General features: G+C 33.7%; 4 protein-coding genes, 1 long non-coding RNA gene and 2 pseudogenes across 5 annotated transcripts; 3 read left to right on the top strand and 4 right to left on the bottom strand.

Moving 5' to 3' along the window:
- The first annotated feature begins 33,630 nt into the window (after positions 1 to 33,630).
- Positions 33,631 to 46,848, top strand: LOC136418315 (piggyBac transposable element-derived protein 4-like). The gene is made up of 6 exons (XM_066404344.1): positions 33,631 to 33,641; positions 33,976 to 34,100; positions 41,236 to 41,295; positions 42,222 to 42,355; positions 44,416 to 45,768; positions 46,753 to 46,848. The coding sequence occupies exons 1-6, from the start codon at positions 33,631 to 33,633 to the stop codon at positions 46,846 to 46,848; spliced, it is 1,779 nt and encodes a 592-aa protein (XP_066260441.1).
- A 2,213-nt stretch (positions 46,849 to 49,061) lies between these two features.
- Positions 49,062 to 65,102, top strand: LOC136418264 (histone-lysine N-methyltransferase SETMAR-like). Its single transcript, XM_066404284.1, has 2 exons — positions 49,062 to 49,452; positions 63,825 to 65,102. Exon 2 carries the CDS (start codon positions 64,006 to 64,008, stop codon positions 64,906 to 64,908), a length of 903 nt encoding a protein of 300 aa, XP_066260381.1. The 5' UTR covers positions 49,062 to 49,452; positions 63,825 to 64,005; the 3' UTR covers positions 64,909 to 65,102.
- A 4,997-nt stretch (positions 65,103 to 70,099) lies between these two features.
- Positions 70,100 to 112,343, bottom strand: LOC136418265 (uncharacterized). Its single transcript, XR_010752903.1, has 4 exons — positions 112,134 to 112,343; positions 111,266 to 111,401; positions 72,482 to 72,791; positions 70,100 to 70,168 (listed from the first exon to the last, which is right to left on the bottom strand). It is a non-coding gene; the product is annotated as an uncharacterized lncRNA (long non-coding RNA).
- Positions 74,251 to 75,207, bottom strand: LOC136418307 (tigger transposable element-derived protein 6-like; annotated as a pseudogene).
- On the bottom strand, positions 80,582 to 82,072 carry LOC136418306 (piggyBac transposable element-derived protein 4-like). The gene is made up of 3 exons (XM_066404337.1): positions 81,508 to 82,072; positions 81,190 to 81,450; positions 80,582 to 81,108 (listed from the first exon to the last, which is right to left on the bottom strand). Exons 1-3 carry the CDS (start codon positions 82,070 to 82,072, stop codon positions 80,582 to 80,584), a joined length of 1,353 nt encoding a protein of 450 aa, XP_066260434.1.
- LOC136418378 (histone-lysine N-methyltransferase SETMAR-like) lies at positions 93,573 to 94,797 on the bottom strand (annotated as a pseudogene).
- Positions 112,344 to 118,817: 6,474 nt separating the features above from the next.
- On the top strand, positions 118,818 to 119,881 carry LOC136418370 (histone-lysine N-methyltransferase SETMAR-like). The gene has a single exon (XM_066404414.1). It carries the CDS (start codon positions 118,862 to 118,864, stop codon positions 119,879 to 119,881), a length of 1,020 nt encoding a protein of 339 aa, XP_066260511.1. The 5' UTR covers positions 118,818 to 118,861.
- Positions 119,882 to 144,179: the final 24,298 nt, after the last annotated feature.

Genomic DNA, 144,179 nt, shown 5'->3' with positions numbered 1-144,179 from the left:
AATTTAAACTTTAATACCCTGTATCTCTGTTAATATTAACTTTCGGAATAAAACAATTGTGCTGGATCTTAATATTTTGATGTTAGGAATCTGCCGTTCCTCTTTGTCCTATTACTTATGGGACACCCTGTATATACAGGGTGTTTCAGTTTTAACCCGCATAACTTTAATAGTGTATTGAACGTCCAAAAATAATATCAGTTTGCTATATAAACCAACGTCCAAAAAGGTTTCCTTTAGTAGATACACGGGGTTCAAATTTAATTACAAAATTGAAAAAATTAAATTTCTTTAAAACGACTAGAGATTCTTTAACGAAATTTTGGAGGTATTAATGACTGTAAATGACGCATATGTTTTACTGAAAAAATATTTCTTAGCTTTTCCAATGGCGTGCCTACCTCCATGTTAGGAGATATTAAAAAAAAAAGTGGTACGCTACTGACTTTTCTGAAAATAAAAATTATTTTTGGATTCCTCGTTTAGTTCTGGAGAAATAGTTTCTCTTGAGATTTTTTCGTTCGACTCACCATTTCTAAGTAAAAAAATTAAAATAATATTAATTTACGTCCTAAATAAATAATTAGAACGTAGTGGTACCATCACTTTACTGGAAATTTTAAAAGAAAAGGAAAACAATTCACCGCATTTATTAAAGAGTAAAGATAAGTTTTGAATATTTTTACGTCAAAAATTATTATTATGTACATATGTATCAATTTATGTAAGTATTAAATTAATATTAATATGTAAACAAACTAAACCTTAAATTAAGTTTTCAAAATGTCTGCCATCTACTTTCAACTTATTTTTAACAATGAGTTAATGGCAGTGTGGTGCACGTAATTTAGTTCAGGTGCTAATTGTTAGTACCTGTTTTACGTTATTAATAATTAGTTTATTTATAGGTGTATTATAATCTGGTTGTTGTCATAGGTAGGTCTGGCAAACCACCAATTATTATTATTTTTTAGAGTATTTTGTGAATAGTTACTTTTTGTCAAATTAGTTTATTTAAGTAGTTGTCAAGATTAAAATAAAAGAATTCCTTACAACATTCGCGATCATCAACATCTTTTAACCACACAAGGACAATTGGTGACCCCGATTCCGAACTCAACGCATCAACCCTCTAGAACACAAGCTATCTCATCCAATCATGCCACGTTCTAGAACCATTCAGCCAGAAGCTAACATCATCGAACCCTCTGTAGACCAAGAAGCTCGAATCTTCATTAAAGCTCCACCATTTAGTAGAACAGATCCAGAATTGTGGTTTTCTCAATTGGAATCACAATTTTTTATCAATGGAGTGACTTCAGACGACTTGAAATTCCACACTACTATCGGAATTATGGACACAGAAAGTTTGATTTGTGTTAGAGATCTAATTATTAAACCTCCCATGAACAACAAGTTCCAAACCCTTCGTCAAAAGGTATTGGATGCCCTCGTAGAATCACAAGAAAAAAAGTATAAGAAACTTTTTTCGCAACTTCAACTTGGAGACAAAAAACCTTCCATACTTCTATCCGAAATGAACAGTTTGGGAGGCTCTTCACTTCAAGAAGAGATGTTGAAAACCCTTTGGATGCAGAGATTACCTCACAATATGCAGACCATTTTAACGGCATGTTCCTTGCCATTATCAGAAGTGGCGAATATAGCAGATAAAATTGCTGATATAGAGTTTTCCCAAGTTTCCCAAATCAAATCAGAGATATGCACAAGCAGTCCCACAGAAATCAACAAAAATACATCTTCAGAAGAATTCAAACACATCACTAAACGTTTGGATAAATTAGAGAGGCAAATCAGATCCCATTCAAAATTAAGATCTTCTAAATTTCGACGCAATTCACCCAGCAGAGATCGTCAAAATTCTTCATGGTGCTGGTACCATCAAAATTACCAAGAAAAAGCTCGCAAGTGTGTGTCTCCTTGTGATTACAAGAAGGAAAACTAACGATCGCGTCGTCGTGGGCAGCAGACGGCGCGGGTACAAAGGACTGCCAAGTGAAGATCTCCACGAACACCAACGAAGATAGACAAAAAAACATTAATATAATTAGTCACAGGTTAGTTATCAAAGACCCTTTAACTGGTATTCATTTCCTTATAGATACTGGTTCTGATGTTTCGTTGTTACCCAAATCTTTTCAAATACAACAAAATCAATCTCAATACACCTTATTTGCGGCCAACAACACATGTATTTCCACCTTCGGAACCAAGACTCTTACAGTTAGTTTAGGTCCGAAGAACGTTTACATGGAATTTTATTGTGGCACAAACAAATCATGCGATTATTGGAATTGATTTTCTTCACTATTTTAACATAATACTAGATTTGGGCAGTAAACGAATTATCGACAGCACAACTAATCTGACAAACAATGGTAAAATTTCTTGTCTTTCTACATCATCAGTTCATGCAATTCCTTCTTCATGCAAATATTTTGACATTTTGGTTCAATTTCCAGAAATTACAAAATTCTCATCTACTCCCTCATCACTAAAACATAGCATCTCTCACACTATTCTCACAGAAGGTTTTCCTATTTCTTCCAAACCTAGACGCCTTTCAGCAGAAAAGCTTAAATTGGCAAAACAAGAAATTCAACACCTCATTAACTTAGGTATTTGTCATCCTTCAAATAGTCCTTGGGCCAGCCCTCTACATATGGTTCCCAAGAAAAACTCTTCCGATTGGCGACCGGTTGGAGACTATCGCAGACTCAATTCAATTACTGTGGTAGACAAATACCCAGTCCCCAATTTACATGACTTTTCTTATTTTCTCGAAGGAAAAACAATTTTTTCCACGATTGACCTCATCAGAGCTTATCATCAAATCCCAGTTGAAGAGGAATCCATTCCAAAAACAGCCATAATCACACCTTTTAGATTGTTCGAATTTACAAGGATGCAATTTGGATTGAAAAACGCAGCACAATCATTCCAACGCTTCATCAATGAAGTACTTGGAGATTTGGATTTTTGTTTTTCTTATATAGATGATATCCTAATTGCATCAACAAACGAAGCTCAGCACAAAGAGCATCTCAAAACAATTTTCGAACGTCTCCACCAATATGGGTTGACAATAAACCTAAACAAATGTGTTTTTGGCGAACATCAAGTTCAATTTCTCGGATACCAAGTTTCTGAAAAAGGTTCTTCTCCTCTTCCCGAAAAGGTATCCACCATTTCAAACTATCCTCTTCCTAAATCAATTTCAGATCTCAGACGTTTTCTAGGAATGCTCAATTTTTATCGTAAATGTTTACCTCACGCTGCACATCACCAAAGTGTTCTTCATGACTTACACAAAAATTGTAAGAAAAATGACAAAACACCAATCAAGTGGACTGACGAAACTGTGAATGCTTTCAATGAATGTAAACACGACTTAGCAAACGCTGCTACATTAAATCACCCCAGTTCATCAGCCCCACTTTCTTTAACAGTGGATGCATCAGATTTTGCTATGGGAGCAGTTGTAGAACAAATGGTAAATTCCTCATGGAAACCCTTAAGCTTCTTCTCCAAGAAATTTTCAAAAACTCAATGTAATTACAGTACTTACGATCGCGAATTACTTGCACTGTATTCAGCAATCAAATATTTTCGTCATTTTCTTGAAGGAAGACCTTTCACAATTTACACAGACCACAAACCGCTCATTTATGCATTCATTCAAAAATCTGATAAAGCATCTCCTAGACAAATGAGACATTTAGATTTCATTTCACAATTCTCAACCAACATACTTCACATAAGTGGCAAAAACAACATTGTAGCAGATACTCTATCTAGAATTCAAACCATTTCTTTTCCGAATTCCATAGATTACGATGAAATAGCAAAAGCTCAAACAACAGACCCAGAATTTCAACACATTTTTAGAAATCCTCAACTTACATCACTTACCTTAAAACAATTTCAAGTTCCTAATACACAAAATTTGATTTACTGCGACGATAGTAACTCTAGAATTCGCCCATTCATACCGAAACATTTTCGACAAGCTATATTTAATAAATTTCATAATCTTTCTCATCCAGGTATTAAAGGTACAACAAAACTTATTTCATCCCGTTTTGTTTGGCCTTCAATGAATAAAAATATCCGAGAATGGACTCGTTGTTGTATTAACTGTCAAAAAGCCAAAATTCATAAACACACTGTTACCCCATTCAAACAAATTCAAATTCCGGATTCCAGATTCCATGATATTCACATTGATATAATAGGTCCTTTACCTCCCTCAAACGGTTTCACTTATTGTCTCACAATTATTGATAGATTTTCTTGTTGGGCAGAGGCTTATCCCATGACCAATATATCATCAGAAACCGTTGCCAATTGCTTTTATAGCAATTGGATTTGTCGTTTTGGCACCCCTATTAAAATTTTTACAGATCAAGGTCGTCAATTCGAAAGCTCTCTTTTCCAATCCTTAACCCAAATTTTAGGCTGTAAACGTGCCCGTTCTTCTCCTTACCATCCGAATACAAATGGCAAAGTAGAGAGATGGCATCGAACATTAAAAGCAGCTATCAAGGCTTATGCAACTGAACGCTGGACAGAAATCTTACCTACTATCTTACTCGGATTACGTTCTACCTTACGAGAAGAGATAGGAGTTTCTCCTGCTGAAATGTTGTACGGTACAACGTTAAGACTACCAGGTGAATTTTTTCAAGACAGCAATATCGTTGACCATCCTTCTTCTTTTATACAAACCCTCAAACAAAAAATGCAATCTCTTCAACCAGTTCCAACTACTCATCATTCTAACAGAAAAATTTTTATAACTCCTGAATTAAACACTTGTACACATGTTTTTCTTCGGAATGATACCATAAAGAGATCTCTTCAACCTCCGTATGAAGGTCCCTTTCTTGTTAAAAAACGTGAAGACAAATATTTTACAATTGTTGTCAGAGATAAGGAAGTGAATATTTCCATGGATAGGTTAAAACCTGCATTTTTAATCTCACAAGATCCAAAAATTAATAATCAATTCGATTCTCTTATCAACCAACCAATCATCCATCACCATACAAAGAAGAAAGATAAAACCGTACGTTTTGCTAATGTATAAATTATTAATCATAATTAAATTATATTTTTATATTGTAACGATTAATACCCTTAACATTATACCTCCGTTATTGGGGGGGGAGTATTGTGGTGCACGTAATTTAGTTCAGGTGCTAATTGTTAGTACCTGTTTTACGTTATTAATAATTAGTTTATTTATAGGTGTATTATAATCTGGTTGTTGTCATAGGTAGGTCTGGCAAACCACCAATTATTATTATTTTTTAGAGTATTTTGTGAATAGTTACTTTTTGTCAAATTAGTTTATTTAAGTAGTTGTCAAGATTAAAATAAAAGAGTTCCTTACAACATTCGCGATCATCAACATCTTTTAACCACACAAGGACAGCAGCTATTATTTGGAATGTGTCAAAAAAATTATGTCAAGCTGCTAATTATGTGTTAAGTGGATCTGATTAGTAATAATTTAATACTTACCCATAATCATGCCTAAACGTTTTTCAAACGCAGAATATGCAGATATCCATTTCATTTATGGATTTTGTAATGGAAATAGCAGTGCAGCGGTAAGAGAATATCGGAGGAGGTATCCACGACGAGTACTTCCCAATAGAGAGGTTTTTATTGAGACCCATCGAAAATTTCGAGAACTGGGATTTGGAAGGTCTGCAATTGAACGACAACCACGGATAAATCCTCAAATTTTAGAACTATTTGATGCTGACTCAACTTTGAGCACTAGAAGAGCATCAGCACAATTAAACCTTGGATCGCACGTAAAAGTTTGGAGATCACTTAGAAATGATCACAGAAAGCCATTTCACCTACAACCATTACAAGGCTTGCTGCCAGGTGACTACAACAAACGAGTACAATTCTGCAAATGGCTCCTGGACTCAACTGCTCTAAATTTTGAATTTCTCCAGAAAGTTTTGTGGACCGATGAAGCATGTTTCACTAGAAAAGGTGTAGTGAATTATCATAATTTACATATCTGGGCACATGAAAATCCCCATACGATCAGGCCATCCACATTTCAGAATGAGTTTAGTTGTAATGTATGGGGACTAATAGGCCGCAACATCTGCGGACCACATTTTTTACCACATCGATTAAATTCTATGTTATTTCGAAACTTTTTGAACGAAGATCTGCATGAACTATTGGAAGACATCCCTTTAATCAACAGAATCGAAAGTTGGATACAGATGGACGGTGCTCCTGCCCATTCTAGTCGAGCGATTTCAGAATGGTTAGATACCAATTATACCAATCGGTGGATTGGTAGATATCGAAGGGAGCAAGATCAAAACTTGGTACCTCTGTTAGGCCCGGTAGTTTGGCCAGCTCGTTCCCCCGACCTCAATCCATTGGACTATTGGTTTTGGGGGCACCTTAAAGGTAAAGTTTATGAAACTCCTGTTGACACATTGAATAAATTACAGCAACGAATTGTGCAATCTTGTGATGAACTGAAGAGACAACCAAACCTAATAGGGGCTGCCATTAACTCAATGGTAAAAAGAAGTCGAAAGTGTATTGAAGTAGATGGCAGACATTTTGAAAACTTAATTTAAGGTTTAGTTTGTTTACATATTAATGTTAATTTAATACTTACATAAATTGATACATATGTACATAATAATAATTTTTGACGTAAAAATATTCAAAACTTATCTTTACTCTTTAATAAATGCGGTGAATTGTTTTCCTTTTCTTTTAAAATTTCCAGTAAAGTGATGGTACCACTACGTTCTAATTATTTATTTAGGACGTAAATTAACATTATTTTAATTTTTTTACTTAGAAATGGTGAGTCGGACGAAAAAATCTCAAGAGAAACTATTTCTCCAGAACTAAACGAGGAATCCAAAAATAATTTTTATTTTCAGAAAAGTCAGTAGCGTACCACTTTTTTTTTAATATCTCCTAACATGGAGGTAGGCACGCCATTGGAAAAGCTAAGAAATATTTTTTCAGTAAAACATATGCGTCATTTACAGTCGTTAATACCTCCAAAATTTCGTTAAAGAATCTCTAGTCGTTTTAAAGAAATTTAATTTTTTCAATTTTGTAATTAAATTTGAACCCCGTGTATCTACTAAAGGAAACCTTTTTGGACGTTCGTTTATATAGCAAACTGATATTATTTTTGGACGTTCAATACACTATTAAAGTTATGCGGGTTAAAACTGAAACACCCTGTATATACAGTATCGGACAAAATTAGAGCAAATTTTAAAATTCTAATCTATTTTTAGATTATTTTCGCCAAAATAAATTCTTTTATTATTATTGTTAAATCTAAAGTGGTTTACCCTTTTTTACATGGAATGCAAATGTTTAAAAGAATTTTTAATACAAAAAAATAACAATAAATGGAATGCACTAAATTTGTTTGCGACAAAATAAGAGCAACTCGTTTTAGATTTAGTTCATTTTTCATTATTGTTCGATTTATCTTCGGAGTAATAGTTGCAAATATGCCTCGAGGTGTTCATTATTCCGTTGACCTTAAACAAAAAATTATTAGAGCCTATCAAAGTGGTAAATCACAAAAAGTAATATCTGAAGTGTTTGGCATCAGAAAAGATGTGGTTTCAAAAACCATCAAACGATATAACCAGCGAGGAACGATAACAAACTTGAAACGTAGTGGTTGGAAAAGAAAAACTTCAAAAAAATAATCCTAAAATGTCCGCTCGCCAGCTAATATCAGAAGTAAGGGGTGGAAAACCTGCCATTTCGGACAGTACAACGTCGGTTAGTGGAAGGGGGTTTAAAAGGAAGAAGACCAGCTAAAAAACCCAAACTTTCAAAAAAAAATGGAAATGATAGGATGTTATTTGCAACATATCATAAAGATTGGACACCGCAACAATGGAAAAGAGTTCTGTTTTCAGATGAATCAAAGTTTTGCTTATATGAAAGTGATGGAGCTCAATGGGTACGTCGTCCAGATGGACAGAGGCTCAACCCAAAATACGTAAACATTACAATTAAACATGGAGGGGGGAACGTTATGGTTTGGGGTTGCTTCTCCGCTATTGGGACTGGTCCAATTTATAAAATTACGGGCAAAATGGATAGATTCGTATACCAAAACATTTTGGAAAATATTATGTTGCCTTATGCCGAATGGGAACTACCATTAAAATTTATTTTCCAGCACGACAACGATCCGAAACACACGGCGAAAATCATTAAGGCTTGGTTAGCGCAAAATAAAATAGAAACAATGAAGTGGGCAGCCCAGTCACCAGACCTTAATCCTATTGAGAACCTGTGGGAGATTGTAGACAACAAAATTCGAGAAAAAAATATATCAAATCAAGATTTATTATTTCAAGAAATTGAAAAAGCTTGCAAGTCTATTGATCCACATATAATAACCAATCTTATTTCTTCTATGCTCAGAAGATGTGAAGAAGTCATTCAGAATAAAGGGTACTGGACTAAATATTAATTTAAAGCCGTTTTGTGTTAATTTAAAAGCGTCTTATTGCAAATAATTATTCAGTTGCTTTAATTTTGTCGTGGTTTAATTTAAAGAATGTATGTTTATTTTGATTTTTTCCTTAAGGATTGTTATTAACTTTTGATTTATATGTATCAGTTCTAAAATACCTTTCACATTACATTTATAATTAAAAATCTGATTTTCAGAAAACATATTAGGTGTACAACTTTGCTTCCGCCGTTTTTGAATAGATGTATGTAGCGGTAAGTAATGATCGAAATAAATAACCCCATGTGGGCATGCAGGAGCCTTGGGCACCTGTTAACATAACCTCATAAAAATATTAGTCTATTTGTGTCTTCATCATAAAGTTATTCGCAATTGAAAATGTCAGTGTACGAGCCAAATTCTCGTCATTTGCGGGAGGTTTTACTTTTCTGCTTCAATATGAAGAAATCTGCTGCTGAGGCTCATCGAATGCTCTCAGATACTTATGGGGAAGCCACTATTAGTGAAAGGACATGTCGTGAGTGGTTTCAGCGCTTCAAGAACGGTGATTTTCACGTCGAAGACCAACATAGCGGTGGAAGAAAGAAGGTTTTCCAAGATGCGAACTTGGAAGCATTACTTGACGAAGACTCGTGTCAAAGTCAACAAGAATTGGCACAATCATTGGGAGTGACTCAACAAACAATCTCAAAACGCCTCAAAGACATGGGAATGATTCAGAAGCAAGGATATTGGGTGCCGTACGAGTTGAAACCAAGAGATATTGACAGGCGTCTGTTCGCTTGTGAACAGTTGCTTGCAAGGCAAAGACGGAAGGGATTTCTGCATCGTATTGTGACTGGGGACGAGAAATGGGTTCATTACGATAATCCCAAACGCAAAAAGACTTGGGGATATCCCGGCCATGCTTCCACGTCGACGGCCAAACCGTCTATTCATGGTTCCAAAATCATGCTCTGTATTTGGTGGGATCAACTCGGCGTAATATATTATGAGCTGTTACAACCAACTGAAACAATCACAGGTGCTCTTTATCGAACCCAATTAATGCGTTTGAGCCGAGCATTGAAAAAGAAACGGCTGCAATACAACGAGAGACATGATAAAGTGATTTTGCAGCACGATAATGCTCGACCCCATGTTGCGCAAGTGGTCAAGAAATACTTGGAAACATTGAAATGGGAAGTCCTACCCCACCCGCCATATTCTCCTGACCTAGCTCCTTCTGATTATCACTTGTTTCGATCCATGGCACATGGGCTAGCTGACCAACACTTCCGGTCTTATGAAGAAGTAAGAAATTGGATAGAATCGTGGATCGCTTCAAAAGATGTCCAATTTTTTCAACACGGGATTCGTATGCTGCCCGAAAGATGGGAGAAAGTAGTGGCCAGCGATGGACAATACTTTGGATCCTAAAGGTATAATTAGTTTTTTACAATAAAATCGCGAAATTCGGAAAAAAAACGGCGGAAGCAAAGTTGTACACCTATTATTTTTAATTAAGACCAATTTTACAGAGTTGCTCTAATTTTGTCCGATACTGTATATACGGGTGATTCTTAAGTAATGGGACACAGAGCAACGATGGATTTATGACATAAAAATAATGCAATATTGCTAAATTTATGTTATTCCAAAAGTTGATAATAACTGAGATACGGGGTGCCAAAGTTGAAAAATGAAATCAAATTTTCTTTAATATCTCTGGAACAGTTCGGGCTAATTTCACGAAATTTCTTATATAGGGGTTTTTGGAGATGGTCAATTCAAATTTATCGACGATTTCGGTGTAACTTCTAGATTGTGCCACAATCGACAATTAGGAGTCATTTAAACCATTTAAACTTTTTTGTGCCACGGTGTATGTCATTTGGAGTCATTGAAATTTGTTTCCCTACCTTTTCTAGTTAAAAAAGTTATACCTTATTGGTGTCGCTAGGAGCAACGGTTTTCGAGAAATTCAATTAAATAACTTAAATTCCCATTTTTTCTACTTGTTGACATGTAACAACATAATTTTTTTGTATTGTTAAAAAAGCACAAAGATAATATGAAAACAATTTAATACCGTAGTTGGTCTTCTATTGACATATTTATTTAAGTTCCAAACGAATATTTTAACAATAAAAAAAAAATTACGACGTTACTTTATCTTAGTAGTCTATGATATAACAAATGAATGATATAACATATGAAAACAAAGATATGTCAAACAAAAATTCAGTTTCACTGCATTGTGTTTGTAAAGTATACAAATAAATTTACAATTTAATTAAAATGCCGAGACATAATAATTATTCTAATGTTGAAATGAGAGATATGGTGTGTGTATACGCCCAAGAAAATTATAACGGGCGTCAAGCTTGTCAACGTTATTTCGAAATGTACCCAAATCGACAACAACCAAATTTTAAAACGATTAAAAGAATTTACGATCGATTGGGTGAGACCGGCTAATTTCAACATAAAAAAAAAACTCTTGGACGCCCGAAAATTATTACATCAGAGCAAGAAGAAGAAATTCTAGAAGGCGTTGTTGATACCCCAGAAATAAGCACAAGGCGTATGGCAGCACGTGCAGGAGTAAGTCAAAAATCAGTAGTGCGAATTTTTCATGAAGAGAAACTGTACCCGTACCATTTTACGCCGGTATAAAACTTATGTGAAGTCGATCTTCAAATGAGATTGCAATTTTGTAACTTCTTTCGTATGTGCCAGAATGAAGATCCACTGTTTTTAAATAAGGTCCTCTTTACGGATGAGGCAACTTTTACCCGTCGAGGTATAATTAACCACCGTAACAAACATGCATGGGACACAGAAAACCCTCACCTAACTACTGAACGCCACTTTCAGCACGAATTTAAAATAAATGTTTGGTGCGGGATTATTGACAACTATTTCGTAGGACCCTATGTATTACTACCCAAATTGAATGGTCCTCTGTACTTAGAGTTCCTCCAAAATGAACTAGGGAACCTTCTTGATGATGTGCCTCTGAATTTAAGGCAAGTAATGTTTTTTATGCAAGATGGTGCACCCGCACATTTTTCCCGTCCAGTAAAGGATTTCTTAAGTACACGTTTTGCCAATCGTTGTATAGGACGTGGATTTGAAATACCCTGGCCCCCACGGAGCCCCGACTTCAATCCTATGGACTTTTGTGTATGGGGTTACATGAAACCTTCGGTTTACCAAAATACAATAAATACACCTGAAGAATTATTAAACAAAATTCAAAATGCAGCCACATTATTTCGGAATGAACAATTGCTATTTAAAATAAAGAGGTCGTTCTGTAAAAGAATTATAAAATGTATCCAAGTAAATGGTGGACACGTCGAACATTTATTGTCACAGGAAGATATGTTTAATTTTTAATTTTTTGTTATTGTTAAAATATTCGTTTGGAACTTAAATAAATATGTCAATAGAAGACCAACTACGGTATTAAATTGTTTTCATATTATCTTTGTGCTTTTTTAACAATACAAAAAAATTATGTTGTTACATGTCAACAAGTAGAAAAAATGGGAATTTAAGTTATTTAATTGAATTTCTCGAAAACCGTTGCTCCTAGCGACACCAATAAGGTATAACTTTTTTAACTAGAAAAGGTAGGGAAACAAATTTCAATGACTCCAAATGACATACACCGTGGCACAAAAAAGTTTAAATGGTTTAAATGACTCCTAATTGTCGATTGTGGCACAATCTAGAAGTTACACCGAAATCGTCGATAAATTTGAATTGACCATCTCCAAAAACCCCTATATAAGAAATTTCGTGAAATTAGCCCGAACTGTTCCAGAGATATTAAAGAAAATTTGATTTCATTTTTCAACTTTGGCACCCTGTATCTCAGTTATTATCAACTTTTGGAATAACATAAATTTAGCAATATTGCATTATTTTTATGTCATAAATCCATCGTTGCTCTGTGTCCCATTACTTAAGACTCACCCTGTATACACGGTGGCGCACTTCACCTCCCGTCTCCTATAGCTCGGTTATCATTGACAGTAGGATTTCGATATTTTGTATACTTTACCTGTGTCTTAGGACGTACTCCAGGAAAATATTTCTAATTATACAGGGTATCCCAAAAAAGTGTGACGATACCGAACTTTTTTTTTTTAATGGAACACCCTATTTTTTTTCACATTTAAATGTTTTCTATGATTGTCTACATATTCCTAAAATTTTGTTGAGATCGGTTAAATAATACCAGCGAAAAAAATTAAAAACTGAAAAAAATTACATTTGCGCCTCTAGCTTAAAAAAATAATAAAAAATAGAGATAATGTCTATGTAAAGAAACTACTCAAGATGCTTATTAAGCATGGTTTAATAGTTTTATTAAAAAAGTTTCGATGATCGATATTGTACAGGATCTCCAAAATTTAGCGTCACATTTTTTAAACTTCAAAGTGTTTTATTTTTCTTATTTTAAATTGGGACCCCCGTATATTTTAATTTAGTTCGATGCAGAATTCAAAAACAAACATTTTTCGAATTACATGTCTGTCGCAATTCCGAACAATTTAAGAGTTGTTCGCGGAAAACCATTCCAATAGTAATTAAATTGATTAAAAAACTACGGTTGCTATGACAAACGAATTATTTATAGGACTTATTTTATAATTACAATTATCTTACAACCATTACACATCTAAAGTATGTGTTCGAAATGTCCTCCGTTCTGTTGAAGACACAAATTAAGACGACTATGGAAGGTCTTGTAACCTTCTGCAATTCATAAAAAAATCGAAGGGGGCTTTGAACAAATTCGAAAAAAAATTTCGAACACATACTTTGGATGTGTAATGGTTGTAAGATATTTGTAATTATAAAATAAGTCCTATAAATAATTCGTTTGTCATAGCAACTGTAGTTTTTTAATCAATTTAATTACTATTGGAATGGTTTTCCGCGAACAACTCTCGAAGGGTTAAGAATTGCGACATACATGTAATTCGAAAAATGTTTGTTTTTGAATTCTGCATCGAACTAAATTAAAATATACGGGGGTCCCAATTTAAAATAAGAAAAATAAAACATTTTGAAGTTTGAAAAATGTGACGCTAAATTTTGAAGACCTTGTACAATATCGATCATCGAAACTTTTTTAATAAAAATATTAAACCATGCTTAATAAGCATCTTGAGTAGTTTCTTTACATAGACATTATCTCTATTTTTTATTATTTTTTCAAGCTAGAGGCGCAAATGTAATTTTTTTCAGTTTTTAATTTTTTTCGCTGGTATTATTTAACCGATCTTAACAAAATTTTAGGAATATGTAGACAATCATAGGAAGCATTTAAATGTGAAAAAAATAGGGTGTTCCATTAAAAAAAAAAAAGTTCGGAATCGTCACACTTTTTTGAGACACCCTGTATAATTAGAAATATTTTCCTGGAGTACGACCTAAGACACAGGTAAAGTATACAAAATATCGAAATCCTACTGTCAATGATAACCGAGCTATAGGGGAGGTGAAGTGCGCCACCCTGTATATACAGGGTGTCCCGAAATTAAAGCACCATATTTAAACAACGTAAATTAGGTCAAAAAATAACACCAAAACTTTAAATAAAACAATGTCGGAAAATGCTTCCTTAATGAGGTATGCCTCTTTAAAGACGTAACTCTGATGATGGTAATTTTGAAATATTTCCAAAACGGTGCAAGATAACTTTATGAAATTTGGTACGATTTTATACCTTATAAGCCTCAATTGACTGATGTGGCTGAATGGAAATTATTTCGTCAGAGGCGTGCTGCACGGGTAGTGTCGGGGTTAAAAAATGCTAGATTTTTTTTATGTGCCCCATTTTTTAGTTGCTGATGCAAAATTATGAAACCATATACGCTTCCAGAAAAAAAAGACACTCTTGGTTCACGATGCTAGGACGCTTCGTTTTCGAATAAAATGAATTTAAACATTACAATACATGACAAATACAAATGATTTACTTTCTGTGAAAACTTAATAGTAGGCTACGAAATATTAAACAATGTTGACTGTCAATTTGATGTTTATATTTATTCTGTTGGGGAGTTTCTTTGTGTCATTATTAAGCTGTTAGTGAAAAATGGAGAAATTTTCAAGTAGGGAGCTTGCCGATATTCATTTTATTTATGGGTTCTGTAATGGTAATTCGCGAGCCGCCGTAGAAGAGTACAGAAGGAGGTACCCGAGAAGAAGAATACCTTTTCGATCTGTTTTTAATCGAGTACATAGAAATTTAGTCGAATGTGGTTCTTTTCAACGTTCTCGAGGCCAAGGAAGACCTACAGTAGATTACGATTTCGAGGATGTGCTTAATCGAATAGAAGAAAATCCTCAAATTTCTCTAAGAACGCTTGAAAACATTACAAACATACCAAAATCGATCGTAAATACAGTCGTTAAAATAACAACAGATAAACAGTTATTTCGAATATTAATTTTTAGATAGGAAGAATGACTCGGATGCAGGGATTGCATCCCTTTCACTATAAAAGGGTTCAAGACTTACGAGAGGAAGATTTTACAGTTAGGATGAATTTTTGCCAGTGGGTTTTGAATCACCAAAATGTTTTACATAATATCTTGTGGTCTGATGAGGCTAGTTTTACGAGAGACAAAGCATTTAACATCCATAACACACATTATTGGGAGTATGAAAATCCAAAAGTCGTAAGGAGAACACATTTTCAGCATAGGTTTTCTGTCAACATTTGGGCAGGTATCATAGGAAATAGATTAATAGGACCAGTTGTATTTCCAAACCGGTTAACAGCACAACACTATTTACATTTTCTTCAAAATGAGCTGGCAGGCCTATTAGAAGATATACCATTGCATACCCGATTGCAAATGTATTATCAACAAGATGGGGCACCAGCTCACTTTGGAAATAACGTGAAAAATTGGCTTGATGAAAAGTTTCCAGGCAGGTGGATAGGAAGAGGTAGTCCAATAACCTGGCCCCCTCGATCACCTGACCTTAATCCCCTGGATTATTTTTTTTGGGGCTTTATGTGTAGCATAATCTATGCCACAGAAATAAACACGAGGGAAGAACTGTTGGATAGAATCAACTTAGCTGCTAATCAAATAAAAGAAAATACGTTTCAAATTTCCCGTGCCTCCCAGAGCATAAAAAAACGATCTAGACTGTGTATCCAACAAAACGGAAACTTATTTGAAAACTTACTTTGAAAGTGCGTCATTTAAATTTCTTGTTCGTTTTTTATTATTGTTTAATCGTTTTGATGTGTTTAATAAAATATCGCTTTAAGCATCATTTGTATTTGTCATGTATTGTAATGTTTAAATTCATTTTATTCGAAAACGAAGCGTCCTAGCATCGTGAACCAAGAGTGTCTTTTTTTTCTGGAAGCGTATATGGTTTCATAATTTTGCATCAGCAACTAAAAAATGGGGCACATAAAAAAAATCTAGCATTTTTTAACCCCGACACTACCCGTGCAGCACGCCTCTGACGAAATAATTTCCATTCAGCCACATCAGTCAATTGAGGCTTATAAGGTATAAAATCGTACCAAATTTCATAAAGTTATCTTGCACCGTTTTGGAAATATTTCAAAATTACCATCATCAGAGTTACGTCTTTAAAGAGGCATACCTCATTAAGGAAGCATTTTCCGACATTGTTTTATTTAAAGTTTTGGTGTTATTTTTTGACCTAATTTACGTTGTTTAAATATGGTGCTTTAATTTCGGGACACCCTGTATATACAGGGTGTTTCTAAATTATGGTGCCAAATTGATATGGAAGGTAGATTACATCATTTTATTCCAGATATTCTATATAAATATGTGTCCAAAAATGCTTAATAAAAAAGATACAGGGCGTTTTATGATAGTTTGGAAAAACATATTTCTATTATTTTTTTCCAAAGGGCTTTTGTGATTTTATTGAAAGTTGGTACACAAGATGTGACCGATGGGTGCAACAACTATTGATGAGTACATTATTTTTAGTTACTATGGTAACCATGGGTGGCCTTGAAATTTTTTCGATATTTTTTTTTGTGCGTGGACAAAATGCGTATTTGGTTAGTTTTTCTTAGAGTTTGTTTAAAAATACACAAAAAAGGTACTCTGATTTAAAACCGATAACGTACTCTGTTTTCGAGAAAAATGATTAAGTATAAGACACTGCAAACTGCTCATCTACCATTGCATTTAGGTTTCGGATATCTAGCTTGCCATGCTTTTTTATTATTTTCTGTTGTCAAAGTCAGTCTTTTAGATCCCTGTCATGTTGCTCGTTTCTAAAAATGTTGTAATTTTTTTTAATAGCAATGGCTGAACGATACACTTTCCAAGAACTTTCCGATATGCATTTAATTTTTGGTAAGTGTGATAGTAATTCAAGGGCAGCAAGAAGATGTTATCAAGAGATATATCCTAATAGGAGAATTCCTTCAAGAAAACTGTTTGTTTCAATTGACCTTCGCCTTAGAGAGACAGGAAGTTTGAGAAACATTAACAAAAATGCTGGCAGACCGCGTACAACAAGAACTGTTGAAAATGAAGAGCAGATATTAAGGCATTTTGAACAAGATAATACGTTAAGTACTAGAAGAATAGGTGCTATGCAAAATATACCGCATTCCGTAGTGTGGAGAGTAGCTAAAGAGCAACTCTTATATCCGTACCACCTATTACAAGTACAAGAACTGCTGCCAATGGATTTTGAAAAAAGGACAACCTTTTGTAATTGGGTTCTCCATAAAATAGATCGTGAATCAGATTTTGCGAAAAATATACTATTTACAGATGAGGCTTCATTTACAAAAGATGGAGTTTTCAATTCAAGAAATAACCATAAGTGGAATGAAGAAAATCCCAGAGAAACAGTAGTTACTCAGTCCCAAAATAAATTTAAAATAAATTTCTGGGTGGGCATTTTGGGAACTAAAATTTTGGGCCCTGTTGAATTACTTCAAAATTTAAATGGTGGTCATTATTTAAACTTCTTGACGTACCAACTTCCAGAAGTATTGGAACATATCGATTTGTAAACACGTCGAAAAATGTGGCTTATGCATGATGGTGCTCCTGCCCACTACTCCAGAAATGTCAGAAGACATTTAAATAATACTTTTCCTACTAAGTGGATTGATCGTGGACATGATGCTCCGCAAAAATGGCCACCAAGAAGCCCCGATCTAAATCCTTTAGATTTTTTTCTATGGGGTAATGTAAAGGAGAAAGTGTGTAGTGGGCCAATCCCGAATGAAAACTTTTTAAGGCAAAGAATTGAGGATGTATTTGCGGAGATAAAACAAAACGAAAGAAGTATAGAAAAAGTACAATTTAACTTCCTCAAAAGAGTCAGAGAGAGTAGTGGTGGAAGACATTTCGAACAATTTGTAAATTGACACTTGTTAAGTATGTTTTGTTGTTATTAGCTTCTTTATTTATAATTTTTTTAATTTAAACCACTGACTTTGTCAACAGAAAATAATAAATAAAATGAGCAGATTGCAGTGTCTCATACTTAATCATTTTTCTCGAAAACAAAGTACGTTATCGGTTTTAAACCAGAGTACCTTTTTTGTGTATTCTTAAACAAACTTTAAGAAAAACTGACCAAATATGCATTTTGTCCACGCACAAAAAAAAAATATCGAAAAAATTTCAAGGCCACCCATGGTTACCATAGCAACTAAAAATAATGTACTCATCAATAGTTGTTGCACCCATCGGTCACATCTTGTGTACCAACTTTCAATAAAATCACAAAAGCCCTTTGGAAAAAAATAATAGAAATATGTTTTTCCAAATTATCATAAAACGCCCTGTATCTTTTTTATTAAGCATTTTTGGACACATATTTATATAGAATATCTGGAATAAAATGATGTAATCTACTTTCCATATCAATGTGGCACCATAATTTAGAAACACCCTGTATATACAGGATGGTCCAATAAGAGCACCTCGGACAACTACGACTTTATTACTGGTTTTAATGAAAAATTGTTTTTACACTTATATGTGGGACCGTATAGGGTACATGTTAAAAATATTCTCATTTTATACAGAGTACGCAAAAAAAAGATACAATGAAAACTTACGTTTTTTTAAACCTAATACCCTATACCTTTTTACATATTTGAAATTAGAAGAAGAAAATAATATTAGTTTGTATAATAATCCATAGGTCTAAAACAAATACTTCTTGAGAAATGGAACAAAATGTAAAAATGCAAGGGTCATGAAATCATTTTTTTTCTAAGTTAAATGGATTACTTAATTACCGTTTTTGAGCGGCACGTTTTAACAACAAACTCTTCTTCAAATTAAAAATAATTCTTTTGTATTTTGATATACAGGATGAGCAAAAACATTGATTACATCTTGCCCACTTATGATTTTGTGTATCTTGCTTATTTTAAATGAAAGATATACATTTTTATGTATTCATTAGAATCACTATTTAATGCCCTTTCAAGTGATACTAAGATATCCTGTACCTATCTTTAACCCTTTCACGTGAAATGAGGTTTTATTTAATTTTAATTAACAACATGACATAAAAGAAAGTTCGGTCAGGGTATGCCTTGGATTGGTTTCCATGGCTACAAAAACATCAGATTAATAATTCTTGTTATAATAAGTATTTATTTGTTGTTAGTTCGTGACCTAAAAATTAAGTTAAGTCGCCTTTCATAATCAGTCTCATACAACTCCTGATGCAACTGCATATGGTAGGGATGAAATTTGAATCTTTTCAAAACTCTGCCTATACTACTTTTGCTTATGCGCAACTGCTTTTCAAGTTTACGCTGGCTTATGTGCGGGTTTTCGACCATAGACCACATGCAATTATGTTAAATTGATTTTCTTCTGATTGAATACGTTTGCTTCTTGCGAACTTCGTTTTCGCTACGTTTCCTGTTTCTCGAAAAGTTCTCAGTAATAGTTCGCATGATCTTTTATTTGGATGTCTTCTATTCGGAAACTTTTGAGAATAAATTCTTGACGCTAAGAAACAATTTTCTTCACATTCTCCAATTGTAAGAATCGGTAATTAAGTAATCCATTTAATTTAGAAAAATAAATGATTTCATGACCCTTGCATTTTTACATTTTGTTCAATTTCTCAAGAAGTATTTGTTTTAGACCTATGGATTATTATACAAACTAATATTATTTTCTTCTTCTAATTTCAAATATGTAAAAAGATATAGGGTATTAGGTTTAAAAAAACGTAAGTTTTCATTGTATCTTTTTTTCGCGTATTCTGTATAAATGAGAATATTTTTAAAATGTACCCTATACGGTCCCACATATAAGTGTAAAAACAATTTTTCATCAAAACCAGTAATAAAGTCGTAATTGTCCGAGGCGCTCTTATTGGACCACCCTGTATATACAGGGTGTCCCTAAAAGATGTGTACAACGCTCTACCACGTAGAGTACAGTTCAAAATAAGTCGATTTAACTACACTTGCCTTAGTGCCTTAGTTAATAATAACCGAGATACAGGGCGTCAAAGGTGGAAAATTAAATCACATTTTCTTTAATATATTTCTTCTTCATAGTCCCAAAAATGATTATTGTGAAAGTTTCTGATGGCATCTCGTGAAAAACTTGCCTCATCTGTGAATAGAATTTCACACGAAAAGTTGGGATTCTGCATAGTTTTTTGAAGAAACCATCGATAATAATCTAATCGTGCAGGAAAATCTCTTGGCAACAGTGGTTGTACCCTTTGAATGTGGTATGAATAAAGTAAATTTGCGTGCAAAACCCTCCAAACACTTTGGTGACTGATGTTAAACTGTAGAGATAATCTTCGCGTACTAATTGACGGATTGTTTTCCACTTCTTGCAGGATTGCTTGCTCTAGTTGTGGTGTCATTATTGTCCTCGGTCTACCAAGACGTTCAGCTTGAACATTTAAAGATCCGGTTTCGCACAATCTGGCATGGAGTCTTATGAAAGTTCTTTCTGATGGAATTGGTTTATTAGGAAATCGTTCCTGGTAAATTCGACGGGCTTCTGCAGCATTTCCATCTGCAAGCCCATAAATGAAATGTATTTCAGCTAATTCAACGTTATTCATAGTTATCTGCACATTAAACGATTTTCAACTGACCGTATCTTGTAAATTTTAATGGGAAAAATTATCGGAATTTCCTTATCACAGGATTTTTTTTTATTCCACAAAAAAAACTTGTTTTCATTTTAAATCTTAAAAATACCAATAAGAATTTCTTAGATGTCCTAAACCTTTTATTCATTTTCACAAAAATTAAGTGAGTTGCAAAAAGAAGTCAAAGGACAAGAAAGTTGTATTTTTAATAATTAAAAATTGCATTGTAACAATTATTGTTTAATTTGGTAAGGCAGAAAAGCTATTTTGACCCTCCGAAAATGTGCATGCATCATCAACTTTAAATGCATTTTTCTCATAAATCGTTGCTCGTAGCGACTTCAATAAAGTGTACCTTTTTTAAGCAGAAAAGATGAGAGAATCGATTTTTCTATTCCAAAATGGCACACAGGGTAGCACAAAAAAGTTGCAACGATTTCAGGGGGTCGAAATCGTTGCTGGTGGCGCCCTCTAGAAAATACAGCTAAATCGACTATAAATTTGAATTTTTTATCCCAATAAACCCCTGTATACGAAATTTCATGAAATTATTTCGAAGCAGTCGAAAACTATTAAAGAAAACGCAATTTATTTTTTCAACTTTAACACCCTGTATCTCGAAAGTGATGCACGTTAGGACATATGTTTATATCAACATTTTTGCTTAAAATATGACAAGGAATCACTCCTTAAAATTAAAGTCATCACTTATGTTACACCCTGTATATACAGGGTGGCCCATTGAAAACGAAACAGAGGCATTTGCGGGTACTTAGAAATGTATATTTGAAAAATGCTCGGACACGTAAACTTTATATTCGAGGGGGACACATTATAAACGTATACTCGCTCCTTTCACTTCAACACCCTAGCCGGGGTGAGTTAAACCCTTAAAATCTTAAATGGAAAGTATGGTCGAGTAGCACCTTGTTTGAAAGGTCTTTCGATTCTCGTTATAATGATACCCAAATTAACTAACTTTTATTCAGTAGTTTTCGAGAAATTTTGAAAAATGTGATTAAATTGCCAACAAGTGGATTGCTCTGTTAAAATCGTAAATTAGGAAAATAATCAGTAGTGACTATTAATTGTAAACTGACCAGATTAAGTTTAGTTGTACTATTTCACCAATTGTTATTGCTTTCGAATAAAAAATCTACTACATCTTATCAGGTAGGTAGAGGAGGCAGAGGAAGTAGAAAAAGGCGAATGGAATTTAAACTTTGAATACATTTAAAAAAAATAGAGATAAAATATCACCGCAGCTATTGCAGTGAAGTATTCAAATGTTAGATACCGAATAAACTTCAGCATCGAGTTTAAGTGAATTAAATTTGAAAATAGGAAAAATTTTACAATGGTGTATTCTGTAGAGGAAAGAGTTGAAATAATTTCTCTTTATTTCAAAAACGACGAGAGTGCCAATCGCACTGCGGGTTTGTTCAATGAACAATATCCAAACAGACATGTTGGTAGAAAGTACATTTTAGAGCTAGTTGCAAAATTTCGACTAACCGGATCAGTACTCAACAAAAAACGGGATTCTGAACGTGAATTTACAATTAGAAATGAAGCTGCCGAAATTGAAATCTTAGGACAAATAGCTGCAGACCCAACTTTGAGCACGAGGAAATTAGCTACAGTTAGTAACATCGCTAGAACAACTATTCAACGAATTTTGAAACATCATAAATATCATCCATACAAGATTCATCTAGTGCATCAATTGAATGAAGATGATTTTGATCGGCGGATGGAGTTTTGCGAACGTATGACTGCAAGGATAGCTGCTAACGGAAATTTTTTATTCAATATCTGTTTTTCGGATGAATGTACTTTTTTTCTAAACTCTACTGTCAATCGTCATAATTGTCGCTATTGGGCAGATAATAATTCCAGAATTTTTCACGCTGTCCACACTCAAACTCCCCAAAAATTAAATGTTTGGGCAGGTATTTTTGGGGACCGTTTAGTTGGACCAATCTTTCTTGATGGCAATCTGACAGGGGAGACGTATGTGGAATTATTGGGGAATACTGTTTATCCCTTACTCATTGACATTGTTGAACATGATGACCGCTATCAAGACAACCAATTAGTGTTCCAACAAGACGGAGCTCCTCCACATTATGCACGACGTGTTAGGGAGTTTTTGAACAGAGAGTTTCCAGAACAATGGATTGGGCGAAGAGGTCCTATAGAGTGGCCGGCTAGGTCTCCAGACTTGACTCCGTTAGACTTCTTCTTATGGGGCCATTTGAAAAGCAAGATCTACGCAACAGAACCGGAGTCTCTGGAAGAATTGCGACGACGAATTGTTAATGAATGCCGTCTGATAACTCCACAGATGCTTCAAAATGTTAGGACCCGTTTTGAACAGAACTTGTATTACTGTATGGAAGCTAATGGTGAACAGTTTGAGTATCTTATCAATTAAAAGAACTTTTGTTAATGTTTTACTATTAATTTTCCTAATTTACGATTTTAACAGAGCATTCCACTTGTTGGCAATTTAATCACATTTTTCCAAATTTCTCGAAAACTACTGAATAAAAGTTAGTTAATTTGGGTATCATTATAACGAAAATCGAAAGACCTTTCAAACAAGGTGCTACTCGACCATACTTTCCATTTAAGATTTTAAGGGTTTAACTCACCCCGACTAGGGTGTTGAAGTGAAAGGAGCGAGTATACGTTTATAATGTGTCCCCCTCGAATATAAAGTTTACGTGTCCGAGCATTTTTCAAATATACATTTCTAAGTACCCGCAAATGCCTCTGTTTCGTTTTCAATAGGCCACCCTGTATATTTGGAATCAGGGAGATGAACAGATTCCGAAAAGGTATAAATATACAGGGTGTTCCATTAAAAAAAACACAACTTGCCATTTTTTGCCAGCTTTAGGATGCTCGTTCGTTCCATCCGATGGCGGATTCTGATAATTCACGATAAAATAATTAAATTAAGAAATTTTGTTGCTTAACACAGAAAATAACCATTTTATTAGTAATGCATTATTAAAATGGAAAAATAACATAACCAAATGTTCGGAAGTGCAAGAAGGATATATGTATAGAAATATAAAAAATAACTTAAGAACTGTTAAAATATAAAATGTTCCCAGTAACTTGTTTTTATTTTTTAAATAATATTTTTCCATGGCAACTTTGATTTGAGAATGAAAGTTTTAAACGTGTCCCTAGGGCACATAGCTGGAACAAATATATGACATTAATAAATATATACACTGCGTGACATAGAAAAGAGAACACCCCGTAAAAATGATTTGATTTAAATAATTTTTGGTATGCATGTTGTTTACGCCAAAACAAATACTTCATTAAAAAGTTGAACAAATTTAATTGTTAAAAACTAAAAAAAATTTAATAATTTGTCGGTCCTCCGCGGTGTCTTATACATTCCTGTACACGTCTAGGCATGGATCTAATGAGGTGATTGATGTCCTCTTGGGGGATCTCATTCCAGGCTGACTGGACAGCATGACACAGCATCGCTAGGGTTTGCGGGGGATGGGGTAAATTATGCAACCTTCTACCTATAATATCCCATACATGTTCGATCGGTGAGAGGTCTGGAGAGCGAGGTGGCCAAGGTAGCAAATTGACTGTATTTTGTTGGAAGAAGTCCATAGTCACTCTAGCCACATGTGGTCGTACATTGTCTTATTGGAAAACTGGATCAACAAGAGTTTCCAGATAAGGCACAAGATGAGGTTCCAGGACTTCTTGGATGTATCGCTGGGCTGTCATACTGCCTCTGACGAAAACTAAAGGTGACCTGCTACCATATGCAATGGCACCCCAAACCATTACCCCAACAGTCTGATGGACATGCCTCTGTATTGCAAACTGAGGATCCCATCTTTCACCCCGTCTCCTTCGTATTCTTGCCCGACCATCATGCATACCGAAACAGAATCTGGATTCGTCACTAAACACGATATTATCCCATTCCAGAGTCCAATGTATCCGTTCTTGGCACCACTGTAGTCGATTTTGACGATGATTTAAGGTGAGGGGTAACACGAGATAGGGACGGTAGGAAATCAATCCAAAACTTCTTATGCGGCGATAAATGGTTCGTATCCCAATGGGCCTTCCATACTCAGCGAACCACTGATCCGCCATCGTCCTCGACAAGACGAACCTATCTCTTAGGGCCATAATTCGGAGTCGGCGATCTTGGCGTTCTGTAGTTCTTCGAGGTCGTCCAGTACCTGTTCTTCTGCCTGTTTGCCCTTCTTCGAACCATCCCTGACAGCATCTCACTATAGTGTTTACACTACGGTTCAATCTAGTGGCGATTTCCCTAAATGACAGACCAGCCTCTCGTAGACCCACTATTCGACCCCTCTCAAACTCGCTCAATTGATGAAAATTTCGCTCTATTTTGGTTCTAGGCATATCTCTACGCAGTTTCTAAGCACACTACACTCCAATAAATGTTATTTTCCAGTTGTATTGTTGATATTTTATTGCAATTTTTATATTTAAAAAAAACCTAAAATTCCGAATAACTCGTAAATACGTAGATAAATATGAGTGAAATTTTGATCGTTTCTGCTATACATATAAACAAACATGCATACCAAAAATTATTTAAATTAAACCATTTTTACGGGGTGTTCTCTATTCTATGTCACGCAGTATATACAGGGTGTCCCAGATAAGGATGAACAGCATGGGGATCTCGGAAACGGTAATAGATACAAAATGGTTTAAATTGGGAAAAAGTTAGGCAATTTAAAGCAAATTAATAATCTGTTTTTATATCGACGAAATTCCGAATGGTTACGAAGATATCCGGAAAAAAACGAATTTGGCGGTTTTCGTTTTTTGCAAATAACTCTTATACGGTTATAGTTAGAGGAATAAAAGTTTTACATTATTAAAGCACTTTTTTGAGAACTGTTTAGCAGTGTTGCCAGTTTTCTTGTTACATCCTTACTTTCAGAGAAAAATGAGTAAACTTTTGATTTTCATATGGGCGTGATATCAATTATTTATATTTTCAAAATCATCATAAAATTCCGTTTTCAGCCATGCATTACATTTAATATTTTTCTCAGAAACTCTATGAGTTATAGCCATTAAAGCATTTTTTGATAAGTAGGCCATGATTTTGACTTATAGTAATGGTGCACATTAAATAAATGAATGCTGTGGAAACGTCAACATTATTTAAAAGTTGTAAAACCTTAAATTTGTTTGACGTGTGCATAATAATGTCTCAAAATTGCTTTTCTAATGAAGAGAAATTTGACATGTTGTCGTGTTACATATTTTGTCACAGAAATTGTGTAGATGCTGAAGATATGTATTTTAATCAGTTCCCGGAAAGAAAGCAACCCGGAAAATCCATATTTAGAAGACTGATGTCTAATTTGAAAGAATATGGTTCGTTTAAACAACCTGTAAATGCTCGCAAAAAGAAGTTGACCGAAAATATACAAAATGCTGTTTTACAATCTGTTATAGAAACTCCCGAAACATCATGTAGGTATATTGAAATGCGTACTGGTGTTGCTAAGTCAACGGCCCATCGTGTTTTAAGAAAGAACAATTTTCGTCCTTATAAATTTAAAGTTTGCCATGCTCTTGTACAAGGTGATGAAGTGAGGCGTAGAAGTTTTTGCGAGTGGTATACAAGAAAATGTGAAGATGATATAAATTTTCCTTCTAAAATAATTTGGACAGATGAAAGCATGATAACCAACAATGGAATTTTTAACCGACACAATACTTATTATTGGTCACAACAGAATCCACGATTAAAAAAATCATCAAGACACCAACATCGCTTTGGGTTTAATATGTGGTGTGGAATATTTGGAAATAGAATTATCGGACCAGTTTTCTATTACAACTCTCTCACTTCAGACCGGTATCTCAACATATTGCAACATGATTTTGAAAATGCATTTGATAATTTACGATTAGGGGAAATTCGTGACTGTTGGTTCCAGCAAGATGGGGCTCCAGCACATAATGCGAGGGTCGTAAGGGAATATCTCACTAAGCAGTTTCCAAGAAGATCTATTGGAACTCACAATGACATTTTGTGGCCAGCGCGATCTCCGGACATAACACCATTGGATTTTTTCCTCTGGGGTTACATAAAAAACAAAATATACACTCAAAATTTTGAAAACGAAGAAGAATTACAAATATGTGTAAGAGAAGCATTCAATACAATTACCCCAGAAATGTTAAACAGAGTTTTAGATTCGACTGTGAAAAGAGCATACCTATGCCTGGAAAATAATGGTGGTTTATTTGAACATTTGTTATAATTTGAGATTTTGATTCGATCCAAGTTTAGCCGCATTGTTGTTATTAAATACATAATTTGAAACAATTATTTTTTTAATTTTAGGGTGATACCAGTAATATATTTATACTTTTAAATAATGTTGACGTTTCCACAGCATTCATTTATTTAATGTGCACCATTACTATAAGTCAAAATCATGGCCTACTTATCAAAAAATGCTTTAATGGCTATAACTCATAGAGTTTCTGAGAAAAATATTAAATGTAATGCATGGCTGAAAAGGGAATTTTATGACGATTTTGAAAATATAAATAATTGATATCACGCCCATATGAAAATCAAAAGTTTACTCATTTTTCTCCGAAAGTAAGGATGTAACAAGAAAACTGGCAACACTGCTAAACAGTTCTCAAAAAAGTGCTTTAATAATGTAAAACTTTTATTCCTCTAACTATAACCGTATAAGAGTTATTTGCAAAAAACGAAAACCGCCAAATTCGTTTTTTTTCGGATATCTTCGTAACCATTCGGAATTTCGTCGATATAAAAACAGATTATTAATTTGCTTTAAATTGCCCAACTTTTTCCCAATTTAAACCATTTTGTATCTATTACCGTTTCCAAGATCCCCATGCTGTTCATCCTTATCTGGGACACCCTGTATATACAGGGTGTTCCGTGAAGAATGCGCCAAAAAGGAATCTTATAATCTAGACATTAAAATAATAAGATTTAACCCAACTTGCCTCATGAAAATGTTATTCGTTTAGGATATACAGGGCGTTAAAGTTAATTTTTGTATTTGAATTTATTTAAGTAAATCGAATAGTTTTGAAGATATCTTGTTCAAATTTTGAATCTATGTTTTTTTAAAGACCGGTAAAATGAATATTTCATGAAATTTGGGTTTCGAAAAAGAGGGCGCTAGTTGCAGCCTATAGGGCGCACATTTATGTCCATATTTTTTTACAAATGCAATAATTGTGATTTTAAGAGGTATTTTTGATAGATCTATCATTTCTAAAGATAAAAGGTATACCTCATTTATTTCGCTAATCCAAGCCATTTTCGAAATATGGCGAATTTAAATTTCCATAACGTGTCTAAGTAAGAGCATAACATTTTATTAATACACTCGTAAGTAGGGTTTGCAGGATTGTTGAAAACAATTGAAAAAATGTCATGTTGTCAATCGACTGAAAATCAACTGCAAATAGTAAGTGGTTTATTTTGATTTGTATTAATATTCAAGTACTATTTATTTAAAAATGCCTAGGCATAATGATTTTTCTAATTATGAAATGAGAGACATGATTTGTGTTTACGCTGAAGAAAATTATAATAGCCGTGCCGCCGCAAGACGCTATCGAGAAAAATACCCAAATAGGAAACAACCGGATCGTAATATTTTTCAACGACTATTTACCAGGTTAGGAGAAACTGGATCATTTCGCCCTAAATGTGAACATGGACCCGTTAAGACAATTTCTGTTGACCTAGAAGAGGAAGTGTTAGTTCGCGTTGCAGAAAACCCCCAAAAAAGCGTTAGGCAGTTGGTAAGAGCTACTGGAGTAAAACAAACAACAGTTTTTCGAATTTTAAAACAAGAAAAGTTACATCCGTATCACTTTACTCCAGTACAAAATTTACTGGAACACGATCTATTACCAAGACTTCAATTTTGTCAAACAATTATTGATCGCCAAAATCAAGATCCAACTTTTATTAATTCAGTTTTATTCACCGATGAAGCAACTTTTACAAGGCGTGGTGTTTTCAACTGGAGAAACAGCCATTATTGGGACTTTGAGAATCCAAAAGTAGTAAAAGAGCATCACTTTCAATATGAATTTTCTATTAATATGTGGTGTGGAATTTTGGACGATTTCATAATTGGACCTGTTCAATTACCTGCAAGGCTTAATGCAGAACAATATTTAGAGTTTTTAAGAACTGAATTAGGAAATTTACTTGAAGACGTACCGCTGAAGTTAAGACAAAATATCATCTTTATGCATGATGGCGCTCCTCCACATTACCCCATTGTAGTTCGTAATTTTTTGAATAGACAATTTCCTAATGGATGGTTTGGACGAGGAAGTGATGTACCTTGGCCAGCTCGTAGTCCCGACCTCAACCCAATGGATTTCTCGTTATGGGGATACATGAAATCCTTAGTTTATGATACAGAGATAAATACGCGTGACCAATTATTTCAACGCATCCAGGATGCCGCCACAGCGATTAAAAATAGTGACGGTTATTTATTTAGAATAAGACAACACTTAATAAAAGGAGTACGAAAATGCATTCAAGTAAATGGTGGACATTTTTCACACTTGCTAAAATAAAATATACTGTTTCAATAAATTAATAATTGTTATTAATAAATTGTTTTTACTTAATATCGAGCACTTACTTAGACACGTTATGGAAATTTAAATTCGCCATATTTCGAAAATGGCTTGGATTAGCGAAATAAATGAGGTATACCTTTTATCTTTAGAAATGATAGATCTATCAAAAATACCTCTTAAAATCACAATTATTGCATTTGTAAAAAAATATGGACATAAATGTGCGCCCTATAGGCTGCAACTAGCGCCCTCTTTTTCGAAACCCAAATTTCATGAAATATTCATTTTACCGGTCTTAAAAAAAACATAGATTCAAAATTTGAACAAGATATCTTCAAAACTATTCGATTTACTTAAAGAAATTCAAATACAAAAATTAACTTTAACGCCCTGTATATCCTAAACGAATAACATTTTCATGAGGCAAGTTGGGTTAAATCTTATTATTTTAATGTCTAGATTATAAGATTCCTTTTTGGCGCATTCTTCACGGAACACCCTATATATTTGGAATCAAGGAGGCGAACAGATTCCAAAAAGGTATAAATATACAGGGCGTTCCATTTAAAAAAACACAACTTGCCATTTTTTTACAGCTTTAGGATGCTCTTTCGTTTCATCCGATGGCGGATTCTGATAATTCACAATAAAAATTAAAACATTTGTGTTAACTACTTTTTTCTATTTCCAAAAATAACGATTTTAGTGTCGAGGAAAAATAAGAGGAATAACCCTGTACTGGGTGGTCCAAATTGGAGGCGTATCATTGGGATCTCAGAAACTATAAGAGATACGACGTCGCTTAAATTAGGGCAAAGTTGCGCAATTTAGCGCCCAACAAAATGCTACTTCATATGTGGAAAAATTCCGAATACCTTCGGAGATATCCAGAAAAAATCGAAATTTTGCTATATCAATTTTATTTTTTCCTGACTTTATTTGAAAAAATATTCCAAAACAGATGTTACTTCATTATTGTCACTTTTACTTTCCTACAAGATGGTGTTGTGAAATTTGAAATCCGACGTTTCATCTTTGAGCAACCATTATCAACTTAATTTTTTTAAATACGGACCTGGATTTTTTATCTTGCCTCTTATTCCCTTTTGCCCTTCTTAGAACAATGACATATAACAATCACCAAGAAAATTAGTAGATATGATAAAAATACCCTCTTAAAAGGTGCATATATCTAGCACTCTTCCACATATTCATTTTAAATAATTCAATTAGATTCAACTCGATCATTTTTAATATCAGTTTTAAAGTTTTAAACAATTTCCTAAATTTTTGTAGCAAAACTTTTTTACAAAATTCATTATTTACTAACTAAATCCTATTTTACTCGCCTAAATAATACTTATATATAATAATAATGATACATACTAAATAAGATTAAATAAAATGTTCAAAAATTTGACCGTCGTATTCAATGCACTTGCGAATTCGCATTTGCATCTGTTTAATAGCTCCATCTATAGTTCTTCCTCGAATAGCTCTCACTTCTCTGATTAAATTCTGCTCTAAAATTTCCACATTGCGCGGAATATTTTTATATAATTTATTTTTTAAAAAGCCCCAAAGGAAAAAATCTAGAGGATTAAGATCAGGACTTCTAGCTGGCCATCGAATATATCCTTTATTGCCAATCCGTTTATTTGGAAACAACATATTCAGCAAAACTGTTACTTGTCTCCCATTGTGTAGTGGTGCCCCATCTTATTGCCACCATAGATCACGCAACACGGCCAAAGGTTCGTTTTCTAGCGAATCCATAATTTGATTTCTTATTAAGTTAAAGTACCGTTCCGAATTTAAATTTTCTCGATATATTAAGGGTCCAATAATATTATTATTATATAATCCTACCCAAAAATTAAAAGAGTTGCGACCTTGTGCTCTTACTTCCTGATTTATTCTAGGATTGTCCATTGACCAATAATGTTCATTACTTCTATTAAAAATTCCATTGGTCGAAAAGTTGCATTCGTCGGAGAAAATAATTTTTTCAAAAAATTATCGTCATCTTGTATTTTTTGTTCAAGACAATGACAAAATTCTAATCTTTTTTCGAAATAGTCCGGTCTCAATGCATTACTAACGTGAATTTTATAGGGTTTAAATTTGTGTGATTTCAACGTTCCCAGTATCGATGTTTTTGGCATATTTAATTCTTGTGCATACTGTCTCAATGATCCCCGAGGATTGTTAATAGCCTATAAAAAAATAATAATGTAAATTGTTTGTTTTCAAATTGAAGGGACAATATAATAAATAAATTTTTACTTGGTTTAAAATGGCTTCTTTAGCATCATGTCGATTTCCATATTTTTCCCGGGATTTAATAAAAGAACCAAATTCTGCTAAATTGCTATCAAGACGACTGAAAAAACTCATATGTGGCTGATGTCTTTCAGGATATTCTTGTAAATAGCACTCTGAAGATACTTGAGCATTTCTATTACAAGCGTAATAGATTTTTATCATATCGCGCTTTTCAAGTGATGAAAACATTTTATTTTACTTTAATAATAATTAATATCAACTTTAACTAAACCTATAAACTATAATTTACTGAATACATTTAATAGAACGAAAATTTGACAGTAATTGTTAAATTTTCAACAATTATTGTTCACTTGTTTAAAACAAAAGTAGAACGAACTCGATCATAGCCACCTACTTGTCCATATGTGTTGTTTTATTACTCATAAGTCCTATCTATTGTGATACTTTATATAAAATTATTTATGTTATTTATTTCATATATTAAAATTGATTGAAAACATCTATTACGTGAGAAGAACCTTATAGTTTATATATAATTTCTCAATAAGACAATGAGCATAAGGAAGACAAACCTATGTTAAAAAAGATGTGGGAGAATGCTAGATATATGCACCTTTTAAGAGAGTATTTTTATCATATCTATTAACTTTCTTGATGATTGTTATATGTCATTGTTCTAAGAAGGGCAAAAGGTAATAAAAGATAAGATAAAAAAATCCAGGTCCCTATTTATAAAAATTAAGTTGATGATGGTTGCTCAAAGATGAAACGTCGGATTTCAAATTTCACAACACCATCTTTTAGGGAAGAAAAAGTGACAATAATGAAGTAACATCTGTTTTGGAATATTTTTTCAAATAAAGTCAGGAAAAAATAAAATTGATATAGCAAAATTTCGTTTTTTTCTGGATATCTCCGTAAGTATTCGGAATTTTTCCACATATGAAGTAGCATTTTGTTAGGCACTAAATTGCGCAACTTTGCCCTAATTTAAGCGTCGTCGTATCTCTTATAGTTTCTGAGATCCCAATGATACGCCTCCAATTTGGACCACCCTGTACAGCGTGATCCAACCTTGGCGCCCTGAACCTATTATGATCAAACGGAAGCCGAAATCAAAAATCTCAGTGAGGATTCTTAAATGAGGTCCCCTAAGGTCTGTTTTTAGTTGAAAACTAGATTTTTCCAAATGTGGGAAAATGGCATCTGTGACATGATCAGCGTTTTTCTTATCAGAAACATACTTTTTTTTCTATTTTCAAGAAGTTTTATATTATTTTAAATAATTTTTATAAAAACAGTTTTTTTATATCACTTTCTGTTTCAAATCTACAGTGTACCATTTTATAAAGTTAATTTGTGAATAAATACAATACAGGGTGTCCCAGGGAAAAGTGTCCACCCTGAATATCTTCCTTGTTGTTTATTAAAAAAAAAAAGCTAAAACACGTCAATTTTGATAGGGAGGAGGATATTTGGTTAAAAAGTCGTTTTCGAAATGTCATCCCTTGACCCCTGGAAACTACCTCTTTGAAATTTTCAAGTTGGAAGAGGGGTTGTGTTATAACTCATTTGAAAGATAATTTTATTCTCTACATGGTCAAGATATTCAGGGTGGACACTTTTCCCTGGGACACCTTGTATAAATTGCGCATGTACCTGCTGTTTTATTGCTGCAGTGTGTTCCATTTGTTGAAATTTCATGGACCAATAGGGATTTTGGTTTAGGATTCGTCGCGGCCTGTGGAACCTGTAAACACATGCCCATAGCCCTGAAAACCTTAAAATTCGCAAAACATATTGTTTGCTTATCAAACACGTTTTGAGGAAATGATAAGTTTTGAGGCTTGTTTAAGCTTGTATATTGTTTTAAAGAGTTTTAAAGAAATCTTTGTACTACTATGGCCTTTGTAGTGTAAAGTGTAATTATTAACCCTTAAGCGCCTATTGTTGTCATTCGGCAACACTTGAAAGGTAGTTGTTTATTTCCTATTATTACTCTGTTTTAGCCTCTGATTACAAGATGGAACCACGGCATGTGTAGTTACCCTTTACCACATTGGGGAATCACCGCTGTTCAGTTTATTTTTGTGTTCTTTGTGAATTTGAGTGTTTTGAATCGGATTATTTTGAACGGTAAAAATATAGTCGAAACTATATTTGAGGGAGTACGAAATCTTTTTAATATATTGAATTTATGTTTTACCTGTAGTAGCTTGCTAAATAAGTTTAAATTTTTGTTTTTGTATGTTCAACGTAAAATTACAATCGACAACCCCTATTTTACTCGTACTTTTTCCCAGACGTTGTCATATGGCAACGCTGGGCGCTTTGGTGTCGTCTTTTTAATTTAATAAAATTATTTAAGGAAAGAGTTAACTGTTCAAGAAGCTATCGAAATTGCTTTAAATGACGACGTAGATGAAATATTTATTGAGCCACCTGATTCGGCTATTCTAGCCGATGAGGATTCGGGAGAGGAAGATAGCGAAGGTACTTTGGATAATTCACCAGGATTTCAACTACGTACACCTGCTGAGATAAGGCTCTTTGAAAATTTACGTATTGAACGAGTGATGATTACGAAGATTGTGTAAAGACAATAATCGAGAATGTGCTTCATGCTTCTACCTCAAGAAGTATCAATCTTTCTGAAAATCCGATTGAATGGATTTTGGGCGACATCGAAGATGCCCAGAGATCATTTTCTAAATCAGATTATTGAAGTTAGAAACAACTATCATCAGTAGCTTTATTTGAAAAAAAAAATTGGCGATGAAATAATTTCACATTTAGCAAAAGAATGCACAAAATATGCCTTATTCAAAAACCTTCCAGATCCCAAAATTTCTGATGATGAGTTGAAAAGTTTTGTTGGAATTTCCCAACATAAAACGGTTGAAAACCGTGGGGCCTTCAATCGTTGTTGCGCTCCAATAAAATAGACATCCTCGAGCCACCGTTACGTGCCGAATTAAGATGGGAGCTATATGTTCCGTCCATCTGGTTCTTTGCGGCTCGGGGTTGTAGCCCAGAATTGGAACCACAACGACCTCCAATAAACCTATCCAGAATTCCCCGTAATAACCATCAGGAATTGCCCGGCATAAATATTGTACAAAGCGGCACCCAAATTAGAGGGTGGTGGCGTTGGTATAATTCAGAATAGGTTTAAAGTAGCATTTTCTACCACCGGTTCTTGCAGCCCTAAGAAGTGGGGAAGTCGTGCAGACTCCTCCGGAGCGAGAATTGGTGGTCAGTACGATCAAAGACCTCTAATAGTGCAATTGGACTCCCAATTGAGAAAAGTATCTCAATCTCTCTTTCTCTCTCTCCCTACTTAGTAGTTACTCTCATAACTCAGGGTTTATTGGTCACTGCTCAATCACTCCAAACTCTATACGCGTACACTAAAGCAAAACAGCTCTAGCAATATTTCGCGTATCCTCAACCTAGTCCTCAGATCTCGCGTATACGGTGCCTTCGACTGTATCCGCGATTGTGAATTTATACAAAGTAGTAGTGTATTAAATGATTAATTGTGCGACAGTGTTTTTGTGAACTGGAAAACCCATACAACCTACTTCCTTTAATTGACGGTAGACCGTCTGGTCCTTCGAAAAAACCCAACCAGCATAATTGGATTACTCCGTGGGTATCTATTGAGGTAGTCACTACTGTTAGGCAGACTCTAAGAAGCCCTGGCATAAACAAGTTTTATTGGAATTTTAATAATTAGTAGATACAACAAATTGCCAGACAAAAGATTTTATTGGAATGCTGAAGACGATATGAGAAATAATTTAGTGGCAGGTACATTGCGTAGGAATAGGTTTCTACAAATAACCAGATTCTTCCACTGTGCTGATAATAGTAGTCCAAATCTCACAGACAAAATTTGGAAACTACGACCATTATTTGACAGAATCAAAAAGAATTTCTTCAAATATTATATTCCCGAAGAGTTTTTATATTATGACGAAAGTATGATCAAATATGGCAAACACAGCTGTAAACAGTTCATAAGGGGTAAACCTATAAAATTTGGCTACAAAATGTGCTGCCTCAATACAGTTAGGGAATACCTTATCAATTTTGAACTTTACTAAGGTAATTATTTAGTATGAAACATAAATGAAAACAATGTCAATACTTTTTAAATATTTTCACGAGTAAAAATCCTTGTCGATCAGTGGAATATGAAAAATTATTTGGAAAGACATCTGTTCCTCTTGTGGCGGAGCCAGCAGCGCGTGCAGTGTCACTCGTCTATAATGACAGTGACAGTGCACTGCAAGCCAGAACAACATCTCGGTTCTGTAGAGAACTAAAACAACGGCGGGAAACATTTTCCATAACGGTTTCTGGGAATACATTCTGGATAGTTCGATCAAAACCATATAAAACCGTTGGCCACACCACCAACGGTCTCTTTTCTCTTTCGGGCCTCACACCCTCCACATGTACTCCAACTGGTAACAATCATACTCTGTACACAGTAGAAATAAGTTTATTCTAAGTTTAGTAATAAAACACATCACGTTCCTGTTTTACGAGTTCTGTGTAGCAATCCTATTTCTGACACCCAATGGAAAACGCCTAGTGATTCCATACCTCGACAACGGGACACTCTAATAAATTTGCTGAACGAGATCCAAGATATAAAAGGATACCATCTGTGGTGCACGTAATTTAGGTCAGGTGCTAATTGTTAGTACCTGTTTTACTTTCTTAATAATTAGTTTATTTATAGGTGTATTATAATCTGGTTGTTGTCATAGGTAGGTCTGGCAAACCACCAATTATTATTATTTTTTAGAGTATTTGTGAATAGTTACTTTTTGTCAAATTAGTTTATTTAAGTAGTTTTCAAGATAAAAATAAAAACAGTTCTTTACTACATTCGCGATCGTCAACATCCTACAACTATAAGGACACATCCATTCAAATTATACTTTGACAATTTATTTACCAGTGTTAACCTAAAGGCTCTGAAACAAAAAGAATATAACGGTATTGGCACTATACGAGAAAATAGCATTCCTAGAGGTTGCTCTTTAACTCCAAAAAAAAAAGTGGAAAAAAACCTAGAGGTTCTTATACGTCCATAATTGACCGTACAGATGGTATACAGTTCGTTTGTTGGGTGGATAATGGCGAGGTTACTGTTGCATCAACAAGCAATGGTGTTCAGCCCATACACAATATTCGAAGATGTTTACAGGCGTAAAAAAAAACCATAACTGTAACAAGACCCAATGTAATTGAAAAATATAATTCAAACATGGGTGGAGTTGATCTTATAAATGAAACCCTAGGTCGTCATAGAATTAGCACTCTGAGTAAAAAATGGTGGTGGTATTTGTTTACTTAGAGCATTAATACCTGCCTACATAATGCATGGCAGCTGCATTTACAGAGTGATGGTTCAAAAACAGTTGGAATTTCACCGAAAAATAATTCAAGTTTATTTAAAGCATTATGGGGTAGCTTCAAAACATCAAGGGAGGCTTTTTATATCGAGAGGAATTACAAGTCATGTTTCAGCTGTACTGAGATATAATCGTCTTGATCATCTTATTAGATTCAATATGGATAAGAAAAAAAGACGTTGTGCTGCTGATGGGTGCAACTCAATAGTAAGGACTATATGTCCTAAATGTAACGTGGGGTTATGCATTAATTGTTTTGTACCTTTTTATACAAATTAAAATTAATTCGTTTCAAAAGTGTAGTTTTCTTTAAATAGGTAATGGTAGTAGAAAAACCCCTAATTACCTTATGGCAACAACATTTTATGGAAAATCTGATTTAAAAAATTAATATTTCTTCTCAAAATAATGAAAAGCAGAGGGTACGTAATGCACATTCGAAACATACTTCAAATCTAATAAGATTTTTTTTCCGGGGGTTGTTTAAGGTTTAATAATGGACGGAAAATATCGAAGATCTGATCAGATTGCAACACTGCTGGAAAATGGAGTAAGTCAACGGGATGTGGCAATACAATAAATGTTAGTCGTTCTACTATAAAAAGAATGCATCAATGGTTTCTGGCGATCAATTCTCATCACCAGCGATCTGGTATGGGTGCTAAAAGAAAAACAACGGCCAAGGAGGATTGCTTTATCAGGATTAATTCATTGGGAAACCGAACGCAAACCACTAGAATACTCCAAAGTGGTCTTCAGCAATCTCATGGAACAGCAATTAGAGTTTTTACTGTTTAACGAAGGTTGATGGAAAGTGGTTTGATATCTTGCAGTACAGCTACAGGGCTCCAACTGCAGTTAATTAAAGGTGCAGAGTTGCTTTTGTTCGAGAACACATAAATTGGACTATGGACGATTGGAAAAATGTATTGTTTACGGATGAGTGTAGAATGTGTCTTTACGGCAAACATAGTCGAAATAAGGTCTATAGAAGAGCGGGAAAACGTTATGCTACCTGCACTCGATCACCTCGGGTTGCTTATCGAGGTGGCTCAATAATATTTTGGGCAGGAATTTCTTTTGAAGTACGCACAGATTTGTCCTGATTAACAGAAGCTCATTAACATTACAAAGATACAGAGCAGAGATTCTAGAAGAGCCTATATATTCTATAATACCATATACTGAATTTGTTGGTAATGATTTTCTACTAATGCGAGATAACGCGCGACCACACATAGCAAGAATGGTAACTCAATACTTGAAAGAGGTTGGTATTCCAAAAACGGAATGACTTGGTCAAAGCCCGGATCTGAATCTCATTGGTCATATTTGGGACCAACTTAAAAAATGTGTAAGACGTCGCATACCTGTCCGAACAATACTTCAAGTGCTTCGATTGGCTTTTATTAAACAATAGATCAATTTTCCCCAAGAAGATATTCAGAATGTGCTGCGTTCTATACCAAATCGAAAGAAGAGCGTCATCCAGAATAGAGGTGACAATAAGCCGTGTTAAAAAATTATCCTTGTCATTTTTTGCTATTCACTTCAATTGTTACAATGTAAACTATAGTGTGTAATAATTGTTCAATAAATTTATGAATTATCAGATTTTACTTACTTTTCGTTTGTAACTCACAATAATGCAACATGGGATACTATAAGAAATGTTGAATCAATATAAAATAGATTTATTACGACTGTATAAGATATATTTAAAAGTACAAAAAATAACACTCGTCGAAACAGTGCAGCGTGTATGTGGGATAGACGATTTGGGCGACCGTTACTGTCCCTGTGTGAACACGCTGCGGGATCGGCATTCCAACCCGGCAAATAATTTGATCCTTGAGAATGATGTGCGTCTCTTGTTACAAGACCACTTTATTTATGTTTAGGTTTAAATTGTGCACTATTACAGCTTGGTATGTTTAATGTTAAGGATGTTAAGGGTGTATTTTACCTCTAGAGAACTTAAGACCAAAGAGGCATTTCAGGGGATTGTTCTCCTTTTATAGGACTAGCCACCCCTATGGGTCTTCCAGCTCCTGTCACCAGTCAAATGAGACGAATGTGACAGTGTCACTTGTCGGTGCAAGTTCTCAGAGTGAACGATTCTCGAGTGAGTAATCTACCACACACTGAGCTCTCCTAACCTAATAAACTAGTCAAAACAAATTAAGGACCACTTCTAAAAATGTTCATAAAATTAATTGTACTATTTTTTTAATGTAACAAATGTCAGGTTTCTTTGGAAAACATCAAGCTTTATCATAACGTTTAGTTCTTAAAAATTGAATAGATAGATAATGATTTGTTAATGAATAACTAAGAGTATTACATTTTTAAGAAAGTGTATTCTTGGCAGAAATTTAACAAAATCAAAAACAAGCAGTAAACAAACAAAAAATTAATAATGGGTGTGTCCGCCTCGGGCTAATCGAACTTCTTGACATCGTCTGAGCATAGAGTTCACTAAGTTTTCAATAATTTCTCTCGGAATGTTATTCCATTCTGCTTAGAGCATGTTTGCCAGGTCATCTAAATTTTCAGCAGCCGGACAATCTCTTAACCTTCTCTGAAGAACATTCCAAAAATGTTTTATGGGATTTAGGTCTGGGGAATTGGCTGGCCACTCTAAAACCTCAATATTCTGTTCGTGAAAGTATTGTGTCACTAGTTGGGCAGTGTGGGGTCTTGCATTATCTTGTTGAAGGACAAAGTCTGAACCTTCTTCTGCCGCAAATGGGACGTACGGTTGTATGTACAATGTCCTCTAAGTACCGACGAGCATTCACTATTCCATCCCGAAAGATATGCAAGGCGGTGCGTCCTGTTAAGGAAATGCTTCCCCAGACCATAATGGAGCCCCCTCCGAAATGGACAGTTTCTCTCACATTTGATGGTAAATATCGCTCACCTCTACGTCTCCATACTCGTACACATGCATCGTTATGGCTAAGTCAATATCTTGACTCATTTGTAAAGAGAACAAGTCCCCATTGTTCCATGTCCCAAGCAATATGGTTTCTGGCAAAATTTAATCGCGCTCTGCGATGCTCACGGGTTACCTGGGGCCTTACAGCTCTTATTCTGGATCGTAAATTGACATCGTGAAGCCTGTTTCTTACAGTTTGAGTAGATATTCGCCTTCCCGTAGTGCCAAAATGTATATCAGCAATATTTCTTGCTGTTCGCGCTGTATTTTGAAATGCTGATCTTATTAAATTGGGATCTTCACGAGGTGTTGTTATCTTTTGTCTAGCAGGGTAAGATCTTCCGGCTAAGAAGTTTAGAAATTACCGAATGGCTTCTTTGAAGTCTTTGGCCAATGCTCGAAACAGAGTAATCTTCTTGAAACAAAGTAACTGCTCTGACCACTTCATCTCGATTCAAAAATCTTCTTTGGGCAATAGGCCTTCTTAAAGCGTCAAAATTCATCGAAATATCTGTTAATACGCTCTACTGCAATGAACAGTACGAAACAACGACTAAGTGTTATTTTTCAAATTTTATAAAATAGGAATTTATCTCCTTTTTAGTAAAAAATGCAAATAAAAAATTGTTTTTTATCATTCTCTAACTTTGATATTGATAAGACACAAGCACCTAAATAGAATTTAAGGGAAATTCTTATAAAGGTAAAAAATTGCAAACATATTAAAGAGTGGTCCTTAATTCGGTTTGACTAGTTTATGAATGTTTATTTCGCACACGACCACAGGCAAAAGAAAAAAATCACAATAGATTGTATGTATATGTTTAACTTCTTTTAATGCTTCTAAAGCTTAATTTTTTTTTTATTTTCAGTTAAGAATGTTCTACAAAAGTGGAAAGAATATCAAAAATACAAATTAAATATGGTTAATAGTTACTCGTGCACGGTCACATTTTCTTTCAGTGGATCTCGTTTCCAAGGCAATTTGTCCTTTATTGAGTCAAGGGGGGAACGATGCATAAAAATTTATGATCCTGCTACATCAGTAACATGTCATTTCTTGTTACGTGAAATATTAGAGATTACCCCGCAGAACACAACGATAAGATTTACCTTATCAGAAGAAAGGTTTATAGCAGTCCATTTTCCTAATGAAGCAATTCAAACCGCAGCACATGAAGCATACCTAGTATTCGAAAGGTAATCAGTGAGAGTTTGTAGTTTATTATGTATTAATTATTTAAGTTTGTTTCAGAGAAGAATTTGGCCGAACGCCGCCTATTAGTAATGATAGTAACTACTATACACTTTCAGGGTAAGTAAGTAGGTGGAAATTTTATTATTGCATATTTGAGCCAAAAAAGCTTATTGAGAGTAATATATCAGAAAGGGGGATGAACCATTTTTCTAGTTTTGCTGTAAAAAAGATTTGGTTAGATTTTCAGTTTTTGCTAGAAATTTTAAGATTTTGATCGACAGTCTTGATAATTATTTGCTGAGTAAAGGGAAAAATATCTGTGTATATCTTATGACATTTTTATTATTATTATCAACTTAGTACTTAAAATTATAATTAGTATCAACCGCACTTTCTAAATATGTCAACTTAAAATAATAGCATAAAAAGTGAAATTAAATCCGTTTCCTTTTTCTCATTTTCTCTTTCATGACATAGAGCAGTATTCCATCAGTTAGTAGAAGCAGATTCTTCATTACCCCTATGTGCTTTTGCTTCAAGTAAATCAGTTTATACACATTATCGATTATGTCAATTTGGCATAACTTATTTAAATCTTTAAACTTCTTTTCACTTATAGGTAGAATCTTTCGATACGCAAGATAATCATGAAAATTTATGAAATATTCATACATGTTGTTGCTTCAATTTCCCTTTTAAAGTTCTGACTTGGGTTAGTAGGGGTAATCCGGAACCTTTCTCTCGCTGCCAGTGTACTATTTGGTGTGGAAGTTGTCACTTCATTTTTGGTGCCATCTTGACCTCGCGCGCCTAGTCATGTAAGATTTAAAAAATAAATTTTTGTTACATTTTCTTCATATCTTTTTTACTTCTACTTTGTTTTGTGTTTATATATATTTTTTTATGGCCAGGTAGAAATACCAGGGAGATAATGTAAAGAAAAGAAATAGAAAGGAGACGATAAAAAAACATCGAGGATGTTCCTAAAATTTTGGCCGAAATATCAAAAGAATCTGATAATGAATTCGACGACGAATTTCCAGAATACGATCATGACCTCAGTGAAGAAAAGATTATTTCAAGTGACCACGGTTCACAATCAGAGCAAGAAATCGGTGATGGTGATGATGAATCCAGTGACAACAGAGACAGTAATTTCTATATCGGAAAAGATAACGTGAGTCGTTGGAAAAAATCATCCCCCAAGGAGTCCAAAACAAAAAAGAAGAATATCGTCAAAATTTTACCCGGACCTAAATCTCATGCTCGTAATATTTCATCAGAATTGAACGCGTTTTTCAAATTTTTCGACATGAACATGATTGACAATATTATAAAATACACCAATATGTATATTTCGGGCTCTTCCATAAACTATGTGAGGGCAAGAGACTGCAAATCGACAACTAGGGAGGAACTAACGGCATTTCTCGGGACTTTGTTTCTGATTGGAACTTATAAGGGTGGTCGTGTGAATATTATAGAGCTGTGGAACTCTAATAGAACTGGGATGGATATGTTGAGGGCCTTGATGAGTTACAAACTATTCCTATTTTTTTTGAGATATGTACGCTTCGAGGACCTTTAAACGAGACAGGAACGTAGAGATATGGACAAGTTAACTCCCATTTGTCAAAATTTTTATTCCTTTGTTACAAATTGCATAAATTGCTACAGCATGAGTGAATATGTGACAATAGACGAAATGCTCCATCCTTTTCACGGTAGATGTTCTTGGATCCAGTACATTCCTAGTAAACCGGCGAAATATGGGATCAAGGTGTTCGCAATGTGTGATGCAAAAACTTACTATACTAGTAAATTGGAAGTGTATGTTGGAAATCAGCCTCCTGGTCCGTATCATGTATCGAACAGACCCCTCGATATTGTGAAACACTTAGTGACTCCATTTCAGCAAGGTGTTCACTTGGTGACATCCAATTCAAACCACAATATTACCATAGACAACTGGTACACATCTTAAGAATTGGCAGAGTATTTGCTTCACAAAAAAATTACATTGCTGGGGATTATGAGAAAATGCAAAAAACAAATTCCTCCTGAATTTTTACCACACAAGAACAGAGAAGTAAAATAATCCATATTTGGTTTTCAAAAAAACTGTATATTAGTTTCATACGTTCCTAGAAAAAATAAATCAGTTATCCTTTTGTCAACGATGCACGGTGACTCCGAAATAGAAATTGCATCGGGGAAGCCATCTATTGTGTTAGATTATAACGCAACCAAAGGAGAAGTAGATACCGTAGACAAAATGTGCGCCGCTTATTCCATGCATGGGACTATAAAACGTTGACCTTTTATCCTATTTTTTATGATGATGAATATTTCAGGGATGAATAGAGGAGTATTATTTAGTTATGTAAACAGTGGGAATGTACCAAAAAGACGAATTAAAAAAAAATTGTTATTTGGGCTCATGAAAGCACACTTATGGCACGATCACTAATGCCATCGCTACCGACAATAACAAAGGAATTTTTTTTTTAATATGGAAATCATCCGACGACATCATATGAGCCTCCTTCAAAACAGCTAGCAACATCCAAAAGATGTCTTTACTGTGATAGAAAAAAGGATAAGACTGCAAGAAAATCATGTGATATCTGCAATACTAATGTTTGCAAAGAACATTCCAAAGAAATGAAGAAACTAGTCTGCCTTCAGTGCTCAATAACTGTTACCTAAAAATGTTTGTTTCATTTTTATAATATACCAAATGTTTCAGTTTTGTTTCTGTGTTTTTATGTTATATTTATGTAACATTGTTTTTGTGTGTCGTTAACATATTATAGAGACAATGTAAAATAGTTTAATTTTATTTATATTTATTCATATTTGCTCACCCATATACAATTAAAGTTTATATTTGTTTTTTTTTTACTATTAACCTTTCGGGGGTCGCGCGCGGAGTCTCACTCCGCAAGATTAATATATTTAAAATAATTCCGTGATGCGTCACCTACCGATGTGGCGCTGCACAGTCGTCTCATAAAATGCGTTAATAGTGGCACATGCGCTTTTGTACGTCATTTAGTGCGTTTCGTCTCGGTACTTTCTTCATTGCGGAAGGTAATTCCCCATACGACCTTCCTTGCCTTAGTTTTGTGTTTAATAAAAGTATACAACTAAGTTAAAATTGTGTTACTAAACAAGGTAAGTTGGTTTTTTTCTTCAAAAATGACATCTAAATGTTACGGACTATTCATTTTTTAGATGTGTTCTTGGGAAGACGAACAGAACCATTTGAAAAAACTTATGGAAGAGTGTTTGTGGGAAGATATACTACAAGATACTTTTGACGATGACGATAAAGATTTGGAAGAGGATGATCTGGTTGAAACACAACGTATTGATAGCAGCACCGAACAAGAATATTCCGATTCTGAAAGTGGTGAAGAAATTTCAATACAGGGGCCTACTTTCACTGGTAAAGACAAAAAAACAATTTGGTCAAAACATCCAATAGCAAGATATGGAAGGACTCGAAAAGAAAATCTTATAAAAGATCTTCCAGGTGTCAAAACTTGTCTAAAACACGTAAAAAAAGAATCAGAAATTTTTAGTCACTTTTTTTCGGATAAAATTCTCAACGATATTGTAATTCACACAAATCAGCATATACTAGGGAATCGAGATAATTACCAAAGAGAAAAAGATGCAAAAATTACTGATTTATTTGAAGTTAAAGCACTTATCGGACTTCTGTATTTATCTGGAGTTCTAAAATCTAATCGGCTAAATCTCGACGAAATGTGGGACAAAAATGGAACAGGAGTGGAGCTGTTTCGACTGACAATGCCTCAACAAAGATTTCGTTTCCTCATGCAGCATCTAAGATTTGATGATGGGACCACACGATCCGACAGACGGCAGTATGATAAACTGGCTTCAATAAGGGAAGTTTTTACTGATTTTGTCTTAAAATGTAAAGCTGCATATGTGCCTTTTGAGAACGTGACCATTGATGAGAAGCTCGAAGCTTTCCGGGGAAAATGCAGCTTTCGGCAATACATACCTAGCAAGCCCACTAGATATGAACTTAAGGTGTTCGCCCTAGTTGATTCAAAAACATTTTTCACCTTGAATTTAGAGGTTTACCTTGGTCGCCAACCAGAAGGTCCCTTTTCATTTAGTAATTCGCCAAAAGATGTGGTTATGAAGCTTTGCGACTCGATAAAAGGTACTGGCAGAAATATCACAGTGGATAACTGGTTTACCAGCATGGAACTTCTTCAAACTTTGAAAAAGGATTTTAACTTGACTCTTATTGGTACAATAAGAAAGAACAAGAGAGAGCTGCCGCAAGAGTTTACCCGTCCTATAAATCGTCTTAATTTATCAAGCATGTTTGCTTTTCATAACCATGCTACACTTGTATCTTTTATTCCAAAAAAAAATAAAAATGTCCTGTTGGTATCGAGCACACATCACGATGACAAAATTGACGAAAACACAGGAAAACCCGAAATAATATTGGATTATAACGCCACCAAAGGTGAAGTGGACTGCGTTGATAAACTATGTGCGGCTTATGATGTTTCGAGAAACACTCGGAGATGGCCCATGGTGCTATTTTATTCTCTTCTCAATGTAGCAGGAATTAATTCATACGTCGTATATTCCATCAATAACTCGACATGGAACGTTAGAAGACGTCAGTTTCTACGACGATTATCATTCCAACTAATAGAAGGCCACCTTCGACGCCGTGTAACGCAAAATGTTTCAAATATTTTGAAACGACGAATAAGAAGCATTTTGGGGATCGATGCCAATCCGAAACCCGCTGCTGCGGCGGCGAATATGCGTGGTCGTTGCGTCTATTGTGACCGAAAAAAAAATCGGCCTACGCGATTTTCATGTATTAAATGCAAAACATTTTTATGTTTAGAGCACTCACTAAATATTTGTAATGAGTGTTCTGCTGTAGAAGAAGAAAGTGAATAAGACATTCGTTTTTTAGAATTAGTTTCACTTCATTTTTTGCTATATAGTAGAATAATTTGTTTAATTTTTATGTTTAACAATAATAGAATACTACATTTTATTCCCTGTTTAAAAATTAATAAATAATTGGTTAAGAAAGCACAAAAGTGTTTTCGTCGAACAGCAAACTGTTTAGGACTGAAATCTATATTCTATCTTATCTATAATCTATAGCGGAATAGTAGTCCGCGTGCGACCTTTTATGTCTCGATTTAAGCGCGACCTCGGAAAGGTTAAATTGTTTTAAAATTAATGGTTTTTACTTTAAACCATATTGGAAATCTTACGTAATCATATAATGCCTTACATAACAATTTAAAGTATCAAAATTTAATCCAGTACATAGAACGTAAAGAAAAAATTTTGTGGGGCCAATTTGACCCCGCGCGCCTGGTCATGGTAATTTCAAAGGCGCCCCTGCTGAAAGATTAAGGCGCAATGGCTCCGAATCTGAGCAATGATGTAAAAAATAATATAGTGCTTTTGTACGAACATGGGTGCAATGTTTCCGAAATTAGTCGTGAGTTGAATATTACGGTACGTAATCACATTGTCTTTTTTCAGTTAAGGGAACTTTATCACTGGCTTAAAGGGTACAGCAGGATAGCGAATCGATATGGCGAATCGGCCTATGAAAGGGATTTCAAATTTTTTGTGTAGAATAGATGTATTCGGTTATAAAAACAATATCTACTTTGACTTTGGGTCGATTTTTCAAGGTGACCTTGAAATATGTCAAAAAGATCGCTATTACTACCTTTATTACTTTAAACTCAAATATCTCAGGAACTAAAAGAGATACAAAAATGAATCAAAAACCAGTTTATAACTGAGACTCTGAAGAATATTTGTGTATTTTTTTAATAATTTTTAGAGGGTCGCAATATTTTCAAAAATTAAAACAAAAATTTTAATTGCTATTTTTTCATTTTTTTTTGAGTGACAATCACAAATTTAATATATGTTATAATATGGTCCAAATTCTATCTCCTGTAAAAATTTCAATTTTTAAAAAGTGTCGCAACACATTCAAATATATAAAAAACCAAGAGCGCGTGAACAATTATTTGTATGGAGTATGAAATAGAAACTAATACAAAATATTATTCTATTTAACAATTTAATCAACTATAGATATTTAGTCTTCATCAATATTTTCATTAATAACCACCGGAGTCTTAATTTTTTTTAAAATGTGATATTTAAAATACGTGTTAAAATTATTATTATCCTTCCTATCCAGTTTTTTTATTGTATGACTTTGGTCCGGTGATATAGTATTAAATAGGGAACCGTTTAGTGCAAAATAAACAAAATGATTAAAAATTGAAGTTAGAGATTTTTTATTATTAACCTACGATATGCTAAAATAAGCAAACCTTTGTCTTGAATTAGTTTCGTTATTTTGAGTTTGGTACGGCTTCGGTTTTATTAGTCCAACGTTTTTAGCCCTATTATTATTTAGTTTAACTTAGTTTTTTTGTTAGCTATTAGACCCATGTTCTGCGCTTGTGTATATCCTTTAATCTGGCGATGTGAATGATCATAGCTAACACCACCGAAACCGCAAAAAAACTGTTCAATTTAAGCGAAAATCAGCTGATACTAATTATTGATGGTAGTAGAAATAATTATTATCAAAAAAAATCGTATTTCGGACAAAAAAAAACTCATTTATATAAACCCTTTACTATGCGTACAACAAACGGTTTAGTAGTGGATTTCGCTGGACCATTCTATGGCACTGAAAACGATGCTTCAATTATGAAAGTGGTTTTAGAAGATCCAGCAAGTATAAGTTCCATTCTGTTACCAGATGATATATTTATTGCTGATCGTAGATTTCGCGATGTCCTAAAGAATTTAACTCAAAAAGGTTTCAAAGTGTTTATACCAGCAATGCAAGGTAACCGAACTCAACTAACAACGGAGGAAGCTAATATGTCACGTAAAATCATTAAAGTCAGATATGTAATCGAAGCTGTGCATGGTATTATTGGCCAACAATATAGAGTTCTACACCATCAAGTTCACAATGCACTTTTACCTAAAATGGAAAAATTATGCAAAATTGTTGGTTTTCTACATAATAAATATAATAAAAGATTAGGTTCAGACGGTGAATTGAATGACATTATAGTGCAATATATAGATAATAGATTAAACATGCCTAATACATTGAGTCAAGAACTTTCAGTAGAAAAATGGAATCGCAGAAAATCTAAATTCAAACAGCTCAATACAAATGACCTTCTTGATTTTGGCCGAGTTGATAATTTATCAATAAACTACGTAAAAGAAGCACCTAACATACTAAAAGCAGAAGTTAAATCACGACACATAAACAGAAAAATTTATCGTATTTACATTGATTATGTTCCAGATGGGACATACTATGAAAGTATAAGACGTTATTGCTGTGATTGTCTTAATGGCAACCGTACTGTAGAATGTTGTTCCCATGTGGCGGTCATTATTTACTATTTGTCTTATGGATGATACTTATCTCGTATTTTAAGACCAGCCGCAATTTTATCTTCAATTTTTGAAAAAATTAAGACATCAGTGATTATTAATGAAGATAGTGATGAAGACTAATACATAGTGGATTAAATTGTAAAATATAATAATATCCAGTATTAGTTATTAGTTATAATTTATTATTTTTTACTTGTATTTGTATAAGTTATTATTTTTTATTTGTATTTGTATAAGTTATTATTAGTTTCCATTTCATACTCGAAACATTAACGGATACAAATAATTGGTGACGCGCTCTTGGTTTTTTATACAGGGTGGCCATTTAGTGCGGTCTCCGAAGATTACGGCTAAACAATTTAATATTTTGAATTTCTTTTTTTTGCGTTGTTATATAGAACTCGATTATGGGTACATTCTAAAATTGTTTTCGTTTTATACAGGGTGTTCTAAATAAGTGAAAAATATCAAAGTTATGTTTTTTTAAATAGAACACCCCATACATTAATATCGTTTTAGATTTCTTGAGAAAAATAAATGTAAGTTTCATTAAGGTTTACTTGTCTTAAATCTTAAGGATTTCGAAATAATTAAGTTTTTAAAAAAAAATTATGCAATTTTAAAAACTTTGTTTTGAAGCAAGTTTAAACTGGAGTAAATCGAAATTCATACCAAACCTTAGATATGAGACGTATTTTATGCCAGAATTATTAAAATTGAAATATCTCATACAGTGCGTCCAAAAAATAACATGAAAATTGCATTCTCTTTGAAAGGAAATAACTTGTTTAATTTAAATAGAACACCCCATATTTTATTACTTGAAATAAGAGATAAACATATGACTAATCAAAAATTGTTACACCTTCCTATACCTAAATGTACAGGTTTTCTTCGAAAAATAAGATTTAAGAAAAGGTAGCAAATTTTATTACTTTTTATATCAGTTGCTATGGTTACCTCCAAAATGACAACATATTTACAATTTCCTTTATCTAAGTCGATGTCAAAACTTGATTAATGATTATTTTTATTTACAGGTATGTATTTTAACTTTAATTATAGCTTTGCTACATTTTTTTCAAATTTTAGTATAATATTAAAATGAATTTTCCTATGAACGAAATGGTAGATATGATTTATACTTTGGGTAGAGCAGAGGAAAATCCTTTTGCTTGCCTCAAGACTCTATGCTGAACGATTTCCTGATCGACGACACCCAACTCAAAAATCATTTTTGAAATTATATCAAAGATTCAATGAAACTGGCTCTCTCGCCTATAAAAAAAATAAACGAAACAAAACCGTAAATAATGAAGAAAATAACTTTCAAGTTCTTGCACATGTGATTGAAGACCCCAACGCCAGCTAAAGAAAAATTAGCAAGGAATTTGGAATATCCAAAACATCAGTTCACAATATTTTGAAAAAAAAAATTTCATCCTTATCGCTACCAATTGCATCAAGAACTCGATGCAAAAGATTTTGCAAAACGCAGAGAATTTGCTGAATGGGGTGTGAACAAATACAATTAAAATAACAATTTTTTCAAGTCGGTTTTGTTTACCGATGAGGCTACATTTCACAAAAATGATATTATCAATCGTCACAATTTTCATTACAATGATAATGTAAATCCTCATCTAATAAGATCATTAGACAATCAGCATCGTTGGTCCCTCAATGTATGGGCGGGAATACTTGGAACACATTTAATTGGAACACATTTCTGTAGGATTCTTAAGTCGAGGCACAATCGGAAGTCGTTGAGTTGTAAATAGTGATAGTAGTCTAATACTGTTAATTAGGTTAGGTCTTAATTTAAGATGAAAGAATTGTGAAGGGGCTGATGTTGCCCCTATAGAACACCTATGTATGTCGCAACCTGGTTAGAAGTATTTTCGTCAATTAAGAGGGTTTCGCAATCATTATCTTCATGCAATTCTGCTATTTTATGAGTAACGTCTAGCCACCCTTTGTCGGTACTTGTGGGAAAGGATAGCCGCCCTTTGTCGGCGTGGATGAGACGCGCGGCCGCGCTTTGTCGGCATTTCTGGAAATGTACCGACAAAGCGTTATCAGTACCATGGTAACGACTCAGGTGGTGTCATAAGTCAGCAATTGCTTTCTAGCCAGGATACGACACTGTTTTAATTACCCTTAGTTTAGTATTTAAGAGCGCCCCGAATCTAGAGGGTCCTCTGTCTTTTCGAGTGGCTCACCAGAACTGTTATCCTACATTTGAATCCGTGTCTTATTCAAAAAACCCTAGACAACTATATAAAAACCCTACATTTCTTTAATGAAAATCTGACCGGAATGACGTATAGACATTTTTTAGAACATGAAATGCCAGATTTGTTGGAAACCATACCTTTAAACATTATTCGTTCCATATGGTTCCAACATGATGGAGCCCCTTCTCATTATGGTGGTATTGTGAGGACTTTCCTAAATCAACAGTATCCAAATAAATGGATTGGTCGAGGAGGAGCTGTATCCTGGCCCCCCAGGTCGCCCGATCTTACCCCACTAGATTATGTTTTGTGGGGTTATGTCAAAAATATTATTTATAGTACACCTCCAACAACAATAGACAATATGAAAATCAGAATCCGCTATGTTTTTGACTCTATTAGAGCAAATAGGGATATTCTGGAAAACGTTTGTCGTGGAAATGTTACTCGACATCAAGCTTGCATTGATCAGAATGGAGGATATATTGAAAATTGTTTGTAATTAAGTGTTTATTAAAAGAAACTCTTTTATATTAAATAAAAATAGATAGTGCGGTTATTAATTTTGCTACCTTTTCTTAAATCTTATTTTTCGAAGAAAACCTGTACATTTAGGTATAGGAAGGTGTAACAATTTTTGATTAGTCATATGTTTATCTCTTATTTCAAGTAATAAAATATGGGGTGTGCTATTTAAATTAAGCAAGTTATTTCCTTTCAAAGAGAATGCAATTTTCATGTTATTTTTTGGACGCGCTGTATGAGATATTTCAATTTTAATAATTCTGGCATAAAATACGTCTCATATCTAAGATTTGGTATGAATTTCGATTTACTCCAGTTTAAACTTGCTTCAAAACAAAGTTTTTAAAATTGCATAATTTTTTTTAAAAAACTTAATTATTTCGAAATCCTTAAGATTTAAGACAAGTAAACCTTAATGAAACTTACATTTATTTTTCTCAAGAAATCTAAAACGATATTAATATATGGGGTGTGTTCTATTTAAAAAAACATAACTTTGATATTTTTCACTTATTTAGAACACCCTGTATAAAACGAGAACAATTTTAGAAGGTACCCATAATCGAGTTCTATACAACAACGCAAAAAAAAGAAATTCAAAATATTAAATTGTTTAGCCGTAATCTTCGGAGATCGCACTAAATGATCACCCTGTATATTTGAATGTGTTGCGACACTTTTTAAAAATTGAAATTTATACAGGAGATAGAATTTGGACCATATTATAACATATATTAAATTTGTGATTGTCACTCAAAAAAAAAATGAAAAAATAGCAATTAAAAATTTTTTTTTATTTTTGAAAATATTGCGACCCTCTAAAAATTATTAAAAAAATACACAAATATTCTTCAGAGTCTCAGTTATAAACTGGTTTTCGATTCATTTTTGTATCTCTTTTATTTCCTGAGATATTTGAGTTTAAAGTAATAAAGGTACTTAGGCGATCTTTTTAACATATTTCAAGGTCACCTTGAAAAATCGACCCAAAGTCAAAGTAGATATTGTTTTTATAACCGAATACATCTATTCTACATAAAAAATTTGAAATCCCGTTCATAGGCCGATTCGCCATGCTTATCTTGCTGTACCCTTTGGGGACTTTTTTTGTTTATATTGTTACTTCTGGAAAGAATTTCATCTCGAGTTGAGCGAAAAGTCTGTGAGACGTCGGCTGTGTTATACAGAGTGTTTCAAATTGGATGTGCTATTATTGCCATCTCTTAAACGGGGTTCTCTTAAATCGGAAAAAATGTGTCAAATTTAATACTCTTCTAAGAACCGAAAACAATGTTGCCGAATGATTTTTAGTTTCTGAGTTACTATGAAAAAACTAAAATTAGATCGAATTTAATTTTCTAAATAAATCGATAACTAAAGGTTTCTCCTTAAAACGTTTGATACAAAAACTTCATAATTTTCTTATGTCTACAAACCAGTAAATTTCAAAATTTTAAGTGTTCCTTAGCTTTTGAGATAATGACAACAACTTGAGTTTTTCAAATACGGACCTCTGCATGTTTCGCCGATCTTTAAAAGTTCTTAATAACCCCTTTACAACGATGTATCACAAGATAGAATTTTTTTATATTTTAGTTTAAAAGAAGTAATTCTGCATTTTTCTCTCAATAAGCTAGGCCGGTCTTGGAGTACCAAGTAAAAAATGCAATTATTATGCCTCAAAAATGTTATGCAAGCTGTTGGATAATGCTTTCTTTCATAAGGCAAAATTTATGAAAGTATCACTTCCATCAGACACATAAATTATTTTTCAATAGTCCCTCCAGGATTATACATATAAACACACAGGTTCGATGAACGGGTGTCTGGAGCGATGCTTGATAAATTCTTTCCTTTTTCTACGTCTTGATACAATACGACACTCTTTTAAAATCTATCGGACCGCGCGTATCAGAAAATAGAGAATCATTAGTAATCAGTGTGTTTTCTTTTATCCTCATAACCCAATAGGTTATGGGCCCAGGTGTAACGCCGAAAAAATTATTTCAAAAAAAAGGGAAGAACTAATAAACAGGTGTTTCAAAATTTTGTGCAGTTTAGTGACTGATAATAAGAACGATGCAAAACTTTAAAGTGAAACGCAACATTAAAGCCTTTGATGGAGACCGAAACAGTGTTTGGAAATTCAGAATACGTGAATTATTAACTGAACTTGATGTGATTAGTGTTATCGACGAAGAAATCCCAGAAGAACCTACTGAGGACTGGAACGAGGCTAACCTAACTGCAAGAGGTACTATTGTTGAATTTTTATCTGACTCTTTCCTCAGTTTTGCTCAACCTACAAAAACTGCAAGAGAAATAATACAGAGCTTAGATGCAATCTATGCTCGAAAAAGCGTTGCCACTCAACTTACTCTCCGGAAAAGGTTACTAAGTTTGAAATTAAATGCAGACATTCCACTAATCAAGCACTTTTCGATTTTTGATGACTTAATAACGGAATTACTGGCTGCTGGAGCAAAACTGGAAGAAAGTGATAAAGTATCACATTTGCTCATTACATTACCCACATCATATGATGGTGTGATTACAGCAATAGAAACTTTATCAGAAGAAAACCTTACCTTAGCATTTGTTAAAACTAGACTACTTGACCAAGAAATAAAGATAAAACAGCAAAGTGCCGATACCAGTGCGAAGATATTACATGCTGAAAGGAACAACAGCAAAGAACAAAAGAAAACAAAATATTTTCGCACTGAAACATACAAAACAAAATTTCCAAACAAACATCAAAATTCGAAAAGACTAAAGTGTTATCAGTGTGGTAGAGTTGGTCACATTAAAAAGGATTGTTACCACTACAAAAGGCAAATCCAACGTCAGGAAACTATCAATAAACAAAGAACAATACAATCAGTCCAATTAGAGGCCCCAACAACATCTCACGGTGGTTTTGCATTTATGGCGGGCAACCATGGATCACCACATGACGAAAACAAAATCTCATTTCTTGTGGATTCGGGAGCTTCAGACCATATTATCAACAGGAGTGATTTATTTTCCAGTTCCTCTGATTTGATGACTCCAATAAAGATATTGGTAGCAAAAGCCGGATCTTATATAAAAGCTACAAAAAGAGGAACTGTTAACGTCATCAGTAATATGGGAATTGAAGGAATTTTAGAAGACGTTTTATATTGTCCAGAAGCACCTCACAATCTTTTATCAGTGTCAAAAATGCAAAATGCCGGAATGACAGTTGTCTTCAATCAGCAAGGAGTTGAAGTATACAAGAATGGCAAACTGATATTAAGGGGTAAAGTATTGAATAATCTATTTATTGTAGTTTTTGTTGTGTCTTCAAACTCTGAGACTTTTAGTAAAGAAATAAACAGTGTAGGAATTAAAGAATTCTATAAATTATGGCATCAAAGGTTGGGCCATATTGGTAAATTTAAGTTTAATGAACTAAAAGGTAAACAAATGTTTGAGGACACAAATTGTATATTAAATGTGATACCCGATGACGATATATGTGAGGCCTGTATTAAAGGTAAACAAACACGGTTACCTTTTAAAAAGGCAAAGGACAAGAAACACATAAATCGTCCATTATTTGTTGTGCACTCTGATGTTTGCGGGCCAATAACACCCTCCACATTAAATAGCAAAAACTATTATGTTACGTTCATAGATGACTATACTCACTATTGCGTAACTTATTTGATTGCATACAAATCTGAAGTTTTTGCTATGTTTCAAGATTTCGTTTCAAAGAGTGAATCTCATTTCAATTCAAAGTTAGTGCACTTATATTGCGATAATGGTAGAGAGTACCTGTCAAATGAAATGAAAGAATTTTGTGTTCAAAGAGGTATTTCTTATCACTTAACAGTCCCAAGAACCCCACAGTTAAATGGCGTATCTGAAAGAATGAATAGGACGATAGCTGAGAAAGGGCGAGCTCTAATGAACACTGCTCAATTAGAAAAAGTGTTTTGGGGAGAAGCCGTTTTAACAGCTACCTACCTAATTAATATATCACCGACTAAAGCACTTAAAGAAGCCAAAACACCATATGAAATGTGGCATGGCAAGAAGCCACAGTTAAAATATTTAAGGGTGTTTGGTTCGACAGTTTTTGTTCATAACAAGATATTAAAAACAAAATTTGATGATAAATCTTAGAAAGGAATTTTATTAGGGTACAAACCAAACGGTTATAGAGTGTGGGATGTGAGAACTGAAAAGTTTGCAACAGTTCGGGACGTAATAGTAGATGAGACTAATTTTTTGGTATCTAGACCTGTGAAGACAGGGTCTAAAGGGGTTGGTATTGAAAACTCCAGGTTTGAAACTGATGATGGGTTAGAAACATCAGTAGAGTCTCTGAAATCTGATACATATAATAAATCAGATGTACTGGAACCTAGTTCTAGTAAAAAAGGAAAATTAGACAGAGAGTCTAAGGAACCGCAAATGGCGGTTGATAAAAGCCTTAATAAGGATAATAAAAGTGAGTCTTGCGAACTCAGAAGGAGTGAAAGACTTAAGTCTATTCATCCTGTGTCATATGATGAAGAATTTATTGACAAAAATTATTTATTATGTGCACAAGTTTATGTATGCCAAGTTCCTAGTTCATATCAGGAGATTAAAGAAAGATGTGACAGGGTTTATTGGGAGCAAGCAATCAGAGATGAAATTGATTCACTTACAATTAATAAAACATGGACTTTAGTGCCAACACCTGCAAATAAAAATATAGTTGATTGTAAGTGGATGTTTACAATTAAAAACGATGAGTTTGGTAATCCATCAAAGTACAAAGCTCGATTAGTTGCTCGGGGTTTCAGTCAAAAATATCTAATAGATTATGATGAAGTTTTTGCACCAGTTGCAAAAATTTCAAGTTTTAGATTCATGCTGGCTCTTGCAAATGAGTATAATTTATTAATACATCATATGGACGTAAAGACAGCATTTCTAAATGGAAAATTGAATGAAGAAATTTTCATGAAAGTGCCTGAAGGAATAGAAAGCGATAAAAATGTAGTATGTAAACTGAATAAAGCTTTGTACGGTTTGAAACAAGCAGCAAAATGCTGGTTTGAAACATTTGAGCAGGCTATTCATCATGGTGGTTTTCAAAATTCACCAGTTGAACGTTGTCTTTACATTATGGATAAAGGCAACATTACAAAAAATATCTATGTGTTGCTATATGTCGACGATGTGGTTATAATTACCGGCAATAATGAAACGATGGTTAAATTCAAAACCTATCTGATGACTAAATTCAAAATGGTTGACTTAAAGGAAATTAAATTTTTTGTAAGGATAAAAATTGATAGGACCGATAATAAAATAACTTTGAGCCAGACTTCTTACCTTAAAAGCGTTTTAAATAAGTTTAACATGTATGACTGCAAACCTGTCAGTACCCCTCTTCAAGTTAACTTAAACTATGAAGCTCTCAATTCCAATGACAAATATGATAGTCCCTGCAGAAACCTAGTTGGTTGTTTAATGTATGTTATGGTATGTACTAGACCTGATTTAAGTACAGCTGTAAATTTTTTAAGTAGATATGTTAATAAAAACAATAAAGAGCTGTGGATTAATCTAAAGAGGGTACTTCGATATATTAAAGGGACACTCGATGTTAAACTTACTTATAAACGAGGTGAATATAAACATATCTTATCTGGTTATGCCGACTCAGATTGGGGAGGCAGCTTAGATGATAGAAGAAGTACTACTGGATATACAGTAAAATCTCCCTTGACGGACACCTCCGATAAGCGGACCTCTCTAATAACCGGACAGTTTTCTGGGGACCAACTCTTTCCCATAAGATATTCTAATAAATATTTCTCTATTAAGCGGACTGTCTATTAAACGGACACGGACATTGAATCTAACTCCATTTTTACATTTTTTCTCTCATAAACGGACATTTATTTAGCCCGCGACCAGGAAATAATTTTCGAATGAACGTTGCCGTTCCTTTTAATATATTTAACGAATGGCAACGTTTTGCCTGGCCGCACGTCTTTCGTAGGGGAATTACCGGACTCCCGAAAGGCATATTATGTATGTATAACCATGCCACTATTTTTGTCTACTACATTTGTATTTAACGCAACGTTCGGAGTAGTCGTAGTAGTAGTAGTATTTCTCCTTGTGTGTTTTTAGTGTTTATATGTTAATAATGGCTCCAACAAAACGTCTGTTAACTTTAAAAGAAAAGCTGCAAGTAGTGGAAGTTTACGATAGAGAAAAACTTAGTGTACGTAACTTAGCGGCCCGATTTAATATAGGAAAAACCCAGGCAAGTGAAATAATTAAGAAGAGAGAACAACTATTAAACAGTTGTGTTACATCATTTAACTCGGAGCAGAAGAGATCATTCTTCAAAACTAAGGGATTTAACATCGACAAACTAACTTATGAATGGTTTGTTAAAGCCCGGAATAAAAATTTTCCTATATCAGGGCCTATAATTCGATCAAAGGCGAAAGAACTTGCAGAAAAAATGGGGTACCAGGATTTTCGCGCTTCTTCTGGATGGCTTGAAAAATTTCGGATTCGACACAACATTACGTTTCGTTCAATTTCAGGAGAGGCTGCTACTGTCAATACGGAGCACGTCGCCATTTTCAAGAACAATATTTCGGTGTTACTGAAACACTACGAGCCAAGAAATATCTATAATGCTGACGAGACTGGCCTTTTCTTTCGTGCCTTATCCGAAAAAACATTCGCTTTAAAAGGTGAAAAATGTGCGGGTGGAAAAATGGCCAAAGAACGCCTCACTATTTTACACTGTACAAATATGGCAGGTGAGAAGGAAAAGCTTTTAGTTATCGGAAAATCAGCAAGGCCTCGTTGTTTCAAGAAGTTGGACCTACGTACTTTACCTGTCACGTGGTATTCAAATAACAAATCTTGGATGACAAGTAATATCATGACAGAATGGCTACAAGTGTTTGATCACAAAATGGCCAGGGAAAAACGGAAGATTTTATTATTTATGGACAATGCCGCTTCTCACCCAAGAGACCTCAATCTGCAGAATATCAAAATAATTTTCTTACCACCAAATACGACAGCTTTGTGTCAACCATTGGATCAGGGAATAATAAAGAATTTTAAAATATGTTACCGCTCAATTATATTAAGACACATTTTAATAAAAATGGACAGTGTTAACAACGCTAATGAGTTAGCCAAATGTATAAATGTACTGGAGGCGGTGTTTTTCATTCATTCAGCTTGGAAACAAGTATCTTCTACGACCATAAAGAATTGCTTTACTAAAGCTGGGTTTAGATATGAAGTTACACCAATATCAGGTGAGGGTTGGGACCCAGATGACGAAGTCCCGTTATCAAAACTTGCGGAGGTGTGCAAAATGATGAGACATGCTGGACATGAACAAACTGATACAGATGCTTTTATTAATGTTGATAACGCTGTTCAAGTTGAAGATCAAGAAATGGAAGTTTCAATTTCTAATGAAAACACGGAAGAGATAGACTCTGAAGATGAATCGGATACGATGATATACAACAATAATATGAGCGATAGTAAAATACATTCTTACAGTGACGCGTTTAATAATGTAAATAAATTAAAAGAGTTTTCTTTGAAGAACAGTGATTTGAGAGGATTCGAAATGTTAAGTAAGTTAGAGATACATTTTGAAGAGGATTTTATGAAGAAAAAGACCCGTCAAACTTCAATTACTGAGTATTTTACTTCTAAACTTTAGTTACCTAAATATGTATGTATATATGTAGTACATACATGTACATACATATACGTACTTGTTAATTTCTCATTTTAAAATATTTCTTTTTTTGTGGCTGATTAGTTAAGATTATTCTTATTTTACTCTCTTAATTGAATAAAATATTTATTTAATAAATAAGTTTTAAAAAACCCATCTATATTTTCACATTTTCTAATAAGCGGACACCTCCTATAAGCGGACAAATAGAAGACGACCACCGGTGTCCGCTTATGGGAGATTTCACTGTATATTTAAATTATTTGAAACCAATGTAATTTGTTGGAATACAAAAACGCAAAATTCAGTGGCAGCATCATCTACTGAGGCCGAATACATGGCACTATTTGAAGCCGTGAGAGAAGCTCTTTGGCTAAAATCTTTTGCAATTTCTATTAAACTAGATATTACAGAACCAATTATAATTTATGAGGACAATCTTAGTTGTATAAATATAGCAAATAATCCAACAAGTCACAAAAGGTCTAAACATATAGATATTAAGTATCACTTTACTAGAGAACAAGTTGAAAGGAAGGTAATAAAATTAATATATATTTCCACAGACAATCAAGTAGCAGATTTGTTGACAAAGCCGTTGCCATCACCTAAATTTATGGAACTAAGGGACTCCATGGGTATTGAATAAACAGTTTAAGTGTCGATTATTTGAAGTTTTTTTTATGTTTTGCTGATGTTTTTATAGTAATATAGTTATATAGTTGATACTGGCTATTTAAAGTCAATTAAATGATCTGATTAGGTTTTTCTGGGTTTCCCTAATCCTTAGCAACAAATGTTGGATCATTTTTGTATTCTTCCCAGGTTTATGCGAGTCCGTAAGTTAGTGTGTCTTAAGTTTATCGAGACATAAATTTTGAGGGGGAGTGTTGGATAATGCTTTCTTTCATAAAGCAAAATTTATGAAAGTATCACTTCCATCAGACACATAAATTATTTTTCAATAGATATGTTTGGTCTAGTCCCTCCAGGATTATACATATAAACACACAGGTTCGATGAACGGGTGTCTGGAGCGATGCTTGATAAATTCTTTCCTTTTTCTACGTCTTGATACAATACGACACTCTTTTAAAATCTATCGGACCGCGCGTATCAGAAAATAGAGAATCATTAGTAATCAGTGTGTTTTCTTTTATCCTCATAACCCAATACAAGCAAATAAATTATCCTACCGGAAAGATTTGGTTTTCCGATTGGTCGCACAGGATTTGGATATTACAAATGCTTTAAAAAATATAAATCAGCGAGACGTAGTGTTTTCTCTTGACAAAGCCTGGACAAATGTGAAAATCGATTTTATTAAGAAATCATGGCGAAATTTATCACTGGAGATAAACAATTCACTTTTAGGGAAAAGGGATGAAGAAGACACCATTCCTTTATCACAGTTAAAACGTAAGATGACAACTAATGAAATTGAGCAAATGGGAATCCTAATGAATACCCTATCAAAGGGCGAAAAATTATCACAAAACGAAGTAAAGGAATGACCTGTAAACAAAGAGAAAAATAACGAGATCTTTTTCCCCGATGAAGATTTGATTGCTGTTGTCAGAGAAAGCAAAAATGACGATGTGCAAACTGATTCCGAAGATCTGTCACCATCTTCTGGTTCTTACCAGGAAGCTATAAATTGTCTCAATAAAGTGTTGCAATGGGTTGTTGAAAATCAAAGGTCTTCTAGCGATCAATTGGTTCTTTCGAAATTGCGAGAACAGGCAGTCCTACGGCTTAATAAAATGAAACAACACACCATCAAAGAATATTTTCAATAGTTTTTTTAGTGTCATATATTTTTGATTAATTTTTGTTTAAGTTGTTTGTTGTTTAATGATGTTAGTTATATATTTTTTGTTAAACGTTTCAATAATAAATTTGTTTTTTTTTGTAGTAAACATTTAGATTTTTAAATTCTTTGATAAACCTCGATAATCCGAACACCCTCTCCTCGAATTCATTCGCATTAACGACGTTGCACTGTATATTTTGTTCATCCAAAAACCACAAATTGGATTCGTCTGCACTTAAACTGATCTGATCTTTATCCATATTTGTGGGGCTCAAAAACTTTTATACTCTTATTGTCGCTTGCAAAACTTTTGTTTCAGGATAATACTAGCTGAGACTGTCACTAAAACTACAGACCAAGCCTAATCTAGAAAGAAATTCGGATAAGAATATCTTGATGCGTATTTAAAACAAACATATCAAGTTTAAAAACGCGTAGCCGTCGTATCGCCGTCCCTCGAGTGGATGCATCATACTGCCTGGACACAGTACAAGCGCCTCTCGAGGGCAAAGAAATAATATGTATTAATGCTCACAAGAAAAAGGCCCGATTACTTTACTCAGACATAAATCAAAAAGTCTCGAGTAATAAAGAAATATTTATATTAAAAATTAATAAAAACGCGATAGTCCTGACCTATTCAAAAAGCATCAAGAAGTTTATCCAAGAAAACACGTTAAACAAAAATTGACTAACAAACTTAATAGCCCAATTAAAATAAGAAATATTAATAAAAATAGGAAAACAATTGAAATTAAATCCAATCTGAAAATTCATATACAGGGTGATTCATTGGGAATGGGACATGGCGAAACCCGAGATAGGGGACACCAAAATATGACGATTTGACGCAACATGCCTTATATCAATGTTGCGCGTTTCAGAGTTACAGGGTGTTAAAAGTTAAAATTTTATTTTAAAATTCCTTAATAACTTTTTGTGTTTTCATAGCATCAACACCAAAATCGGTGTACTTAGGTTTTGTAAGATGCCAAATAAGGATTTTGATCTAATTTTTACGAAATTTCTAGAGGGCGCTAGTTACAACCCACCGCTTCGGTATATTTGGTCATATTTTTTTATAAGTGCAACTAAGGTCAAATTTTATTCAATGTATTGAAAAAGTGTCTATTTTTACGCAAAAAAGGTATTCTTGTTCAATCCCGATATCTCTCTTCGTTTACGAGATTTTTACCTATAAGCTAATTCGTGTCGTTCCATTTCAACTCGGTTTTATTAATTTTCAAATAAATATTTTGCCGCATTAAACAAATGAAAAGCCATTAACAAATAAAAAATAAGTTTTATTTAAGCAGCTGTTCAAAATAACCACCTTCCACCTTAATGCACTTTACTAACCTTTTTCTCAAAGATCTTTTTATTCTAAATTGCATATCGTTATTCTTGATTTCATCAGCTGCTTGTTGAATTTTTTGGCATAATTCTTCGCGAGTATTAATTGTCCCTTTCTATACAATTGCTTTCATACTTGACCATATTGAGAAGTCCAATGGGTTGAGGTCTGGACTTCTCGCAGGCCACGGAAATTCACTTCCACAACCGATTCATCGATGTGGAAAAATATTGTTCAAATGTTGGCGCACTTGGAGAGAAAAATGTGGGGCCGCTCCGTCTTGCATGAACCACATATTTTGACGTAAATATAATGGAACATCTTCGAGAAGTTCGTTAAGTTGTCCTTGCAAAAAATTTAAATACCGAAGGCCATTTAAATTGGCTGGAAGTTCGAAAGGACCAATAAAAAAGTCACCTATTACAACCCCTTCGAAATAAATATAGTTTTGATTAAATCAGAGTATTATATTTTAGCCTTACGACAGCCGTTATCAAGAACAAAGACCGCATAACTGTCAGACAGTTGAAAGGTAACGCAGGAATCTTGCCATTTAAACTAGGATAAGCAAAACTTACTACAAAAACCCACAAACTCATACATTATTATGACCTAAATCCTATCATAAAAGAAGTCAATAGTTTACATTATAGGTCACAAAACATTTCAAATTCATTGACGCTACGTATTGAATACGTACGATGATTATAATAATTATCTTAAAATACTAATTCTGACACAAAAACGAGTGGAAGATAAAATCAAACAAATTTTACCTCATCCTCAAAGAATCAAGAGAGGTTTAATAAATATAGTCGGCTTTGTATTTAAAGCTATCACAGGAAATTTAGACGCCGGTGATGGATTGCGATACGAAAAACTTATTAACGAGCTACAACGAAATCAAAATGCTTTAGCAATTAATATTCATAGACAAAATTAAATCTCTTTAAATGTGATTAATAATTTTAATTTGACGATTTATCAAATAGCTAAAAATATGAAAACGTTAGAGGACCGAACTAAGCAAATTGGATATCTTGTAGAAAAAACAATGAACAAAGAAAATACGTATTTTATCAAAGACATTTTGAATCAAATCATTAACTTATACGAAATAATCGGTTGAAAATGTCGAAAATTCCATTATATTCGCAAAATTGGAAACTTTCCATTCCAGCATAATGGAAACTGCAAACTTATTCTCCAAACTAAAAAGCCTCGAAATAAAATCACACCCAATAATCTTCCTTTACAAGTAAACCTAGAAAATATTTTTGGATATGAGAAAGTGACAAAAAGCGAAAGTTTTATCTTAAACAATAAAATTACTTATTTGCTGAATGTCCCAATAACAAATCCTAACAATTTCTATGATTATCATCGTTATTCGATGGATTCGGTTCCATTAGAAAACAGAGTTAATTCAAGATTAACATCCCCCCCCCGTAAATATTTAGTTATTAGGTCGTGTAGTATGAAATGAGTAGATTCTCGAAATGCCACATTCAACTGCGAATAACTTCACTCTAAATCTATATTTGGACTTGACTTTTTTATGTGGAAAAGGCACATTCTTCCTCTTTCGATCAGAGTTTAAAGTGTTAAAAATGAAAACTTTTATTTTTATAAAAAATTTTGTGCAGCCATGCAAAATAGTGAAATTCGTGTGTTAATGAAATATGAGTTCCACCGTGGAACTACAACAGCTCAGACGGCTCGCAATATTAATGATGTGTTTGGTACTGAAGTCACTTCGCAGCAAACAGTATCTCGTTGGTTCATGAAATTTCGTTCTGGCAATTTTGACCTAACAAATGAACCACGTGGACGACCTGAAACTCAAGTGGATAACGATTATCTGAAAGCCGTGGTGGAAGCGAATCCACGTCAAAGTGCAAGCGAATTATCGTTAATATTCAGTGTAACCAAAAAAACAATATTGACTCATTTGGCTGAAATTGGTAAGGTGAAAAAGCTGGACAAGTGGGTACCGCATGAGTTGAGCGACATACAGAAAGAACGACGTCTCGAAGCTTTTGTTTCTTTGTTGTGCCGGTATAATAACGATCCATTTTTGAATCTGATTGTTACTTGTGATGAGAAATGGATCCTATATGACAATACCAGACGTTCATCGCAGTGGTTGGATCAAGATGAACCACCAAAACATTGTGCGAAAAAAAATCTTCATCAAAAGAAGCTTATGGTGTCCGTTTGGTGGTCCAACGCAGGTGTCATCCATCACAGCTTCATGAAACCTGGTGAATCGACTACGCCTGATGTCTACTGCCGACAACTGACCGAAATGATTAGGCAACTGATGGTTAAGCAGCCAAGATTAGTCAATCGAAGCGCACCGCTATTGTTGCACGACAACGCTCGGCCACACACCGCACAAGTCACCTTGGCCAAACTACAGGAGTTGGAATTGGAAACTCTTCGTCATCCACCGTATTCACCCGACTTAGCACCCACTGATTACCACTTCTTTCAAAATTTGGATAACTTCTTGGTAGGGAAAACATTCAACTCCGACAAGGCTGTCTAAGCTGCCTTTCAAGAGTTTATCGACTCCCGGCCTGCAGGCTTTTACAGCAGGGGAATCAATGGACTTCCCGTTAAATGGCAGAAGTGTATTGATAATGGTGGTGCATATTTCGATTGACAATAAAAACATTTCATATGAAAAAAAAATGACTAAAATTTCAATTCAATTCTACTCATTTCATACTACACGACCTAATATAAATTAAATGTACTATATTTATTCGGGAATGCCATGCAAGAAGATGTCATCTAAATTATTCATCCGTGACCCTGGAAACATAAAGGACATTAGAGCGAATAGTCTCTGTTGAGGTTCCTTCGATAAACGAAACAACGAAAACAACAATTTGGTTTACGAAAGTGGACTGTATTAATTTTCACTTATTTAAATAATGACAAAGTATTGGTCTAAGTATGAAGTGGGAGTTTGCTTAGTTGGGAAGATTACGAGTTACGTTTACGATCACATGTCTAGAGCGAGCACTGGTCAAAGAGAGCAAAATTACTGCGATCATCCCGTAAGTACTAAACCTGAGGAGCACCAATCAAGGGTGCACCAATACCAGAAGCCCTTACGGGCTATGGTTGCGCCTAAGGTCATAAATCGCCGCGATCGCGTAAATACCTATACAAGTCGCTTTTATTGAAGTATTGCAGATCGCGGCAATGGTCCAATTTAGAAACCTTCCTTTGACGAGTAGCATATTTCCCAGTCATAGAACCCTTCGATATGGCCTGATGGGTACGGTTGTCTGGCGCCCAGATGGAATCCTCCAAATAAGTATCGATACACATGGGCGTCACTTAAGGGATGAAAGTACAAAATAAATTAACTAAGCAGACCACACCAAAAAACAATAACCTAAAGTCCTTAACAGTCCCTATGAAATTCATCTACTGAGTTTACTACAAGCTAACACGCATTGCCAACAAATAAATATCACTATTACGCACCCAATACCCAATCAACTGGACGCATCCGACAAATGAATTTTGATAGTTCCTATCGACAAAACAATCAAGTTAAAATGTAGAAAACAAGAACAATACAAGAAGATATCAGAGAGCTTTCTCATAACTGTACTTCAGGACTGCCGAGATGAAAGCGACGGTGAATTGATTACCAATGATCAAGTAATAAGCGAGACTGACAAGCCAATAATATTTCCGGATTTAAACAATCAACTACCAAATATCTTGCATCTAAATTTGAGCTTCCAACTTCAAAAAATAAAACTCGACGAACTTCATAAATTAAAGAACAAAATTCAAGAAAGTCCATCTCAATTGTTCTATAACAAAATTTCAACTTTTCCTAGTTTGTGAAAAATCTTAATATACTTGTTAATTATTTTTGCCTATAGTATATCTGCTCTATAAACAATTATCTACAAACCGAAAGCCAAGGGAAGAAAGCAAGCAAGAAACCCTCAATCCATGCCTCGACCTACCCCGCAGTCAGGGTAGCTCATTTTAAGAAGGGACATCTAGGTGGTGCATCTAGGTGCAGCGTCGACATAAAAGAAAGTTGACCAGATAAAAAGGGGGAACAAAAAGGAAAACCAGAGTCTAGCATGGAGGTTCACAATTGTTAATTCTAAGTATTCAAATGTAGCCAACAATAAAGATATTTTGTTTTTAAAAAGATATTTCTTTGATCGAGATAATTAAGTTATGTAGCTTCTCACTAGTGGAATACCCTTATCTTTATCTTTAGACAAATACATTTTGGTAGCTGGTAATCTATGGCATCCAGAAAATATTAACACTTTAAACGCCAAGCCCATTTTTTAAATTTAGTCACCACAGGCCAACATATTATTTTTACGACAAAAGTTGTATTATGTATTTTTATGAATATCTTAAAGAGTCTTTTTGCCACGTTTCTTTTTAATTCCGGATTTTGGCAGGTGTATCGTTGACGATACACTCGGCGTGGGGTGAATTTTTTTTATGCTACGCCAGGTGTATTCCTAGCGATACACTATACCAGCTTTGTTTTTCTTTTGAGGTGTGAACATTAATGATATTTAGAGACACATGTTGGGAAAAACAACCAACACTTTTATAGGATGAATAAACAAATCGGTCCAATTTATTTCTCAGACTAAATAATGTCATTAGTCAATCTATGTTGCGGATAGCGACATAAAATCCCAATCGATTTATGGGCATAAATAGATCCTTATTGAAAATTGGTTGGAAAAAAAAGTGATTGAGTGATAGTATATGAGTGATGTGTATAGTGTTAACAACTATGTCAAGGAAGAAACCTCTTACGGAAAAGGAACTAATTGCTGCATTTGAGGAGGACTTCGACGAAGATGTTCCATTGGACATGAGTGACGAAGATTCCGACGATTCCCTGCAAGATCCTCATTATAACCCTGATGAGAGCATTGATAATGATGAAGATAATGCGACAAGTGAAGGAACTTTGCGTCCTGTCGCTGTAAGCCCGACTATGCAAAAACTGCGTCAAGTTGCTCAGAATGCGCCAGCAGGTGGGAAACCCCCAGCCTCCCCAGTTGACTTTGAAAACATTGTTTTAGCTGATCCTGCTGGAAGACAACAACATTTTCCTTTCACTAACAAGAGTGGTATGGATCCAACAATTTCTGGGATATTGGCTCTTGCTGAACCAGTGGATTATTTCTCACTGTTTTTGATTCAAGAGATTCTAGATATTATGGTAAACGAAACAAATTTGTATCCTACGCAAAGTCTTGAGAATGCGGTTGACATTCCTCCTTCTTCACGGTTACACTGCTGGACACCAACCGATGTAAATGAAATGAAACAGTTTATCGAATTGTTTGGATAGATGGGGATAGTAAAAGTTCCGGAACTTCGTAACTACTGGTCGACAAATCCTCTATTTTCATTTCAATTACCGAAAAATGTAATGAGTCGTAATCGCTTCGAGCTGTTGCTAAGATTTTGGCACTTCGCCAATAATGATGAAGCAACCCCTCAAAGTCGTACCTATAAAATAGACAACATATTCCAGAAATTCGTTGCAAACTTCAAAAGCGCCTATACACCAGAACAGAAAATTTGCGTTGATGAAACAATGGTGCCTTTTAGAGGTCGCCTAAGTTTTAGGCAATATATTCCCTCAAAAATACACCGTTACGGTATAAAGTTGTACAAATTATGTACCGACAAAGGATACACATGGAATATGTCAATTTACGTCGGCAAAGATAATCCTGAAGATCGAACTCAGTCAGCTTCCCAAAACGTTACCATGAAACTAATCGAGGAGTTACTGAATGAGGGAAAAACCCTGTTTATAGACAATTTTTACACAAGCGTGCTGCTAGCATATCAGTTACTTGCACAAAAAACACCTCTGATAGGTACCTTGCGAGCCAACAGAAAGTACATTTCTCCGGCTGTAAAAGATGCGAAATTAGCAAAAAATCAAATCATCGCTAAAGAAATCCCAGACGGAGTGACGATTTTGAAGTGAAGAGATCAAAGGGATGTTCGAATGTTAACAACATGCCATTTGTGATCAGAAACTGTTGTTACTAGAAACAAGCGTGGCAAAGAAAAGATTAAACCAAAATGTATAATTGATTATGACCGCTACAAGTCTCCTGTCGACGTTAGTGATCAATTGGCTTCACACAACACCGCTCTAAAAAGTTGCAGCAAATGGTACAGGAAGTTATTAATTGAAGTTCTTTGGGGTGCAACGCTTGTGAACGCTTCATACTTATATAATGAAAATTCAGTGAATAAAGAAAACATGAACATCACCTTATTCAGGCAGAGTGTCGTTTCGTCTCTGTTAGAAACCTCAACTAATTCGGCTTCATCGACTTCCAGAAGAAATAGTCGCGGGAATGCTATACATCACTTTGTAACTCATGAGGCAAAAAAAAGAGCTAGATGTGTCAGCTGCTACAGCATGTATGGCAAGAATGGAAAAATCGTCGACGAAAAGAAAAAAATGGCATCACAAGTCATCACAGTGTGTGATGAATGTGAAGGAAACCCTCACTTTTGCAAAGATTGTTTCAACAATAATCACTAGCAATTAAGATTGTTCAAGACTTTTATAATATTATCCTATTATTTATAGAAGACTTATTTGTTCCTACTTTTGGTTAGAAGTGAGTTATGTTTTCTTTTTAGTTATGCAAATATATACACACACAAAAAATGTTTGTTTAATTTCTTAACGATATAGAACCTTGCCATTCCCTTAGGCCAAAGTTCCCTATGGCATAGTATTTCGTCAGGCAAACACTACTATATGGCAATGCTAAAGGAACGGGATGGTGAGATCTAGAGATACACCGAGTAAAAATGCAACTTAATTCAAGTGTATCGCTAACGATACACATGGCGTTCAAAGTGTTAATATCCAAAAAAAATATTTGAGGTTCCCTTTACTTAGTTGGAATGAATGTCTGTTGTGATCATTTGCATATTTAATTGAAAATCTACAAATCATTTCCCAGATTTCGTTATTGAAATACACAGAGAAAACTTCGTAGGGAGTTTTCACTCCAACTTTATTTTCAATTTCCTCAAAACGGGGCTGTTCTTTATCTTGTGGTAAAGTATAAAATGGATTCTCTTTTTTCTAATTATTTGATTCCTTAGAGGTTTTACGAGATCTTTTCACTTTCTTTGAAGTTGACGAGTTCGTCTTGTCTTGAGGTGGATCAACTTCTTCTTCAGAAAAACCAACGTGAATTTCATAGGTACCTGCCACATGGAAATGCAATGTGCACCGTACGTATAAATTTTATTGCTTTATCCAGGTAAAATATTTCGCTAACTTCAAGTTCAAGATATTTCTTCGTTCACTCCGAGTGTCAACTTCCGCAAAGCTACTCAGTTCACCTCGCACTCCATTGACACTTGTGGAATGACACCAACACCAATCTCCGTTCTCTTTAACTGATGATTATTTACAATTGTTCAATCCTGGAATCGAGTACGTTTGAGTTAGTATGTAGGTACCTGTGGAATAACTAGACACACTGATAATTTTTACGGCACTTGCTAATTTACATAAAATAAAATACCCTTCCCCATAACTCCTTTAAAAATGGGATATTAACCAATAAAACAATCAGCAGATACTGTTCCTTTATTCGTAATTTATCAATGTAATATAAGTATAGAATTCATTTAATTGAGTATTGCAACTTGCAATCTTGAAGAAATTCATCGTCTCTCATATCAATCACTATACTGGCTGAATTCTTCCTGTTCGTGAATAAAAGAAGAGCTCGTCTCTGTAAACATAAAATTAACACTTAACCATGTTTGTAATTCCAATAAAACTGCAAAAAATAAACTGAAATGTTTATAAGAATTTATACATGTTAAAGCTTCGTTAGCGAAACAGAAGGATAAATGCACAATTTGTGTTTTGTTTTTTATTTATAACTTTAATTTCACTGAAACTTTTAGCCTATAGCCAACTTTATAATCCATATCACGAAACTTCTCAATTCACCGGCAAAATTTGCAAAGTGAAGATATTCCTACAGTCAAATATCGTTTTAAAATCACAAACGTTTTTTGCGGTAAGTGCATTCCTGACTGATCGTATCAGAAGAATTTTCTTCAATTTAGACACTTTTTTGTGGCTTGAATATTTTCAACATCATTCATGTACTATTTCTAGAACTAACGTAGAAATCACGACGTTTACTCTAATTCGCCGTTATTAAAAGAATCTCGCAAAAAAAATTTAAGAAAATTGAGATTATGACTTTTACCACAATATATAGTGACCGAAATTAAATTTCATCTTACTAATAACATAGTCTTCCACCAAAAATAATAAGGCAAGAAGTTGACATAAATATAGATCCACAAACATTTCGTCTCGGGGGCGTAGAGTATGAAAATGAAATTTTTAGTTTTCATTTTTCCTTTACAGCATGGCGCCAGTTCGCTTAAATTTGGAATATAATTAACTTATTAGAATCTACATCATTAGTTATGTCAACTAATTACAAGAATCGACTCGTAGTTATATTTTTCCAAAGGTCATGTCTTCTTATCCGCCAAACTTTATAATGCAGCTTCAAAGAAACCACCTTATTTATACCATAATTTATTATGTAATTTTGGAGATCCAAATTGGAACCCATTAATAAGCAACATCATACGAAATTCCTATGAAAAAATCATATGCATTCCTAACTATGTATTTTTGCAAATAACTCTAAAATAATGACAGAAAAAAAAAATGTGAGAAACTCAAAAGATTCTCAGTTGAACAGAGAATTCAGATTGACCATGACCTCAAAAAATTAACATCCTTTAGATTCTCCAATTTAGTTACATACGCTACCAAAACTTCACCATGATTCAAATTCACCCATATATTGTAGATAAATCTCAATTCATTTTCAAGATACAGGGTATTTTTCTTTTTTTTACTCAATGATTTTATAATCATAACTTTTGACCTATTCTCTATAAGTAATTCAAATTTTGTGGGTAGTCAGAACTTAACATATATTATAAGATACCATTAACAGAATTTGTAAATTGCAGATCCGGACTAGAAAATAGTATTTTTAGAAACTTTTATAGATTTGAATACCCAGTGTATTTGTTAGTATGTGTATAGTGTTCTTTAAAACCATATGGAGCCTTCAATAAAGCGTTAAATGTTGTTTTTACCACATTAGTTTCTTAATTCCCACACATATAATTTTTTGTAAATAAATATTACTGTAAACAAGAACACGCTTATTTTACCACTGTTACTATTTTAATTTGATGAATTAGAGACGTTGACTTTTTTTCAGTAGATGTGCCATAACATTGTTAAAAATTAAGAAAGGCATAAAACCTTCATATTCTTAAAAAAATTAAAATCGGCCCATTAATTATTTAACATTTTTTTATTGTAAATTAGCTATACAATCATCCCTTGAAATATTTTCCTCTCATCATAGAACACCATAGTAATTAAGTAAATATTATTGTAATTTCTTACATACCTTGCGACTATCTTTTGAAATTTGCTTATTTCTCTAAATTTGTCACCGATAGGGAAAATTTCGAATTTTTTATAAGTTAAGAATGAGTCAAATGACACCTCAAATTAAAGGTGTTTCAAAACTATATTTAACGGTGTAATGCAATTTAAAATCAATCGATTATTTTTTAAGAAAAAGAGCTATAAACAGAAAAAAATGGATGTAAAAGATGCAATACAAATTCAGTTTCATTACATAAACGATAAAAAAAACTTATTTATTAATAGGAAATATTTTTTAATTTCCTATTAATAAATAGATAAATTTTAAGATAATTCATGTAATTTATAATAATAATAATAATAATAAAATAAAAATAGACAAAAATCTTTCATTGAACAACCTTTCGGCAGCATGATAATTTCTACCAGCTTCAGCAAAAATAAATACAGCCTCAACTTTTTCTCCTAACGCACGCATAACTAACAAATTATTAGCACTTTTGGACATTACATAACAATTTATAAAAATAACCAGAGACCATGTGTTAGCACAAAATCAACAACAAATTTTGTTATTATTATTATTATAGTTACAATAAAATACCTTTTCACTTCTCTGTAGGCGGGGAGGAACCGCCTCATCCCAGATACTACAGGTATCAAATGATGAGATCTGGTAAGACTCGCATGGTGACAGCAGGTCCTAGGTGGCAGTGTCCTGCCTTCCTTCCTCGAAAGCGCACCGTATGCGCTGTTGCTAAGAACACCGCCCTCTGCACAGGCCCAAACATATTTTCGTCAATTCCCAGATCCTTGAAATTAGTCAGAAGATTTTTCGGAATGAGTCTAGTTGTAAACAGGATACCTGGGACTATGCACACATTCCTCATTCCCCAGTGTCTCCCGATCTGTTCCTGCAAATCCCTATATTTAAGGATTTTCTATTATTATTATTATTATTATTATAAATTATATTATCTTATTATTTTTTTTATTTTCAGTTAATAAACAAGGTTTTTTTATTGTTTATGTACTATAAAACTGAATTTATATTGCATTTTTTACATTTATTTTTTTCTACCGCTTATCTCATAAAAAATGATCGAAGCTATAACTCAATTACAGTGAAACCTCTTTTGGGCGGACACTTGCAGGACCCCGGCAAAGTGTCCGTTTAAAAGAGTTGTCCGTCTAAGAGAGAAATGTGACGAAAAAGTGAATATAGCAAAACATTATATTACTTATTAATAACTAAAAATAATATAAATAAAAATAATATGTAGTATATACATAGAAAATGGCATAACGTGTAAAAAAATATTACATACATTATATAATTTAAAAAGAAACCTAAACTATTTACATATTTTAAAATTTTTAATTAAGTCTAAAACATTCCTGCAGAGCCATTTGTCGAGTTTTCTTGATAATTAAAGTGTCCTGGAAGTGTAGCTCCAGCTTAGACATTAAATTTAGAGCTGATAAGTCACCACATGCCTCAACAAAGCATTTTAGTTGCTGTGTAAAATCAATTGCCTGTTGATATATTTTAATACCCTCTTCTTCTGCTGTATGCTCATCATCTGAATCATCGGTCACTCTTTCTTGCAAGCGAACCTCCAGGCATGCAGAATCATCTATTTCTTCGAATAAGATATTATCGTCCACGGTGTAAAAGTCCCCTAAATCACTATCATTTTACATTCCAAAATCATTTTTACGTTTCAATATTTGAACTAAAAGTGATAATGGAAGGTCATTTTCAGTATCTGAATTTTCTAGATTATGTGATGCATTTTCACGGTTAGTAGAGTGGGTAAGTCCAAATTTGTAGAAGCAATTGTGAATTGTACTTTCTGTTACTTTGTCCCATGCATGCTTAATAAGATAAATTGCATCTAAAACGTGTATATTCTTTGATAATTCTTGAGCTAATTCAGCAATATTAATGGCTATTAAAAGTTTTTTCACAATAAATGTAAAAAGATATGAAACTTTTAATAATGCCCTGATCTAAAGAATACTAGATACAGAAGTGTAGTTGAGAGAGAAAAAAATCAGTTCAATATTTTCCAACTTTATGTCTCTTGGATGAGAACACGCATTGTCAAGAAATAACAGAATATTTCATTTCTCACGTTTCATCCTTCGATCAAACTGCACCAACCATTCTGCCATTAGTTCACCAGTCATCTATGATTTTTTATTCCATTTCCAAGTAACTGGCAAATCATTTAGATTAATATGTTTGAAAGCCCTTAATTTTGCTATTTTTCCTATTACTAACGGTTTTTCATTTTTGCCAGGCATATTTACACAAAACAGTATTGTTTTTTGAAAGTTTTGAACTTTTGAAAGTTTGCCTCTAGTGCATCATTCACGTTTCAGATATAATGTTTTGTTGGGAAATACACGAAAAAATAGCCCGGTTTCATCTGCGTTATAAATATTTTCTGAAGAATATGTGTTTATAATTGAATGAATTTTGACTAAAAATGTCATAACATCATTGGGATTTATACACTCGCAACCTCCCCAGATATAACTCTGAAAGCGATATTGTGTCGGATACGAAACTTTTCCAGCCAACCTTTTGAAGCACTAAAATTATTATAACTTAATCCATCAGCGATTTCCTTGGTTTTTGTTTTTAGTAATACACCTGAAAACATACATACACAGTAAAATCCCTCTTAAGAGGACACTGACGGTACCATAAATTTTGTCCGCTCAAGAGGTGTCCGCTCGAAGGGAAAAACGTTCAGGCATAACAGATTTTTTTATCATATAAAATCATCAAGAAAACTTGTACATATGTATTTAAATGAAGGATTTTTTTTGTTGAAAGAATAAACAAACATGAATACACATTAAGAAAAATGAAGATAAAAATTCATCTAACGTAGTTTAACGAATTTTTGGGACCAGGACAAAGCGTCCGTTCAAGAAGGGTGTCTGCTTTAGGGAGATGTCCGTTATGAGAGTTCACTGTATATTTAAAATTTTATTTACGTTAAATCGCTTTAAATTAAAATAATGAACATACCTGATAATGGAATACCTTTACTACGAGCCCGAATAAACCACTCATAACACAACCTATCGATATTTCTATCTTCTTCTTTTTTAAAAGCTTCGTTTTTCACTTACGTTTATATTTGAGCGAAATTTACTTAATAAATATTCTTTATTTTTAATGATATTAGCTGCCTGTGTTTTTCCTATTTCAAAGCTTTTTGCTAAATCACCGACACTAAGTTTTTCCTTATCGAATGTTTCAATTAATTGGACTTTTTATTTAAGCGTTAGAACGTTCCGTTTCGCCGACATGTCGGCAATGTTACAACACCACAGGCAAAATTACAAATAATTATTATTGCTTCCGCGAATAGGTCCACACGCCCTGGTGGGAAACTACCCATTGAATCTTAAAAAGCCCCGACTGTTTATTTCTGCGCGCAAGTTGAAATTTTGTTTTCCGTCCGCTCAAGAGAGGACTTTACTGTTTCATGGGACTGGATTTTGGTACCGCGTCCGTCCAAGAGAGTATCCGCTCAAGAGAGAGCTGAATATATAAGAAATCAATAAAGCAAAATTGGCAAAAAAAAAGTGTCCGTTCAAGAGAGTTGTCCATCTATTAAAGGCGTCCGTAACAAGAGATTTCACTGTATTTATAAAGGGATTTTGATGAATTAAGAAGCAAATAAAATGACATTGTTCAGACTACGGAATGACGTCAAAGTTTTTTATTTGTCTTCTGCTTCAGGTACAACTTCAAAATTTTAAATATATTTTTTACATTTTTTTGATAGAAAGTGTTTTTCTAAATTTTATGACGTATGACAAGTTAATATTAAAACAAATTTTAACCGAAAAAAATTGAACAATTTTAACAATATGAGTTATGTAGTCATTGTTGTCGTTATAGGGCCATCTGTGTTATTGTATGGTCATCTGGATTTCATTCCATCTTATGTAATTGTATTATCCTATGTAACGATGCTTGGCGCCATGGACAATTGGAGCCCATTAAGACCCAACAAGAAAAGACAAGATAAAACCGCTTTTACCCATTGGAATCACATTATTCTTTGTCATAATTTTCTGTAACTTCGCCATTATGTATCATCGGGTGGGTCGAGTAGTTCGAAGGGGTATGATGCGGGTCCCAAGCCCGAATAAAGAAGGAGGGTTGGGGCAGCGGGTTAGCAACCCGTCCCCCGGAAAAAGGGAAACATGTTAAAACACCTAAGGATCAGCGTCGGAATAGACTGGACGGACGGAGACGACCTAAGCGATGATTTAAGGTTAAAAATTTCAGTACATGGAATGTGCGTGGAATAAGCACAAAAACAAATAACGTGGTTGCAACATTAAGAAATGCAAAAATGGATATAGCAGTGATTTCAGAAATTAAGAGGAAAGGTAACAGTGTAGAAGAGGTGGACGATTTTATTAGCATCTATAGTGGAATACTGAACCGTGAAAGAGCTAAAAAGGGAGTATCTATACACATAAATCTCTCAAGAAAAACATAACCTCCAGGGAGACCATAAATGAGATGATGGTAGCAGTAAACATAAAGATTGCAGGCCGAAGATTAACCATAATAGGAGTGTATGTACCCACGAATGATGATACATCCTCAAACAAGGATTAGTTCTTTAATCTCTTACAAGATGCTATACACAGAACAGGTAACGAAAGAGAAATAATCATATTAGGAGACCTGAATGCTAGAACAGGGAGCGCGCAAAACAACAAAATTATTGAACAATTTGGTGGAGAGGTGATAAATGATAATTAACAGAAACTGATAAACCTCAGTGAAATGAACGAGCTAAAGGTCACAAATGGCTTCTTCGAACACAAATATACATAGCACCAAAAGACCCGCCAACTAAAAATCTATCATAGATTATGTAATAATACAACAGAACTCAAAGTTAAAACCAAGAAATACAATATGACAGGATATGAATGCGGATCAGACCATTATTTGCTGAAGTTAATAATTGAAATACCCATAAGATATGCAATACTTAAAACACACCAAAATAAACAACCAGTCAATAGTAAGAAAGAAGATAAATATAACATAGAAAGCCTACAAGATGACAGCATCAAATATCTCTACCAATCAAGATTGACGCAAAAACTACAAAATATTATTAAACAACAGGAAGCAGTAAAGACATACGACCAGGTAATTACAGCCACACATCAGGCAGCAGTAGAAGCACTTGACAAGCGGGAGAAAGAAGACCGTAAAAACCAATCAATAACTTGGGATATCACATTGCAAGAAAGTATAGAAGAAAAATAACAAGCATACAATAAGTGGCTAAGCTCAAAAGACCCCATCCACAGAAATATCTATCGAACAATAGGTATAACGGAGATACAAACAAGAGCTCACAGAAAACAAGAACAGAACATGGCAAAGGAGATGTCAAGAAGTTGAAACATATCTGAGCAGTTCAAGATCAAAAAAGGCATGGAGCCTAATAAAATCACTACGGAAGGGCAACTCTACAAAGTACAGTCTACCCATAATTACAATCGAGGAATGGAAGGAACACTATAGTAAGGAGCTGCTAGAAACAAGTACGAAAGACTCAGCATATGACCCCGGAAACTGCATCGAGCAAAGCCTATATAGCAAGATAACAGCACAGATGATATGGAAAGCACTCCAAACAACAAAAAACGGAAGAGCACCGGAATCCGAAAATATACCAATCGAACTCCTCAAATACGGCTCCTATACGTATATGTATACTACTACAAATAATTGCGGAACTTTTTCAAAATTTTATATATGGGGATGATACTCCAAAACAATGGAAGGAAGGATGGATTACATTCATCTACAAAAAAGGCCCTAGGACTGACCCCAACATAGGTGTCACAGGTGCATTACAACTACATGTGCATCACAGTCAATAGTGCGATAAGTAGGTTATATGGCAGCCCTCCTGAAGTGTCTCCACTTTGTCGCAGTGGGAGGGCTTGTACGACTCCAATGATCCCGAAGACCACGTCGGTTGTGGCGTAGCTACTAGTAAGTCTAATCTTGTCGGAAAAGCGAAGGGAGAAGAGAAGAACTAAGAAAGACACACCAGGGAGAAAACTCTCAAAAACTCCTTGCAGTAGGGTAACAATGCAAAATGGAGGTATGAACAATGTCGATGGATAAAATAAAAATATCCCAGCCGGGTACCGGAAACGGGAAATGCCGCCCTGCTTTGGCAGGTTGCTCCACGGATTCTGGGGGGAGCAATCAATCGATTGAAGTCAAGAATGGTTTGAAGACGGAAAAAGAAATCTACGTGAAATTAACTAAGCGGAACGTAGAAAGTGACATCTTCAGGAGGTCTTCCCTAAGGAGGTCGCCCACAAGAACTACAGCAGGAAAAAAGGGAGAAGGAGAGGAGAGTCAAGACTTGGAACAGCCAACTGAAGAGAAGGACGGAAATAGGAAAAAAAAGGATCGTCAGAAGGACCCAGTAATGGAAGAAACGAAGAAGAAGATAGAGACAAGAAAACAAACGAAATAGTAGATACGATAAGAGAATTGGCGAAAAAAGTAACAAAATTGAACAATTTCATGAGAGATAACAGGAACACAAAAAAGGAAATGAAAGATATTGCGGTTAGTTTGAGAGTGCAAGCTAAAAGGCTGAACTGTCGGAAAATGCGCAAAATCATAGAAAACCTACAGGAAGAGGAACCAGCAGTGATGGAAGTGGAGAAGGCAACGATCGGGTGCCAAACTGAAGCTGGAGGAAAAGAGGAAGGAAAACAAATCCTACAACTGATAGGGACGGAAACAAGCGACGAGAAATATGTAGATCTAGTCAAGGAAGACTGACATTTAGCTATGTATCAAAAAACTAGTATCAAATACGGAAATCCGCTACAGCTGAACGAAGCGGCAACGGAAGACTTAGTAATTGTAATAGATCAGGATATGGGAACGGAAAGAGGACTAAGTAAGATGATAATTCAGGAAAACCCCCGAGCGAAAGAAAAGATAGTACAAGGAAAAATTAAAGATGGAAGAATGCTGGTAATTTCGAGCAAAATAGAAGAGGACGAAGATGATGACGAGAGGATAGAAAAGATCAGGTGAGTGATGGGGATGACCAGTAAAGAAAGGGAAGGAGGGAGCAGAGAAGACTATCTACTCAATGTGAGGGAAATAGTTTAAAAAATCCTGGAAAAAACGAATAAAAAAGACATGGAGAAAATCGCCATCGCAATGGAAGTAAACATAAAAGGAACAATAATAAGAAAAGCATTTGAAAACGAGACAAGAAAGAAGGACATTGAAGTAATCATCTATAGGAAAAAGAATCAGGGAAGCGCGACGGGATAAACGAAGAACGTCACAAACAAATGGTACAACGAAACCATAGAGATCAGAGCGGGTGGAGAGGGAGAGGAAACGAGCAAGAAATACGCGAACGCAGTGAAACAAATGAGAAACAAGATACAAATAAAGGACTACGGCGTTAAGATAGATAGCTAGACAAGAAACGACGAAGAAGGGGTTCCCAAAGCTGAAGATCGTCAGCAAAGAACCAGGCAAAATAGAAATAATAAAACGTGAAATAAATAGGGAACTCGACGGGAAGGCCAGAGTGGAAAAAATAACGAAGAAAAAACAATTGATAATAAGAGACCTAACTAAGGAAATATGCGAGGAATACATAAAACAAGAAATAGACAAGTACAAGGAAGAAGAAGAAAATGACGAACAACACGAAACAACTGTAAAGATAGTTGAGGAAGAGAACAGAAAAGGGATGAGGTATGCTTACACGGAAGTTACCGAAAAAACGAAAATAAACTGCTCAACGAAAGGAGAATGGAAATAAAGTAGAACAGATGCAGGATAATAGAGAAAATAACTCTGAGCAGGTGCAACAATTGCCTCAAGATGGGGCACAGGACGGAAGCGTGCAGAGATAAAACGGGTTCAGAAAAAAGTGTCTGTAAAGCGAGACACACGATGAAGGACTACGACGAACCCTCGTACTACATGACTTGCAAGGAAGAGGGACATAGAACAGACATGAGCTGCAGATGATACAGAGAACTGGTTGATAAAATAAGAGGTGAAAACGAAAAAAAAAGGAAACCACCAACAACGACAAATGCAAATTAACCTTCATAAGTTCCTCAATATTACTGACGTAAAAGGTTTTCGGGTCAGATTTGACCATTGTAGTTATATTGCGTGGATTTAGTTCGAATATTTACTGAAATGTATTGGTTCAAATTAAACTTAATTATTTTTAATAAAAGAAAAATATTATTTATAGATCGATTTATTAATATTTAAAAAAGAAAACAGTAAACTATAAAATAAAATAAAATATAATATAATATAAAATAAAATAAATTAAAATATAATATAATATAATATAATATAATATAATATAAAATAAAATAATAATAAAAAGCTAATATTAATAACATAAATAGCAGTTTTACAAAGTTAGTTATCATTACATTGGGTACATAAAACTATTGTTTTAGAATGCTGTTTACATACAAATTTTTTGCATGAAACGCAAATTAATGGCGTTTTATTATCTGTTTTGGGACATAATTGACACCGACTTCTCTTGGTTGTTTTTTTTACTGGTTCTGTTGTGTTTTCTTCCGATTGATTTGAAGTTGATGGTTGTTGTTCTCATTGACTGAAGCCTCGTATTTTCTTTGCTATTTCTTGTGAAAAAGGTGCTCGTGGTAGGGTTTGTCTTTTTTTTATATAGGGGGTAATAAGTTGCATTCCTAAATTTTCTAAAAAATGTCTCCGTTTAGCAAAGCAACCTTCTTTCCAGTTATGGTTATGGTTAGCAGCTGTGAATAATACAAAAGCATTAAATGCTGATATATCCAACATATTGCTAAATACTACTTGAGGCCATCGATTTGTCTTCCTTCTGCAAGAGTAACACGATACACTTTTATCTAATGTATCCACACCTCCTTTACATTTGTTATAATCTAATATTATAACAGGTTTTTTGTCTGTGCGACTACTTACATCTGGTCTATGATGGAATGTGCTCAAAAGATTTGCGGACTTATTTTTTTTAGGGATGTAAGACACAAGGGTTGTTTCTTTGGTGAAAGCAAAACTTGATGAATATATTGGTCTGCCTTTCGTGGTCGTTATTTCTGGTGGTAATTCAGGTTTATTTTTACGTATAGTTCCTACTAAGGTAATCTGTTTTTCTAATAATTTTTGACTAAGTTGATAAGATGTGAAAAAATTATCAACCGTGACATTATGACCTTTCAAGCCAACTATCAAATCAAGAACAACACGCATACCTTGATTTCTTTCAGGAATGCTTCCAATTTCTTTACCCGTATACGGTTGGATACTCCAAACATAACTTGTTGCAGAATCACAAAGTACCCAAAATTTTATACCGTACTTAGCTGGTTTTGAGGGCATGTATTGTCGGAATGGACACCTTCCTCTGAATGCTACTAACTGTTCATTCACTGTTACATTTTCTGAAGGATTATATAGTTTCGGCAATATCTCAACTCATTGATTCCACAACTCACGAATTGGAGTAAATTTGTCTAACAATCGCTTTTCACTCCGAGTTTGTCTATTGTCAAATCTTATAACTCTTGATATTTTTTTGAAAGTTTTCAACGACATGGTTGCTCCAAATATAGGTCTGCCTTTCTCACAGTCCCATAAACTTTCGGTACTTTCGTTATTAGAACGGTACACGCCAGCTAATAAAAGCAATCCAAAAAATGCGAACATATCGATGTTGTCAACATCAGTCCACTCTTTATCAAATATTCGTTTACCCTCAATATTGGTATATTTCAAAATAGTATGTAACAGTGGAGGCGGGAAAAATTGTTCAAAACTTGATATTTCCTTATCTGTGATTCTTGAGCAAGAATAACGTGTCAATCCTGGCATCATGTTGATGATGTTCTTCTTCGAAGCTCTTCCAAACTTGTTAGTGTATGGATCCTTAGAGTATTTTATTTGACCATTTTTTGAAGTCATTGTTTCACCAAGCGTAGTTTCATTATCACTATCACTAGAAGAATCATATAGTTCAGCTTGTTCCACATAATCTTCACACTCAGAACAAGACTCTTCTTCGTCTGACACTTCATTGTCACTCTCACTATACTTCATGTCCAAAACAAAATAATTAGTTCAACTTTCAAACTAAGACGTGTTTGTGCTGCAGACAGAACGATACAACAAAAAATAACGTGTACTACAGACGATGAAAATTACTGACTTTATTCACACCACAGTCTTCAGTGTAACCAAATATTAATCCTAAAATCTTAGGTTGCCACACCAGCAACCCTTGCTATAACTTTCTTTGTTTTTATTCCAATCATAATTGACTAATAAATTGTTTACTCTAGACTAAACAATTCCGCTGCAGAACACTAATCAACTCGTATTTCTCTAAGGAAAATAATTTATAAGAACTTTTAGAGTCACCAGCCAATTACATAAATATAAAGGAACAATAATAAACAATTACTAGGTACTTGATATTTATGATATAATTAATTTATAACATATGACAAACAAAATAGTATTTAGATAGCCCTCGGTCAAATTTGACCCGAAGACATTTAAAGTAAAAACAATTTTTAATTGATGAATTCTAAATAATTTTTTTGAGTCACCTAGGATATGTATTGAGTTTAAAATTTTAATAAAAGTCATAAAGTATCAAATACTCATAAAGTTTATTTAAAAATAAAAATATGTTTGTTTTCTAAAATGGGTCAAAATTGACCCGAATACCTTATAAAGGTTAAAATACTACAGACAAATGTGGGGAGGAGAGGGGCAATGGACATGATATACCAGACAATCAAGGAGAAAAATATTAACGTATGTACAGGGTGTTAGTGAAATAACTTTCGTAAATTTAACCAGTGATTAAGAACATCATTTTGAACAAAAAAGTTCCTTACAAGAGGGGTCGAAAACCTAATAGTTTTTTCAAAAAAAAATATCAAAGTTGGTAACCGATGATATGGAACCGAACCTATGATAAAGTTTAAAATTTAAATAAAATGTGGAAAAATGTACTTGACACATTTTGGTTGTTTGACGTGTAACAAAAAAACTTAAAATTATTCAACAATAACATTGCTAAAAGCAATTGAAAACTTAACTAATAACTTAGGCGGTAAAAAAAACGTAAGTGGCAACGCCGCACTGAACGTTACCGAGGAAGAGAAGTTTATTTTCGTTATGGTTGTTTTTTATGGCCTTTAAGAGGGTCGCTCACCCACGTTGCGGGTGAAGTGATAAGGCATTCGAATGCGCAGTAAACAAATTAACTTAGTACCTCAATAGTACATGAATTATGTAACCATCTGTACTTTATCCCATTTTATGTGACATATGATCCTGGGCAAAGATGCCTGGCGCCATGGACATGTGGAGCTCATTAGTGACCATCGAGAAAGGATAAGACAAAAACCACCGTTATTTTTCAAATTTGTCATGGACTCCATGTCCTTCCATACTTTTAATATTTTAGTGTGTTTTCGGTCTCGCTGAATGCATCTTCTGTCGGTACACGTAACAGATTATCCGCAAAGTTAATTTGGGCGAGCTTTAAGTGATTTTATTCCGACTTATTGACAGTACCTAAGTGACAATGTATTCTGTACGCGAGTATCATGACATGCTTTTGATCTATGTAGGGGCGTTACAAAATTCTGAAGAAGTTAGGCGCATTTACGGTAATCCTTATCCAGAAAGAAAACTTCCAGCTCGACAAACATTTGTGCGAGTTTCCCAAAATCTTCTGGATACAGTGAGTGTTATTTCTTTATATCAAGGACACGAAGTCGACAGAGAGAAGTTGGTTCTGAAGCCGAAGAACAAATTTTAAACCTTGTTCAAAAGAGTTCAACAAGGAGTACCCGGAGTAGAGCATACATGGATTCAAATGGTGAACATTTAGAACATTTAATGTAGCAAAAAACAATCATAAATTTGTGTTTTTGAGTGTAATATAAGTAGTGCAAAATATGTAATCTGTCATGTTAAGCTAATTAAAGATGATAACAATAATTTAAAGATAAATGGATTTTCAAAATAATAAAATAAGAATCATACAATTTTTAAATTCCATGAATTTAGTGCATTTTATTAATTATGTACTGTAAAATCTATCAGACCCAAAAAAAACGTGTAAAAAAGCAAACCCACTTCATGCGGCTACTTAGGTACGTGTGAAAATGAAATAAATACGAGGCAACGTTGCCAATTCTCAGAAAATGTTTTGTTGATTTTCCAGGGAAATGGTTGTATTTACGACCCCTGTTGTAAGGAACTTTTTTGTTCAAAATGATGTTCGTAATCACTGGTTAAATTTACGAAAGTTATTTCACTAACACCCTGTATACAGGGTATTTCAAATTCGACCCTCACCATTGGGATCTCGGAAACTAGAGGAGATATGAAAAAGTTTAAATGGGGGCAAAGTTGCGCAATCTAGTGCTTGATCGAATACCGTTTTCAAAATTTTAATTTTCCGAGTACTTCCGGAGATATCCGAGAAAAACTAAAAATTGGAGAATCCATTTTTATTTTTTTTTTAGCGTTATTTGACAAGAAAGGTTAAATCCGTAAGCACATTTTCATTGTCACTTTTTCTCAGCTACACAATGACATATTCAAATTTGCGATCCGACGTTTCGTCTTTCGGCTACCATCATCAACTTTATTTTTTCTTATGGGCCCCATATTGGATTTTTCGACAAAAAAATAGTGCGTTTCATTCTGAATTCATTGATATAGAACTTCTTATAATTTACTTTTTTAAAAGCCGAAATATTTAAATAAAAAGAAATATTACATAGTTGGCCTTGACTCCATCGAAACACTTTCTTTTGTTCGCGTTATATGACAGAACTTCTCAAACGAATTTAGAGCGTGTGCAGATTTCCAATGAAAATGAGTTTCCGAAGTGAAGAAAAACGAGATATGTTAAGACTTTATTACAAATTTGATAGGAACAGTACGAAAACAGCTCAAATGTATTTTGAGTCATATCCGGAAAGACAACAGCCGCATAGAACATTATTTAAAACTTTGGACGAACATTTAGCTGAGTTTGGTGCTTTTGAAAAACCTAAGATGAAGTATGGAAGCAGAATGAAAGAAGATACTAGAAATAGCCTACTGGCAGAGACAAAACTAAATTATTATTAAATGTTACAACAAGTGCTCAAATTGACGACTTTTTTGTGGGGCACTTTGAAAAATAGAATATATGAGAATCGAGATTATAACACAATAGAAGAATTTAAAGAAAACATCATTACACAATGTAGAGTAATCAGAAGGAGAAATATTATTAGGGCTGTCACTAATTTAAATAGACGTGTTCGTTTATGTATGCAGGAGGAAGGTCGTCAATCTGAACACTTGTTGTATCATTTAATAATAATTTAGTTTTGTCTCTGCCAGTAGGTTATTTCTAGTATCTTCCTTCATTCTGCTTCCATACTTCATCCTAGGTTTTTCAAAAGCACCAAACTCAGCTAAATGTTCGTCCAAAATTTTAAATAATGTTCTATGCGGCTGTTGTCTTTCCGGATATGACTCAAAATACATTTGAGCTGTTTTCGTACTGTTCCTATCAAATTTGTAATAAAGTCTTAACATATCTCGTTTTTCTTCACTTCGGAAACTCATTTTCATTGGAAATCTGCACACGCTCTAAATTCGTTTGAGAAGTTCTGTCATATAACGCGAACAAAAGAAAGTGTTTCGATGGAGTCAAGGCCAACTATGTAATATTTCTTTTTATTTAAATATTTCGGCTTTTAAAAAAGTAAATTATAAGAAGTTCTATATCAATGAATTCAGAATGAAACGCACTATTTTTTTGTCGAAAAATCCAATATGGCGCCCATAAGAAAAAATAAAGTTGATGATGGTAGCCGAAAGACGAAACGTCGGATCGCAAATTTGAATATGTCATTGTGTAGCTGAGAAAAAGTGACAATGAAAATGTGCTTACGGATTTAACCTTTCTTGTCAAATAACGCTAAAAAAAAAATAAAAATGGATTCTCCAATTTTTAGTTTTTCTCGGATATCTCCGGAAGTACTCGGAAAATTAAAATTTTGAAAACGGTATTCGATCAAGCACTAGATTGCGCAACTTTGCCCCTATTTAAACTTTTTCGTATCTCCTCTAGTTTCCGAGATCCCAATAGTGAGGGTCGAATTTGAAATACCCTGTATATATATAGAGTGTGTCCGGGTTAAGGGTTTAACACTTTCGTAAAACCTTTATTTCTTAATCGATTTTGACGTTTTTTTTTGTTAATTAGATATTCAAAATGCGCATTCGTCTAGTGGATACGATCCCTCTTTATCCATAATCATAACCAATTACGTGCATTTTTATGGGATCAAATTTCGGAAAATACTATTAGGGCTTTTTTTTGGGATAAAAACGAAAACAGATTCTTAATTAGAATGACCTAAAACTTACCTGTTCCGATTTTCATTTTTCTACTGTACAGGATTTTCGAGAAAATCAATAAAACATGTTTTTTACGTAAACAAATTTTAAAATTGGCAAAAAAATTTATTTTAACAATAATTAACTAAATTTTGATATTTTCAATCAACCCCCCAAATTCTCGTATACATTTTTCAATACGTCGACGATTATTTCTCAGTACTTTACTTAGTTGTTGTGGAGTTATGCTCTGACAAGTCTCTCTAATACGCGCACAAAGCTCTTCTCGGGTCCGGGGTCTTGTGGCATAAACTTTATTTTTTATTGTTCTCCAAACGAAAAAATCCATGGGTGTGATATCCGGAGATCTTGGTGGCCAACGAATAAGAGGACTATTTCGTCCGATCCAGCGATTGGGAAAATTATCATTTAACCAATTTCTCACATTAACCACATTATGAATGGGAGCTCCATCAAGTTGTAAATGTAAATTGTAGTGATAACTCAGGGGAAGCTCATCAAGTGCGTCACTAAACTCATTTTGTAAGAACCTCAGGAAACGAGCAGCATTCAAATTTTCGTTGAAAAAATATGGCCCAATAATCTTTTGATTTAAGACACCACAGAAAACGTTTACTTTTGAGGAGTATTGTCGTTTACATTCGATTATCCAATTCGGGTTCTGATCACTCCATATTCTACAATTTTGTGTCGATACTACACCATTTGTCTTAAACATAGCTTCATCGGTGTATAGGATGTTTTTTAAAAAGTTAGGATCATCTTGATACATACTCTGGAGCCATAAACAGAACTCCATTCTTAGATTTTGGTCTCCAGCTTCAAGTGAATGAAGAAATTTTGGTTTAAAAGGTTTCTTACCACTTCTTTTTAAACATTCCCAGATATGAGTTTTAGAAATGTTTAAATTTCTGCTAGCATCCCTCAGACTTGAATGCGGATTGGTATTAAAGTAATCTAAAATTATTTGGTTTGTTTGAGGCTCGCGATTACGTTGCTGGTCCGGTAGTTTTACAATTGTCCCATAACGATCAAAACGTCTGTTGATATTTGCGACTGTTACATGACTAATATTGCGTTCTGGATGTCGTCGATTAAATTCATTTGCTGCTTCACGAAAAGAACGCGTCCCATCACCAACTAATCTTATTATTTCTACTTTTTCTTGCAGCGAATAAGACATTTTTCGAACTTTTTACTTCTGTGAAATTGATTATGTTACGAACAGCAAACCAACAGTTAGTACCTAGCAGTTCGTAACCATAGCAATATATTGTTCGTTTTCACGGCACACTTAAATTGTGGATACCGCATACATTACAGGTAGCAAAGGAAAAAGGAAGCAAAGTAATGAATTAAAAATATCTGTCTAATGTTTAAAACACTTTGGCATAATTGAAAGAACAAAATTGCAATGTTCTCCAACAACTTGTATTCTGGAATAAAAAAAATCTTACGTTTTGTGCTCGTATTACTAGTAGAGAAGCTTGTCAGAGCATAACTCCACAACAACTAAGTAAAGTACTGAGAAATAATCGTCGACGTATTGAAAAATGTATACGAGAATTTGGAGGGTTGATTGAAAATATCAAAATTTAGTTAATTATTGTTAAAATAAATTTTTTTGCCAATTTTAAAATTTGTTTACGTAAAAAACATGTTTTATTGATTTTCTCGAAAATCCTGTACAGTAGAAAAATGAAAATCGGAACAGGTAAGTTTTAGGTCATTCTAATTAAGAATCTGTTTTCGTTTTTATCCCAATAAAAGCCCTAATAGTATTTTCCGAAATTTGATCCCATAAAAATGCACGCAATTGGTTATGATTATGGGTAAAGAGGGATCGTATCCATTAGACGAATGCACATTTTGAATATCTAATTAACAAAAAAAAAACGTCAAAATCGATTAAGAAATAAAGGTTTTACGAAAGTGTTAAATCCTTAACCCGGACACACTGTACGTATATTTTTTTTTTAATTTATATACAGGGTTATTCACGCTATACGGCGCAGAATATTATGGCTAAAATACGAGACTTTCAAAAAGTTTCACTTTTGAGCTATATGAGGATCTATTATGGGTACTTTTTAAAATTATTTTCATATTATACAGGGTGTCCCAAAAGCCCTAAAAGTATCAAAGTTGTGTTTTTTTTAATGGAACCCTCTGTATATTATTGCATTTTTGGATTCTCCGATCAAAATAAGTGTCTGTTTTAATAAGATTTACTATACCTAAAACTTAAGGTTTTTTAAATAATTTGAATTTTACCAAAATTTGACCTAATTTTCATGTTTTAAACACTTAAGAAGTATTTAAATTATTCAAGTGCAATTTACAGTGTAGTGTAACAATAGATCATATTTTATATCCCAGTCATGATAAACTTGCCATTTTATACAGGATGTGCAAAAATTAAAACTAATCAAATAAGAACTTTAAGTGACTATAACTTGATTAATTTAAATACAATGCTATATTTTTTAACTTACCAGGATATATAATTTTTTATTACCTATCGAATGGTATTAGGGTGTTCATAACTAAGTCTTCGCGTTTTTACAGAATACGCTAAATAATTGTTCTTTGCGCCATTTGGTGTTATTTAGTTCAAAATTCCAATGTATAATTTCAAAATGTCAGATAATTTATTTAATCTTTCAGTTTAGTCTGCGTAGTTTGTTTTTCGTTTTTGCTAGAATGGTATTATTTTTCGTAATTTTGGACGCTTAGATCGTTTGTTATTTGAAATATTGTTGTGGTGTTACATAGTTAAAATGAAGATTTACCCAAAAAAAGAGCGTATTGACATGATTTTTATTCTTGGAGAATGTCATAAGAATTGTTTATTGGCTTCTCGAGTTTATGCTCAAAGGTTTCCCGAAAGAAAACGTCCTAAGCCAGCCGTTTTTGAAAAATTATTGCACCAGTTTCAAGAGACAGGAAGTGTCAGTTACAAGAAACCCATTACAAGGAAATTTGTCACTGAAAATAACGAAAATGTTTATATGGTAGTTGGTTCAGTTATCGAAAATCCCAATATTAGTCAAAATTTGATACCCGAAGTTACGAATATTAGTCAAGCAAGTGTTTCAAGAATTCTTAAAAAACATAGTTTTTATCCTTATAAAATCCAGCTTTGCCAAGAAATTTATGGATATGATTTTGACAACCGAACAGAATTTTGCATGTGGGTGTTAGATAAAGTGGCAGAAAATGAAAACTTTTTCGATGAAGTTCTATTTAGTGATGAATGTACTTTCCATAACAATGGTCTTGTAAATAGACATAACTTTTATTACTATTCTGATTCGAATCCTCATGAATACAGAGTCATGAGAAATCAGAATAGATGGTCCGTTAATGTGTGGGGTGGAATACTGGGCCCATATTTAATTGGACCGTATTTTTTTAAAGGACCTTTAAATGGTGTGATGTTTCTAAATTTCCTTTTACACCAATTTCCAGTATTATTAGAAAAAGTCCCTGTAACTATTAGAATTACCATGTGGCTTCAATTGGATGGAGCTCCGCCTCATTATCATCGCGAGATTCGGCAATTTTTAAATGCCAACTTTAAAAAAAGGTGGATTGGAAGAAATGGATTTCAAAATTGGCCCCCCAGATCCCCGGACTTAACTCCACTAGATTTCTTTTTGTGGGGATACATAAAAGTAATTGTCTACAATACGCCTCCGACAACTTCACAGGATATGAAAACACGTATAAGAGACGCGTTTGAAACTGTTACTCCGCAAATGCTTTCCAGAGTTAGTAGTGATTTAAAAAAAAGAATTTGTAAGTGCCTAGAAATGGCCGGTAGACATTTCGAACATCTATTATAAATATTTTGTTTCTGTTTTATGTTATAGTTGATATGTGATTTAGAACTTTGAACTAAATAACACCAAATGGCGCAAAAAACAATTATTTAGCGTATTCTGTAAAAACGCGAAGACTTAGTTATGAACACCCTAATACCATTCAATAGGTAATTAAAAATTACATATCCTGGTAAGTTAAAAAATATAGCATTGTATTTAAATTAATCAAATTATAGTCACTTAAAGTTCTTATTTGATTAGTTTTAATTTTTGCACATCCTGTATAAAATGGCAAGTTTATCATGATTGGGATATAAAATATGATCTATTGGTACACTACATTGTAAATTACACTTGCATAACTTAAATACTTCTTAAGTGTTTAAAACATAAAAATTAGGTCCAATTTTGATAAAATTCAAATTATTTAAAAAACCTTAAGTTTTAGGTATAGTAAACCTCATTAAAACAGACACTTATTTTGATCGGAGAATCCAAAAATGCAATAATATACAGAGGGTTCCATTTAAAAAACACAACTTTGATACTTTTAGGGCTTTTGGGACACCCTGTATAATATGAAAATAATTTTAAAAAGTAGCCATAATAGATTCTCATATAGCCCAAAAGTGAAACTTTTTGAAAGCCTCGTATTTTAGCCATAATATTCTGCGCCGTATAGCGTGAATAACCTTGTATATAAATATATACAATTTGTATAATCATGTCACTATAAATTTAAAACAATTTCAAAACTCCTAAAGTATGACAAAATCATTTTTTAAAATAGGTCTCACAGACCGATGTTACCATATATGTCAAAATAAATCACGTTACAGATCGAAGGTTAATATTTTAAATAAAAAAATAGAGATTGCCATTTAAAAAAATGGTCGATGATATCATATCTCGGACAGCGATGACGTAATTAATATGACTAATAATTAAGAAATTTTGTTTTTTAAAAACTAAATCAACGTTTCCGATGATTTTTTCCAAAATATACTAGTTTTACTATTAATGAATTTATTCCATACTTTACGAAAGCACTGTATACAGGGTTATTCACCCAAACCGTTCATTAGAAGTTTACTAGGATCTAAAAGTGATATGAATTTGAAAATTTGGAGTTAAGTTAAGTTCGGCATATACTATTTTTTTTTAATATTTTCAACTTGCTGTCACTTCCGGATTAACCGGAAATAAATGTAACTTGCTTATTTCAAATGGAACCCACAGTATATTATTTTATTTTTAGATTCTACGTAATATTTTAGGTACATTTTCTGTATAATATTCTATACTTAGTTCTTACCGTTTTTGAGATATTTGACATTGAATTAAAAACGTGCCTCTGTAATGACCAATTTTAAAATTGCATATCTCCGCAGTTATTAAAGACATAATCACCATATTTTGCAGAATGTCAATACATAGTCTTAGGTTCACACTTTCACTAGTTGTATGGCTTAGTATTATACATGGTGTCCAAAATTCAGCTCCTAACATTTACATTTTTGAAGTTGCAAAAGTCGTTTTTTTTAAATGGAACACCCTATAACTTTAAGCAGTATCAAGTAGAAAATGTAATTCTCTATCGAACTGTATTAGGGTTACCTATACCTATTCCAAACCATTTTCGAAATAATTAAGTTCATGTGAAACTAGTAGTACATATTCACTCTGGTAAATTTTTATTCTTCGCGTAGTTGGCCGTGGAAAAGAAATAATGACAGTTATTACTTGCATTGCACGTTTTTGTTTTTCGGTAGCTGTTAGTAACAAAATTAAAGTGTTTCAACTTCAACGGTCAACATATTGAATATTTATTATAATACAATTTCTTTGTGTCGAAGATTGTTGAAATTTAGTTACAATAATTAGTTTATTAACCTTATTTATTATTATTATGTACTTCTTTATTCAACAATGGTTTAGGAACATTTTTTGTAGCGCTAACTTTCCCGAATTGTAAAAAATTTGTTTCAATTCTCCTGAATTTTGTCTTGTTCATTGGCGGCAAATGGGGATGTCGTTCATTAAATACACGGCAAGTTCTCTCCAATATTTTGTAACATTCTCCGTGAATATAAAACAAATTGAGAATATCAGCGTTTGTGTATTCTTTCATTTTGATTGAAAGTTTCACTTTAATTTTGTTACTAACAGCCACCGAAAAACAAAAACATGCAATGCAAGTATTAACTGTCATTATTTCTTTTCCACGGCCAACTACGCGAAGAATAAAAATTTACCAGAATGAATATGTACTACTAGTTTCACATAAACTTAATTATTTCGAAAATGGTTTGGAATAGGTATAGGTAACCCTAATACAGTTCGATAGAGAATTACATTTTCTACTTGATACTGCTTAAAGTTATAGGGTGTTCCATTTAAAAAAAACGACTTTTGCAACTTCAAAAATGTAAATGTTAGGAGCTGAATTTTGGACACCCTGTATAATACTAAGCCATACAACTAGTGAAAGTGTGAACCTAAGACTATGTATTGACATTCTGCAAAATATGGTGATTATGTCTTTAATAACTGCGGAGATATGCAATTTTAAAATTGGTCATTACAGAGGCACGTTTTTAATTCAATGTCAAATATCTCAAAAACGGTAAGAACTAAGTATAGAATATTATACAGAAAATGTACCTAAAATATTACGTAGAATCTAAAAATAAAATAATATACTGTGGGTTCCATTTGAAATAAGCAAGTTACATTTATTTCCGGTTAATCCGGAAGTGACAGCAAGTTGAAAATATTTTTAAAAAATAGTATATGCCGAACTTAACTTAACTCCAAATTTTCAAATTCATATCACTTTTAGATCCTAGTAAACTTCTAATGAACGGTTTGGGTGAATAACCCTGTATAGGAGCACTAGAAATGCATGGATGACATGCGAACTTCATAAAAACTGGTTTTATCAGCAATTTGTTGCTGAGATAAGTTTATGTTAACCTTTATACCGGGTGATTTTTTTAAAAACTATTCACTTAAAAAATCTCAAAAACTATTACAGTATAAAAAATTTGCAAAAACAGATAAATCTTTATTTTTTGGGGGCTAACTTTTGACCAATAAAGGATTGTGTTGCTATTCACCCTCTCACCCCCACATACTCCAGCTTAAAAAAATTAAATGGGAACATCCCTCTTATGAAACGTCATTGGTTAGCTAAGATCTTCTTAAAAACAATTATGTATGCATTTCAGCTTTTATTATCCTTAAAGTTTAATACTCCGAGACAGTTGAAGCTTTAAAAGTAGCAATGGAATTGGCTAAATAAAATTCTTCAAGCGTTAATGAAATATTAGGTCGTGTAGTATGAAATGAGTAGAATTGAATTGAAACTTTAGTCATTTTTTTTTCATATGAAATGTTTTTATTGTCAATCGAAATATGCACCACCATTATCAATACACTTCTGCCATTTAACGGGAAGTTCATTGATTCCCCTGCTGTAAAAGCCTGCAGGCCGGGAGTCGATAAACTCTCGGAAGGCAGCTTTGACAGCCTCGTCGGAATTGAATGTTTTCCCTACCAAGAAGTTATCCAAATTTTGAAAGAAGTGGTAATCAGTGGGTGCTAAGTTGGGTGAATACGGTGGATGACGAAGAGTTTCCAATTCCAACTCCTGTAGTTTGGCCAAGGTGACTTGTGCGGTGTGTGGCCGAGCGTTGTCGTGCAACAATAGCGGTGCGCTTCGATTTACTAATCTTGGCTGCTTAACCGTCAGTTGTCTCATCATTTCGGTCAGTTGTCGGTAGTAGACATCAGCCGTAATCGATTCACCAGGTTTCATGAAGCTGTGATGGATGACACCTGCGTTGGACCACCAAACGGACACCATAAGCTTCTTTTGATGAAGATTTTTTTTCGCACAATGTTTTGGTGGTTCATCTTGATCCAACCACTGCGATGAAAGTCTGGTATTGTCATATAGGATCCATTTCTCATCACAAGTAACAATCCGATTGAAAAATGGATCGTTATTATACCGGCACAACAAAGAAACACAAGCTTCGAGACGTCGTTCTTTCTGTATGTCGCTCAACTCATGCGGTACCCACTTGTCCAGCTTTTTCACCTTACCAATTTCAGCCAAATGGGTCAATATTGTTTTTTTGGTTACACTGAATATTAACGATAATTCGCTTGCACTTTGACGTGGATTCGCTTCCACCACGGCTTTCAGATAATCGTTATCTACTTGAGTTTCAGGTCGTCCACGTGGTTCATTTGTTCAGGTTAGTTCAGGTCAAAATTGCCAGAACGAAATTTCATGAACCAACGAGATACTGTTTGCTGTGAAGTGATTTCAGTACCAAACACATCATTAATATTGCGAGCCGCCTGAGCTGTTGTGGTTCCACGGTGGAACTTATATTTCATTAACACACGAATTTCACTATTTTGCATGGCTGCACAAAAATTTTTATAAAAATAAAAGTTTTCAATAATTTTTAACACTTTAAACTCTGATCGAAAGAGGAAGAATGTGCCTTTTCGACATAAAAAAGTCAAGTCCAAATATAGATTTAGAGTGAAGTTATTCGCAGTTGAATGTGGCATTTCGAGAATCTACTCATTTCATACTACACGACCTAATAATTAGCCGAAAAATGTATACGAAAAAGCAATTATGGCAAAATTTTCCGCTAAACAAACTCAAATCAAATTAACATCATACTTTTCTTTAAAAAGAAACAGTCATAGTTGTAAATATGTAATTATATAGGATATTCTTAAATGTTACGTATATACGGAAAGAAATAATTCTTTAACTTATTTCATAACTAAAAGTTCATATAAACATAGGTCCGCAAGCGCTTCGTTTCCTATTTACAGTGTTGAAATTTCAGATAATTTTGATTTTCTTTATAATTCCTGCAGTTTTTGAAATATTTAGTTAAAATTTGCAATATAGTTTAGGATGTAGGATTTACCTCATTGGGCATGTTAAATGGTTTTGATAATCTGCAAGGTGATATTTTTTCAGGGATCTTGCCCCCTTTTCTTTCACAGAACTTTTTCGTGGTATACGACTGATAGATTCTACATTATAAAATGACTTTTTTTTTGTTTGAAAACTTTTTGGTCTCTTGCAGCTTTTTCGCATTTGCATCGGTTATCAGAAAAAAAATAAATAAAATACGATTTTCTGGTCAGGTCATCAACACTTCCGGTAGTACGAACGTGTCAAATTTTTTTGTATTCATATTACAGCTATTGTGCTATAGTAACTGAAGTTTATCTGTAATTTTAATTTTTTTTATCAGTGGTGATTTACCAACAATTTTTTGATATTGTTAGAAATACATAAAATATTATTTAAGTTCGAATACTTGAATTTTCATTTCTGATTATGTTTAGAATCACGTGTGAATTTTTTGGGTCGTTATGTATTTTTTAACACTACAAATCCCAACATTTGTAATATACCTATTTCTACTAAACTGATCAAAATGACCGGTTTGATGTTGGTGAAATACTAAAATTCGAAAAATTAAATTATAAAATCATAAAACAAATTACAATAGAGTCCGGTTATAACGGACATTCCGGATATAACATACTATTTGTCTGGTCCGTACCCACTTCAATTTAACTCCTATCTAAAATTTTCGGTTTTAACAGATTCTTTTATAGCAAAACACTCCCGATATAACAGTCTATTTTTTTAATCTCTTGAACAATAAATGACCGGTTATAACAGACTTCATAAATAATCATATAGATTTCGAATATCTATATGCATGGTGGAATACCTCTCGGAACATTCTCCATATTTTAATATATAGATATTTGTTAAAAATATATGGAAAGATAGACCAACGAATTTACCATTATCTGACCGTATCTCTGCTCTTCTACATTTCAATTGTACGTTCCTTTTCGGTAGTGGCGTGTTACCCAGTCTACAAGGAAATTTCCCGACATTTGACCATTTAGCAGCGGCGGTAGTAATAACCTCATTCGACAGTAATTCATCACGTATTATCTATTATACCTACAAGTGAGCATTCCTTATTTATGTTAAGACAATTAATTAATATTATCTCAAGATGATAGAGGGTTGTTTATGAATTCCTTTAACGTAGGCGAGAAAAAATGTTGAAGGGTTTGATAACCGTGGAAAAAAGACTGGAATATAGTTTATTAGTTCTCTTAAAAAAAAGAATATGCGCTTATGGGGCTGATGATGAGTTTGATTGGGGGCATTCTGGGTTTGGTTCTTGAAAGTGAAAGAGTGCTACAGAAACTTGTGTTGTGTTATTTTACAAAGAACCCGAACTCTGACATATACTTAACTCATTCGAGTACATTGTTACCATAATGCAAAATTCTAAAATTAGAAAACGTAATGTAATAAATCTAAAAGAAAAAGTGTTAATTATTGAGAGTATTCAAGATGGTACTACACAAGCTGAAGTGTGCCGCCGCAAAAATTTATCAAAACAAACAGTGTCGACAATATGGATAAACAGGAAGAAAATATTGGAGGCCGCACAAAAACGTAAGCAAGTTTCTGTGAGGAAAATACGAAATCCTGTGCGACAGGACATTGGCCATGCATTACTTAAATGGTTCACAATGCAAAGAAATTTGAATAACGCTATAAGTGGTTTAATTTTAAAAGCCAAAGCCGAAGAACTTGCCCACATTGCCGGTAATGATTTTGTATGTTCAACGGGCTGGTTGGAGCGATTTAAATTTCGCCATGGAATTGTCGTTGGAAAAGTTTCAGGTGAAGCTGCAAATGCCAACAATGTGATGGTTTCGAATTGGATTGATATTGTTTGGAAAGATTTGAAACAAAATTATAGACAAAGTGATATTTTTAATTGTGATGAGACTGTTTTTTTTTATAAACTTACGCCAGAGAAAACACTTAAGTTCAAAGGCGAACGGTGTATCGGAGGAAAAAAATCAAAATTACGTCTCACAGTGTTAGTATGTGCTAATATGAGTGGTGACGAAAAGCGAAAACTTTTAGTTATTGGAAAATAAAAAAAGCCAAGATGCTTAAAAAATATTAATCGATTGTCCGTTAGGTACATTGCTAACAAACGGGCATGGATGACATCAGAAATATTTAAAAACGAACTTTCCTTATGGAATGAAGAATTTCGGCTGAAAAATAGAAAAATTTTCAAACATTCGTCTAGAATTTATACCTCCCAATTGTACTGCTACCTTACAACCTATGGATCAGGGTATTATACGTCGTCTCAAGTCCAATTATCGTAAAAAATTGATGATTAAATTGCTGAATGCGTCTAAAGAAGATCAAACATTTCAGTTAACATTGCTTGGTGCTATAAATATGTTGGCACAATCATGGGATATGGTGTCAAAAAATACTATCAAAAATTGTTTCAAACATTCCGGTATTACAGCCAATAATGAGTTTGAAGAAGGTGACTTACCTTGAGCTGAATGGTTACGGCGGCAACGTAGCGAAACAGTCAATAGTGATAATGAGGAAACAGATTTACCTTTTAGTAACTGGTTAGAAAAGAGATTTGCAAAAGACGTCTTATCTACATTTCCCCAAATAGACGCATTTTACAGTGTAAATGATTCTTTAATAACGTCCGGAACACCTACTGATGCGGAAATAGCATTGGAATTTTATGAACAAACTGAAGTTCAACGGATAGTGATAGTGACATAGAAGGCGAAATACCAGTACCGAGCCGTTCAGATGCAGTGAAGAGTATAAATATAGTACTAAGTTATTCGGAAAGTACTCATGACAATTCCTCCCAAGATATAATAAATGCTGCTTTAAAAGTGTCAAATTTTATAGAATTTCAAAAACTTAAAGCTATTCAAACTAAAATTACTTCTTTTTTTAAATAAAATTTTTGTTTGTTATGCTTGAATTGAATTTCTTTTTATGTTTTTAGTTAAGAATTTATATTTTGTTCCTAAATAACAAGTAAAGTTTTTGTATACATATTTTTAATTAATATTCTTTTATAACGGACTTCCGGTAATAACGGACTAAAACTAAGCTCCTTTGGGGGTCCGTTATAACCAAACTCTACTGTAGTTGCAAAGGAAATAATGTATATTTCATTTAAATATTGAAAGTACACGATATATTAATTTACAAAAATAGTAGGAATATTATTTATTTTTATTTAGGTTTTATTTTGTTTACCGCAATTTTTACATACATATAGAGATTTAAAAAAAAAAATATTTACCACGAACACGTTTTCTACAATCACCACAGATATTCTAAGTTTTATTCTCATTACATAAACCGATTTTATAAGTTTTTCGTATTTGAGAATTTTTAGGGCATTTGAAGAGGTCGTTCAAATATTCTGGTTTAGATGAATCTTCACATTTTGTTGAAAATGCTATATTATTTAATAAATACCTTTATGCGCCAGTATGTCGATAATGAATTGACTTAAGACATGCTTTTATAAACTTTCTTCTTTATTTTGTGCTAGAAAATACATACCTCAAATAGTGCCGAGCAAATCTGAAACATAATGGGATCCGTAGATTTGATTGAATTTATAAACTAATTAATTTATGAGGAAACTAAATGCAATTCGACCAAAAATCAAGGGAGATAAAATTTAGGCAATAGATTGAAAATTAAAAAAAATATATTAACACACAACAGTGGCGTACGAGCAAATTTTTCTAAAGGATGCTATATACTAAGACCTCAAAAAATACACCACCCTGTATAATAGTTAGAGGTAATCTAGAGTCGTATTAAGCAGCGCCTATTACTTAATACACATATAAAATTTGAAAGCTCTATCTGCAGTAGATGAAGCACTATAAAATAAAAATCAAATTTTTTCTTAACTTTTAATACCCTATAACTCTGTTACCAATCGAGATTGGACATACAGTGTGACCCATTTGTTTTGGGGTCAGCCTGTAAAAAGTTTATTAATTGTGCGATTTAGCCCGGATTTTTTTTTAATTATAGAGCTTGAAGAACTACACATTTTCAGCAAAATTGGCCTGGTTGATATAAAATCCAAGGCCTACTATGGCAAGCTACTACAAGCAAAATTTTAATAATCATATTAGCGATTTTTTTAGAAAAAATCTGTGCACGCCACTGGATTGAGCACCCTTCAAAACGGGCCTGTACAAAATTTCATCGAAAAATTTTAGGTAATAACGATTTTGTAGAATAATTAAAAATGCACACCAGGTACTTATTTATTTTCAAAAATTCATAGTTGGCTATGGAAAACAATTGAAGTGTTTATATTAACTGTCAAACACATAAAGTCTAAATCGATATTAGAACTTGTTTGCACTTAATACAAATTAAATTATTAATTATTATAATTATGGAAAATTTAAGTGTAAGAGAAAAAACAGAAATTGTTCGTCTTGTTGGCGACAACGTGCGCTCGGCAGCAGAAGCTGCGGCAGAATTCAACATCAGACATCCAGATAGACCAGTAAGTCGAAGTACTGTGCAACGCATAAATAATTGTTGAGGTATTTTTTTGAGTCTCCGTAGAGAACAAGAAACATACACTTTTACAGAGCAGTGAGAATTTTATTGAGAAGGTCCTTATGGTACGAGTGGGAAAAGTGAACTAACTTACAAAAACTAAAAAACCAGGCCAATACAATTGACCTGCCAACTAAGGTTCTTGGAATTAGACCATACACATGTGCAAGCAATAAGAAATAACTTTCACCAAGAACTACCCTAGTCTGACATCATTAATAAAGAATTGCCAGATGAGTTCGCATATGGCCCTTCTTAGAAAGAACCCATAAAATCTCTAAATTTTTGCAACATGAACAAAAACAAGCAGAAACAAAACATTCAAAGTACAAGCAGTGTCGCATCATAATTTCAACAATGATACTTTCGATGAAACTGGATCAGTTTCCAAAAATTTGCTTAAAACGAGGCAAAATGGACGTCGTGGACTTTTTCAAAATAACAATCAAATTTTGCAATATTTTAACGACAATCCCCGAAATAGTATTAGAACGGCTAGTTTGGACCTTAATATACCCAGAGAAAGTATAAGAAGATGCCTGAGACAAAACAAAATAAATAAAAGCTTTTAAGCCAAAATTTTTGCATACGTTGGAACCAGGAGATGAAGAAAGAAGATTAGAATTTTGCTATTGGCTGCAAGGAAAATATCTAAACAATGATAACTTTTTAAACGAAATTTTATTCACCGACGAAGCCACCTTTACCACAAATGGGGTGGTTTCGAGTCAAAATTGTCGTCACTGGTCAGCTCAAAATCCAGAATTCATCATAAATGCAAGGAGACAATATTCTCAAAAAATTAACGTTTGGTGTGGAATAATATGCGACAGAATAGTTGGTCCCTTTTTCTTTGACGGTAATTTGAATGCGGTTGGGTTTTTTAATTTTCTTGAAAATGAGTTTAGGAACGCATTAGATGATTTACCATTAAGGTATCGCCTTAATTTAAAGTTACAGTTAGATGGTAGTCCTATTCATAATGCTCGTTTGATAAAAAACTGGCTAAATGAAAATTTCGAAAACTCTTGGATAGGGCGAAACAGTCCTTTCTGTGGGTGGCCACCGAGATCCCCGGACTTAACCCCGTTAGATTTTTTTCTTTGGGGTTTACTTAAAGAAAAAGTGTATAAGTCAAGACCCCAAAATTTACAAGGACTACAAGCTAGGATAATCCGTGCTTGTGTGGAAATTACTCCACAGCAAATACGAAATGTAATTTTGAACATACGCAAAAGGAATGATAAGTGCATTGGAGAAAATGGTGGCTTGGTAGAAGTTGCAAAAATGTAGTTGTTTCTTGTGATGTAATTTTCATTTTTGTTTTGTTTTATTTGTTCTGTATAAGCCTAAGACTATAACTAAATTGTTTAATGTTACAATTTGTTTTTCCATAGCCAACTATGAATTTTTGAAAATAAATAAGTACCTGGTGTGCATTTTTAATTATTCTACAAAATCGTTATTACCTAAAATTTTTCGATGAAATTTTGTACGGGCCCGTTTTGAAGGGTGCTGAATCCGGTGGCGTGCACAGATTTTTTCTAAAAAAATCGCTAATATGATTTATTAAAATTTTGCTTGTAGTAGCTTGCCATAGTAGGCCTTGGATTTTATATCAACCAGGCCAATTTTGCTGAAAATGTGTAGTTCTTCAAGCTCTATAATAAAAAAAAATCCGGGCTAAATCGCACAATTAATAAACTTTTTACAGACTGACCCCAAAACAAATGAGTCACACTGTATATGCTTATATGAACTTTTTTTCTTAATTTGTACCAGACAATATATAGCTCAAATAGTGCCTTGAAATTCTAACGCACCCTGTATAATAGTAGTCAAAGCAAAAAGCACCTAAAACCATAATAATGCTTAATGAGGCATTATGACTGCCTATTAGTTTCATTTCACTCAAATGTGTGGTTTGACTTCAATTTATGCTTTGAAAATTGCAGGTATAAATGTTTGCAATGTAAAATTATCAGAATTACTGTTACCAAGGTAACATTATTTCACAATTATTTATTATACTACCACAAAACCTGATAATTTCGAAATCAAAATGAAAAAATCCATCTAATGTAATAAGATATCGATGGATGCTCTATTGCAAACTTCAAAATTTGAGAACTTAGTTCTTTTGTTTTTGTTCACCAACTTTTTTAACAATATTTTTTAATTCTACAATTCTCAATATACAAAACAACTATTCTCAGTTTTTGAAATACTAAATAATATAATGAGGTTACTCCAAAGAAAGTATTTTTCAAATGACTGTACAACTGTTTAGAGCAAAAAAACATAATCAGCCCAAAAAAAATCATTCAGTATTCAGGTAAAATTTCATTCAGAAGAAATCTCAACTATACAATTATTGATTCTCTCGAATGAATCATTAATGATGATATATTTTTATTTTGATTAGATCCCTAGGTATTATTGTCTCTTCTGACTAAACCTCCCGGAATTTACTAAAAACCCAAAAATGTTTGGGAAAATCAAGACATATAGAAATCTTTGAGAGAGATAGAAGAAAAATAAAGATCTCAGTGCTCAGGATACATAATATAGTACTTATAGGAAAACAATGAGATTTGCTAATTACTATATTCCATACCCCAATTATTAATATATTAGGAGTATTATTTACCATTTATGCGATGCCTTGTGAGTTGGGTTATAGCAGTGAGGTAACAGAGGTAGATGATTTCAAGTACAAAATATGAAAAACCTGGCATTTAAGTGATGCTTAGATAGTAAATATTTACAGTCATTCAAAGTGAAAGTGACACATTTTAAAATTTAATAGAATTTTATTCATAAATTTGCCTCTGCAACTTAACAAATAATTATAAGTATTTCTATAATATGGTTTGATATCTACTTATTCTAAATAATGTGTTAAATCAACAATTGATCAGCTTTTAATAAATAAACAACCATATGAATGACCACTGACTTCGCGTGACCAGCGCAAATGAACTTCAAAGTTTAAATGATACATATGGTTAATGAGCAGATTATTTCTTAGTACATTCATAATTTAATACTTCGTCGGTAAATCTTTGTTTAAATTACTTCTCGTAGACGATTTCGAACTGATTTCACTAATTTTCAGATGTAATAGGACGGTGTTTTTTCCAACTCTTTCATTAGCGCTCCTTTTAGTTCTTCCTTGTTCGAAATCTTATTATCTTATCTTATTAATTTCTGTTTCTAATTTGGCCTAAAGATTTTCTATCATATTAATGCCTGGTGATTGGGGCGGAGTTACAAGTACATGAGGAGAGTTATACAATTAACAGCCATTCTTTAACTACATAGGCTGTGCGTTTCGGATCATTGTCTCAAAAAAAGACAAAAGTATTTGTGATGTTTAATTTTTCGACACTAAGTTTTAAATATCGTTGTAATATATTAATATACTTGTTTATCCATTATTCCGTCAATAAAGTGGCGCTTTACTGTGCCAGCACTAGACATACGATTACCATTACGCTCCCTCCGCTGTGTTTCACAACAGCCTTTAGAATTTGTTCTTTAAGTTCTTCACCTGATTTTCTCCACATACAGTGCGTTCACAATGAAAGGTACAAATTAATATAATATTCAGGAGTTTGTTTTTTCGAAAAATGCTCGGGCACGTCGATTTTTATTTTTGGCTGCGGTTTTTTAATAGTAAATTCATACACATAGATAGGATGCCCCAAAATAAGTTGCGACCATAAATTTAATTTTTTCAAATGGAAATATGTACCTATTTTTTATTTTATTTTTGAATTCTAAGGTTCTAAGTATTCTAAGTGCGTTCATGTACCATATCCTATACCTAAACTCAACAGTTATCGAGAATTTAAAATTGAACATATTAATAACTACGACCGTATTTCTAAGGATTTTTTGTAAATCAAGCAAAACATTCAATTGTGTGTTTATTGTTTACCTAGCATGGCAAATTTAATCTTCAACAAAACACTTCGAATTCATCGATTTTAGTTCCTTGACCCATAGATAATTTTGATGTGGTATTTTGTGAAAATAAAAATCAAACTTTCTCCTTTTTAATTTTTAAGTGTCATTTTGTTAGTTTTAAGTTTCATTTTAAAAATGCATTTATCTAAGAAAGAACATATTAAAGTACTTATGATGATTGGTTTTGAAGGCAGAGTACTCAACAAGAAGTATGTAATTTATTTAATGCAATTCATCTTGATCAACTTCTAATTACTATATCTAATGTCAGAAAAATTGAATTGAAATTTACTGAGCACGGTCCCGTTAGAGGTTTACCTAAAGGAATAGCAATAAAAATATCAGAAGAATCTAAACTAGACGTTTTACTAGAAACTGTAAATACTCCCCATGTAGCCGTTAGGACAATCTCCAGGAATTGTAATTTGTCACAGGGATCTGTCATAAATACTCCGAAAAAGTAAATATCATCCTTATAAGGTTCAATTGATACATGAACTAATAGAAGATGATTTTGACAGAAGAACGCAGTTTTGTGAGCAGTTAATTGAAATTAATAATCAAAATTTAGAATTTACCCAAAAGATTATTTTTTCTGATAATGCTGCTTTTGTTTTAAATAGACACGTGAATAGATACAACTGCAGGTATTGGGCAACTGAAAACCCTCGTTCGACACAAGTCTGTCATATATAGCATCGGCAAAAAATAAATGTTTGGCCAGGTATTGTCGAAAATCGAATTCTTGGACCTTATTTTTTTAAAGAAAATATAAATAGGAAACGCTACTTAGACTTTCTTTAGTTTGAGCTCATCTCCGCTTTAGTTGTTGTGTTTCCTAATCCACAAAATCCAGATATTCCTCATGATGAAATATGGTTCCAACACGATGGGACACCTCCTCACTTTGCAATTGCAGTTCGACAATTTATTGACTTAGCTTTCCCTAATAAATGGATTGGACGCAGAAGTCCTATTGAGTAGCCACCAAGGTTACCGGATTTAAACTCATTAGATTTTGTCTTATGGGGTTATTGAAAATCTAAAGTTATGTGAATAGACAACTAATCTTGATGGTCTGAAGCAGAGAATACACTAGAAAATAAGACTTATTTCACCAAAAGTAATTGAAAACGTTCAATAGGAAACACTCCTTTGACTATAAAAATGTATTGAAGTAAACGGAGAAAACATTGAACATTTATTATAAAATTGTTATTATTAATTGTTAAACAAATTTATTCCTTTCATCATGAACGCACTTAAAATACTTAGAAACTTAGAATTCGACGCCGAATGCAAAAATGAAATAAAAAAATAGGTATTTCCATTTAAAAAATGAAGCTGATGGTCGTAACTTATTTTTGGGCCACCCTGTATACATGAATTCACCATCAAAAAAACCGCAGCCAAAAGTAAAAGTCGACGTGTCCGAGCATTTTCCAAAAAACAAACTCCTGAATTTTTAATGAATTTGTTCCTTTCATCGTGAACACTCTGTATATTCACGCCCATCCGACTCAAATAAATTAAATTTATTTTCATCAGTAAATAAAACAATATTCCAAAATTTCACATCTTTGTTCAAGTGTTCCTTTGCTACTCTCTAATTCTTTTATTCTTCCCACTAATTAATGATTTTTTCCTGATAATTCGACCATGAAGATTGTGTTTTCGCAAAACTATTCTTGTCGTTTCTGGATTCACTTTCTTATTTAAATATTTCTCAACTTCAAGAGCGAGTTTAGGAGCACTTAATCTGGGATTTTATTTTACTTTCCACACAATTTACCTTTCATCAGCATCAGTGAATATAATTCTTGGCCTTTTTTCTTTGCTTGCGATTCTATCATCCTTCTTGTATATCCCTATAATATGTTCAACTATCGTTGCACTTTTTTCAATGATTTAGGCGTTAGCCTTAATAGATTCTCCATACTTATGATGGGAGATGAATAACTCGCGCTCTTTTAAAGTTGTATGTCTACCCATCATAAATACAACTGTGTTACACATGATAAAAACGCAGCAATTTTTGTTATCGACTTCGCCGTTTCTATTACAATCATCGCTGACGAATGAATCGTTCACATTGAACCAAATCATTTCGTAACAAAATATTAACCTTATTCATTTAAAATAAATAATTTAAAATAGTTATTGCAAGTATAACTTAATTTAAAAATATAAAGAACAATAATTACTTAGTATTAGGTCGTGTAGTATGAAATGAGTAGATTCTCGAAATGCCACATTCAACTGCGAATAACTTCACTCTAAATCTATATTTGGACTTGACTTTTTTATGTGGAAAAGGCACATTCTTCCTCTTTCGATCAGAGTTTAAAGTGTTAAAAATTATTGAAAACTTTTATTTTTATAAAAATTTTTGTGCAGCCATGCAAAATAGTGAAATTCGTGCGTTAATGAAATATGAGTTCCACCGTGGAACCACAATAACTCAGACGGCTCGCAATATTAACACTAAACCTACCGACAGTTCTTATATACCTATTCCTACAGCGCTCGGTCAAATTGACCGGTGTTTAAAGAAATGATCCATTTTAGTATTTAACGCAGAGAATGGTTGATTTATTTCTGAAGATATGTAAAATTATGAACTTTATTGAAATTTACATTTATAACTTTAAAAAACTAAAACATAATTTTTCCTATACATAAATACAAAAAATAATATTATATTATGCATATACGTATGAAATTATTTATAAAAAAAACAAATTTAAATTTTAATTATTTATATAGTATACAAATGTATATTACTCATTTGACTTCACTACATTTTTTACAAATTATTTGATTCCGAAATACACATTTGCCACACACATATTTTTTGCATTTAGAACAGATTTTCGAAGTTTTGTAATCTTTACAAAGTTTTATTTGACAAGTTTTTCGTACTGACGAATTTGAACTTATAGATGGTTTTGGTATTAATTTTTCTTCACGTAGGTTCTTATAGGCAGCTCCGAGCTCTGAAGCTAATTGGAACAAAAATTCCTGTCTCGAAATGTTTTCACCTGTTGTTTCTTTATACAAAATCCAGGCATTTATTCCAGCTAGATCTAAAATATTGAAAAATACCTGAAGGGGCCACCTCCAACTTTTCGACTTCACACTGTATTTCTTTGCCATTTGATCTGCCACATCTACACCAAATTTTGTATCATTATAAAATCTTATGGTTTCCAGTATTTGTTTTTTACTTTTTTCAATTTCTATTGATTTATGTACGGTACTTAGTATAAGAACTTTTTTTTTGGTTTGCTTTTATATACAGTAAGAGTAACATCATTGGATTTATATAATTTGCTTGAAAATCGACTCATTTTATCTTTTCGTTCTTTGGCCAACCTTGGCAAATATCTCTTATTTCCACGGAGTGTTCCAACAATTGTAGTCTTTTTTGCAAGTAGCTTTTTGGCCAGTGATATACTTGTAAAAAAGTTATCTGTCGTTACGTTCCTTCCGTATCCCGTGAATGGTTCCATCAGTTTTAGAACAACGAATTCCCCAAGCGGAATCGAAGGTTTTCTGCTTTTATCCTTTCCCAAATAAGGAAAACCATTTATTATATATTTGCTATTGACGTCACATGCCAACCAGAATTTTATCCCAAATTTGTCTGGTTTGTTGGGCATATACTGGGTAAATCTACACCTTGACTTTGACGGAAACAACTGTTCATCAACAGTAATGTATGCACCAGGTTTATAACAATTTTGTGAATTATCAATATATTGGTCCCATATTGTAGATATCATAGCAAACTTATCGGTTTGCAAACACTGACTTCTTTCGCTCTTTTTATCAAATCGTATAAATCTCAAAATTTCAGTAAAATCATTTCGGCTCATTGTTTTTGAAAAAAAAGCGGGTCCCCAATTTTTATTCCACAAATATGAGACATCTAAATTTTTTGCCTCATATGCGCCGCGAGCATATACAAAGCAATAAATGCGTCTAATTTTGCAGCACTTAGTTCCCACTTGGTTCCCAAAACCCTAGATGCTTCTTCTTCTGTACATTTTATAATATGATTTATTATACGGTGATCAATGATAAGAGAAAATGCCGTCTTTGTTTGCCCTTTCATTATATGTCGTTTAGCATATCCTGTTGGACCTGACTTATCCCTAAATATATTATAAATTGATGTCCTACCAGGTTTGGAACTTCCGTCTATTTCTTCCCAAATTGTCCCATCCACTGCTGTTTCAATGCCTCGGTCCTTTACATCGATCTCACTATCAGATATCAATAAACATCTCTTCCTTTTTCGCCCCGAATGCTGATTGATAATATCCCCCTCGTCATTATCACTGTCTGACTCTGATTCACTTGTAAGTAGTTGGTTATCTGATTCCAAGTTTTTTTCAGTTTCAGAAATTTCTTGTTCATCACACACTGAACACTCTTCTTCTATGTCTGTTATTTTTTCTAAGTACTTTATAATTTTGTTACGCTTTGACATGTTTGGAGACTAAATATTCACTAGAAAACATTACACTATATACGGAAGAAAATATTTGCAAACAAGTTTTGATGCTTTCTTAGTACTGCTGTCTATTCTTTTCAATGTCCATTTGATCTCGATATCGCATTGATTTTATAAATTGGTTCACTGGGGATTCACTGGTACCGTTTTACAGCCTACATCGGGGGAATTCGACAAATCGAAATACGGGACTATTTTATTTTCATACACCGGGGATTCACCGGGAATATTTTAGACCATAAACCAGCGTCGCCAACGGCGGTCATCCCAAAGAATGGGGAAATTGCATTGAATGTACATATGCATAGATTTATGTAATATTGTCAACATTTCTTTCACCGGTCAAATTGACCGACTACGGTAGGTAAGGCAAACTACAAAAATTTCATAAGAAAACGAAAAAAAAAATGGAAACTACAGGACTAAAAAATACTTTGTATGCACATTTAAAAAAAGTCATGTAGTTTGGTAGCGATACGATAACGTTTAAACATATGTAAATGATACCAAAGTTTGAAAACGGTCAATTTGACCGATACTGGTAGGTTTAGTGTTAAAAGCATTACTGGAAATTTAGATCAGACAGATTTTAATTTTCTTTTAATAGAAGTAGTAAACCGGAAGGCATGATTTACAAATGTTTGTATTCATGTCTACTACCTCTATTAAAAGAAAATTACATTAATTTCTCCTTAAAAAATATCACACTTGGAAACCTTCACCGGTTTTTTGCTAGGTACATGAATGAGAAATTATTTTTTCTCGAAAACGGCCACTTGGACAACAAAATACTAAGAGGCCTTTTTTTTAAGAATTGATGGAATATTAAGAAAAAAATATTCATATTAAAAAAGTCAGTGTCGTGCCATTTTTTTAATTAAAAACATTCCTTTGGATGGCCACACGGACGCCACTGGTGTAGGTGGAAATGGTCTGCATGCTCCAAAACATGCACATTTATCCCGCCATAGCATGTCCCGAATTTCATGTCCGCATCTCAAACTGTTTTTGAAATATTAAAAAAATATTTTAAAAAAAAGGAATTAAACACCCTGTATCTTGGAGATGAAGAGATTTCGGACCTAACTTTAGTTGTTCTAAATATTTGTTTTTATGAGCTCTACAACCCCTGAAAGTTTGTCAGTATATTTATGAAACACCCATATAATGTAGCAGGAACAACAAATAAATGACTAATGGTCATATTTTATGACTTAGTAAATATGTACTATATGTATATCAAAAATAGTATAAATGTTTCATGTGTGTATAAAGCTAACCATCCTGAAGAAAAGTTTTACGGTCAACTTTTATTGAAAATTTCATCAATCAACGAAATGTTTAATAATTAAATTTTTGAAAATTCTGTAATTTTCAAATACATATTCCCAACTTTCAAAAATACACAACATTTTTTAATTTCACATTTTCAAATTTGTCAATATTTTCAAAATTAATGAAATTTTCAAAAATTTCCAAAATTTGAAAAATTCACATAATTAACATTTTAACAAAATTAATAAAGCTTTTTAAAACTTGACAAAATCTGAAAAATCGACATCATTTTAAAAATATAGAAAAAAACAACATTGAAAACCATGGCATCATATGCTAATCACTTAGCTATGAATGCAGGTTTTCCTGAAATAATGAATAATTCCATTAATATTTAAGATAAATAAGACATTTTATACCAAAATAAATAAAATTAAATTTTTTCTCCTTCTTCGTCATAAAAAACACATTATCCTGTTTAAAAAAATTAAGAAAATTGAAGTTGAAAAAGTGAAAATTAAAGTTGTTATTATGAACACACTGTGTATATTTTTGACTAAATGAGTATTTGTTCCTGGTAGGGGAATCTTATATGAGAATCCATCCTAATATTATCAAAATCTAACTTAAACTAACTGTGATATTAACTTTTTTATGAAGCACTGCGAATGCCTAAAATTTCTTTTTAAATGTTATAGGTTGAAGTCATTGTATCCCCAGGTATATAAAAACTAGGAACATAAGATCAAGAAAAAATTCTATCACATGAAAAAAATGGAGGTGGTCTTATTTAAAATAAATTACACTTTACAACGCCCCGCTTTTTTGAGACACCCTGTAGGATTGTCATTAATTTTAAAATTGATCTTCATTAGTCTCATATACATCCCCATAATTGATTTTTTTATGAAATCATAATAAATGAATAAAGATCAAAGGGGCTATTAAATGGACACCCTGTACACAATAACATTCAATTCACTTTGAGTAACAGATAGGATGCTACTGGTTTTTTTATAGGTTACTGATAGATTTGGGGCAATGCTTATTCTTCCTCCTTTGGTCTTGGAATTGCAGCTAACATACTGTTCGATAAATCATTTCTTAATAAGGCAAAATTTATAGTTCCCACTTTCCAAAGGTTGATAAATCAATAAACAATAATATAGGCTTGCTCCCTTTAAAATATTATAAACAGAGGGTTAGGTATGTGTTCGTCTGGACCAGTAAGAATTATTATTAATCAAGGTTCAAAACTAATAAGACCTATTAATTTTTTGGACCACTAAAAGAAAATAGACGGTTATACAATATATAACGGTATAAAACAAGAAGTGCGTGTTTCATTTTTCATTCATATAACCTAACACATACCAACAATTTTTAAAATTATGTAAATTTCTGAAAATGTTGTTAGTTTTTAAATATGTATTGAGTTAATTTTTTGTATTTTATCAATTTTTGAAGTTTGATTTTTTAAAATTTAGTTTACTTTTGAAAACTTAATTGATTTTTGAAATTTTGTACATTTTTTTTTAATTCTCAAAATTTACTAATTTTTTAAAGTTTTGTTAAATTTTGTAAATTATTAAAAAAGTTACCAATTTTAAAAGCATTTTAAAATTTTTTAAAATAAAAACAAACAATTGAGATTCTGAGATCAAGCACTTGACAATATGTCTATTTGTCACACCCATCAAATTAGCATTCCCCTTATTTAATACCTGTCTTAACAACATTTCCATTTGTCACATCTCCTTCAAACATCAATGGATAGTATTCTGGCTGTGATTCATTTTTGCAAGTTCCATGGTGCTTGTATAATTTTTTGCAACTCGGAGATATGTCTTACTCTTAAATCTGAAAAAAAACATCATTGTCGTCTCTAAAGAAAACTAGGAAAATAAAGGTTCTTTATGTTTAGCTGATAAAAAAGAAGTGCGGTCCTTGTTAAAATATATTTTTATTTTATAGGATCCATTATTAAGAGGATTTCAAAGTAGCTATTTTATCCTCATGCTAATGATAGATAAGATTGGCTTGTGCTTTGATACCAAGCTAATAATAGATAAGAAGAGCTAAAGCTCTAATATACAAAACTAGTGTGTAAAAAATTTTGGTTTAACTCACATTCATCAACTTAACAGATAGTCCTTCGTAATAATAAATATAAAGCAAAGGTCTAGAGAGTTAGAGATACTGTCAACATTAATAAATTAGAAGAAATGACAGAAAAGTGGGCATTATAAGGACAATATATTTGGGGCAGCATTCAATAAAATTTAATGTATTTGCTTGGGTATAAGTCACTTGACATCAACCAAAAATGGGTATAAGACTAAGTTATTTTCATTCAAGTTCATTGGGTGGTTTCTAATTGTGATTACTAATAAATTTAAGTACTAATTACTGCTTTCAACTTAAGAAAAACAAGTTAGCGAACTGTTCTGTATTTTAAAAAAGGAAAATAATTATTTTCTCTTTAGGCACAAAAATTTTCTTAATAATGCATTATGTTGTTAAATACTAAATGGTTTTCTGCATGGTATTTACAAGTATTTGTTGGATTTCATAAAAAAAGGAAAAACTTACTAAAACTTCAAATCAACTCTACGATTTTGGCTGATAGTTTCACCCAAAATCATATGTATCACTTATCAATTAAAGTAGATGTTGAAAATGCCACTATATTGTCTTGTAACATCCCACAAGCCCTTAGCTGATAAATTTCTGGGGCCTGCTGCAACGGCTGTTGTAGCAGGCAGGTGTTGATGCATTTTTTGCTGCTGTTCATTACCAATATTGAATGGTATGGTTTTAAACGGTAATGAATACATTTTAGAGTCTTGAAAAGGAGAAATTCAGAAAACAAGACAATTGAAGACTCTGTGGCGGAGCCAACAACGTGGTGCATTGTCACCCGTCTATCAGTAACAGTGACAGTGCATTGCGAACCAGAGCAACCTCTCGGTTCTCTAGCGATTTCAAACAGCCGGCGGGAAAACATTTTTCCGGAACGGCTTCCGGTAATATATTCCAGATTTTTCGGCCGAAGCCCTGTAAAATCGTTGGTCACATCACCAACGCTCTCTTTTGGGCGCTGTTCTTCTGTCAACACACATCCGATACTTGGTGAACGTTAAGTCTAGTAACATAAATACTTTGCATACAGTAGTTATAAGTTTATTTTAAGTGTTTTAATATACAAATCATAAGTTCCCATTGTATGAATTTTGTTTGGACGTTCACGTTGGCGTAGCCAACAAATGAAAACGCCTAGCACACCTAAACGGGACAACTCATATGAACTGAGAATCAAAATTATTTAGTTATTAATTTGAGAATAACCATCAAACCATATAAAAAAAGGAAGCTTAAACATGTCACGGTCTCGTTTTGTTATTTAATTTAAAATGGATTTTCATCTTTGGTTGAACTTTTGTGTATTGACGAGTGGCCATACATTAAATTCGCTCAACTTGAGGGATGTTCTGGTTTGACCATGAGAACCATTAGGTAAAAATATTCCCGAGTACTCTTAACACACGGTGACTCTGTCGCCACTCATCAGTCTTTATCAGCAATCTGGCCCTTCGCAGAGTCACATGTGTTAAGACGTTAATTGCAAAAAACCTTTTAAGGTCTGTTTTTTTTATTCAATTTAAAAATCCCAAATTTGTGGGAACGTAGCTAATTTGTGTTCTAATTGGTTAACTAGAACAAAATGGGCGGAAACCAAATTCTTCTCATTTTCTCTTTTTTCCTTTTTGAGAGATTTAGAGTGGAACTCGAGATATAGACTTAAATTCAATATTCCTCCAAATTGGAACAAAACTTTTACTTAAGATTCGAACGCCCTTTGTACAGATAAAGTTATCATTGATTCTAATTACAGATTTGTTGACGTTAGCGGTAGTGTTTTTCTCGACTATCCTTCTGATTTTTCGTGGCGGTATCCACGTACAAAATAGTACCTGGTGTCAGAAGTCTTTCCCTGAAGACTTCAACAAGAGACAGAATGAAAGAATAAGGAATGAATATCTTCTTTTCTATACTAATGTAAGTAATTAATTGCTCATTTTTATCATAAGATAAATTGCTTGAGAAACGATTAAACATAGGAACTTATATAAATTGAAATAGTTAAGCTAATTATTCAGTGATTGAACGTTTAATGTCAAATTCGGAAACAGAACTTTCTGAAATTATAAACAAATTCGGTTTAACTCAAAGTCAAAATCTCCATACTCGATCTAATAGCACTTCTGTATATCGTGAATATTATCATAAGATGGCTGCTCTCACATAAAATACACCAACAACTGTTAACTATCAGCTTTTGCGTCTTTATGTTGGTTGATACGATTCTCTTCTATGACGGAAATCCTCATACACTGCAAATATTCTTAAACAATTGTACTAGCTTGATTAATACATTTTATAGACAAAGTGATGAAGCCCGTAATAACTTTATCGTAAAAGCAATAATTGGCAAATTATCGGGCCGTGTTTTAACTTTAATTGGTACTAGATTAAACGAACTAGACAAGTGGCTAGATATCAAAAAATGCCTTAGAACTAACTTTCGGCGAGCAAAGAGATTTGCAATGTATAATTCAAAACATGTTGGATTTACGTCCTAATAAAAACTAAATTCCATATAATTTTGGCATGAGATGTCAGGATTCTCGTTCATTAATTTTCTCAAAATTAAATACACAAAATTTAAGTGATGAATCTCGTAGAGCAAAAATGGAAAACTACGAAGATTTGGTTTTAAAAGCTTTTATTAGAGACTTAACAGGCCAATTGCAGAATAATATTCGTTTGAATCAACCCTATAGTCTAGAAAGAGAAGTGGCACTTGTAATCGAAGAAGAAAACTTCATGTACGGACAACACCGTAGTAATTCGTTAAACACCCAAAGATTTAATCCTAATGTTAGAATAACACCTACACACTTTCAACATTCGGTTCAATAAAAGCAAAATTTATTTGGACTTAGTAACTTCAATATGAAGGTACCAAGTAATTCTCAAAATTTCTTTCAAGAATCAGCTTCCAATAATAATTTCCCAAGATTTAATCATTATAAGCGTTATAAAAATAAGTGGATATATATTTGTTTGGCTCTGATGAGTGTGTGAGTCAGATTTTTTGGTAAAAAATTGCTTCAGGTGAGAGGATGTGAGAGCCATGTGGGAAACTCGTTTCACCAGATGTTTAGTATCATGATAGGTACTGACTGATAGTCCCCGTAATTAATTCAACCCAAGGGTCGTTTAGGGGTCACCATGAGAAACCACATGTGGCTCTCAGACCGTCTAGAGGTCCATTACGTTGACCAGGTCCTTGCAGTCGTTATTGTAACTAGACACTAATTGCGAAAACCTTTTAAGGTTTTGGTTTTCTTAATTAGTGACAGAAAACAGAATCTTCGAGTGTGAGAATTTGCCTATGAGTGTCTTCATTGGTGGACCCAAAAGGGGAGTCTGAGCCGAGAGTCTTGACCGCCTCCACACAAGACCCTTGAAGTTAGCCACTTTTTCAATTCTGGTGTGAACGTACATTTACTAACATGTGTATATTTATATTAGGTGTACAACTTTGCTTCCGCCGTTTTTGAATAGATGTATGTAGCGGTAAGTAATGATCGAAATAAATAACCCCATGTGGGCATGCAGGAGCCTTGGGCACCTGTTAACATAACCTCATAAAAATATTAGTCTATTTGTGTCTTCATCATAAAGTTATTCGCAATTGAAAATGTCAGTGTACGAGCCAAATTCTCGTCATTTGCGGGAGGTTTTACTTTTCTGCTTCAATATGAAGAAATCTGCTGCTGAGGCTCATCGAATGCTCTCAGATACTTATGGGGAAGCCACTATTAGTGAAAGGACATGTCGTGAGTGGTTTCAGCGCTTCAAGAACGGTGATTTTCACGTCGAAGACCAACATAGCGGTGGAAGAAAGAAGGTTTTCCAAGATGCGAACTTGGAAGCATTACTTGACGAAGACTCGTGTCAAAGTCAACAAGAATTGGCACAATCATTGGGAGTGACTCAACAAACAATCTCAAAACGCCTCAAAGACATGGGAATGATTCAGAAGCAAGGATATTGGGTGCCGTACGAGTTGAAACCAAGAGATATTGACAGGCGTCTGTTCGCTTGTGAACAGTTGCTTGCAAGGCAAAGACGGAAGGGATTTCTGCATCGTATTGTGACTGGGGACGAGAAATGGGTTCATTACGATAATCCCAAACGCAAAAAGACTTGGGGATATCCCGGCCATGCTTCCACGTCGACGGCCAAACCGTCTATTCATGGTTCCAAAATCATGCTCTGTATTTGGTGGGATCAACTCGGCGTAATATATTATGAGCTGTTACAACCAACTGAAACAATCACAGGTGCTCTTTATCGAACCCAATTAATGCGTTTGAGCCGAGCATTGAAAAAGAAACGGCTGCAATACAACGAGAGACATGATAAAGTGATTTTGCAGCACGATAATGCTCGACCCCATGTTGCGCAAGTGGTCAAGAAATACTTGGAAACATTGAAATGGGAAGTCCTACCCGACCCGCCATATTCTCCTGACCTAGCTCCTTCTGATTATCACTTGTTTCGATCCATGGCACATGGGCTAGCTGACCAACACTTCCGGTCTTATGAAGAAGTAAGAAATTGGATAGAATCGTGGATCGCTTCAAAAGATGTCCAATTTTTTCAACACGGGATTCGTATGCTGCCCGAAAGATGGGAGAAAGTAGTGGCCAGCGATGGACAATACTTTGGATCCTAAAGGTATAATTAGTTTTTTACAATAAAATCGCGAAATTCGGAAAAAAAACGGCGGAAGCAAAGTTGTACACCTAATAAGTTATTTTGTAAGGCTGGAACTCTCTCGGACTTTATCCGCTTATTATAAAATAAAGGGTATATTTGTTTCAATTTTCTCGAAACTTTTTATTTTGCGAATAGTACTCCTGGGTATGGACGGGTAGTTGTACTTTGGGGCACCAAAAAGGGGAATTACTACACTTGTATGGAAGAATCTCTCAACCGCCATCTTTGATTAAACTGCCAAAGTTACAAAAAAATCATTTAGAAACCTATTGACTCTAACTAAAAAATATCCCATAATCGAGTTCTATACAACGTAAAAAAAAAGAAATTCAAAATATTAAATTGTTTGGCCGTAATCTTCGGAGACCGCATACTACAGGGTGGCCCAATTGCTATGGGCCACTATTGCTATCTTCTAAACCATGGACATTACAAGTTCGGTTAAATTAGACAAAAGTTGTCAAATTTGATAACAAGTTAAGATTTCGAGACACTGTTGCCAAAATTTGTTCGGTTTCAGAAATATTGGAAAAAAATAGAATTTTGCCAAAAACGTGTTTTGTAAATAAATCGAAAACTAAGGGTTTTAGAAAAAAGTTTTTCTCATAACATTTTATTGTTTTTTAAGCTTCTACACACTAATGATAAATTAAAAAAAATAGCACTTTTAGTTTCTGAGATATCGACACTAACTTCAATTTTTTAAATGCGGACCTGGATTTTTCTTTTATTATTTTAAATGCATATTTTATCCTAATATCACTGATGAATTACATGTTTACATTTGTCGACGTTTCGTTAGAAAAATTCACCACCAGAGTTTATTCCCTAAAAAATACGAGTCCAACCCTGGATTTGAGTTGTAAATTACATGTAGGCACACTTGCTACAAATAATTACAAATGATAAAAATGTTCCCCATTACTTTGAAGACATTTTCGAGAGTTTTTTATAACTTTTTTGTAAATGATTTAACATAATAGGCGTCAGTTTTTCACAGGCGGCTCGAATTAAAAAAATAATTTTAAATATTTTCAACAAGACGGTGCTCCAGCACATCGTCATCGTCGCTGCAATAGATATCTAAATACCTGGAAACTCAACGCTTGGATTAGAAATAATGGTCCTATAAGCTGGCCACCTCGATCACCAGATATCACGCCCATGGATTTTTCAGTGTGGGGTTTTATTAAAGATCGGATCTATCAAACACCCCCCGTAGATTTGGACGACCTTATTTTTCAAATTCGAGCTGCGTGTGAAAAACTGAACCCTATTATGTTAAATAATTTACAAAAAAGAGTTATAAAAAACGCTCGAAAATGTCTTCAAAGTAATGGGGAACATTTTTAACATTTGTAATTATTTGTAGCAAGTGTGCCTACATGTAATTTACAACTCAAATCCAGGGTTGGACTCGTATTTTTTAGGGAATAAACTCTGGTGATGAATTTTTCTAACGAAACGTCGGCAAATGTAAACGTGTAATTCATCAGTGAAATTAGGATAAAATAGGCTCTTGAGTGACCATATGTGCTAATTATTTGGGTGACACTAAACTATTGGTTCCTTTATAATAGAGACTAGCAGGTACTTTTCCCACGGTTCTGAAGGACTCACCAGAACTGGAAAAGTTAAGACAACAGGAACAAAGAACTGGCAGTTCATAGATTGACGAGCAGAAGAGCGGTCGTGGGGCAGTCAATTCGCTAGTCTGTCTTTTCATTCTTTAACTATTAAAAAGATACCTTTCCTCGAAAATGGAAAACGCATCAAACGCTATTCCGACATATACATATAGGGTGTTCCAGTTTTTAGTAGCAGGACTTTAACAGTCGATAGAAGACCTTTTCTTAAGATGAAAATGTTATATAAATATATATTGAAAACGGCTCGGTTTTTGAGGTACAGGGTGGCAAACTTGACTTAAAAAAAATTTTTTTTTAAAATAATTCACTCAAATATTAAGACACAGCCATGAAATTTGATATTTTGGGATTTTTCGCAGTGCCGAATTTATATTTGTTAAAATTTTCGTCTTTACAGAGGACGCCATTATGCGACATACTAGTGAATATTTAAATTATGAAAATAATTTTTTTGTGCCTCCTTGTAGAAATTTTTTTTAATCAAAATGGATTCGCCGTTCATTTTTTTCTAAAAAAGGTACTCTTGTTATAAATTGCTAAATGCCAATGTTTTCGAGATATTTTGAATTTAGTCCTTAGCAGTACGACTGGCTTCCACAAGCGAGTTGTGATTTGATAGTAAATCATTTATTAGGTCGTGTAGTATGAAATGAGTAGATTCTCGAAATGCCACATTCAGCTGCGAATAACTTCACTCTAAATCTATATTTGGACTTGACGTTTTTATGTGGAAAAGGCACATTCTTCCTCTTTCAATCAGAGTTTAAAGTGTTAAAAATTATTGAAAACTTTTATTTTTATAAAAATTTTTGTGCAGCCATGCAAAATAGTGAAATTCGTGTGTTAATGAAATATGAGTTCCACCGTGGAACTACAACAGCTCAGACGGCTCGCAATATTAATGATGTGTTTGGTACTGAAGTCACTTCGCAGCAAACAGTATCTCGTTGGTTCATGAAATTTCGTTCTGGCAATTTTGACCTAACAAATGAACCACGTGGACGACCTGAAACTCAAGTGGATAACGATTATCTGAAAGCCGTGGTGGAAGCGAATCCACGTCAAAGTGCAAGCGAATTATCGTTAATATTCAGTGTAACCAAAAAAACAATATTGACCCATTTGGCTGAAATTGGTAAGGTGAAAAAGCTGGACAAGTGGGTACCGCATGAGTTGAGCGACATACAGAAAGAACGACGTCTCGAAGCTTGTGTTTCTTTGTTGTGCCGGTATAATAACGATCCATTTTTCAATCGGATTGTTACTTGTGATAAGAAATGGATCCTATATGACAATACCAGACTTTCATCGCAGTGGTTGGATCAAGATGAACCACCAAAACATTGTGCGAAAAAAAATCTTCATCAAAAGAAGCTTATGGTGTCCGTTTGGTGGTCCAACGCAGGTGTCATCCATCACAGCTTCATGAAACCTGGTGAATCGATTACGGCTGATGTCTACTGCCGACAACTGACCGAAATGATGAGGCAACTGACGGTTAAGCAGCCAAGATTAGTCAATCGAAGCGCACCGCTATTGTTGCACGACAACGCTCGGCCACACACCGCACAAGTCACCTTGGCCAAGCTACAGGAGTTGGAATTGGAAACTCTTCGTCATCCACCGTATTCACCCGACTTAGCAACCACTGATTACCACTTCTTTCAAAATTTGGATAACTTCTTGGTAGGGAAAACATTCAACTCCGACGAGGCTGTCAAAGCTGCCTTCCAAGAGTTTATCGACTCCCGGCCTGCAAGCTTTTACAGCAGGGGAATCAATGAACATCCCGTTAAATGGCAGAAGTGTATTAATAATGGTGGTGCATATTTTGATTGACAATAAAAACATTTCATATGAAAAAAAAAATGACTAAAGTTTCAATTCAATTCTACTCATTTCATACTACACGACTTAATATTTTGCCAATTTTTATATATTTAATAAATGCTAAAATATTTTTTTACTTCATTTATCAACGTTATTAATATTATGACTATTACATTTAATATTATTTATTTATTAACATTTTAATATTTTGAAAAAAATTAATATCAAACACTTTTTAATTGTTAAATAATACAAAACAAAGAAGTAATCACAATCCAACTAATCTAAAAATTACTGGAAAATTGTCCCACATTTTTGAAATTGAAATAAATGGAATTAACACGTTAAAACCTCTAAATGAAATAAACACATAAGCACCGAAAATGACAACTGAGATTATTGAAGCGAGACTTGAACTGATTGCCAAGCAACTGTCATAACTAGCAATAATAACACTAATAATAATGTCATTTATAAAAACTAAGATGATTATTACTGTTATTGTTTATTTCATTTAGAAGTTTTAACGTGTTAATTTAATTTATTTTAATTTCAAAAATGCCATTTTATTTCTTGCCTCAAGAACAAGCCGATATCCATTTCGTATATGGCTTCGCAAATGGAAATTTAGCGTTAGCAGCTAGAGAATACAGAAGATGATTTCCAAATAGACGACATCCCCATCCTTCCGTTTTCGTTCAAATCCATAACCGATTTGTGAATCAAGGTTTAAGGATTCTACCGAAAAAATTATTTAATCATATTCAAGCAGAAAGGATAACTAGACAAATATTACAAGAATTTGACAGAGACCCCACAACAAGCATTAGACGAGTGTCTATTATCACTGGTACATCCCAAACAAAAATATTTCGGGTATTAAAAGGAGACCATAGGCATGCCTATCATCGGCAATCAGTTCAAGGATTACACTATGGTGATGAAATACTTAGACTGAACTTTTATCAGTGGATTTTAAACTCTTTGGACAACAACAAGGATTTTTTATCTTGTATTTTATGGACCGACGAATCCTGCTTTACACGACGTGGAGTGGTTAATTTCCACAATCAACATATCTGGTCGCAAGAAAATCCGCATTCTACTAGACGTAGAAATTTTCAACGGGAATTTAGTGCAAACATTTGGGTGGGAATTTTCCAAAATAATTTATTTGGACCCTATTTTTTGCCAGATCGATTGAATTCTGTAAATTTTTTGGAATTTCTGAAAACCGATCATGATAATATGTGGGACGGTGTTCCAGTAATTTTTAGAAAACAGCCTTAGTTACAATTGGATGGTTGTTCAGCGCATTTTGGAAGAAATGTAAGAGCTTGGTTGAATACGAATTACCCCGGAAGATGGATAAGACGTGGTAGTCCGGTTTTGTGGCCTTCACGTTCACCGGATCTCACCCCTTTAGACTTCTTCGTGTGGGGCAAAGTTAACCGTTTTTGAGGTTTCGGTAATTATTTGTATTAGTGAATATTTCATTACTGCAACTTTATGTTAGAGAGAGCAGAACATTAATTTTACATACACAGATCTACAGAGAGTAATAAATAGGCCATGACACATCTTTGAACAACTTTTTATATTAGTTATTTATTTTTTATAAACCATAATTACGATGTTCAAGAATATCGAAAGGTAGAATTATTATTACTGTGTTCTAACGTTAGAAAAACGCGTATAACATTTATTTACATATACAAATATCTACGAAAAATCTCAAGTGGGCCATAATCGTTGAGCTGCTATTAGAAACAAAAACTAAGCAGCTATGTATTTTGACAGTCGTTATTTTGTTATTGACAAAACCTTGATAGTGCTAATTTGAGAGTAGTGAGCTATAGATTCTGTTAAATTGATAGTCTTCAAATTGTTAGTTAGTTGTTGCAGCCATTATTTTCATCGTCCTTATTGTTATTATTCCTTTTTTAGTCGTTGTTTTTTGTCTTATACCCACCTATACTTCAATAATTATCATTATGGAATATTCCACGGAAGAGCGACTAAGGCTGTATGAGTGCTTTATTAGAAGTAATAAAAATCCTTAATTAGCTTCAAGAGAATACCATCAATTGTATCCCAATAGAAAGATTCCAATGAAAAAAATATTTACTAGGATTTCTAGAGACTTAGAGCAAGGTAGTCTACTAAGCAAAAATAAAAACCGACAGTCAACAATATTAACAGAAGAAGTTAAACTAGACATTTTACACTACTTCAACGAAAATGCTGAAAATTCACAAAGGGATGCTGCCAGGGATTTGCAAATTTGCCTAATAAATATTCAAAAAATGCTAAGTACCAACCGATATTATCCATATAAATTTCTACCTAATCAGGAACTGTCTCGAAATAATTTTCTAAACAGTGAAATTTATTGTATGAATATTATGGACAAACATTTTCAGGAAAATTTGTTTCCTAGTATAATGTTTACTGATGAGGCAATATTCAATACTGTTAAAGTAATAAAAGTAAATTGACTGATTCCGTCATTTGTAAGATTTGGTTGGCGCTCAGCCTTTTTGTTTTTGTTTTAGTAACTAAAAGCCGATTAAAATGATGCAGCGTTTCGATGGCTTTTTCTGGACCGGCTCTTAACAATAGTGTTTTAGTATTGGTCTTAGGCTCCAGCTAATGTTTTTGTTTACCCCTTTTTAAATTGAATATTAAAGTTTACGAATTTACTATTTTTGGTTATTTTCACCAACCACAACAAATACAGTAGTAATTTTTAATAGAAAAAATCCAATTATTGGTTAAGAAGTAATCAATATAAAATGAAACCTATTAAAAAACATGGAAAAATAGTGAAAATGTATGTGTGTGGTGCGGCATAATAAGGGACAGAATTATTGGACCAGTATTTTATAACCAAACTTTAAACGGCCAAAGATATTTAAATTTGTTGAATAATGAAATTGCTCCACCCTAGCGGCGTTGTCCCAAGATATTAAAAACAATCTTGTGTTTCAATAGGATAATGCCCCATATCCTACGGCGAAGCAAGTAATACATTATTTGCAAATCGACTTTGAAAGGTGGATAGGGAGACATGGTTTTTTTGACTGGCCCGCCGGAAGTCCCGATTTCACCCCTTTAGATTTTTTTTGTAGGGACATCTAAAGATGTACTTTATAAAAATAAAGTAAGTGATGTGGAAACTCTAAAGCAGAGAATTAGTGCTAAAATAATTCGTTGAAATCAAATAGATTTTATCCGCAATTCTATTAATAGATTAGAATTAGTATACACTACTTGTATAGCTAACCGCGGGGGATATGTTGAAAATATAATTTAGCTATAATATCATGCCTTTTATATTTTACTGGTCAATCTAGTCGAACTAACAATGATTATTACTATTAGATGATAGTAAATTAAAATATTCTACCTTCCCATATTCTTTTTTTTTCCTCAATTTACTAAGCAATCTGTTAGCGTTGCCGACAATAAGCTGTTAAATTCACAGACATGGACATGAGGCGTAACACTCCTATTAGAGTGCTTTGCATATAATTTCGTGGTATTCTACAGCTACCAGGAATTGCAATTATTGGAAGCGTTGTTGTAGGTCTAGGAGGTGCATTCTTTTCAATCTTCTGTTCGGAATTCCATCCAGCAATCCCTAGCGAGAACATTAGGGTAGTCTTCGAGTCTTTGCTTGTAACTGGTGAAGAACTTTCCGATCTCCTCTCGAACTGTGGCAACTTTGAAGTCATTGTGAATTGTCTTATTGCTGATGTACCATGGAGCCTTGGTTATACCTGGGAGTGTTTTTGATTGGAATCTTTGCAAGATTTCGATATTTAAGTTACACGCGGTACCCCATAATTGGATACCATATGTCCAGATCGGTTTTAGTATGGTTTTGTATAATAAAATTTTGTTTTCTACGGACAGCTTTGAGTGGTAGCCAATAAGCCAGATGAGTTTTCTTGCTGTAAGATTAAGTTACGTTTTTTCCTGCTGTATATGTTCCTTCCATGTTAGTCTTCTGTCCAGTTGCATACCCAGATATTTAACGGAATCAAGCTGTGGAATTATTTTATTTTTCAGAATTACAGGACAGTCATTTCTTTGTATGGTTAAAGTTATATAAGTGGATTTTTCTTCATTCACCTTGATTCTCCAGGTAACATGGCACTTTAGGTACTTTTTCATTTTTATGAAAAAAAAACAATAATATTTTTGGCATTCTGAGGACATTGTCTAACGAAATAAATGTGGGTCTTGTTCATCTTTTCATTTTTTTAATATTTTTTCAACACATACCTGTTTTACGGGACCGTGGAGCGAAAAGGGGTGCTGGGTGGGGCAGCTAAAACGAAGTTTTGATGTATTTTTAGGGTAGTTCAGGTTAGTTTTGATGTATTTTTAGAAGTTTTCCAAACGGTGACATCACTCGTATTAAATATTTTTCTTGTGCAGGGGATACGCTAATAAGATAAGATAAGAAAAAATAAAGTAAGTGCAATGGAAGAATAACAATAAACAAAGGTTTCGCCCAAAAACATTTAATACAAGTGATGTCACCCTTTGGAAAACTTCTAAAAATACATCAAAACTAACCTGAACTAACCTGAACTACCCTAAAAATACATCAAAGCCCCATTTTAGCTGCCCCACCCAACACCCCTTTTCGCTCCACGGTCCCGTAAAACAGGTAAGTGTTGAAAAAATGAAAAAATGAACAAGACCCACATTTATTTCGTTAGACAATGTTCTCAGAATTCCAAAAATGTTAGTTTTTTTTTTTAATAAAAATGAAAAGATACCTAAAGTGTCATGGACTCATTCTCCAAACCAATTAGCTACTTCATTTAGCTTTTCTTGTATCCTGTTGGTCGCTTCAGCTGGGCTTTGATGAGAAGTTATTATTCCGGTATCTTCCGCATATGTGCATATCATGGTATCTTCATTGTTATCCAAGTCTGCCGTATATAAGGTGTAAAGCACCGATCCCAGTACAGAGCCCTGGAACACTCTTGCAGCTACTTCGCCACTCTCTGAGATGAAATTGTCTACTTGCACTTGAAACATCCGGTTGCTTAGGTAGGAGTGGAGTAACACGTAAAATTGGGGAAGTGCTTTTTTAATTTTATAAAGAATTCCTGCGTGCCATACTTTGTCAAACGCCTGTTTAACATCAAAAAATACCGCGGTGCATTATTGTTGTCTTTCTAAGGAATCCGTAATGTAGGTGACTGCCCTGTGTACTTGTTCCGTGGTGGAGTGTTTTGCTCGAAAGCCGAATTGATGATTTGGAAGTAAGTTATTCTGCTCAATCACAGGATTTATTCGTTGGAGTAGCATTTTTTCGAATATTTTGGAGATCACTGGCAAGAGACTAATTGGCCTATAGCTTGAGACTGCTTCCGGTGGCTTTCCTGCTTTGGGTATCATAATAATCTTCGAATATTTCCATTGAGTTGGGTAGCAGGCAGTTCTTAATATAGAATTGAAAAGAATCGTGATAAAATTGATTGTTTTCCTTTTTAAGTTTTTCAACATGATACAATAAGACCTCGTTTAGCGCGGTAGATGCGTTCCTGAAGATAGGAGCGCTGAACGAAACAGCGTTATATAAGGTCATTTTAACACATAGTAAATAGGGAAACTGGAAAATGCGACCAAAAATAAACAAATTTTACTTTAATTTTAAACTGTAATACTAATAATTTGCATTTTATATAATGTTTTATATAACACAAACATTTGCACAAATATATAATAAATTTTATATTTGTAATGAAGGTCCTGGCTCTTCTGATATTGTTGATTTTTTGGCGAAGAAATCGTCTAGTGTCATTTGTCGCTTTCTTTTTCTTTCATTAAGTAAATGTCGGTAGCAGGCGATCGCATCCAAAACTCCTCTTCTTGCTTTTGCACCCCTGTCAAAATTTGGGTTATTCGCTACAATTTGATCTACTATTTCGGTTATCGTTTCCAAACTTTTTTTAAGAAAATCTGTAGTAATTTCTTTTGGTTCATTGTCTTCAGAACTACTGTTTTCGCCTTCTTCGATTCCTTGTTCTACCATTTCCTGAAGGTTGTCGTTGGTAAGGTCTTCACCAGAAACCTGCAGTAGCTCCTCAATGTCTTGTTCATCTACATCTCCTAGTCCTGCTATTTCAACTAGATTGACAATTTGACCAACAATAGGCTCTTCTCGTTGATAATCCTGGGATACCTCCGGCCATATCTTCTTCCACACTCCATTCATGCACTTCTTAGTTAATTCTTGCCAAGCGACGTCGATATTGCCTATGGCATCGAGGATGTTATATTTTTTCCATTTTTCCAAAATTGTAAAATTGTTTTTTTATCTCCACCTTCTGTTTTATCAATAAGTTGTTGAAATGTACGACGAAGAAATGTACCTTAAAATTTGCAATAATTCCCTGGTCCATTAGCTGAATTAACGACGTAGTGTTGGATGGTAGGAAAACTATTTCCACCGGAACACAAGTGTTTGAGTCCGATAGGTTGATGGGATGACTTGGTGCATTATCTAGCAGTAATAGAGCTTTTGGTTAAAAATTATTTAGTTCACAGTAATGTTTTACAGATGGACAAAAATGTGTGGTTAGCCAATTTTGAAAAATGTCTCTTGTGATCCAAGATTTTTTATTGAATTCCCAAATGATGGGTAGGCTAGGTTTTAGAACTCCTTTCATGGCCCTTGGGGTTTTGGCATGATACACAAGTAGAAGTTTTAATTTTAAATCGCCATTGGCGTTACCACCCAGAAAAAGTGTGAAACGGTCTTTTGCAGCTTTGAAACCCGGTGCTCGCTTTTCTTCTCACGATATAAATGTGCGCTTTGGCATTCTCTTTCAAAAAAGTCCTGTTTCATCCATGTTAAAAACCAATTCTGGTGAATAATTTTCTCTTTCAATTATGGATTTTAACGTTGCAGGAAAAATTGCAGCGGCAGCAGTATCTGCACTTGCTGCTTCTCCGGTGATTCGAATGTTGTGGAGGTTGCTACTTTTTTTAAAATTACCGAACGAATGTCAGCTAGCTGTAAAATTTTCACTCGTATCTTCTCTTTCATTTTGAATGTGATTAAAAATATTTATGGCCTTTTGCGTGATTATTTTTTTACTTAGCGGTATGTTGCGTTCCATTTCATCATCAATCCAAATGCAAAGACGTTTTTCCATTTCTTCTAAAATATTGCTTTTTGATTGAGTTATCTTTGCTACACTACACGATGTGATAGTAGTTGCTGACAACTTAATTTTGTCTTTGTTTTTAAAATGGTTCTTATTGTAGAACTAGACAAATTTAAAGTATTTCCAATGTCAACTTGACGTTCACCGTTTTCCAATCGCCTCAATACTTGCATTTTAATATCGAGCGAAATGCTTTTTCGTGTCATTTTTGTTTTATTATCTTCACACCCACTCATTTTTACATTCTAAAGAAAATAAGGATTAAATTTAAATGAACAAATATTTATTTGATTTTCTTACACAATAATCTCTATTATTACTACATAAACTAATTACGTTTTACGCAAAACGTAAAAGTGTTGAACACTCTTTAATAGCTTACAAAACTTAAATACACCAAACAAGCATAAATTCTGGGAAATCACAGCTCTACGTACAGGGTGGTCCAAATTGGAGACGTATCATTGGGATCTCAGAAACTATAAGAGATACGACGTCGCTTAAATTAGGGCAAAGTTGCGCAATTTAGTGCCCAACAAAATGCTACATTGTATGTGGAAAAATTCCGAATACTTTCGGAGATATCCAGAAAAAATCGAAATTTTGCTACATCAATTTTATTTTTTCCTGACTTTATTTGAAAAAATATTCCAAAACAGATGTTACTTCATTATTGCCACTTTTTCTTCCCTACAAGATGGTGTTGTGAAATTTGAAATCCGACGTTTCATCTTTGAGCAACCATCATTAACTTAATTTTTTTAAATACGAACCTGGATTTTTTATCTTGTCTTTTATTACCTTTTACCCTTCTTAGAACAATGACATATAACAATCACCAAGAAAATTAGTAGATATGATAAAAATACCCTCTTAAAATGTGCATATATCTAGCACTCTCCCACATATTCATTTTAAATAATTCAATTAGATTCAACTCGATCATTTTTAATATCAGTTTTAAAGTTTTAAACAATTTCCTAAATTTTTGTAGCAAAACTTTTTTACAAAATTCATTATTTACTAACTAAATCCTATTTTACTCGCCTAAATAATACTTATATATAATAATAATGATACATACTAAATAAGATTAAATAAAATGTTCAAAAATTTGACCGTCGTATTCAATGCACTTGCGAATTCGCATTTGCATCTGTTTAATAGCTCCATTTATAGTTCTTCCTCGAATAGCTCTCACTTCTCTGATTAAATTCTGTTCTAAAATTTCCACATTGCGCGGAATATTTTTATATAATTTATTTTTTAAAAAGCCCCAAAGGAAAAAATCTAGAGGATTAAGATCAAGACTTCTAGCTGGCCATCGAATATATCCTTTATTACCAATCCATTTCTTTGGAAACAACATATTCAGCAAATCTGTTACTTGTCTCCCATTGTGTGGTGGTGCTCCATCTTGTTGCCACCATAGATCACGCAACACGGCCAAAGGTTCGTTTTCTAGCGAATCCATAATTTGATTTCTTATTAAGTTAAGGTACCGTTCCGAATTTAAATTTTCTCGATATATTAAAGGTCCAATAATATTATTATTATATAATCCTACCCAGAAATTAAAAGAGTTGCGACCTTGTGCTCTTACTTCCTGATTTATTATAGGATTGTCCATTGACCAATAATGTTCATTACTTCTATTAAAAATTCCATTGGTCGAAAAGTTGCATTCGTCAGAGAAAATAATTTTGTTCAAAAAATTATCGTCATCTTGCATTTTTTGTTCAAACCAATGACAAAATTCTAATCTTTTTTCGAAATAGTCCGGTCTCAATGCATTACTAACGTGAATTTTATAGGGTTTAAATTTGTGTGATTTCAACGTTCCCAGTATCGATGTTTTTAGCATATTTAATTCTTGTGCATACTGTCTCAATAATCCCCGAGGATTGTTAATAGCCTATAAAAAAATAATAATGTAAATTGTTTGTTTTCAAATTGAAAGGACAATATAATAAATAAATTTTTACTTGGTTTAAAATGGCTTCTTTAGCATCATGTCGATTTCCATATTTTTCCCGGGATTTAATAAAAGAACCAAATTCTGCTAAATTGCTATCAAGACGACTGAAAAAACTCATATGTGGCTGATGTCTTTCAGGATATTCTTGTAAATAGCACTCTGAAGATACTTAAGCATTTCTATTACAAGCGTAATAGATTTTTATCATATCGCGCTTTTCAAGTGATGAAAACATTTTATTTTACTTTAATAATAATTAATATCAACTTTAACTAAACCTATAAACTATAATTTACTGAATACATTTAATAGAACGAAAATTTAACAGTAATTGTTAAATTTATAACAATTATTGTTTACTTGTTTAAAACAAAAGTAGAACGAACTCAATCATAGCCACCTGCTTGTCCATATGTGTTGTTTTAATACTCATAAGTCCTATCTATTGTGATACTTTATATAAAATTATTTATGTTATTTATTTCATATATTAAAATTGATTGAAAACATCTATTACGCGAGAAGAACCTCGCATCAACAGTTTATATATAATTTTTCAATAAAACAATGAGCATAAGGAAGACAAATCTATGTTAAAAAAGATGTGAGAGAATGCTAGATATATGCACCTTTTAAGAGGGTATTTTTATCATATCTATTAACTTTCTTGATGATTGTTATATGTCATTGTTCTAAGAAGGGCAAAGGTCAGCGTTAAACGAGGTCTTACTGTACCAGTAATCAGGTCATATCCGGGAGTTTTTTTTTTGGAAGATCTTTTATAAAGGTGCGAGTTTTTGATGGGGCAAAGTGTTTAATCGGTCTGTACATTGGGAGTGGGCTGTTAAGGAAGTTGGCGACCTCGTCATTCCAGTTCTCGTCTTGGTTTACAGGATTTGGTTGAAATGTTTGTGTTAAGTGTTCCTTGAAAGTGTTTGCTTTCTCCTCTTCCGTTCTAGCCCAACCATGATTTGTTTTAATTGGTGGACTTCTTTTTTTTTGGTCTTTTAAGATACTTTGTGGTTTTCCATAGAGAATGTTCATTACCGGAAGAGGGTGATAACTGCTTGAGGTAATTTTGGAGCGTCTGATAGTAGCGCTGTTGTATCATATCTTTCAACTCTTTTGTTAACCTGTTAAGTTTCGCTTTTACGTCTGGGCTTCGAGTGCTCTGCCATATTCTTCTTTGTTTTCTTTTTTCTTTCAGATTTGCAGTTATTTCTGATGGATAATTTGTAATACTTCTTCTTCTGATCTCATTTGGAGTAGATTTAGCAGCAGCCTTGATTAACAATCGTGTTAGGCCTTCAACAACAGAATCAATCTCTTCCTGATTTTTCAAAGTTATATTCTGTCTTATGTTTTCTTCTACGTAGTCGGCAAATACTTCCCAATCAGTTCTTTCGTCGGTTAACCGAAGAGCGGGTTGCATTTTGATGATCTTACTACTTATTGTAGTCAGTACGCAGGAGTGATCCGAATGTAGATCATATATTGGAGAAGTCTTAGTATAGTTTGATGAGATTCCCGCCGTTATGAAGAAATCTAGCAGATCTGGAGTTTTCGCTACGTCTATTGGCCAGTATGTAGGTTCGCCAGTTGATAAGAATTGTAGTCGTTTGATTTGACTAAAGTTAAATAGGACTCTGCCCCTAGGTGTTTCCAGCCTAGAACCCCAGTGCTGGTGTTTGGCGTTATAGTCCCCACCAGCAATAAACTTTTGCCCTAGTGTCTTGAAGTAATCGTTAAGTTTCTGGAACGTGAGTCGGTGTCTAGGTGGCAAATATGCAGCTGAAACAGCAATATGCCCCATTTCCGTCATTACTTTAATTGTTGTAGCCTGCAGATAATCATCTCCAAAACTAGACATTTCATGGTGAACTAATATTTCCTTGATTAGTATTGCAGAGCCACCGTGTGCAATTCCATCTTGATGTCTTGTGTCATAGAAGCTGTATCCTTTTATTTTGAAATATGACTTGATAGTAAAGTGAATTTCCGTTATCAGTAGGATTTCAATGTTGTTGACTCGCAGAAATATCTCAATTTCCTGCTTGTATTGGGATAATCCATTTGCATTCCAGAGAGCGATCTTTAAAGTGTTGGATATAGACATTTTAATGGATTTTTGAGATGAATAGGGTTATTAGGTTCATTAGCTCAGCAAGTTGCTCTGTTTGCTTCATGAGTATGTTTTCTAGCTTAGCGAATGACTGGCTGATCAGGTTGAAGGTTGTTACTTATTCATCGTGATTCTGGTCTTTTGCCTGGTGATTCCCGGATGTAACATTGGCGTATGTTAGGCCACTTATTGTCGCATGATTTGGACTAGTTTGATTACTTTCTGTTCCGATGATTGTATTGTGTATGCTGTTGTTTGGGTTGTTTTCTGAAGAGGAGGCTTTGCGTTTCAGGATGTCCTGATAGACTTGACATCCTTTGTAGTTGGAAATATGGTCGCCGTTGCAGAGAACACATGTGGGCGGTGTGTCTTTACCTTTACTGCATTGTGTGATTACATGACCACCACTACACTTGACGCATCTGGGAGGTTTCCAGCAGTATGATTTGGTGTGCCCGTACCTTTGGCACCTAGTACATTGTGCGATATCCTTCTTTTTCCTCGGTGGTTCCATCATTATGTCCGCTCCAAATAGTCTTTTGACTCCGTATATTTGTTTACTTGAGCTCTCTGATTCTAGGTCGAGGAAGAAGAGTGGTAGATTTTTACTCTTGTCTTTCCTGTCTCTAATGTTGGATACTTGGCGTACTTTGAAACCCATATCTTCAATTTCAACTTTTATATCCTCTAGTGGTGTGGTTAGGTGAAGGTTTCTGAGAACAACACGAAAAGCTCGCTCTAATTTTGGTTGAAACGTGTGGAAAGCTGCGTCTTTACTTTTAAGAAATTATACGATCCTTCAGAAGTATCAATCGTGCCCGGTGTAATTTTTATTTCGCCGTTCTTAATTGTTTTATAGAATATTGTGGTAATATTTTCTCCACGCAATTCTTCTAATAGCAATTTAATGTTATCTACTCCTGGTACGTATATTGGTGATAGTTTTGGTTCTTTGATTTGCTGTAAGTCAGGTATATTATTGCTAGCATTTTCATTTTCTGTGTCCATTTCAGAGAGAGACAAATATCTCTTTGTATTCTGATTGCCCAGTGTGGTTTCTATTTCTTCGGTAAGACTATCAGTTTCTCTGCGGCGTTTAGCCACTCTTTTAACTGTTTGCCATCCATTAGCTGCTCATGTTAGGGTGATAGGAGTTGTTGCTGAAATAGTGTCAGTGCCATTTTGCAAAGTTTGCAAGGCTTTCAGTGGAAGTAACAAATCTCGAATGTAATGGCATTTGGTTAGTTTTTTCGTTATCTGTCTCCGTGGTGTTGTCCATTTCGTTAATAGGAATATTATTTGCAGATTACTGCGGGATCCAAAATCTCAGTCGATGCACAATATTTTTAATCGTTTATTCGCTATTTATTGCGATATTAATACCTGTTTTGGGAGATTGGGAATTCTTGAAATTCCTTTTTAATTATTTTTATGCGTGTGTAAATATTTGCTGCTATCAGACACGTCCGAACTCACTGGTAGCACATTTAGAACTTCTGATATTCTTGAACATCGTAATTATAGTTTATAAAAAACAAATCATTAATATAAAAGGTTGCTCAAAGATGTGTCATGGCCTACTTATTATTCTCTGTAGATCTAGTACCATTTTCCCTTAATCTCCTATGGATATTGGAAAATGTACGTGTATCTGGTATAACTCTATTTGGGAAACGTTCTTGATATAATCGGGCAGCTTCTACTGCGTTGCCATCAGCGAGACCATAAATGAAATGAATATCTGCCAACTCCGTATTAGTAAAATTAACCATTTTATTTTGAAAATAACAATAAATGTGAATGCAATTTAAGAAAAAAAAAGTTAGAACCCTTGCGAGAATTGTCAAAGTAAATAACCAACGAATTATTACCCCTTGTAGTCAGCCTACTAGATAATTTTAAAATTCGGTTTTCAATAAAGTAAGAAATTACAAATATTCTTTTTCAATTTTTTTACATGAAAAAGCTTGATGTTACAAAGAAAATTCAAGAGTCCATTTTTTTAACAAAAAGAACTAGAATTAAGAAAACGATTTTTATTTTTTGGAAAAATCAGCGGCGTAACATATTTTTTACAAAAAATAACCACGGTCATGGCCTTGGGGGTGCCACTGTTTAAATTTAAAAATTCGTTTTTATCTTAAAAGATGTGTTTCTACACCTAATTTACGCCCACCAAGTTTGATAAAAATATTTAGTGTAAGTTCGGACTTATTAAAAAAAAAACAAAAAAATATAGCAAACTTTAACACCCTATATTTCAGGCAGAAAGCGAAAACGGACCTATGTTCATATAAACTTTTTTTCTCAAAATCAATCATAGAATCACCCCTTAAATTTATGACATACTATTCTGAAACACCCTGTATAATATAACATTGGCAAGCTAATTAGTTATTAAAAAGTACATAACAACCCCAAAAATTCATACGTAATTCTAAATATAATGTTGAGTTATGGACACTTAAGGCTATTAAAGTCGACAAAAACTTAATCAATGCTATAACTAAAATAAAGCTTTAGATTTATTATATTTAGGTTTAAAGTGGAGGATAGACACTATCTATGAGATTTAAGGTGATGTTGATGGGTTTAATATCCCCTTAGTGGAGTCGTATGGTTTACATATAGAGATGACAAAAAATGGTATAGTAGTGTATTGTTGGCTTGCTTTCTGAGTGGTCTTAAGCAGATAATTAGATCATATAAAACTTCATATAATCGTATTATTTCTATAGCCTATATCCTACACATAATCAGAAATGAAAATCCAACCATGCGGACTCGAATAATATTTTTTGTATTTCCAACAATATTACAAAATTATTTGTAAATTACCACTGAGAAAAAAATGAAAATTATAGGTAAAATCCAATTACTATTTATACTATAACACTAAAATTTAAATTATCACTCAATTAACAACACAACAAGTACCTATCTTATCCTATATCCCTATATCTTTGAAACTTGGCAAGATATACAGGGTGTTAGTGAAATAACTTTCGTTTTGTGTTTTTGAATGTAATGTAAGTGGTGTAAAATGTGTAACGTGTCATGTTAAGCTAATTAAAGATGATAACAATAATTTCAAGGTAAATGGCTTTTCAAAATAATAAAATAAGAATCATACAATTTTTAAATGAATTTAGTGCATTTTATTAAATATGTACTGTAAAATCTATCAGACCCAAAAAAAAACGTGTAAAAAGCAAACCCACTTCATGTGGCTACTGAGGTAGGTGTGAAAATGAAATAAATATGAGGCGACGTTGCCAATTCTCAGAAAATGTTTTTTTGATTTTCCAGGGAAATGGTTGTATTTACGACCCCTGTTGTAAGGAACTTTTTTGTTCAAAATGATATTCTTAATCACTGGTTAAATTTACGAAAGTTATTTCACTAACACCCTGTATAGAACAAAAATGTCACACGAAAAACATTATATTTAAATATCACATCATAGTAAAAAATCTTTACTTTGAAATTAACAGTAAATGTTATTTGGCAAAATTTCTCTTAGATATTGCTTAGGTAGCAAAAATAAAAAATATGGGATAGCTTATGATAAGTATAGTAATAATTTCAAAAATGTGTTTGGACTTAGTAGTATAGTTGCTCTTCATACATCTGTTTCATTCAACCATGACCATACAATTTATTGAGTAGATTTGTCTCGATAACCCATCAATATCTCTGGCTTCAAGAACAAAATAATTCTTCAAGTGGATTTTAATTTGCATTGGAATTTAATCGTCAAAAGGGACATAATAGTTGTTTCGAATATAAGTTTTCTTCACGATATACTAAAGAATATTCTAAAAGAAGAAATTTAATATTTTAAAATGAATTTAAAGTAGTGTAGTACTGTTACTCTTACGTTACACTATTACATTGTTAATGTTTTGTTAATTTTATTAAAAAAATATCTTAATATTAATAAATAAATATCAAAATGAAGTACGTAAGTATAACATTTTTAGAGCAAATGAGTACTGAATTTATAACAAAATTAGACCACTATATGAATATATGATGAAAAATCATAGACTAAAAGATTCTGTAGCTAAATTGCAATTTACGTTATTATTCAAATGCAACAAATGCATACTAGTACCTAAACAAAAACAAAAAGTAACAATAATGATGATACTGTAATTAACATTAACAAACAGGTAGTGAAAAACGATCAAAGTGACCAATTGAAGCAATCGAAACAGTATAATGATAATGATCAATCTGCGAAGATCAAATCTAAATTGAATAACACTATATTAATTTTTTTATTGTTATACTGGGTGGTCACTTTTACGATACATTCTGTGGGGATTTTCGAAACAGTTAAAGATACAAGGTTGGTTAAATGAGGAAGAAGTTTCGTATTTTTATGCTCTGCAAAAAGCTGAAAGCAAAATTGGAATATCTTATGTAATTATTAAGATATCAAAGAAATATCAAAAAAGTCGATTGTCTATTTTGTCTATAACCTATTTATTTTTCATATAATCATGTTGAAACTTAGGTGTTCTACATTTTTCGTCAGTGTCTTCAATATGGAAAAGTCAAAAATATCCCAGACCTACTATTTTACGTGAAAATAATACTAACTTTCAATTTTCTTATGGGCGCCATATTGGATTTTCGCATTTTTGAAAAACACGAAAGATTTCCGTTTCGGCGAGGTGCAATACAAGGATCTTCTGTACTATCTTACAATAAAAATTTAAATATTTAAATATTTGATGAAAAAATTAAGTAGCATTGGATTTGTCAAGGTCATAATTAGTTTCCAAGTTACTAACTATCTTTGACACATAAGTCAAGTAGCCAATAATACGACTTTTAAATAAGTAATAAAAAAAATTATCAAATGTATTTTCGAAAATCAATAATACAAACTTTAACATTAACTAACATTCATTAACAAAGAAATTAATACGAGGAGAGAAAATTACATGAAAAGCTCAAAATTACCTCCACCATGAGTAATACATAACACCGTTCACTCATATACAGGGTGTCCTCGAATTGCGTGGCTAAAATGACACCGCAGATTATTTAAATAAAAATAAGTCGATTTAACTAAATTTGCCTCACTCCAAAAGTTGATAATCACGGAGTTACAGGGTGTTAAAGTTGAAAAAATAAATCGCATTTTTCTTAATATCTTTCGATTCCTTTGAGCTAATTTCACGAAATTTCGTATCTGAGGGTGTTTTAGAATGCGAAATTCAAATTTATTAACCATTTAGTTGTATTTTCTAGAGGGCACCACAAGCAACCATTAGGACACATTTAAACCTCTGCAATTTTTTTGTGCCATAATGTATGTCATTTTGGCATTGAAAAATCTTTTTTCCTACCTTTTATACTTAAAAAAGGTATACTTTAATGAAGTCGCTCGAAGCAACGGTTTCTGAGAAAAACCCATAATTCTAATGTTCGTCTGCGTCCAGAATTTACATGGTTAGGTTCAAACTTGCCATTTTCGCGGAGAAGCCTTTCGATAGTAGCAAAAGTTTTCCGACTTGAAATTCTACGAAAAGGATATTGTCCCTTGTAAACTCGTACACTTTTTTGAGAATTGCAACGGCAAAGTCCATAGATTAACAGCATATTCACCATTTCAGAATACGTGAAAGTAGTAGCCATAGTCATGGCTATTAATCAACAGGAAGCGAAAGAAAAAACTGATATTTGAGGAATAAATTTAAGTGTCAAATGTCAACTAAAAAACATAGCCAACTAAGTTATTTACTTATTAAAAGCGATAACGCAGATGTGCGGCACATTAGAATTATGCGTTTTCAGAAACCGTTGCTTCTAGCGACTTCATTAAAGTATACCTTTTTTAAGTATAAAAGGTAGGAAAAAAGATTTTTCAATGCCAAAATGACATACATTATGGCACAAAAAAATTGCAGAGGTTTAAATGTGTCCTAATGGTCGCTTGTGGTGCCCTCTAGAAAATACAACTAAATGGTTAATAAATTTGAATTTCGCATTCTAAAACACCCTCAGATACGAAATTTCGTGAAATTAGCTCAAAGGAATCGAAAGATATTAAGAAAAATGCGATTTATTTTTTCAACTTTAACACCCTGTAACTCCGTGATTATCAACTTTTGAACTGAGGCAAATTTAGTTAAATCGACTTATTTTTATTTAAATAATCTGCGGTGTCATTTTAGCCACGCAATTCGAGGATACCCTGAATATTTGAACCAGCTCTTTTGATAACAACTGTGTCAATGATCCGAAAGAAATTTGTAATTCGGTTTCTAAGATCATCTTTACTGAGAATAGGTGTATTGTAAATGTTATTTTTGGCAAAACCCCATAAGAAATAATCCAGGGGATTCATACATGGAGATCGCGCTGGCCATCATACGGGACCGTTATTTCCAATCCACGAATTTGGAAAGCGATTATCCAAGTAGTTCCTCATCACTCTGGCATTATGTGGACTTGCGCCGTCTTATTGGAAGTATTTTAGTTTCCTTAGTGTATTAATAGGTAAGTTATCAATTAATTCTTCTAATCCGTTTTTTCAAAAAGTTAAGATAACTTTGTACATTTAAATTTTCTTCCATAAGAAAAGGTCCTACTATTTTATCATCTAAGGGACCACACCAAAAATTTATAGAGTAGCGAATTTGTGGTCTAGCTGGACGTGCAAGATAAGGATTATTTACAGAATAATAATGTTTATTTTTCCGATTAAATAGTCCACTATTGGAAAATAAGCACTCATCGGATCACAACACTTTTCCACAAAACTCAGGATCTGTCGCGAGTTGATCCCGAAACCACCTACAAAACTCCAAACGACGTTGTTCATCTCCTATGTGGAGCGTTTGCGCTAAGAGAAACGTATAAGCATGAAGCTTATGCTTCTTCAAGATCTTTTGAACAGTAGACTTGCTGATGGCAATTTGTCGCTGAAACGATTCTAGATTGATGTTAATTTGGGCTAGTAGGTTTATTTCATTTATGTTTTCTCGCTATTGATTGATCCTCTTTTCGATTTTCAAAATCACCATTTTGTCGTATTCCCCCATACAAGCCCCCTATATTGCCCATACACGTCCAAATGTTGTGTAAAAAGAAGATTAATAAACATAACATTGCAGAGTTATTGTTTAAATATTGGACACACATAACGAAAATGTTGGAAACAATCATGACCAAGATGACCCAGGACGAAAAAAGTCGATGCTGACTAGGAGAACAATTCGCTCAAGGCTCGGGCGGTTGGTAAATTTTGAAATTCTTTGCCCCCATCCGAAGATATATCGAAAGACGGTACCGGATGGGAATATAACCATATAGCAGCAGGAGGAATGGGTCATGAAGAGAATAAGGATAACATCACCCCCCCCCCCCCCTAGTAATGCCCTGCGGCGGTTCCAGAGGTGGTCCAGGGTTATGAGAGGAGGGTTTTAGTCGGTAGGCGACCCCGTCACAGCCGAATCCCATATAACCTGTTTGCCAAGCAACCAGACCGGGTACCTTCGGAAGGTTTCCCTCCTCTATAAAAAAAAGACATCCAAATGTTGAAACATTGAGCTGTCTTCTTTCGGAATAAAGAATATTATAATCCCTCAATGCAGCAACGGCGTTTTTTAAATTTCTTATGTACACATTGTACATGTCTATTTTCTCGTCTTTGGAAAAATATCTTTTCATTTCGATAAAAATCAGAATTCACTTAATTCACAGAAGAACAAACCTCACTTTTTACTCAATTTTTAAAAAATAAAATTATGTTGACATATCAACCAATAATATTGGCTACTTGACTTGTGTGTCAAAGACGGTCAGTAACTTGGAAACTAATTATGACCTTGACAAATCCAGTGCTACTTGATTTTTTCATCAAATATTTAAATATCTTCATTTTTATTGTAAGATAGTTCAGAAGATCCTTGTATTGCACCTCGCCGAAACGGAAATCTTTCGTGTTATTCAAAAATGCGAAAATCCAATATAGCGCCCATAAGAAAATCGAAAGTTAGTATTATTTTCACGTAAAATAGTAGGCCTAGAATATTTTTGACCTTTTTATATTGAAGACTCTGACGAAAAATATAGAACACTTAAGTTTCAACATGATTGTATGAAAAATAAATAGGTTATAGACAAAAAATTCAATCGATTTTTTTAATATTTCTTTGATATCTTAGTAAGTACATAAGATATTCCAATTTTGTTTTCAGCTTTTTGCAGAGCATAAAAAATACGAAACTTCTTCCTCATTTAACCAACCTTGTATCTTTAACTGTTTCGAAAATCCCCACAGAATGCGTCGTAAAAGTGATCACTCTGTACATGCTTTGTTATAGTTCTTCCTGCACTCTAACAGCGATAATGTGTGTTATGCATTGGACTGCATCGCACTACGTGGGTAAATCTCTGTTTTCTACTTTCTTATGTTCGAGGTTATGTTTGTTTAGGGGGGTTGTTTCGTCGTGCAGTGCAACCCAACGTCGTGTATCACAACGTGCAGTGTCGTCTAATTGTGATCGTTTATTTGTGATTTACGTTTGTTGATGTGAAATTTCACGGAAAAATAAAATTTGGTAAATTATCGGTAGTATTTATGTAGTTCAAGAAGAATTTTTGCTTTTTTAGGTCTATTTTACAAGAAATTAGATGTCGAAGTCAAAGATGAGTGACCATACCGATTTACGTAAAGAGGAACAGGTACGTTCTAATCAAATAAGTTGTTTTGATTAGTTTATTAGTTATTGTTTATTGTATAAACTGAAGAGGTTTTTGATTTTGGTACTTCTGTTTATTCAGAAATAGTTAAATCGCCTGCATTTGTTGATAAAACAATGTTGGTAAAAACACTTTTTTGTGGAAGTAGCATGGTATTACTTACTGCACTTCGTCGCTTTGGGAAGAGCATCAATATGCACATGTTGAAGACGTTCCTCGAGATACAGGTGGATGAAAATGGACAGGCCATTGATCCTAAGGCTTCAACTAATTACAACATCTTTAAAAACAACAATTTATTAATTTTTCAACAAATCGACTTTTTCGAAAAACATTTTGGTAAATATCCGGTAATACATGCTAGTTTTAAATGTGTAGGTGGCAGTAGCTATAATGATATTCTGGATTGTTTCAAAGAAGCGTTGTGGATTGCTTTTATAGAACACAAGTATTTGTTAAAATCAACTCAGCTAAGTGATAGTGCAAAAGATATACTTAATCTTTATATAGATGAAAAATCACATGAAAATTTAACTGAAAAACAAATTAAATTTGGTTTACGATCTTTATCATATTACCTTTTCACGTATTTTAATAAAAAAAGTATTTGTTTTGATCGATGAATATGATGCGCCAATAAATAATGCTTTATTTGAAAATAAAATTGTATAAAGAAACTTAATAAATTGCTTTGCTATACATTTTCTCATACATTAAAAGAAAACCAAAATGTCTGCTGAGCCTTGCTTACTGGAATATCTTATTTCGCTACTGTCGGTTTATCTGGAGCCAATAACATTGAAAAGTTTATGTTTTTAAATGATCATCCGTTTGTTAAATTTTATGATTTAACTGAAATAGAAGTAAATGATCTGCTATAAAAAAATCTATAAATGAACAAGAAAGCAACCAGGTTTAATTAACATATAATGGTTATTCTAGCTTAAGTCAAATAAAATTATATTCATTATGGTCAGTTCTGCATCATTTAAAATACAGAAGTATAGAAAATTATTGGGAATCGTCTAGCTGATTAGAAAATTTCTCAGAAATACTTCATATACTTGTCGGAGATTTATTAGGTTTTAAGTTCTGTAAATGTAATATTAGAAGAGACAATAAGATGAAGGACAGGCTGACAGTCTTCTTAAGAAAAAGCATTGTCGAGCGAGATCACTAATACCACGATGTTCTTAAGTGGCCATGTGTGCTAATTATTTGGGTGACACTAAACTATTGGTTCGTTTGTAATAGGGACTAGCAGGTACTTTTCCCACGGTTCTGAAGGACTCACCAGAACTGGGAAAGTTAAGACAACAGGGACAAAGAACTGGCAGTTCATAGATTGACGAGCAGAAGAGCGGTTGTCGGGTAGTGAATTCGCTAGTCTGTCTTTTTATTCTTTGACTTTTAAAGAGATACCTTTCCTCGAAAATGGAAAACGCATCCAACGCTATTCAGACATCAGAAGTGGTATTCAACCGCGAACAAGGTGATAGTGCTCAGTAGCGCGCTTTGTTCGAAGTCCAAAACAAAAACATGATAGAGTTGATAAAGGCGGTGCGAGCCCCGCAGCCCAGTGTTTCTAATGTGCCGATCGTTTCATTGCCAAAGTTTAACCCAGATAACCCCGATTCTGATGCTGATGCCTGGTCTACCACTGTTGAAATGTGCTTTTCGGGGAACCCACTGAAGGGAGGTCAACTACAAGTTCTAGCACTAAGCAATGCCTTGGAAGGAAATGCCTCTCAGTGGTTGTCGCAGATATGTTTACCTGATATTACGTGGGTGGAATTCAAAGAACTGTTCATAGAGCGGTTTCGAGGTTCTGAAACTCCTGCTGCCACCTTTATCAACCTACTAAATAGCCGTCCAAGAGACAACGAATGCCTCTCCGTATACAGTAACCGATTGATCACATCATTAATGTCAAGATGGAAAACCATGAATGCAGCAGAAATCGCTATGTCATTGGTTCTAGCCCATGTGGCACAACTCGACAGTCGGCTACAATGCTTGTCTTTCACCACAAAAGTGACCACCAGACAAGAGTTACACCAGGAACTCCAAGCCTACGCCTTTAAACGGAAAAATCTCTCCGAACCAACCAGATTCGAAAATAAAAGAGCCAAGTATTCTGGTATAAAGTGTCATTCTTGTTGAAAACTTGGACATAAAATGGCAGAGTGTAGTGCAAAGAAAGACAAATCAAAATTATCTTCAAACAACAAGGGATTAACCGATGGTGCCTCAACAATAAAGGGAAAAGCGTCCTGCTTTAAGTGTGGAGACATAGGCCATATTTCGACAGTATGCCCCAAAAATGTATCCAGTGAAAAGCGAGTCAATGTATGCAGTGTGGTAGAGCCAATGGGCAAGCTGGTACAATCTGGTGAGTCGTATTCATTTTGTTTTGATTCAGGTGCCGAACGTTCTCTGATAAGAGACCGTAGCTTCAAAATTTTCGAGCGAAAGGCATAATAACTTGATAGTTTTAAAAGGCATAGATAATGCTAATATTAAGAGTACTGTTCAATACTAATCTTAAGGTTGTACATAGTAATTAGATAAGCACTTTAGCATAAGGCGAATTAGTACTGCTGTTTGCATCGCAACCTAGTAGCTTTACTTTAATTTTATCATATTTTATCATGCACCCAGAGGCGACGCCTATGAACACAAATTGTTTGTGTTAACAAATTGACACCATTCCAGAATGCCCAGATGTGGGGAATCCTTTGTCCTAATGATAATGGTTCTTCGAAAGGGACAACTTTCTCTCAATTAGCTTTGTTTTGCAATAGCACCACGTTTCTAACGGCTGCAATTAAGAGCACCCTCTTTGTCCACAAGGTTTCTACTGGAGTACGCCTATGGGTGCCGATCCCTGAATGTAGTATTTAAGGTTCCACAGGGTAGTTTTTCGCTCTCTCTACGATTCAGCCACACTGCGACTATCCCTTAATCACCATATTTATTGTTTGAAAGTGTACCCAAATATATCATCCTGAAGTGCAAGGAGAAACGTTTTTTTTTCTACAATCCGTCAATCCAATAGGCAAGGTTTCTCTAAATAAGAACAAGTACCTTGCATATATTAACTCAGGTACAAATAGATTATTTCTTTTTGGAAATTCTATTTCACGTTATTCCAGATGATTGTTTAAAAAATAATGTAATGATAGGTCAAAGCTTTAATGTTAGCATTACACAGGACAGTTTAACTATCTCTAAAAGTAAAATTACAAACACTTTAGAGATTAAAGAATTAAACATTAATAATATCGATACTGAATTGATAGACGAAGAAAAAGATCGATTATTAAGTGTCCTAACAAAATTTTCGGAATACTTTATAAGCGGGTTTCCGCAAACAGACATTACTACTAGTTAGCTTAAAATACGTCTTAGTGATCCTAATAAAACTGTACAGAGACGTCCTTATCGACTTAGCCCTGATGAGAGGGAAATTGCGAGGAACAAAATTAACGAACTACAAAAATATGGTATTGTCCGTCTTAGTTTATCACCTTTTGCGAGTCCCATGTTACTTGTTAAAAAGAAGAACGGTTCTGATCGCCTTTGTGTAGACTATCGTGAACTCAATGCTAACACCGTAGCTGATAAATATCCTCTGCCTTTGATTTCCAACTAAATTGCTCGACTTCAGGATACAAAATACTTTACTTGTTTAGATAGGGCGAGTGGTTTTCATCAAATACCTATTCATCTCAATTCAATCGAACGTACAGCATTCATAACGCCTAATGGTCAATACGAGTTTTTAGTTATGCCTTTTGAGTTAAAAAAATGCTCCCTCTATGTTCCAACGGGCAGTTATGAAAGCGTTAGGTGATTTCGCATACTCATATGTCATCGTGTATATGGATGACATACTGATTGTTGCCTCCACTGTTAATGAGTCAATGGAGAGATTACAAAAAGTACTTAAAATCGTTACAAGGGCGGGATTTTACTTTAATGTGGAGAAATGCTCTTTTCTCAAAACCAAAATTGAATATCTTGGATACGAATTTGAAGCAGGAAAAATTAGTGCTAAGCTCCGTAAAATTCAGGCATTGGTTAAACTACCTCCTCCTCAGACTGTTACTCAGGTTAGACAATTTATTGGACTTGCATCTTATTTCAGACAGTTTATCCCTAAGTTCTCACTGATTATGAAACCGTTATATTCTTTAACTTGCAAAAACAATAGTTTCATATGGAAACCGAGATACGAAGAACTACGACGGCAAATCATCTCAATTTTAACGGATAAACCTGGCC

Source organism: Euwallacea similis, chromosome 34, assembly GCF_039881205.1.
Source record: "Euwallacea similis isolate ESF13 chromosome 34, ESF131.1, whole genome shotgun sequence".
Taxonomy (NCBI): Eukaryota; Metazoa; Arthropoda; class Insecta; order Coleoptera; family Curculionidae; genus Euwallacea; species Euwallacea similis.
The sequence above is the reverse complement of the archived record's forward strand: the minus strand, read 5'-3'. Positions and strand labels throughout refer to the sequence as shown.

Bases quoted from the DNA above. Each gene is read 5' to 3' on its own strand.
- LOC136418315 (XM_066404344.1), top strand. The intron at 42,356-44,415 runs GTGAGTCGTTGG...TTCATTTTTTAG, and splicing joins TCTATATCGGAAAAGATAAC to ATGTGTTCTTGGGAAGACGA. The intron at 45,769-46,752 runs GTGCTATTTTAT...GTCTTTTTTCAG, and splicing joins ACACTCGGAGATGGCCCATG to TTAAGGGAACTTTATCACTG.
- LOC136418264 (XM_066404284.1), top strand. From the start codon at position 64,006: ATGCAAAATAGTGAAATTCGTGTGTTAATGAAATATGAGTTCCACCGT.
- LOC136418306 (XM_066404337.1), bottom strand. From the start codon at position 82,072: ATGAAGTATAGTGAGAGTGACAATGAAGTGTCAGACGAAGAAGAGTCT. The intron at 81,451-81,507 runs GTGAAAAGCGAT...GGAATCAATGAG, and splicing joins TGACAATAGACAAACTCGGA to TTGAGATATTGCCGAAACTA. The intron at 81,109-81,189 runs GTCATAATGTCA...TTACCTTAGTAG, and splicing joins TTTGATAGTTGGCTTGAAAG to GAACTATACGTAAAAATAAA.
- LOC136418370 (XM_066404414.1), top strand. From the start codon at position 118,862: ATGCAAAATAGTGAAATTCGTGTGTTAATGAAATATGAGTTCCACCGT.